Source organism: Phyllostomus hastatus, unplaced genomic scaffold (assembly GCF_019186645.2).
Source record: "Phyllostomus hastatus isolate PE091 unplaced genomic scaffold, TTU_PhHast_1.1 phas_scaffold_501, whole genome shotgun sequence".
In the NCBI taxonomy this organism is placed as follows: Eukaryota; Metazoa; Chordata; class Mammalia; order Chiroptera; family Phyllostomidae; genus Phyllostomus; species Phyllostomus hastatus.
Window position 1 is genome coordinate 50,865,769 of NW_025334033.1, and position 144,179 is coordinate 51,009,947.

General features: G+C 42.4%; 3 protein-coding genes across 9 annotated transcripts; 2 read left to right on the top strand and 1 right to left on the bottom strand.

Annotated features, from left to right (window-relative positions):
* Positions 1-10,257: 10,257 nt before the first annotated feature.
* AREL1 (apoptosis resistant E3 ubiquitin protein ligase 1) lies at positions 10,258-48,162 on the bottom strand. Of its 2 annotated transcripts, none has more exons than XM_045822877.1 (20): positions 48,009-48,162; positions 34,698-35,013; positions 29,607-29,667; positions 28,480-28,706; positions 27,322-27,559; positions 23,528-23,697; positions 23,101-23,281; positions 22,669-22,916; positions 21,084-21,158; positions 20,291-20,432; positions 20,048-20,169; positions 19,019-19,094; positions 18,395-18,504; positions 17,555-17,734; positions 17,256-17,381; positions 16,048-16,177; positions 15,898-15,956; positions 13,848-13,937; positions 13,239-13,414; positions 10,258-13,155 (listed from the first exon to the last, which is right to left on the bottom strand). In XM_045822877.1, exons 3-20 carry the CDS (start codon positions 29,620-29,622, stop codon positions 13,053-13,055), a joined length of 2,469 nt encoding a protein of 822 aa, XP_045678833.1. In that variant the 5' UTR covers positions 29,623-29,667; positions 34,698-35,013; positions 48,009-48,162; the 3' UTR covers positions 10,258-13,052. The 2 variants fall into 2 exon arrangements, with proteins under 2 accessions (XP_045678833.1, XP_045678832.1); XM_045822876.1 differs by having other exon boundaries at positions 21,084-21,161.
* Positions 48,163-48,213: 51 nt separating this feature from the next.
* Positions 48,214-65,346, top strand: FCF1 (FCF1 rRNA-processing protein). 2 transcript variants are annotated; one of them, XM_045822771.1, is made up of 8 exons: positions 48,214-48,275; positions 48,579-48,646; positions 49,849-49,920; positions 50,496-50,644; positions 55,392-55,464; positions 61,423-61,510; positions 63,119-63,213; positions 63,939-65,346. In XM_045822771.1, the coding sequence occupies exons 1-8, from the start codon at positions 48,273-48,275 to the stop codon at positions 63,985-63,987; spliced, it is 597 nt and encodes a 198-aa protein (XP_045678727.1). In that variant the 5' UTR covers positions 48,214-48,272; the 3' UTR covers positions 63,988-65,346. The 2 variants fall into 2 exon arrangements, with proteins under 2 accessions (XP_045678727.1, XP_045678728.1); XM_045822772.1 differs by lacking the exon at positions 48,214-48,275 and adding an exon at positions 48,290-48,471.
* Positions 65,347-70,954: 5,608 nt separating this feature from the next.
* On the top strand, positions 70,955-132,690 carry YLPM1 (YLP motif containing 1). 5 transcript variants are annotated; one of them, XM_045822256.1, is made up of 21 exons: positions 70,955-71,987; positions 81,789-82,022; positions 83,288-83,467; positions 84,409-85,403; positions 98,839-100,926; positions 103,764-103,896; positions 111,237-111,657; positions 111,770-111,862; positions 112,099-112,294; positions 112,776-112,894; positions 113,719-113,873; positions 116,221-116,283; positions 116,572-116,691; positions 116,901-117,077; positions 117,165-117,248; positions 117,534-117,617; positions 119,633-119,713; positions 122,829-122,880; positions 128,062-128,192; positions 131,787-131,969; positions 132,288-132,690. In XM_045822256.1, the coding sequence occupies exons 1-20, from the start codon at positions 71,124-71,126 to the stop codon at positions 131,931-131,933; spliced, it is 6,417 nt and encodes a 2,138-aa protein (XP_045678212.1). In that variant the 5' UTR covers positions 70,955-71,123; the 3' UTR covers positions 131,934-131,969; positions 132,288-132,690. The 5 variants fall into 5 exon arrangements, 4 of the variants coding, with proteins under 4 accessions (XP_045678212.1, XP_045678213.1, XP_045678214.1 ...); XM_045822257.1 differs by having other exon boundaries at positions 103,764-103,884; XM_045822258.1 differs by lacking the exon at positions 98,839-100,926.
* The last annotated feature ends 11,489 nt before the right edge of the window (positions 132,691-144,179 follow it).

Consider the following 144,179-nt stretch of genomic DNA (forward strand, 5'->3'; position numbering starts at 1 on the left):
CCTGCACAAAGTGCCAAAAGATGCCATAAAATATATACTTCGTTACTATTGCCATCTTTCTCTATTCTTGGGAACCCCAAATGCTTATCCTGAAATTAAGCCTTTACTGTCCCTCTTCCCACAACCCATCCGAGGAGAAATGGCAGCCCTCCACCATCCAGACCCACAGGGCAGCTGGCAGGGACTCCTCCTGATGCTGGTCTGGATTATTTCTCTGGACTTTGTGATATTTGTGGTATTTGCTAGCTTTTCAAGATTTTGTGACTTGTGGGCGGTTTTCTAATTTCAAATAAATATTCTCCTTCAGAGCTAATTTTGTGTTCCTTTTCTTAAAGCATAGTCCCCAAATTTCAAAAGCTTCAGACAGTAGAAACTCTGATGGCTATCTGACGAACGGAAGAATTTTTCGCAGACTGGCCTCTGGCTCTGCACGTCTCAGCCCTAGTTCCTCTTCTCCTACCCACGTGCCTCTGCTGCCAGACGTGATAAGCCTCTGGCCCTGCACCCATCACTGCATCAAGTGCATGAGCTCCCACACTGTGCGGGGGTGATATCCCAGAAAGCCATTTGTAACCAGACCAGCCAGCAATAAATATGTACTGGTCACAACATAAGTGTATTACACACAGGGGTGGGCAGGGTTGTGAGCATGTAAGACGCAGAGTTTATTCTCAGATTAGTATTTATTCTTGTGTCATATATTTTTCATATGAACAACTGTAAACTTATTTTTGCCCACCCCTGTGTAATCCAACCGCATGTTTTCCTAACATAGCCAAATGAATGCACGCCATAAACCCAAATGAATATATCCCCAGCTCAAATTCCCTTAGTCACCCCAAATGCCATAGCCCCCTCCCCCCACCTGACAGGAAGAAAGGTGTAACAGTGTAACAGAAGAAAAATTGGGGTGGAGATAGGGAACTAAACCTACTACATTAAAAAATCTTACTTTAGCCAACATTATAAAATACATGGCCTTGAAAACGTACATGACCTTGGAAGGGACTCAGGCAAGAAAAGGCCCTAAGCGTCAGCCTCCTTGCGGGCTCAGCACGTCTGCCTCTGGTGGCCGAACTCGTGGGAAAGCTCAGACCCAACATCCCGAGGTCTGCAGGATTCAGCCACACCTCACCCGTGTGTGAGGGTGGAGAGTGACTCACTGCTGTTGTGGGCTCTCCCTCTCTTTGGTGTCCCTCAACCCTGAATCCACCAGGCAAGGGACAGCAAACGAGGCCTGTGGCCGCAGCTCGGTGAATTTGGCCCCCGGACCTTGCACTTCCTAGCAGGGGACGTCAGCATTCATGAACGCAGTTGCTCCTCTTTTTGTGCATTTTCTTGACTCAATTGACCCTCTTAATTTTAATTTCTATTTTTTAAAGATTTTATTTATTTATTTTTAGAGAGGGAAGGGAGGGAGAAAGAGAGAGAGAAAGAAACATCAATGTGCGGTTGCTGGGGGCCGTGGCCTGCAACCCAGGCATGTGCCCTGACTGGGAATCGAACCTGCCATGCTTTGGTTCACAGCTCGCGCTCAATCCACTGAGCTATGCCAGCCAGGGCTACCCTCTTAATTTTTAAACCAATCTTTCTTCTGAAAAAAATTCCAGGCTTGTCTCTTCTGAACAGAAAAGGGCAAAGGGATTTAGCTACACCCCAGGCCAAGCCAACTGTAGGGATCGCATCACCCCAAGGGGTAGGCCTGGTGGGGGCCAGAGCGTCCCGGGGGCCAGAGCTCCACGAGAGCCAGTGGAAGGGGAAAGGCAACACCAGCATCTATAGGAGGTTCTGTGATCTATACAACACCTCCCACATCCATTATCTCCTTTGAGCTTCACACTCCCTCTGTGGGGTACAGGGCATAGTGTTCGACTCCATCTTTTCTGGGTAAGAGAGGCATCAAGCAATTTACCCAACAGTTTTCAGCTAAGAAGTGGCAAGGTCAGGGTCTGATCCCAGATCTTCCAAATTCAAATCCACAACAAAGCCAAAGACAGCTGCATATGGGTTTATCATTATTACCAATAATGGTAACACCTACATTTTTTTTAGCCTTAATATGTGTTTGACTATGCTCGCACTTTTCACAAATTCTCTTACGTAATCTTCGAGTCCGCTGGCACGAGCTGGGTTTGAAGGACGGGGAGGTTGGGCAGACCAGGGCGGGCAGCCGCCCTCGTGGAGTGCACAGCATGAGCCGGGGCTCAAAGGCAGGACGAGTGAGCTTGTTCAGCCACATTGGCCCCATCCGCTGCACAGCCGATGCCCTTGGGCACCATCAGGGAGGCCCCGCCCTCCACCGACCGCTCAGCAGCAGCAGCAGGCCACGCCCACCTAAAGCAGGCTCTGACACAGCACGGGCAGCGGCAGCTGGGAGAGACCCCCAGCCTGTCACGACACATATGGTTGCTTCTCTGTAAGACAGGGGCTGGCCAGGGTGAGCTGGTGTGTCACTGAGATGCCCAACTTTCCAGTCAAGTGATGGGCTTGGCTCCCATCGCTCAGCTTTGAAGTTTAATGGGGATCCTGGCAGCCCCGGCCTTGGCCAGCTCTGCCCTTTCGCTCCTCTTCCATTCCCCACCAGGGGCCTGGAGTCTGAGCAACTCCCTAAGTTGCCTCCCCGCACCCCTGCCCTGCTGATTTGGGTTAGGAGGTGGAGGGGCATTTCCTGCTCTGGAGCAGGCGCTGGAGCGCACAGGCTGTGCCCTAGGAAGCCACAGGAGGCCCGGAATGGTGGGACTGAGGGAGCAGTGCCTGCCAGACTGGTTTCCTCTGGCCCCAGAAGTCAGAGGCCCACACAGTCCTTCTGTTTGGAGGATGAACAGAACACTAACACCTCTCGTACCAATGTTCTCTGGGTTTGACTGTCCTGCCCCCGACCTCCCCCACCTTTCAGTTCGTGTGATATGAAGTTTCGGCCAACGCGACACCTAGACCCATCACGGGCCGTGTACCCTTGGACAAGTCACTCCTCCGAGCCTCCGTTTCCTCAGCTGTGAAATGGGAATAGCAGTTGTCTGTACCTTGTAGAGTTTACTAACGAGTGCACCAGGCAGTGAGTAGAACCGGGCGTGGCACAGTGGTGGATGCTGGCTACTATTATTACTGTAAAAGTTCTGAGGTGACTCTTTCTGTCACTTAAAATGGATTGAGATTTCAGGGCAAGTGCCAGAGAAACTTTAAAATTCCTCATGATGAGACTTTTTTTTTAAACTTTACGATTTAATGCGGGGGGTGGATATCAATTTGTCGTTCCACTTATTCATGCATTCATCGCCACCCGATTCTTGTGTGTGTCCTGACCGGGGGCTGAACCCATAACCTTGGTGTAGCAGGAGGGCACTCTAACCGACTGGGCTAGCCGAACAGGGTCTAGTGAGACGTTAGGGGCTGTGACTAGGCTGGAGCTGGCCTGTTTCTTCCCTCCTGCCACTGCCAGTCCCAGGCTGGTTTCCCCACTCTGGTTCACAGTCTGTTTCGGCTTAGACACGGCTGCTAGCTGGAGAGAAGGTGTTTAATACCTCATTAGCACTCCTGACTGCTTGTTGCGGGCACGAATCACTTCAGTTTTCTCTCTTTGGAGTGACTCTGAGCTGCCTTTGAAAAGCAGACCACGTGATGGCCGGGAGACTTCCCCAGCTGGTCCCAATTCTCTCCCTAGGTTGCTCCCTCTACCCAGAGAGTGAAACAACTTACTGGTCAGATCTGGGTGATGCAGACACAAATGCACATTAAAAAAAAAAAAATAGGGCAGACCTTTAATCCTCCTGCCCCACCTGAAATAGAATCTGTAAGCAGCTTTTCCCGGAGCCTTCCTACTCCCTTTCTCCTTCCCACACCTGCAGACCTGCCCCCTCGCCCTTGCCACCCACGCACGGTTCGGTACGGGAACCAGGGAGAAGGCAAGGACCCAAATCTGAAGCAGATGTTCGGGACGATGAGTGAGTTTGGGGTGGAGACAATAGGAAGGATGTGGACCCTGCGAGAACTGCTCGCTGCGCTGACCCACTGCCAAGGCCGAGAAAAATGGAGTGACTGTTCCTGGTTAAATACCCAGCTTTTACTCATGCCAAACTTTGCTGGGCCTCCGTCCCCAGAGTCTCTGGCTCTGTTTCCGAAGTTCTCCGTAGCCTCGTGCCAACCACTCTCTTGGCCCCCTTTTCCCACCACGCCAAGCCCCTAGGCCCAGCCTGACCCCCAAAAGTCAGGGCTGGAATTTTGCTGTGCTTATCTCCTCCTAGTTAATCCACAATGACACTTTTGGAGCCCAAACTCGAGATACGGGCTGACAAAAAGACTTTCATGCTACTTCCGAGTGTGAGAGGCTGTAAGACACAGCTCGGATGCCAAAACAACAGAGTTTTCAAGGTGTAGGGGAATCATAAGTCAGAACTATTAAAACCAGAACCGCCGGGGAACAGGCAGATGCGAGGCTGCGGCGCCCACGCCCACATCCAGACATTTGCAGAGCTTCCCACACGCGCCTGCCGGGATCCAACACGCCTGCCATCCTGCCTGGGAGAGCAAGTGTCGGCTCTGCAGGAAAACACCCAGCTTTAATTCTGTCGCCTTGGCTTTGTGAGGAGACTCACGGTGGCATCATCGTGGACAATGTGTCAGAGAAGATATCCCTCTGGGAAAGGAAGCCTGGAGGTTTCCTCAAGTGCATGGCCAGACGCAAGGCTCGTCCAGCTGCAGTCCAGCTCAGAAGCCTGGGGAATCGATGCTGAGATCTTCCCACACCCCGGAGAGGGACACGCACCGGCTGCAGCACACTGCAGAGAGATGGCCAAGGACTCCGATCACCTGGGCTTGATTATCACCCAGGGAAACTGGAGTGAAGCCCAGTACGCCCTCCCACCGTGGTCAAGACCAACCAACCTCACGGCCGCTCACGAAGCACAGTTGCCTCTTCCTGCCTCAGGTTCACGGGAAACGCCATTACTTTGTTTCCCCTCTGCCACCCCCTGGTCACACGACCAGAGTGCAAACCCTTCTGATCGTTCTTAGTGCTAGAGACACTTCCCTCTCTCCATCCACTCAAGACTTTAATTTCATTCACCGAGCTGCAGGCCGCTGGCCAGTCCCCACTGCCAAAGTCAACACCTCTGGGCTGCTTTGTCTGGGAGAGTAGGTAAAAGGGAGACTGGGTCCTAAGACCGTGGAGTTTGCTTTCCCAGGACCTGCTCAGGTGATGGCATATTTATGGCACAACGAGGGGCTTGCTCCTTGGGTCTCTTGGTTTGGAATTCATCTTTGCAAGGGTTCTTGCTTCTCTGAAAATCAATAGGGAGAGCAATTTCCTTCCCTTTGTGCATGCGTAAGGAGCTAGACAAATTTCACTCGCAGCTGTTACTCTATACTGTGGAAAGTCTCCAAATGCATAAACAGAAATGTCCCCCGCCCTGCTCCAATTAAACAGGAATGAGAGAAACTAGTGGGGTGGGTGGTGATGGGTTTGGGTGCTCAAGTCTTGGGGGAAGAAAACTCTTAAGGAAAGTAGATTGTTTATACGTCCGTCTCCCTCAACAAGACTGAGCTGCTCAGAGGCAGGGATCATATTCTATCTGGTGTGTCTCTAGCTCCTTGCACAGTGCCTGATACACAGAACCGTGAGCTGAAACGCAGAGATGCAAAGAACTCCAGGGAAAAGGGAGCCACAAACCCAGTGATGGAACAGAAACATCATATTTGCTATTCTATTCTTTCCTTTCCTTTTCTTTCTCTTTCTTCTACCCTTCCTCTTTCTTTTTCTTTTTTTCTTCCTTCCTTCCTTCCTTCCTCCTTCTTTCTTTCTTTCTTTCTTTCTTTCTTTCTTTCTTTCTTTCTTTCTTTCTTTCTTTCATCAGTGGTGGGGTGGGGGGAGGCACATTTAAGAAATGAAATGGCAACTTGTAGTAGGATTAGGCCTCCTAGCACAAAATGATGACACGCACATAATTCCCTCTTACACAATAACACAACATTCTGTTTTTGACAAACATGAAAGCCATCAAAGGCTCTCCCGCTGGCTTGCAAGCACTCGGATATCCCTGACTCTGCTAACGGGCAAGCAGAGGAATGTCTTGGCAACTCCTTTGAGTGGGAGTTCTGAGGAGAGAGAGAACATTGTTAGTCTGTAGAAAGAGGACAGGGAGATTGAGAAAGATTCCTTCATGTGCAAACCCATAATGCAGGTGAAGTGGGGGTTGCAGAAATGGTGACCTCATCCTAGAGGGGTAGAGGACCCCACACCCCGCAGATGCTGTGCTCATAGTTCCAGCAGAACCATGGGCTCATCCAAGGTATGTGTGTCCCTCTGACGATGGCAATCTGGAAAATGTTTGCTTCCTCAGTGAGACATCCACCAGGACTCTGGCCTTTGCCAAATGGTGCTATGTTTCATACCAGGAGAGTTTAGACACAAAACAATTATTTAAATGATTCCTTTTCTGCAGACTTAGTCACCAGAGATAAACATCAGGGTATTTGTGTAGTGTGTCTGACCTCACTCTATTTCATTTGCATGCAATCTATGGATTTTCCACCAAAGTGGGATATTGAAATTGCAAGGGTTCCCCCCCCCCCCCGCCTTGCACTCAATTATACCCTCAGGGTGTCTTGTAGTCTTTATGCAGGATCCATTTAAACTTGGAAGTCACTTCACTCAAGTCATTAGTTGGTAATTTGAGGGACTTTTTGCATGCAAAAGATTTTAAAGCCACTACTAATAGCTGTATCTCTTAAAGTAGGGCCCTCTCCTCATAAATTCCTAATCCTCAAGTGACTGACAGGTAAACAAAGGTATACAGTATCCACCTGTCACACAGTGTCACCAAGGGAACGTGAGGTAGAGTCAGGGAGCTGTGGTGGCCCAGTGCCCGGGCCGCTTCTAGTCTAAACTAATCTGGCTGAGACAAACCAGCAGTGCAAAGAGTTTGGGCTTTGACATGAAACAGACCCGTGTTCAAACACAGCTCTGCCACTTACTAGGTAAGGAAACTTGGCAGTTACTTATCCTCTCTGAGCCGCAGCCGTCTTGTATAGAATGTAAACAACAAAGCCAGTCTTGCAGGGCACTGTCCACAGGAGACGATATATATTAAACCCCCTAGCGTAAGGAAAGGTTCACACACCAGCAACTGTTACCATGACTCAGTATTCAGGTGAGTTAAGACAAGGATATTAGGCTGTGTATTACCGGGTTGCCTGCCACATGACATAGGTTTGACACGCGGTACCCTCAAATGCCTCCTCTGGCCTTGGAGGGCCGTGTGAAGGAGAGAGAGGGGGTCTTTTCTGACCTGGGGACTTCTTCACTGATGTTCAGGCTAGGTGTCTTGGATACCCATTCTCTCTGGCCTGCCTGGAGATAGCAAGGTGGGAAAAGGGCCACCACCCCACACCAGCCACCCACTCTAGCACCCTCCACTGCTCCCAGACCCGCACAGACTATGGGTAATTCCCACTATGGGAATTACCGGGGCTTTAAGCCATAGTCACTATGGTTATCTCACATACTATATATGGAAAACGTTTTGCCAAGAGCTCCAAGTTATTAGCTAATTTTCTTATTTTGTTAATAACATCATTTTGCAGGTCAGGAAACTGATACTGAAAGATTGTCTTGCCCAAGGTTGAACCATGGGAGTTAAAAATAAAATATGAATGTTCAAGTTCATCAATCATGGCTCTCTACCCTTTGAGGATCCCATTGCTCACACTTAATGCAAAGTGTCCAAAAATACCTTCTTCGAGAAAAGGCCAGATGATAGGAGACGCCTGTGCCGTGCGGGAGGCTAAGGGCCCTGCGGTCAGAAACCGAGAATACAGCAGGTTCCTGTCATCGGGATGGGCCGCCTGGTCCGACACAGTGAGGTCTGTAAAAGAAGTCTCCTTACCTAGCTCCTGGAAGAGTCCAACACTGACTGTGCTAGAGCCACCCCTGAGAGATGAAGTTCTAAGACCTTGCTCACTCCAAAGTTGCCTGCTTTGCCAGCAGCACCTGGCCGAAGGCATTCACAGCCATCAGACTACAAGGGCCGCGTCGGCCCGCTAACTGGGTATCCAAGGCAGCAGCAGCCACATCTGCAGGCTTCGTCCGGGGTGAGTCATCCACCACCTTCCTGAAGGTGGCCGGACACTATGGTTCTGTGCTGGCGTGTCTAACCTCTGCTCCTGGAGATGCCAACACTGTTACCACCTTGTGTTTAAGCTGCTGCTGCTGCTGCTGCTGCTGCTGGCGACTATGAAGCTAGTGCTCTATTGACAACCTGGGCAACTTTGTTAAAGCCACCTCTGATGTCGCATCAGAAACCTGCAGCTATCACTCCTCTGACTTCTGGGAATAAACTGCGTCCCCCACCTCTCCTTACCAGGAATTCACTGACCAGCTTGTGGAGACCACACCTGAGTTCACTGCAGAGAACCAGGTCCCTGCTGTGGCTACTCCCACCAAGTGTTCTTCTCTGAGTAAAACTGAAGTGAATTGAATGGGGGGGGTGGTATCCATAGGGGGTGGTATTCATAGGAAGGCATATTCCAACTCTAGGCAGCACCACTCCATCAAACACAGACCAAAGCCATTACAATACCCCTTTAAATCCGCTCTCTTCGCATCCTAAAAAGAAAGATTAAACTCTCCTATAACTTTGGGTTGGCTTCCTGTTGATGGTATAGATTCAGCGCTGAGTCAGAAATTCTAACCCATTCCACAGTTCCTGAGACAATTTAGTGCTGAGTCATATTTAATACTATACTTATGATACTTAAGAGCCTGCCGCTGACCACCAAAGAGAAGCGCGATCATGTTAGACCAGCCCACGAAACTGGCTCAGGGTACTGCAGAGAAGCATCCAATCTAAAATACCTGTGGGGAATCCTGGCAGAGAGACCCAGGAGACACTGAATATGATTCATCAGATTCAGCAACAGGAACCTGAATGAGCCTCATGAGGTAACAATAGTGGCAGAAGACTTCTAAAACTAATTGTGACTTTCAAGTCTTCTAAAACGAATTCTTCTACTATGGAGAACTTGACTTTGCTTAGCACCTCATCAAGAGGCCACCGGCTGTTTGCAAAGGGAATTGGTAAAACCATTATTGTAGAACAACTATTACTTGTGTTCTATGGTGATTGTTTCTGCTGGGATGGGATGAGATCCCCTCTGCAGGGCTGCAACGTTGTATTTGTTCACCTGGATGGTGATCGCATGCGTGCGTCTTTTATAATTACTAAATTTACACGTGCTTGTATACTTTTTTTTTGTATATACATTTCATCTCAAATAGGGTTTTCTTTTTTTTCAGGTTTACTTCTTATTCTCACTCGAGAGAGGGGAAGGGAGAGAGAAACATCAATCCGCTGTCTACTACACGCGTCCAGACTGGGGATTGAACCTGCAACCCAGGCATTGGCCCTGACTGGCAACAGAACCCGCGACATTTCAGTTTATGGGATGACGCTCCAACCAACTGAGCCATATGAGCCAGGTCGTTTTTCATTTATGAATAGAAGTATTCCAAGCTGCCTGGAGCTGGTTGATTATTCTTCAGGATCTAAGTGACGCCAAAGTAGAGGTAAGGAGCCCTCTGGTTCAACCTCTGGTGTGGTTCTAAGTGTGGCTGAGAGCTCTGTCTGCTGTGGCGCAGAGGTAACAGCGCATGAGAAGGTGAAGCCAGTATTTATTGTTTTGATTCAAGAATAATCGTACCAGCCTCTTGAGTCTTAAGAATAACTTCACCATGGGCTGAAATCACTCAGTGAGCGTTCATAGTGAGCCATTCAAAGACACGAGAGCAGGAAGTATGAGAGATGTAGGATGGTTAACCTAAAAATGTGAACAGGTACAGAATTTTGTTTCATTTTTTTGACATATTACTCAGGAGCTTGGTGAATGGGGTAGAATGAACGCACTTCAAAAGAAGTTTTCCAGCTAAGATTCCAATTCTTTGGGTCTGGAAGGTGGGGGCAAAAATCTGTATTTTTAAAAATAATTCCAAATGGGATTTTGTTTTGCTTTTCCGGATTGGAAGCCACTGGACAAGACACCGCCACTACTTCCCTTAGAAAGCCAGGGTCCCTAATACGCTCCCTTCTAGACCCCAGGCAGGCCTGGTTCCGTCTGCCAAGCTTATCCTCGGTGGGGAAAGAACTGCTACCACCTGCCAGCATCGAGGAGCGGTGTTTTTGTTTACCACGCCCAGAGCACTTGTGGGAGGGTGGGGGGCATGGTGGGAAATCAATGTGTAATTATATGCAAACCAGGATACATCAATATATTTATAGTGGTTACCTCTGGATAGCAGGTGATTTATTTCCCTTGTGTTTTTTTATTTCTAACTTTTCTACACTGAGTTTCTTATGTAATGAAACAACAATAAATAAGTGTCCAAAAGAATGATGAGAACAGACATCACATCCTTTGCTCTTGCCACAGTGCGCAAGCCCTTGTCCCGCCCAGCGCCCCTGCTGGGCAGCATGACAGCAGTCGGGGGAAGGGGAGAGGGCAGGAGGCCTCGGACAGGCCAGGGCTCCCGGCGTACATTCCACCCTGAGCTGACTGCTCCTGAAGGAAGTCCTGGGAAAATGCAAAAAACATCTCTACTCCTTAGTCCTTTTAAACATTTATTTACTGTACAAAATATTTACACTATCACTGCAACTGTCTGGCCCTTTCGCCTGGCCTGACAGAGTGGCAGCAGGGCTTGGTCTCTGCTGCAGTTCTAGGGACATGCGGACACTCTCCTCGGGGTCACTTGGGGTCACTTTTCCTTCAAAGACACTGAAATGCCAGAGGTTAGCTGACCCCGAAGTACCTGGGCCACGAGGGCATAAATAAAAGAACTGACCAGAATAAGAAACGTGAATACAAAATTGCCCAAAAGGTGACAGACACTATTCCTTCTCTCCAACATACTGTTCCTTTCCCCCCACACTGGCTAGTACCAAGGCAGGATTAGGGAGGGGGAAAAAAAAAAGGAAAAGGCCAAAGAGAGCAGATACACATCTGAACAGTTAGGAGAGTAAACTGGGAGAATAGAAAACCACAACAGTACCGAAGGGCTTCTTAAACAAAGACCCTGGGGCCAAGGACCACCACAGGGACGCAGCTGCCCCTGCTGGGTGGCGGCAGTGCCCAGGGTGCTTTGAAAAGTGCTAGGACCAGAGCTTAAAAGGACAGGTCTAGTCAAGGAAATCAAATCCAGCTCCAGCGTCAGTCTGCAGGGGGCTGCTGGAGGGGAGAACGCAGAGTCCAGAGGAGGAACAACAGCCAGAGACAGCAGGAGGAGCTCACCCGCCCCCAGCTGGAAACGCCCCTCTGGGCCGGAGGGGCAGCGTTGTGTTTCCCAGGGTGTGGCACAGCCCGCCTGAACACAGCCCCTGGGAAAACACTGGGGCAAGCAGGAGCACCTTGTCCTGGTCCCTGAGGAAAGCGGTGACCGTGTGTCATGAAGGACCCTGCATAGAGGCCCTGATGCTGGATCCTGGACCCCCAAATTGAGGTCAGCACCCACACCAAGAAGGACAAATGATAACTGCAAGGGAGTAAGGTCGGGCAGGAACAGCAGCAGCTCAGGAAGGCCTGTTCCCCGCGATCCCTGGGAACAGGAGGGCTCAGGCACGCTTCCAGGAGGCCAAGGCATCGCCGCAAGTCCCACCTCCTCTCTGGGCTCCGTACTTGCTGGTTTTGGCGATAGAGATGGCTTGTAATATTCTCAGAGTTGAATGCCCCATTGAGAAGGGTAGCTTGCAGCAAAGCCTTCTTAAAAAAAGAAATTTGGGGAAGTTGATGAGATTGGGAGTCTTGAAAATGCTTTCATTCAAATCATGATGAAGAAGGAGGTTGCCATCATCCAAGAGACAGCAGCAGGTTCTCTTTAATCCCCATGTACAGTGAAACCAATATCCCTTCCTCCCTCCTTAGTTCCCCGTGCTGGTAACTGACGGAGGAAGGGATGCAACCAGGATGGCCAGGGGTTTACTGCCCAACGTATCTCCTCTACCTGTGTTCCCAGTGTCCTGACCCCAAGGACCTGTGACAAGCACTTAAACTACTGGTCCCTTTTCCCTTGCCTCAGTGCTGCCAAGTGTTCACAGAGAACGCCAGCAAAGACAGAAGCAGGGATCATGGGATGCTATTCTTACAGTCCCAGTCCCTTGCTCCAAAATTTTCTTCAGTAGAAAGCTCTGCATGACTTGGAGGTAGGTGGCCAGGCCCAGCTGCACCTCAGTGTCAAGAACTCAGGGACAAGCATCAGCAGTCTTCAAGGCAGCCACACGCCTGGACAGACCCCGAACCTTGAAGGAGAATCACATTCAGCAGTGGAGGCTGCAGCCCAGCTATCTTTCACAGGCTTAGGGCTGTTTTTTTCACAGGCTCAAACTCAAGAAAAAGCTTAGACAGAGAGTTAATGACCATTGCTAGAAAAGCCTGCAGGGAAGCTCCTTTTCCAGTTCAGACACCACAGGAAACACCCTTTTGTGCTCCCAGTCCCCCCAGAGGTAGTCCAGCAGCACCACCCATGCCTGCTGCTGTGCAGAGGGACGAGGCCAAAGACGGTGCGCATGCGCCACTTCCTGTCTGCGCTGCTCCTGGCTCCTGACGAGGACAGGCACAACCCTGCCCGCAAGGGACTCGCAGACCTCAGGTCAAGTAGTGAGGGCCACAGGGGGGACCTCGAAGGAGCACAGCAGAGGAGGTTGACAAGGCGAGGACACCAGCTTCCCAACGAGAGCTGAGTCCTTTTTCGCAATCTCCTTCAGCTAATGAGGCAGCTCCCGCTACTGAGATCGGAGAACCAAGAGAAATTACAGCAGTGTAGTCCTCTTCTCGTGACTGAACAAGCAGCTCAGGTTGCGTACCGTGCCAGAGTGGCCTGTGGGGGGGTGGGCAGGGAGGGGGCAAGGGAAGGACAAGGCCTGTAGGTGATCAAATACTCCAGACGCTGGGCAGCATGCAGCAGCTCCGGCTGATGGTTACGTGTTGTGTCGGCATCCGTGGCTATGATGTCCGCTGCGTGCACCCAGGTGCTCCGGAAAGCACGAGAGCCGAGAGGAACGCAGGAGGTGTCAGAGCATGCCAAAGCCCTCACAGCCCTCGCTGATGGCCAGCTGCAGCATCCTGTGCACCTCTTCATACGAGTCATACGTAGGGAGGCACAGCTGGTTGAAACTAAAGGGCAAGGGGAGAGGTGGTTAACTCAGAAACACTGGCAAAGGCAAGGCACCCTTCCGTGCCGGCATTTAGGCACCTACCACGTGTGTGCAGTTGGCAGCGTGCTGTGGGTCGGCGCGGCGATAATCTGGAAGGAGGGACAGAGGGCGGCAAAGCCACCAGGCGGTAGCTGAGAGGAGCCCGTCGTGAACTGAAGCAGCCGAGCCAACTCCTCCTGGGTCAGACTGGAAACCACGGTCCAGAACCACCTCATGACCTGGCAGGAAGAACATAAGGCCGGCGTCACACCAGCATGTGGTCTGAGTTTGACCTGGGGCGTGGGGGTAAGGAAGCAACAGGACACCCCAAAGTGAGGCTGTGCCCCAGTTACCTCTCTGTGAGAACGCAGGTAGGAAAGGTGAGAACTGACAAACCTTCTAGGAGTTCGTTCTGCCCCAGAGTCAGGAGGGCAGCGGCCAACCGTTCGGTTCTCTTTCTGTGACTCTCCAAGGCCCTGCTCCTGTGGCGGCCGGCATGGTGGCCACCGGGGACCAGGGCTCCCTTTTGCCTAAACCACCACCTGTCTTTCCCACACACATCATTTCTTCCCAGCTGACGTGTCTGCTCTCTGACTCCTTAACTTTTTCCTTCTGAAACTTTTTCTTTACAACGTGACACAAATCCAACTAAAAACAATTCAGTCCACCCACCTTTTCTCTGAAATGCCACGAGCCACCAACCACCACTGCATGAGCTTTGAAGTCCGTCACACTGATATCCCCGGTCCCACACATCAGCAGCTGGAGGAGACAGTAAGGAGGTGTTAGTTACTAGGACAGTCAGAGGGACAAAGACTTAGCATGAGGTCAATTCCTGACGTTAATATGTGAAAATGTGGAATAAAGAAGGCACCAGGAAGAAGACAAAAGGCGAGGTCACAATGCCAGAACGCCGCTTCGGGAAGGCCAGTTACAGTAACAGGCCAGTGCTGCCTCGAGCAGCTGCAAAGCCGTGCAGGTGGATGCCTGCGGCCTCCTCCTAGGCCTCCTAAGTCAGAGTCTCTGGGAGTGGGGTAGAACTCGTGTACTCTGAAAAAGTTCCCCAATTGTTTCTGATGCATATATCTAAGAAGCACACATGTGGATTATTTTGAATGGAAACAAAAGACAGAAATGGCATTAAGTTGCCCCGGACAACTGAGTCTGCTCTGGACATGCGCTGGAAACGCCAGGGGGAAAGCAGGCCCTTTCCCTTTGATGAGGACCCTCAGTCCCATCGACATGTTCGTCGGATGGCCCTTCCTTTCCCCAGGACCCATGCTTCCGTGAACCGAACTTCTGCCACCTTCCTTCCCTTTGGCCCTGTCTCTGCCTAATCAGATAAATTTAAAAGCATGCCAAAAAAACAAGAACATTAATGAGATCTGAGCCCTAAACATTTTGTTCACGCCCTAATCTCGTTCAGGATCCTGCATGTTACTCAGCAGACTGTGAGCACTTACCCAATAGCTACAAAGAATGATACACCCTAATCGAGAGGTAAGAATAGCTCAAATTAAGCCTCAGGGGCCTGGGCTCCTTCAAAAAGAACTTGTTAAGCTAATGAGTGACTAAGAGCGGTATGTGGAACAAATGTAAGAGACCAACTGTGTCCTTCCTTCCTACTCCCTTTTACAAACTGTTATAAATGCTTTGCTTCATGATTAAAAATATGTGTGTGTGTATATATATATATATATATACACAAATATATGTACTGATTACAATGCAGTATAAATAAATAAATGATCAGTAGCTATTCCTCAGCCCCAAAAATAACAGCACTAGGTTTCTGTGAGAAACTTTAGGCTGAGAGATGGAGAGTTCATTTTGTTTAGATTTCATATCTAAAGATACAAAATGTGATCAAAATTGCACAAGACTTTGATTTTTGTTCTTGAAGACAGTTCATTTAGTAAAAATAAAAATTGTACAAGACCATCTGGAACTTTTTTGTTTTCTCATTTTTAAAGAACTTTCTCCCTACAGTTTGCAAAAGCATACTCTTCCTAAGGGCTATGGGGAGTTGAAACTAATAACTTGCATTATATGAATCATCTGTGAGCAGTAGGCAAAAAAAAAACTCCAAAATTTATTCTATTTTTTGCCCACACCTGATATGAACTTCAATTTTGCTACTTAGTGCCATTTACCGTCTTAGAGCCCTTTTTTGGTTGTTACAGAATCTGAAATAAGACTGTATCGACTGTAAGTGCTGTGGCCCCAAATTTGACACATGTCACATCTTTCGGTTTGTCTCCGTCCCTGGAACTCAGCGCCATGAGGGCAGGGACTTCATCTGATTCCCCGCTCTCTCCCCAGCGCTTCAGACGAGCGTGGCCCACAGCAGGCACTCAACAAATAGTCCCTGAACAAACAAACTCTACCGCTCCCTTAAGTCATCTTCAAATGTCAAAACTGTGCATGACACCAACATTCTTCAGTCCTCGCTCAACCAGTATCAATAATAGTTGATAAGTAACTCAATACTAATTATTATTCTTTCAAAATAACCAGTTATTTGCTGGTTTCTAATCTTCACACTCTAACTTTGTGCAAGCTGAAGAACAAGTCAGTACATGGGAAGAGTGGTAAAAATGAAACCGATTCCCACATAAAGGGTTTTCCCATCACATCTCCTAACAGAAAATACAAGAAGCTAGTTGCCTGGGCGTACGAAAATACGGCGTCAAGAATGGGGTTTGTGACTGGAAGCACTCACCTCGAGTTCATTTTCATCAAAAATAGCCAGAAGGTTCTCAGGGACCAACTCATTCAGGCCTGAAACAAAGCAGCCCGATTAAAACCATACCCACACCACGGACACAGGCGTTTTCATCTCCCAGCTGAGAGGAGACAGAATCTCTCTCACCTTTTAGGAAGTGCTCCACCTCCTCTTTCACCTGGCTGGCCAGCCGGTACTGGGCCAGCAAATTTAGATAGAAGATTTTATTCGCATTGGTGACTGGGGTTTGAGCTCCACCCGTCATAAGTTCCACAACCTAAAACAAGAGGCGACAGACAGACAGGGACAGGCTGAGGTGAGAGCTCAGGAGACGGCACCTGCCTGGGACGCCCCACAGACGCGGCCTCACTGAGGCCCACCACAGCCACCAGCTTCTGCGGAGCAGCCGGCTTCTCAACACGCTCGGTTTCACAGTTACTGAGCTTCATCCTTCCTACCACTGTCGCTGCATTCCACCAGCTACTATTTCTGAGGTGGCTGAGTGAGCCTTCTCTGACCTGGTCAAATAGCGGTGATACAATGGGGAGATATTATGGTTCCTTATTAGCAGTATTTTCATGCACGATCCAAAATTAAACCATTACTAACCTCTTTTCTTAAACCCCTGAGCCAACTGAGAATAAACAGAGCCAGAGAAGCAGTGAAGAACTCTTTTTAGGTCTTGATTCTAAGATGGCTTCCCTTACACTCTGCCCTTGCTGCCCCATGGGGGTCACGAAGGGTGCGTGATTATCAATACGATGGCATCAATCAGCGGTCCCCGTTTCCCAGTCACCGCTATTTTGCCCTCCATTTTACTGTGACTTTAGCTTCATAATTATCATTTGATCTTGTCTAACTCTACAATGTAAACAGAACTACGTTTGCATCAGAAAATCATACAGGTACAGTGTTTAAATAAAAGCCATTTATGTCACCCCCATCAAAGGTGAGGCGGGCACTGCCATCCCCTTCCAACGCGCCTTGTGCAGCGGTGCCTCGTGTCACTAAGTCCCTTTCCCACTGGAAAGTGCAGCAGAACAGGTGGGACCGAGGGGCTTACTGGTCTTTTGCTTCACTCAAACAGGCCAAGATCATAAGCGTGGGATGCAATGCCCAAAGCCATGCTACCCAATGTGGCTGCCGCTAGCCATAGGTGGTTATTTACATTTAAGTTAATGAAAATAAAATAAAATGAGAAATTCAGTTATTCGGTCACACTAGCCACATTTTGGGTGTTCAAAAGACGGCAGAAATAGAGAACCTTTCCGTCACTGCACAAAGTTCTATTAGACAGTGCTGCTCTCGGGGAGGGCAGGAATCATGGGACCCACAGGCTCCATCCTCTTTCTTACCTTTTCCAGTTGGCCTGATTTGTTATACTTCTCTTCTGCAAAGACCAGCTCCATCTCACTCATGTCATTGTTGAGGATGAAACAAACTTTAGATTTGTAGAATTCTGGGTCATCTGTTTCAAAGTACTGAGGAGAAAAAAGATGCAGAATGGAACATGACTACTCTTACACGGAAATGAAATTTAGAACTGCTTGGAACCACCCACCCCTTCAATCGTAAGAACAATTAGCTCAGAATGCTGAGACTGCAGAGTTGATGGCCAGGAGCCTCAGCAGAAAAGACACGCCTCAGACATTACCTTGTAATGCATACGCAGTCCTATGATCTGGGCCAGAAAAGAACGGGTGAAGCGAGCACGGACCAGCTGCTTGTAGGCTCCCCCTAGAGAGGACTCATAGAGACACTTGCCCACGAGCCGCCCCGCAAACTCGTATATCTTCAAGCGCAGATGAGCGGGGCGGTTAGGGTTGGGGTGTACCTGTCAAAGAAAGACATTAAAAGACTCTGGGCCATTTTTCTTCCAGCCTTGCTCCTGGAAGACCCTCTCTCCCAACTGCATTCCAAGAGAGCAAGAATGTCAACACCAGATCACAGAGCCCATCCAAACGGTGCTGGCCTCTCTGCAGCTACTGCTGAGTGACTGCAGGATAGAGGCAGGGATGGACTTACATGAGGCTGAAAAACCTTACATCAGGTTTGTGGAGTCATCCGACTGAGTATAAAAGTCCATCAGTGGATGATGTGATGCTTTGTCCCTAAACCAGCTCTTCTTTCGGCCAAAGTCTATTTGCTCCTGACATCTCTGCCTAGTCAAAGGTCTAATACCGAATCCAAGAGCTTTAGGTATATTTTGAGAAAGTGGCTTAATTATTGTTATTATTATACTTAGAATAGCCATTGCATTGTAATGCTTTTTGGTCAAACATTTATCTGTCTGCATTTTCTCTTATCTTAGAGATGAAATAATGAAGGCGAAGAGGAGGAAGGCGATCTCATCAGTTCATGTTGTAGGTATGGAAATTATGAAGAGGGCACAGGCTGTCGGATTCCCAGGTTCACAACCTCAAAGCCCTGTCAGTCTATCCCTTTACAACATAGTTTACACTGCCCACCCACCACGGGGAAGTCACAGACTCACTAATGCTTGGTTGTTGTCACTGAATCGGGTGAAGAGCTGACTGGTGGTATCAAACAGCGCTTTGCAGATTAACTCAAACCATTCGCGGCGAGGCCCTCCCCAGTCCAGAGCTGAAAAGTATAATAAAAATAAAACATCACCCTGGCCTACTACCTCTTACCATGTTTGCTCATTAATTCATTGTTTTATACTCTCCACACTCCCTCCATTCCATTATCTTTGTGTTTCCCCCTTCCAGCCCACCTAAAATGTGAACTTTTAAAAAAATCCCACCCCTTTCTATAGGATTAAAGGTCACTAAGCTAATATCCCCTAGAGTGGAAACACGGGACATCAGAGATGCAGGAAATGGACATTTCTCTCAGTTCTACAAAGGTTAAAAGCTTGCCCTTCTGGTTCCAACTCCCAGAATTCTCCATCCCTGTGTGTCTGTGCTGTACGAACCCCACCAAGTCATCCAGCCGGTAAGTACCGCCCTTTTATCTTGACCCATGATTTTTCCCTCGGAGAAACAAGCTGGGGAGTGTTTGAGGGGGTTTTGTCCTTTTGTGCAGAGAAGGTAAGACGGAAAACAGGAGTGAAGAGGAGAGTTTAAAAAGATGAATATGACACTTCAAAGCTGACCTTCTTCATCCTGGAAAACCACTTCAAAGTTCTTGCTCCAATCAGAGATGGAAAAATTCCGAGTGGCTTTCAGAGACTAAAAAGCAGTGAAAGGAAGGGAAGCATCAGAACACTGGCCGGCACCTCTTGGGTGTCAGCAACAAAAACACGAGAATAATGCTATCTGTTGTCTACTAGTTCTTGGAGGCAACTATTACTCATAAATCAGCTTTAATACCACCACCTTGTATTTTAAATGCATGTGGCTCCAAAAGAGATGTAAGGTTTTTAAAAATAATCCAATTCATCTTTACACCACTGCCTTGTTGAAAATTTGAAGCTGGCTTTTCTTTTTACAACCTTCATTTTATTAATGAGAAAACGCTTAAAGAACTAAAAATGGCTCAGATTAGTAAGCTGTCAGCAAGAGGACCAAGGAGTCCTGGTTTTCACAGTTAAGCACAGTCTGTTTGCTAGACGTCTATATCCGAAGACTAGGTGTAGACGGGGAGCTGCACCGCGTGGAGAACGAGGCTGGGAAAAGGGGTTTCCAGTCACACCGACCAGAGCCAGACACCACAAACACATGTGGGACCGGGACCAAGCCCTCTCACTCTCGGGGAATGTAAGAGCTATGCCAGTGTCTGTGCAGTGGAGACAGACACACGTCAGGTGCTCCTTTTCCATCAGACCAGGGTGACAACAAAAATCACTGCCCTCTAATCCGGCAAGAGCGCTCCAGTCCAGGGATTCAGTAACCAGAACTCTCTTCTGTGACAACTACTTGCACCTGCCCTACACAGGAGTCCATGAGTTTATGCAGGAACTAGCTCAGTACGGATTCTAAAGCCAATGTGTCAACCAGCCTCCAATAAATCTGACCCAAACTTAATATAATCAAACAGAAAAACAGCCATTAATAGATACGTTTAAAGAAGAGAGGAATTCAGGTTTCATGGAAAAGATTACCTGCAGAATATAAGCAGATACCAAAAGAGCTTTCTAGTTGGAAAACTTTAATAACTTTTAACAGAGATGAAACTTACTCACCGATTCCAACAAGGCATGTCTGCTGACCTTCAGGGTGACCTTTGAATGTGGTCTCTTCATATGTACCTGCCGAAGTTCCCGCTGGAAAAAGTTCACCTTGTCCTGAAAGGTCTCAGAGCCTCCTGAGGAGCAGCAAGACTCATCGTGACTACAAGACGTCTGTGCAGGCCACGCCCACACCCTCGGGCACCCACACCAGCCGGGGTCACTGCCTTCCCTACTCAAACCCCTGCCTCACTTTACCTATGTTCTTGTGGAGGGAGCGGATGAAAGTGGCTGCTAGGATGTTCCTCTCCTTACAGCTGAGCTCCACAGGAGGCTGAATGCCGTCATCCACCACCAGTGTGAGGAGCTTATGGACAGGGTCGGGGCCAAGGTATGAAAACTAGCAAAAGGAGGAAAAAAGAGTTCATCTATAAAACCCTCGAATCCAGCAAAAAACGCCCACATCCCCACCCTTCTGTACCAGCCACCCAAAAGCCTGTTTTCTCCAAATGAGTGCTGCCAGGGGCACATCTCCCCGTTTTTGTCCTCAGTGCTCTGTGAGGCAAACTGTTTCAATGACCTGAGTCACGGATTGCCTTCAGTAAGGACCACGGGCAACTCCAGAGGCCTCCCACCAAAGCACACGAAAAGGAGTAAAGCAGCAAGGATATATGAAACAGTAAAGGACTGCCTGAAGTGACTGGGCAAACTGGGTGGAGGAACGTAATTAGCCTTTAGATTCCAAAAGCTCAGAAGAGTCTAAAAAAATTTTTTTAACATAAGAGAATACCGATTCTAAAAGAGCTTCAGCACACTGGCACGCCCACCGCGGAGCAAAACGACCAACACCCTCTCCATTAACTCAGGCTTACGGGAAAAGGTAACCGTTGGAATATTCAGATTTGCTTCTAAATTCCTGACTCTGTAAGCACATGTCTTTCTACGATATCTGTATTCTTCATGCCATTTCATGAGGGCGTGACACAAAAAGGCTGACATATTCCAGAGCTGACGCCTGTTCAGCATGCAGCAGACGTAAGCTCCCACTTACTTTGGTCCCTGGGCACACGCGGAAGGTGTACAGGCGCCAGGGGATGATCTTCAGGTAGAACTCCTTCACCGAGAACTGCTGGAGGGCAGACATGCAGAAAACGAAGTGAGTGACAAACAGAAAGGCTCCGTGCGGTATCGGGGCTCAAACAGCCAAGTCCCTACCTACGCTTCTCATGATAACCTTTTCCTCTACGGAGAGAGAGACGATTTAAGTCAGTACTGAGACTGAATGAATAGCATCACCCTACCGAAATAGGCAAACTAAAAATGTGACTTTGGCAGTGCAGCTTCACACAGAGGCATTCCATAATCTTAACACTCAGCTCTCACTGCCATTTGTAGACATCTGAGCTCAGGTTTTCCCTCTGTGAGTAGAGAACACTGCACCTAGAACCAACCACAATCTGCTTCTGCTTCGGTGCTGTGCAGAGAGACTTCCGCCCAGTTGGCAGACAGGGAACACCTGGGGCCCACACCCACTGCTTCGCCCCTGCTTGAGTGGTACTGAGGACTTGTCGGGGAAGAGGGAGTCGGGGAAGAGGGAGTCGGGGATAGAAGGCTGATGGGGGTGGGGATGAAGTCTCATAAAAATTCATAAAAATCTCTTATATGAAAGGAAAGAAGGATCTCTTTATGCCATTTACAAAAAGGAAAAAACAATGCCATAAATTTTTAATCTAAAAAACCCTGTTATCTGAATGTGTGGTAGGTCAGATTTTTTTCTTGATTTTTAAAATCTCTTCATTAAAGAAAATTTCACACACATACTAAAGAAAAGGGCATAACGAACCCATCACCAGCTTCAACAATTACCGATTCATAACTGACCCTGTCTCATCTACACCCACCAATTCCCTCATTACCACTCCCCCGGCCAAATCAAGGCCTGATTTTAAATGATGAATGCTGCAGAGCAAAGTGTTCTGAAGGAGAACAGAATCGGAACTCAGTTTTGATTATGAGATTAAAGGGATGTAATGGGATGTTTCAAGGGTCTATTTTTCTGAGGTGTAAATGAATGAGCAAAACACAAATACCAAGAAGAAAATCCCTAACACAAAGCATCTCTTAGCTCAGGGGCCTTGGGAAGTTCACCTCCTTGCCTCTGCCAAAATCTCTCTTCCAACCCTGTAGCCCGATGGTGACATCCATTTATTGTGGTTTCACAAATCACAGAATGAAAGACCAGATTGTTTTGAAACAGCACAAGGGGACACCAGTAATTTTTATCCTATGAGAAATTTTTAACGGTTAAAGTTGCTTTCTTTAAAACGCTAGGAGCCATGTCTTGAACACTCTTCCCAGGAGCACCCAAAGGGCAGAAGGCCGTAGGTTCTCCGAAGCTCTGAGGCCCCTGATGCTCCGGACAGGGATTTAACCTAGTCCAGGCCAAACACCTGCGGTGGGAGAGGCGGCACAACCCGCCGCTTCCCTTTGAGTAGCCTCTCCCAGTGTCCCAGAAACTCCACCCGTCAATGAGCTTGCCCCCGGCTCTCAGACTGCTCTGTGGCTTTTGTCACCAAATCCCAGTTACATGCAGGCTCCGGCAGGGGGGATTCTGAGGCAAGAATGGGAGTTCCAACCTTCGGTGACACGTAGCAGTACACCTTCTTCGGTTTCTTCACCTTCTCGGGGGTGAGGCATTCAGAAGGCGAATCTTCGTCGTCCTCCTCCACGGCTGTAGAAGGCCGGCGCTGAGAAGAGCTCACGTGCATGGGCGGCAGGTGCCACGGCGTGCTGGCACAGTTGGCGGAATTGTAAAGATACGCCTCGAAGTAAATGCTCACTCCCGAGGTGGACACGTTGCGTTCAACAATATTCTTCTCATTCTCTGAAACAGAGCAAGGAACAAAGTTTAGAGGAGGAGCCGGAGGAGAAGGAAAAAGTTACCCAGCACTAGACCTTCAGTCCACCGGATTCTAAGCTAAGTTTGGCTCAAAGGGCAAATGCTTCTGAGGGCAGTCAGAAGAGTGCAGACGTGCAAAGAACAAATCACAGCTTTTCGTTCAACTTACCACTTAAGACAATAATGTCAAATTCACCATTATTGATTGGCTGATTTTGATAGGAAATGCAGGCACGGAAGCAGCCACGGGAATGCAGGGTGAGTCGTAAGAACACCTGGCAGGTTTGCTTGTTGGATGTCACTGATTTCTCAAATGAGACGCCAGTATGCTCTTCCTCCTGGGGACCGAGCTATAGGAGGAAAACAAAACATCACTAAACATACATGATTTTCTCTATTTGCACATTAATTTACTCTCCACAGAGAACTTTCCTGTCTGTGAGCTACCCTAAGCCTCCCAGTTACGAAGGAGATAGGTATTTATCAGACGGAGGAAGGCCAGCACGGAAGTCAGAGGGAGAGGGGAGGTGGAAGGGAGCGAGAGAGGGGGAGATGACAGGGAAGGGAGCCACAGAGAAAGGAGAGAGGCGGCTCACCTCATGGATGGACACGCTGTAATTGTGCTCATCTCTCAGGGACGTGGAGTTGTTGGTTGGGTTGTCATACTCATCTCGCGGCACTATTTGAAGAGTGTGTGGCTCCCCACAGGTCAGCACAAGCGTAGAGAAGTGGCACACGATTTTGGTCTTGGAGGGAACCACCGTTCCTGGAATAAAGACGACAATGGAGGCTGACATCTCGAGAGGCGCTGCTCAGGTGCGCAGACCGCCCAGCCGGGGCTCCTGCAGAGCGGGGCCTCCACCCCACTCCCAAGGACAAACACCACCATTAAGAGGCAGAGAAGAAGAAAGAAAAGAAAGAGATTAATTCCAATAAACTTTGGGGACTTGTTTTTATGAATTCCTAACCACTGCAAGCACTGAAAATGAGGAAAGAACTTGGAGAAAACTGAACTGGGTTACGGACACAAAGCCTCGAGTCCTACTTGAAATCTATGTGTCAGACAGGCCTTAAAACTAAGTGCTGATGATCTCGAAACCAACCAACCAACCAACCCCTAAACACCTAGGTTCAGATCTAACAAAACATACACAGGATTTGTATACTGAAAACAGTACGATGCTGGGGAGATAAACAAAAGAGGTCTAAATAAATGGAGAGATGGATCATGTTTATGAACTGGAAGATTCAACACAGTAAAGATGACAATTCTCCCCAAATGATGTAAAGGTTTAACACAATTCTTATCAAAATCTCAGCAAGATTTGTTGTAGGTTTGGACTATATTATTCTAAAATGTAAATGGAAAGGCGAAGGGTCAGGAACAGCTAAAATAATTCTGAAACAGAAGAGGAGAGTGGGAAGAGTCAGTTTACCCAACGTCAAGACTTATTATGTAGCCACAGTATCAAGACTGTGGCGCTGGTGGAGGGACAGACACGTGGATCAACGGAACACAGCCGAGAGCCCAGAAACGGCTCCCCATAAACACGCCCGACTCACCCCGACAAAAGTGCACAGGCGGCGTAACAGCGCAAAGGCCGCCGCTCAACACCACACATGGAGCTGGGCAACTGAACAGCTACATGCAAAAAAGTAAAAATTTAAAAAAACCTTGACCCAAGCCTCATACATAAAAATGAACTAAAAACAGATAACCTTAAATAGAGAATGTAAAACTATGTAACTTTTAGAACAAAATAAGAGAAATCCTCCAGGATCGAGGAACAGTGAATGAGCTCTCAAACACTGAAACCATGAGCTGCGAACGGAAACACTGATGAAACTGACTTTATCAAAATGAAAAACTTCTGCGCTGTAAAAGACCCTGTTATGGGGATGAAAAGAAAAGCTAAAGCTTAAGAGAAAATATTTGCAAACTGCATTCTCTAACAAAGGGCTAGTATGTAGAAGATATAAAGAACTCCCAAAACTCAAAAGTAAAAAACAAAAAAATCTAATGAGAAAATGGGCAAAGACACGGCACATGAAAAGACGTTCAACATCGTCACAACCATCAGGGACATGCAAATCAAACCACCACACTCACCAGAGTGGCTACAATGAAAACTAGCAGCAACACCACAGGTTGCCAAGGATGTGAAGAAACTGGGTTATTCACACATTGCTGGTGGGAATGTAAAATGCAGTGTCAAGAAATGAAAACTTATAAGCACACAAAAACTTGTACATGAATGTTCATAGGTTTATTTGTAAGCCAAAACCTGAAGAAGACCTAGATGTCCTTGAACTGGTGAATGGTTAAACAAACTATCATACATTCGCAACATGGAATTCCTGCTCAGCAATGAGAGGGAACCCACTTCTCAAAAACCTGGATGAATCTCCAGGGAATTCTGCCGAGTGAAAAAAAGTTACGTAACCAAAAGGTTATATACTGTATGATTCCATTTATATAACATTCCTGAGATGACAACATTTACACAAAGGGAGAACAAATTAGGGTTAAGAAAGAGGTGGGTGGGAGAGGAGACATGGGTGGGGCTTATGTAAAGGCAACATGAAGGACCCCCTGGTGACAGAAATGCTCTGTCTCTTGACTGTATCAGTGTCAACCACCCGGCCCGTGACATCGTACTACATTTGTAAGATGGTGCAATGGAGGGAAACTGGGCCGGGGTACCCCAGAGCTTCTGTATTATTTCTTACAGCTGCTTAAGAATCTACAATTATCTCAAAATAAAGAGTTCAACTTTAGTTTGAAAGATAAAAAGGAAAATTTTATCCTTTGCGAGAGCACGGACAGACCTGGAGAGCATTACGCTAAGTGAAATGAAGCAGTCAGAGAAAGACATGTGCCATACGATCTCACTCACATGTGGAGTCTAGTGAACAAACTGAACTAACAGGCAAACTAGAGACAGACTCATAGATGGAGAGCAGGGTGACAGCTAAGGAGCGGGGAGGTGAGGGGGTGGAAGGATGGAGCAAAAAGGAAAAAGGACTCCTGGACAGCAGTGTGGTGACTGCAGGGGGGAAGAGGGCTATAAAGGGGACAAATGGTGATGGAAAAAATAGGATAATAAAAATAATCACCTCTAAAAAAATAAATAAATGAAAAGGCTGGTACATGGCCTGAGGACACGAACTGTTCTCCACTGGTGGCAAGGAGCTGGGGCCACGATAACCCCTGTGGAAAGGAGGCTGGGAGCGAGGCCCTGGCACAAAGAGTGCGGTGCAGAGAGGGAGCTGGCTCGGGAGCCACCCTGTTCAGAGCCTTCCTCTGTCCTAACAGAAAGGACACTGAGGACTAGTCAAGCAAAGATACCCAAATCTTCTGAAGACATCTCTCATTATGGTTGGATCCCAAAGGGTTCCCAAGTTCCTACCACTTCTGTAGATGTCAAAATGACACCCTTGAAGGAAGCCGAGGCGGGAAACACAGGACAGAGAGGACCCTGACACGCTGAACGGACGTCCTTCAGAAGCAGGGGTCAGAGAATACGGTTTTAGGCTTCACGTCACTGAGCACTTATTACCTGGCACTAGGGACATGAAGGGAAGAACAGTAGAGACAGAGGCCTCCATTCTCAGACACCAGAAGCTTGAGCCGACACTCTGCAGTGAGAACACACTGGCAGCAAGGGTGGGATTAGGGTCAAGGTCGTTTCACTTGAAAAGGTTTCAAAACTCAGAAAAATTTACCTTTTGTCTATTCTGGCACCCTTACTCCTTAAGAACAGGCTGATGGCCCAACAATTCCACTCTTAAAGACACAAAAACGTGTGTCCACACAAAAATGTACAAACGTTCACAGCGAAATTATGCATAGTAGCCAAAAGCAAAGACCTCCAAATGTCCATCAACTGAAGGACAGATAAATAAACTGCAGCATATCCATACCATGAATATTATTTGGAAATAAAAAGAAATGAAGTACTGATTCATGCTACAGCATGGATGAACCTTAAAAGCATTTTGCTGAGGGAAACCAGCCAGTCGAGAAAGTCCACATACGTTAGGATCACACTGGCGTGAAACGCCAACAGTAGAGCAGCAGCCGCAGTGAGCAAACCCAGGGGCAACAGATTGGTGGTGGCCTGCGGCAGGGGGTTTGGGGAGAAGGGGGCGTGGCGGCCAACGGGTGCCGGATCACGGGTTGATGAAAATGCTCTCAAGTTGAATGTGATGATGGTTGTACAACTCCATGAATTTAAAAACCATTAATTGTATATTTTAAATGGATACATTTCCAGCCCGTGAATTAAATCTCAATAAAGGTGTTATTTTTTAAAAGGTGCTATTACTAAGGTAAAGGGAAAAAAGGAGGGAGGGACGGAAAGAAGAAAGGGAGAAAAAAAGAACGTACCGGGCTGAAAAATCTTGTAGTAGGGACTGTAGGCCACGTTTAACCCACCGAGCTTCACCGAGATCTCGTATCGCCCAGCCTTGCGCACTGTGAAGGCCACCTTGACCACGTTGGAACTGGGCTCCTGGAGGACCTCCTGGGTCACGGGAATCTCCACTGCTAGCTCAACATGAGAGATGTGAACCCTCAGTCCCACGGGCCGGTGTGCAGGGAAAGGCTGGCCATTCTTGTAGAATAACTGCCGTGGGAAGAAGGGGAGCGCGCCCATGAGCAGAGGGGAGAGCATCATCGGCCGTCTAACTCCGAGGAGTGAGGGGAGGGAGGAGGAAGCTGCTAACGCCCAGTACCCACCCCCTCCTGCAGTCCTGCAGACACAGGGAGAAACCAATTCTCTCAACAATTCAAAGAAAACCATTAAATTGTGAACAAGTTCTTAACCTATTTTCGAGGACAGGGGTAAGATATACCATTAAATGAATTTCAACTTGACTTTTCTGAACCACAAATGCTGCCTCCTCCTCTTGTCATGTTCTCACCGCTGATCCAAATGTAAAGTCAGTGGGTACCACTGGCGTGAGCGAACTAAAGCCCCAGGCACGGCGAGGGGCATTCAGGCTATCAGGCCAAGCGTAATGCTGTAGTAAAATCATCACAGGGGCAGCAAACTTTTTCTAGGACCAGAGAGTAAATATTTTTGGCTTTATGGGTACACACAGCTATTCAGCTGTGGTTAACGACTCCGGCACAAAAGCGGCCTCAGGCAACACAGCAGAACGAGCAGGTGTGGCTGTGTTCCAGCAGAACTACTTACAGAGACAGGAGGCCTGCCTGGCTTAACGCTTAGGCCAAACTTTGCCAACCTCTAGATCTGCAACACCAACCCTTTTGAATAATACCGTTCTTATTTTGAAGAGGTAACATTAAGCTTTATACTTCTTCAAAGCTAAGCACCCGTTAAAACCGAAATGATAGAGAAGTTCGTGACTCTTCAGATATTAACAATTCCCAAGCTCCTAATTCCCAAGTTCTGGGGAGGGACCGAAAAACAAAGAAAAATGTTCACATCCCAGGCCAGCACCACCAACAGACCAGACTGGGCTCCGGAAAACAAGGGACTCAGACACCCCAACGTGTACGGAGACAGAAACATTCCCTTACATGCACTCGGAAGGCCATGCTGTGGCCCACCTCATAGGGGTCCTTCCAATCCCAGGAGACTTTGCAAGACCGGGGATCCAGGTAATTTCCCCGCACGTAGTCATAAATGGTCCGGTCCCCTCGGCGCTCACGGTCCTCATTCTGGAGGAAGCTGACTACACGTGCGGCTAGCTCAAAGAGGAACTTAATTGTGAAGAAGAATGCAACCACAGATACTGTGATTCCACCTGTGGGAAAGAGAGAACACACCTGCGAGTTACACATTATAGCTTCTCGTTATGGGACAGGCTAGCCATCTCTCAAAAATTAAAGGAAGTCAGGAAGAGACAGTCAGACTTCGACAGAAACACTGAACTGGGTGGACCATTGTGGGTAAAGAGAGGAATGTATACGCCAGGACTGACTCAGACACAACTGTCCTTGGGCCAAATCCCACCCAGTGCCTATTTTTGAAAATAGTTTTATTGGCACGAGGCCCCAACCATTCATTTACATATCGTCTAGGGCTGCTTTTGCCCTAAACTAACAAGAGTTTGGTAGCTGCAACAGACATTGTATAGGCTGGGAAGCTGAAAATATTTACTGTTTAGCCCTCTATTAAAAAAAAAATCTGTCAACACTTGCTCTATACCATGGATCACATGTCATGCCCACGCCCACCCTCCTGCAGGTGCTGGGCTCTCACAGAAGTAGTGAAAAGAATGTATGTTTCATTCCTGCCATTTGGAAGCTTCCCACTCCCTTGTCCACGTGGCCAAAGCCCTCTCCAACCCCCGCTAGAGTTTGGGGTTCCCTCTTCTGGGCTCCCTCAAACTCCTGTACATTCATCTATTATAACTTTTCTTCCCCATGACCATCTGTCTCATTGCTCAGAGTGTGAACTTCTTGGCAGATTTCTGCCTTATCCAACTTCGACTGGGCAGGAAACAGTGTCTGGCACTGGCTGTAATTACTCAATAAATACTTCCCAAATGAATGAATTCCACTGCCAACTCTGTGAAGGTACTTTCCGGCACAACTGGGATTATGTCCAAGTCTATTTTCAAGGGGAAAAAGGATAGACAGGGAGGCAAAGAGGATGTAAGCATCCTCAGCAAAAAGATAACAGAGTTCTTTCCATAACGTACCAATAACGTAAAACATCAGGTCCCTTCAATGCCAACAGATAGCCGAGGATCACAGCTGCAACTGCAAAAGAAAACTTGTTTAGTTTATTCTCCAACTCTTTCTTGCAGCCATTTCAGCTTGACAGGTGCCCCATGACATATTTCAGACAAGCAGAGCCTGCATCACTCCTCCTAGAGAGTTCTAATCTACCGACCACCCGAGGAATACCACAAAGAGCCACTTGCTTTATTGCTAATTACAAAATGCAATAACATAGCTTTCATCTTCTTAGAGCCAAAGCCCCAAGATAGTTTCCCTCCCCAATGCAAATTGGTGCTAATTAACACAGGCAAAGAGGAGAATGGAGTCACTTTCCCCCTATGTTTGCCTTCTGGAAGTAATTCATCTAAGTAGAAACAGTTATATAAAAATGTGGATTTTTAAAAGCAAGTATTATCATCATCATGTTGGCATTACATAATTAAAATGAACTCTGGGTCATTCCAATAACAAGCAGTTGGGCATGTAAGAGAAGTCATTTTTGGCTATTACCAATCAGATAAACTAATGGGCCCCATGGAAGATGCGCTCAGCAGAAAGGTCAAGGACGGGAACAAAAGGAGAAGACCATACTTCTCAACCTAAGTGACGCCTGCCAAGGCCACAACAATTCCAACGGGGCTAGGGTTTGAGGGTAAACTTTCACTGTTGTTAAACTTGTTTCCAAAATAAGACTTCAATCGTCATTACTCACTTGAGCCAGCCAAGGTAATGCCAAGAAAAAAATGCAATACAAGCGTATCTTATCACTGACTTTTGACCTTAATTTATAAACTATGTATGCTCTCTATTCTACAATGCATTGAATTCACTCCTTCTTTTAGGATCAATATATATCAAGATTATCAATATTTTCTCAACCCAGAAATTTTTATAAGCACTGGAATGCTACTTTAAAGACAAGACAGCTGAACATTTATAGGCTCAGATTTGGGAGGGACCAAAGCATCTTTTTTTTCAAGAGGGTACACTTTTATGTCTGATTGTATGAAAACAAATTTATGAGCGAGACATAAAATGGCATTAGTTCCTTTGACAACAACATACTGAACGGAATCCACAGAGAACAGGCAGTTTGAGGAATGGCCCTGTCAAATTTCATAGAAATCTCTGTTTAGGCTAAAGTCCTTCCAGAAAAGAAATCCACGCAGGGCATATTAGCAATTATATGGATTAAGCTGCTCCCAAAAGGGTCTATTATAAAGAGAAAATATATAGACCCAAAATGTGGGATCACAATTATTGAGTCTCCTTCCCAAGTAAGTGTCTCATGTCCAGGGACCTATGCTGGAAAGTGGCTACCACGTCTCAGCAAGCATCTGTCTGCACCTTACAAGATGTGCTGGAGGGCTTGGCCAAAACTGGCAGTGTAACTGCTGTAGGTGCTCCCTCAGAGTTAGAAGCCATCCAACCTGGTCCTGGATGTGCAGCTTCTAGTCCTCAGAGAGGTTACTAACACTCAGCAGAAAATGCAGGACGCGGGGCTTATGTTATAGAATTTATGGTCTCGAGTCTCTTGCTTCTTGATGGAATAAGAGCAAGGCCAAATTTATGGTGCATGCCATAAGGGCTGGCACAATTTCTGTGTACCATCCCTGACAATGACAATGGTTTCCGAAAGAGGCAGCCTGGAGACCAGTTCCACGGCTGTACTACTGCGACCTGTCTAGGCTTCAGTGCTGTGTAGGGAGTTGAGATTTAATCATTTCGATGACACCATCTCCTTTAGTGTGACAGGACTTTAATATACTCCCCACCGCTCTCAAGACTGTGAAATCAAACAGTATAAAAAGAGTATAGTACAAAGGATGAGGGCAGGAACTCTTAGAGCTCGACTACCTGGGTTCAAGTCCATTCTCTGCCACCGATGGTGCGGTCCTGGACAAGTTCTTTAATCTCTCTATAGACTGCCAGTTTCCTTATCAATCGAATGAAGATAGTATCTGTGTGTATCTAATTAGGGGTGTTGTGAAGATTAAGTAAGTTAACACATGTAAACAGCCTATAATAGTGCCTGGCACATAGTGAGTTCTCAGTTTTAATTATGGTTATAATTATTAATAGCAGTAGTAGTACTATCACTACTCCTTTGCTTTAGAGCCAACAGGAGACTCCAGGCCTCTCTACTGGCTCACACTTGGGTGGGAATGCATCAGAATTACGCAAGGCATGGCGTCTCTTACCGTACTAAAACTCTCTGCCTACACAGGCATTCTTTGTACTCTTCTAATTTTATGTCTGAAAATTCTTAAAATAAAAAGGTTCATGCTAAAATAATCCATCTAATAAATACAGTGTAGAACAGCCACAGTCTCAGTCCGCATGAGGCTGGCAGTATACTGAATTTGACCTTGTTGAGTACTTGTCCACTTTCCCCCACTCTCAACCAAATCACCACCACTGATCTGGATTACCCAGACCTTTTCCGATAGGTCAATTCTACATTTCCTTTCCAGTTCCCTCTATCATTTAAAAAAACTCAACATACCAGTTACTACTTTTTTCCAAACAACTCATCTTAAAACCTGCTTGTGAGCAGGGAGTTAGCTCTGCCAATCATCACTCATTGATCTGACCTTTACAAAATATCCCACTTTTCTACCATCGCTCTCAAAATCCTCCCCAACGATATTTCCCCATCTGCCAATTTTACCCATGGTCCCACTCTGAACTCACACTTTCCCTTCTCTGGTTCTTCCTGAATGTGGTCACAAAGCCTCTCCACCGTTGTCTTTTGAGTACAGGGTATCCTTTCAGGGTGACCCCTCAAATCTCTTTTCCTCCCGATTTCACCTCTTCTGTAGGCATTTTCTGCCCTCTTACTGACCCTGTCATGCCGTCTCTGCCCTGTCTCTGCTCCTGCCCCACCCTACAGCACTCATTCTCCTTGGCCCTATCACCCACAATACCTTATTCATCCGACAATCCTTCCCAGCAGTTTTCAATGGGTGTGCTGCGGAAATTTTTAAAACACGCGATACCTGACTATTTAGTCAGGGGCACTGACCTCTTTTTCTTTAGACTGTCCAATAAAAACATGACAACAGCCAATACAACAAAGACCCTCCAGTGTGAATGAATCAAAATTATACCTTTTCTTTTTTTGGTCAGATCAGCAAAAATATAGGTGTGCCAAAGAAAATTAGTGATTAATTTATTTATATGTGCCATGAGATGAAAGAGGTTGAAACTCGCTGATCGATCCAAAACAGATCCTTTAGGCTTTTATATATATGCTCCGAAATGTCCCATCTCCATGCCTTTGCAGAAGTCACTTCCTATGCCTAAACTACCCTTTCCCATCTCAGTCTACCCATGAAATATCAGCTAACCCTCAAGTTTCGGGAAAATCCTATCTCCCCTCCCTGAAATCTTCCCTGAACCTCTATTTAAAAACTCTTGATCTCCTCTGAATTCCCTTACAACACTTATGTTCTCTTTTGGTCCCTTTTTATTTTCCATTTCAGAGCGCTAAACAACTTGAGGCAAAGACTCGTGTTGAAAACTATCCACAGCATCCAACGTGACCGCATTCAGTGACTGAAATAAATATAAACAAGACATCTGAGTGAACAGAATCAAATGTCTGTTCTTTTCTTTTTCCAGAGTGTCTGGGGATCGAGTTTTCCAGATAGGACCTTCATTTTAGATCATTTTTAAAAGACTTCTCTAATTAGCAGTACGGTCATTTGAGCCAGGGCCAGGTGACTATACTGCTTTATTCAGACCCAAAGTGGCCCATTCCCTTCAGTGCTACAAGCGCGTGTCAGCCGCGCCTGGAGGCGCGACTTCTCGTGCACGCATGGCGTGGTGCCTGGTTTGTGTGGTCCTAGATCCCTCTCCTATCTTCCTCATCTTGAACTTTTCCTTTTCTGCAGTAGTTTCCATGGCACCCTCCGCTGCCTGCTGCTCACACGTCTCCTTCATAAAATCATTTTGGAGCTCTTCCCAAGTCTAATTCAAGCACAAAGACGCAGTATGTTAAGCCTCTGTCATACTATTTCTTGCAACTCAGCTGCATGAATACTTTGTTTTCAAATTCCTCTCTTTAGTATTCTCATTCTTATACACTTCAGCAAACTGATACCCTCAGCTAGCAGAAATAAGAGTAGTATGTAATACATCACATACTACTATTAGTTATTACATGCTAGTAACACACACCGCCTTACTGATGTACTTACCACGGGCCGAACACTGCACCAAGTGTTCTACATGGTAGCTTAAGTAATTGTCACCACAACAACTTGGTAAAATAGGCATTATTATTCTCATTTTACAGTTTTTTTAAAAAAGATGGGCTTAAAAAAGTTAACTTGCTGAACATATCCCAGCTGGTTAAGGGACAGAGCTGAAACTCAAGTCCATGCCTCTCTGAGTCTCAATGTTCTTAACCTCACACAATACTAAATAATAAAAAAGAATGGAGTCACAGGGATAGTGAAGTATTTGTGAAGAGAGCAGATTTAAGAAAAAAGGTTTAAAAAGAGGTATGAAGAACATTATCCAATCTTGCGGTGAGAATCTTACCATGAGGCTAAAATTAGAAAGATAAATGCTTACAGCCCCCTTTTAAATCTTCTGGAATAAAAATAAAGCACGACAGAGGGAAGTGGAATGCAGCACCAATTATCTAGTGCAGAAACATCGCGTGCTTACTCCCCAGCAAGTTCTGCACCACCACAGCACTCTGGCTCGCAGTGCCTGCAAAAGCAGGCGACTGGGGAAATACTTGAAAATACCTGCCTCAAGGGGATGTTAGAAAGCTATTGATATACATACTCTAAAACTCTTTGCTTTTTTTGGAGTATAAAGATTCATAATTATATCAAATAAATTTTAGCCCTAACATTGAAGATCAGTTGGGAAAATTCATTTCCCAGAAATGGAGAATTGATTTCTTCATACTCCAAGATGCCTTGCTGGGAGCCAAATAATTGCAACTATGTACTTCAACAGTTTTTCCTTGCTGAAAAGGTCGAGGAACTGGTCACCGAGTTCACGTTCTGCATCTCAGAAACACATGCATCTTAATTAAACGATTGCCTTACCTTTAAACGAGGGCCCATGTTCTAAGAACCAAGCGGAGCACGCCTATTCGCCAAAGCAGGTAACTCGGCCCTTTCACCTTGTCTTCAGCTTCCACATGAGAGACAACAGCCACAAGGTCAACGGAAAGTGTCTGCCCATCAGACTTTCACTGAGGGTCTGTCAAAGCAGCAGATGATTGGAGTTTCTGGAACGAACTGGACGGCTTCCAGAGCGAAGAGATATAACCCCACAATATTTCATCCCCGGGCTTCTTTCCCTAGTGCAAGGCGCGAGCATCTGTCAAAGGATGCATCTGTTCCAGCTCAGGATCCAATCCTACAGAGAAAAAAGGACTGGTAGAACAGGCTTTTATTTCTGCAAAAGAATCCCCAGAAAACAAAAAAAGAGGAGGTAGGACAGGCAGTGGAAACCCCAGGACACTAAAAATAACCGAGGGCGGGTAAACTGTGACCAAGTTTTCCCAATTAAAACTCCACAGAAAGCCAGAGGCAATCTCATTGCCCTATGTTACCCCCAGGAGGAAGCTCCAGCACTGTGGTAGATCCCAGCCCTTTGGGAGAAGCAAACGGAGGCGCAGGTTTGGAGTGCGCCTCACACAACCACAGGCCCCCTCTGAGACTGACGGGGCTGGGCCTCGAGGTCTGGCAGAGAGGTGGAGAGAAATGGGACCGAGCGGGCAGGCAGGGGCAGGTCACAGAGGGCCTCCCCGTGCATTTCCAAGACCTGTTTGAACAATGCTGATCTTATCTTTCACACAGTAAAGCTTGCAACTGTGAGAGGAAAAAATTTGTGAACTTTCAAGTTAAGGTCACTAAGCAATAAAGTTCAGTAAATTAAAGCCTGTCACTGAGACAGTCATGAACTAACGTAGCAGAGAGGAGGTTATTGCAAGGCACACAAATGGCCACTGTAAAACAAATGAGACACACCTACTAGTCACTCCGCGAAAAGACATAGTCTTCCTATTGGGTTGGCCCCAAAGTCCGTTCATTGTTTTTCCATAAAATAAAAGACACATTTTTCATTTTCACCAATAACTTTATTGATTTGGATATTTTGAGTATGTCGGCTATCTCCCACGTGGTTTAATGTTGATTGTCCTCAATTAATGTCTTGATTTGATGGCTGTCAACTTCAACTTTCCACTGGTCTACCCAACAGCGGAGCACTGTCCAAGAGAAATCTCCAGCATGAAACTTTACAAACCACTTTTGACAGGTTTAATCAGTTACAGCACCCTCTCCATACACTGAACAAATCTCTTTTTTATGATTCAGTTGCATTTTTACCTTTACTGAAATAATAAAGCATAATATGCCAAAAATGTTTTCTTCTAGCTTCAATATTAAAATGGCTACACAAAAATTCATCTGTTTTGATTTTTTTTAATGCACACTGACACGACAGCTGTCACAATACAGTCTAACAAAACTATTTTGAATGAAGTTAAAGACAACTAATCGCTACTAGAGAAATCTTATGGAAAAAAACAGATGAACTTTTTGGCCAACCCAATGCATGGCAGGAACTGTTCTCAGTGCTTCAAATGTATGAACTCACAGTCCTGAGAGATATAATTATCCCCATTTTACAGATGAGGAAACTGAGGCCCTTTCTCAAGATTACACACCACGAAGCAGTCAAGTTGAGTCAAACCCAGACACCCTGCACCCAGAATCCATGCTTTGAATGAACACCCTACGGCCTCTTTACCAGGGGAAACCAAGAAAGAAAACACAAAATGCTAATAAAAGCACAAGAACAAAATGAGTAAAGGCCAGCAGATCAAACAAGTTGGCAAACTTTTATAATTAAAGATAAATAAGTATGCATATATGTATTTATTTTAAAATACGGTGACAGACTTGCCAAGTGCGTGAGCCAAAGCCTGGGTCGACTAGCTGCTGGAAGAGACTTAAAGGGTCTGCAAACCAGAGATGAGTTACATAAACTGTACGAGATCCATTAGAATGCAAAATAAGCATTTTTAAAAATGACACTTTTAAAGAATAACAACACAAGGAATCACTCACAAATAAAATGCTAAATGAAAAAGCAAGCAAAAAATTATTTACATTGCATGAGCCCATTTTTTAAAATATTACATTACATAAAGAGCCTGGAAGGAACAACACAAAAATGTTAACAGCGGTTGTCTCTTGATGCATGGAATTATAAATTATTTTTATTTTCTACCTCTACATTTAGTGTTCTAAATTCGTAGTGATGCAAGGACATATAAAAAGTTTCTAATTCTGGAGAACACTTCTTTTCCTAAAAAGGGGAAAGAACAGGCAAGATATCCTTTTTTCAAATAAGGAAACAGTTAAAAAAAAACTAGCTAAACCCTGGCTGGCATAGCTCAGTGGATTGAGCGCGGGCTGCGAACCAAAGCATTGCAGGTTCAATTCCCAGTCAGGGCACATGCCTGGGTTGCAGGCCACAGCCCCCAGCAACCGCACATTGATGTTTTTCTCTCTCTCTCTTTCTTCCTCCCTTCCCTCTCTAAAAAAAATAAATAAAATCTTAAAAAAAAAGAAATCTTTCCCTAAAAAAAAAAATTAGCTAAAGATAACAGAATGTACTAGACTTTTATTCCTGTTCACTGGGATCTTAGCAAGCCTCTACCCTGTGATGAGCTATCTGATTACTAAACCAAGTAACTCGTAGTTCTAGTGTCTTTACTGTGCCCCACCATGAACTCCCATGTGTACCAGTCCCCCATCCACTGCCCCCAATGTTTTTGTGTCTCTGATGAGCTTCAGGACTCTATTCAAGCACCACCTCCATTCCTGGTCCAGCTCCCAGGCCCTTCTGAGGGCTCCCGCAGTGCCAGGCAGAACTAAACACCTCCTTCCTTGTGATACTCCTCTGCTGAAGACGCCTCTATTACAGCATTTATTAGTCTCTATTATAATTATTTGTTTATACAGCAGTCTATCCTAATGGATTGTGTGCTTCCTGAGGAAACTGACTGGGTCGTAATCATCGCTCGCCCCTCCGCAGGGGCTAGTGTGATGGTTGGAGTCTGTCTCAGAGCGTGTACTTCTGCAAGACTCTGGGGTGATTTCTGTGCACGTTGAAATTTGAGAAGCGTCGTCTAGGCTCTACAGCCGTGAGCCAGAGAAGGGATACACCCGATAATCTGCATCTCTAACGGGCTCATAGGTAATGCTGATGCTGCAGAGCAAGGGGTCCAGTATAGGGTTGGCAAACTACAGCCACTGGGCCAAATCCAGATGGCTGCCTGTTTTTGTTTTTAAAAAAAAGTTTTGTAAATAGAGAATGAGCACAGCCAAGGTCATCCGTTTACATGTGGTCTATGACAGCTCTTGCACTACAACAGCGGAGTGAAGCGGCTGCAGCAGAGACGTGTGGCCTACGAAGTTTTCCTATCTGACCCTTGACAAAATAAGTTTACCAGGCTCTGGTGTAGAGGTCTTAGTTATGAACTTGTTTTTGTAAATCACAAAAGCATAAAATCATTTTCTTCCAGTTCTACTATCTTTACTTAAGAGCAGCATTTTGCAAATATTTCTCCTGGCTAATTTCAACTGTTACTTAAAAGTTTTATGCCTCTCACACCCCGAGTAGGAATTTTATACAATCATTTCCCAAAGTATGTGTTTCGTGCAAACACGCTTGCATTTCACCAAGGCTGTGATTTCCTAAAACCAGCACCCTCAGGAACCAGACACTATATCCAGGTCTCTAAAATTATTAAAATACCTATCACCAACTCACTCTCTACTTTCCAAGTGCTGTTCTAAAAAGCTGTGAAAAAAATGACAGGAAAGTCCACTTAGAATTCTGGTGAATGAAGAGGCAGTGGCAGCACAGAGGAGTTCCAAGCATTACCCAGTGAGTTCCGCAAAACAAGGCAGGACAAAAGCAGACACTGGCACGCTAATATGTGGCCTCCAGCATTCTCTACACGGAAGCACCACCCACGAGTCCAGGGAAATCAAATTAAAAAACTGGATCATTCAATTAGCAAAAGACACATACGTTAGTGGTCTAACTAAGGAGGTTCCAGGAAATAAAGTGTGCCATCGGATACTAGAATACTCTATTGTTTTTTTTTTTTAATCCTCACCTGAGGATATATTTATTGATTTTAGAGAGACAGAAAGAGAAACGTCAATGTGAGAGAGAAACATCGATCAATCGCCTCCTGTAAGTGCCCACACTGGGGATTGAACCCGGAGTGTGCATGGACACTCCAAGCAAACAAGCCACCCGGCGAGGGCACTTCAGATTATTAATTTACATTCTCCTTTGCTTAATTCCACCCTTGGTTTATTCTCCCCACCCCAAAATCCCACCATAAAAGATTGCCCTCCCCCATCAAGTTTATACTCTTGGGATATTTACATAGTTGTGTATTCCTGTTATCTTGGTTCAGCCAAGTTATACAGTTTTCATTTATATTCTTTCCTCATCAGTCAGCCCCTCCAGTCTCTTAATCATTCCTGTGGGTCTCCTGTGAACTCTCTCCAGCTAGTCCCCAGTGATCTGGTAATGAGGTGCCTCCAACTGACTGCAGCCTTCCAGGAACGGCCGCGTTAGTCAGAACAGGATGAGCTCACCCTCCTCGGTTCCATGACATAATACTCCTGAGGAGACAATCCCCAAATCGCAGAGAGGTAGACTGTGCCATATTAGACTATAACCCCACTCCACGCTTCCCAGATTTGGGCACCGGAGCATGCCAGAAGGTGCTAGAAGCCAGAGGAGAAATGACACATGTTCCTGCAGCATCTAGTTACTAGAAAATGAGGTAGGTGAGGAGAAAAAGTATTTTCATGTTAAAACAAATTCACAGATAATAAAATAGGATGCAAAATATGCATTTCTAAGGATAAAACACGGATATGTTAAAAAAAAAAAAACATTCACAGTTATTTTGTACTTGAGGCAAAAAGGCTGCTTTGGGCTCTGCTCCCAGCCCCCAAGGGGTTCCGTGCCCACCATCCTCTACCACTAGAGGTACCCGAGCTGAGCAGTCTGGAAAGCCCTGAACCCCTACGCAACTTCTGGTCTGTTACCACCCATCCCACACACTCACATTTTACACAGAACTATTTTTTCTGCTATCGCCCCCCAGTGACTACCAACAACTTTAGGTTCTTTTGTAGTGTTCATTCACTTCGCATTTCTTGAGCATCTGCTCTATGCCAGACTACGTGCCAAAAGCTGAAGTCACGAGGATAAATAAGAAAGGGTGGGAGATGGCCAATACAATGTGGCAAGTACCACAAAAGAGGAACGAACAATGTATAATGGGCAAAGGAAGGAGAGAGGTAGCTTTGCCTGAGACAGCAGGGAGGTCTTCACAGGAGAAATAATATGGCTGTTATTTAAGAATGCATAAGCACTGGCTGGTGTGACTCAGTGGACTGAGTGCAGCCTGCCAACCAAAGGGTCACCGGTTCAATTCCCAGTCAGGGCACATGCCTGGGTTGTGGGCCAGGTCCCCAGTAGGGGGTGTGTGAGAGGCAACCACACATTGATGCTTCTCTCCCTCTGTCCCTCCCTTCCCCTGTGTCTAAAAAATCTTTAACAAATAAATAAAAAAGAATGAGTAAGCATTTGCAAGGCAGATAAAAGGAAAAGACTAGTTTCCTAGGCAGAAAGAACAACATAAGCAAGGGGAGTGACGAAAAGCTCAGCGTTCCGAATGCACTGTGTTTCGAAAGACTACCTGGAGCTAACCTAGAGTGACTACCCTGAGTTCCTTCAGCACAGCGGTCAAGAGTATGCATCTCACTACCGACCAATAAGCTACTTAACTTCTCTTCAGTGACCTCGGATATCTCAGACAGAACACGGAGATCCACTGAGAAGACCTGGAGTGTAAGGGAAAGGAGGACTGGCTGGGACTGGAAACTAGACCCAGGCGTCCTGGCACCACAGGAGTGTCCTGAGAGATGTGGTTCTTTGTGTGAACCCGGCTTCTGGGTGGCCAGCAGTGGTGGGGGTTTGTGCCCAGGCCACAGGAGCCCAACCCTCAGTAAATGGGGAAGATGGCACTGGGTGTACCTGAGGGGCTAACTGGTTTAGTCTCCCGAGTGTGGCATTTTTTTCACTTGACATAATGGTTTTTAGATCTTACACGCTGTTACAAGTCATATCAGTAGTTCATTCCTCTTTATTGTTGTGTAGTAGTCCGTTACATGGACATGTCACAGTTTGTTTAGGCACGCATCAGCTGGAGAACATTTGGGTTCCACCCAGTTTGGGGCTATTGTGGATAAAGCCCCTATGAATATTCAAGTGCAAGTCTTTGTGCGAACACACTCTTTCTTTTCCCTTGGGTAAGTAACAAGGAGTGGGAGTGCCGGGTCACATGGTAAGTATATGCTGTTTAACTTACAAGAAATTGCCAGGCTGTTGCCCAGAGTGGCTGTGCCACCTTGTATTTCCACCAGCAATGTACAAGCTCATTGACCAACATCCACCCACAACCATCATCAATCTTATAAACCTCACCTATTCCCATAGGGGTGGACTGGTGTCTCGTTGTGGCTTTACCTCACATTTCCCTGAGGACTAACAGTACTAAGTATCTTTTCATGTGCTTCTGGCTATGTGTGAGCCTTCTCTGGTATCCAAATCTTTAGCCATTTTAAAAATTGAGCTGTTTGTCTTCTTGTAAGACTTCTTTATATATTCTGAATACAAGTCCTTCACTAGATACATGTTTGGCAAATATTTTCTGCAGCTCTTTTCTCATTTTGTTAACAATGTTTGTAAAAAGAGCCAGGTAGCTCGGTGGGCTGGAGTGTCACCTGTACACGGGAAGACCGTCGTTCGGTTCAAACATATCCTCAGGTGAGGATTAAAGACAAGCGTAAAAGTTTTTAATTTGTTGAAATCCAACTTACCAATTTTTTTCTTTTATAGTTTGTGGTTTTTTGTGTGTGTCACATTTCTTTTTAAAATCTTTGCTTAACTAAAGGTCACAAAGATTTTCTTCTGTTTTCTTCTAGAAGTTTTATCTAAGTTTCATAAAAGACAATCTCTTCTCAAAAAAATTTTTTAAATCCTCACCTGACATTTTGTTCATTGCTTTTAGAGAGAGAGAAAGGAGAGGAGAAAACATCGATTGGCTGCCTCCTGCACGCACCCAGATGAGAGTCGGACATGCCTGGACTGGGGATCAGACGTCCTGGGCAACCCAGGCATGTGCCCCGATGGGGAATCGAACCCACAACCTTTCAATTACAGGATGACGCTCCGACAGAGACACACCAGCCAAGGCTCTTCTCGGAAATTTTGAGTTTTAAAACTCCTGCATTCCATCTATCTCATAATTAGTTACTCAGTTTTACTATCCCTTTGTTTCTTTCGAATTCAACTTCTACATTACCAAGCTCTATTTAAGTCTATTTCAGAATTTGGAAAGATTTTTATCTTTTAAGAGATTTTCCCCCTCTTCAACCTAATAAATGGTACTGAATTTCTAAATTTAGCCAAGGTTTTAGTCCCTCAATTCTCTTCAAACTGACATAAAACCTTTGGATGCCTGATGCTGGTTCTTAAAACAACAACAAAATTCCAAAACCCAGAGCACGCACCTTTCAAGTTAAGCCAGGGACAATGAACTACTTACCCTTCTGGTTTTAAAGGGAAGCTTTTATAAGATCATTCTCACCACATTGAGTCACTCTAACCTGACAGGAGGCTGGAAAAGTTATCACTCCCCGGTTAAAAGAAAAGTTAGGCTTTAAAGGGTAGGTTCACCAAGATAATAGTAAATTTTTAGACTCAAAATGTACATTTGAGCCTCAAAATGAAATGAATAGTACACACGAAAGCACAGTTTAGATTCGACTGCACCCCTGGAACACAGTTTGCCCTTCTCAGCAGTTCCAGGAAAGTAGAAAAAGGGATTCTCAGTTAATGTGAGAAAAACAGGGAGAAGGGACAATTTAAATATCGCTCATTTTGTATCTTCGTGAGATACCTAGAGGAAAAAAATAGAAAACTGGCTTATCTATGCCCCGTCACAGTGTCACGGTCGTTGGTCTAATCGGGAGAACAGCAGCTCCTCCTCTGTCCCGATGTTTCATCTGTCCACCAGACTGGCTCCACCGCGCCCGACCCACAGAATCGGGACTGGCCCCTGAGTACCACGGCAGCTTTTATGCTTACGTGACCCTGGGCCACTGAATCTCGGCTACAATGGAAAAATGTTAAATGAATTCTCTGAATCTGACAAGCCGTCTCCCTCAATAAGAATACGGAGTTGTTACTTCATTAACTCTGCGTGAAATGGCAGGGAAATGGCCAGCTCTACACCCCAGGCGGGTGGAACTGAAACTGTCACACATACACTTAAAAGCTAACAAAATGTTTACCTCTACCACCATCCATTCCTTTTAATTCTACTCTAATTTTTAAGGAAAATAAATTATTTATGTAATCAGAAGGAAGGGCAGCCTTAAATGAGCATTCTGTAGTTCTTTGTTTAAGACTCCAGGAAGACAAAGTCAACTAGCCACAGAGATGGCAACCCAAATGGCTCCATTTAAAGAAGAAACAACACTTAAGGTACTCAAAACAAAACTTCTGTTGGCCTAATAACCAATGTTACCAACACAAGGACTTGTTAATTTCTTCAAACGTGCATTAAGAACCACAGGCCAAGTAGTATGTTGACCCTGGGGGTTCCAACATGAGAAAGCCAGTCCCTGACCCCCCAGAAACATAGAGGCTAGTAAGAAGACAGACAAGAAAATGATGTGATAGCTCCACGTAGTAAAATCTGTGAGACACAGTGTTAGCAGGGCCCAGGAAGGGCCCCTCAATCAGGATCAGCTCTTAGCTTCTCAGAAAACTTCACACCACGCTCCTGGGAGCCAAGACAGCTCTTCCACTGAGTTAACAGCGCTTTGGGAATCAAGGGGCACAAAATACTCCCCGTGCAGTCTTGTTTATTCTCATGGTTAATAACTTTCTCTATTCAGCAAGAGATTCCTGGGTCACATACATGGCACAGAAACAGCTCACTGGAAACTCCAACCTAGCTATCAAAATTACACATGGTCTAAATGCAATGTGGCACCCTGGATTGCATCCTGGGACGGAAAAGGGGTATCAGTGGAAAATCCAAAAAAAGTCAGTAGTTCAGTTAATAGTATTGTACTAATGCTAATTTCTTAGATGTGACAAATGCACCACGGTTACGTAACACAAAATCACGGGAAGCTGGGTGAAAGGTATACAGGAGCTCTGTGCCATCTCCACAACTTTTCTGTAACTCTAAAATTACTCCAAAATAAAATAGCTTCAAAAAAACTACACATGGTTCCCCACTTTCCATTCTCACTACCCTTTAGGATTCTGATGGTGCATGCCTTCCTAATCACTGCCCCAATTCCGGTTAATGTTTGACTGAAATGTTTTTTTAACTCCTTTTCAATTCTTTACTACAAACAATTTAGGCAGCCTGGCTGGATTTCCTTCTTTACCAAAACCATGAAAAACTCTATCTCTGTTGGGAGGTTTTAATTATTTTCTCTTCCTAATAGCTTCACCACATACACCAGGGGAAATCCTTGGAGTAGAACTTTCCTTAGTGGACAAGAGAGGGGTTTAAACAACCTGGGCTGGATCTCTGGATAAAAACAAGGGGACACTAATGAAAATGTATGTTACATGTTATTAGATTACTTTTACCTGATCTCTAGCCAAAAAGGATAATGAACAAAATATACAATGAACAGATGCTGACTATTAACATCTCAACACCAACAAGGAAACTACACCAAAATGAATGCATCAGCTACAAGCTCTGAAAAGCAAATTCCTCAACTATTCAAGGTAACAAAAATCCATACTAAAACCATATGGCACAGTTCCACTCAGGCTAAGTGACAAAACATATCTACCATGGCTATTTGGTTTCTTATAAGTAAATGAATACTCACCTCTTTCTATTAAACCATCATTTCAGAACAGGCTTCAAGAGTCCCACCAGGAAAACATCATGATGACATAACACCATATCAGGGCCTCAGGCACACACACCAACTACAGTAAGATAAACAACCTCGAAAGTTTGAAAACAACTCTACAAAAGAACATCAGTGAGGGATAAACATTCATGAACCCCTCAAAGAAGAGAAACCAAAGAAAGATAACTCAAATTTAAACCTAAGCTATTTGATGGCTAAAGTCACTTAAAAGGTAAAATGATATACTAGAATCCATTAAGGTCACATAATTTGATCTGTTATAGTATTAAATAAATATTGTACAACAGTACTCTGACCCAGACCACTTTCAGAAAAATTAACAGGTAGAGTAAATCTGTTAAAATATTTTAATTTGCACATCTCTGTCAATCACCTTCCACACTTCACCTATTCACAAACCCTTCCCCAACACAGACAGGCCTGAGCTCTTGAAGAGAAACCAGCACAGTGGTTAGGGCAAAATGAGCCCTCAATAAATGCCTTCTGACAGAACGAATACTCAGCAGTGATGTGCCTCTGAGGCATCCTTACAAACCAGCTCAATATGAAGACCCTGGACCCTACCTGGTGTGGCTCAGTGGGTTGGGCATGGTCCCATAAACTGAAAGGTCGCCAGTTGGATTCCCAGTCAGGGCACATGCCTGAGTTGCAGGCCAGGTGCCCCACTGGGGGCTTGTGAGAGGCAACCGATGGATGTTTCTCTCACACATCAGTGTTTTTCTCCTGCTGTTTCTCCCTCACTTCCCCTCTCACTAAAAATAAATAAATAAAATCTTTAAAAAAAAGTCAACACCTCAGGAGCAAAGCATGCTGTACACCATGCTACCACATTTAGGAGGTAATCAAGTTAACTGAAAAATAATCAACAGCAACTAATATTTTTTGAGAAAAAAAAACTTCAGGTCACAGAAGATAAAAATATGTGTAAAAACCATAACTTAAAAATAAAGAAAATATCTGTGAATTTTTTCCCCTTGATTGCCATAAAAAATGAATCTACCTCTAACTTTCTAAAACTGAATTACAAGATATTCTTTATGGAATCTTTCGCCATCCATGATTTTAGAAAAGAAATTTGTTATCAACTTAAATTGGTAAGTTAGACCAACTAGTAAATGGGATGAAGTCTGAGCCCAGTTATGGGTTTAAACTGTGGGGTGAATGCTTTGAGCATTTTTTTCCTTTCAAGACTGCACAGAAATACAAAACAACCCTCTTGACTGCTGAGAAGAGTTATACTCATTTATTTCTCACAAGTATGCAGTCCAAGTAATTCCTTTCTGCTCCCACCCAGCACAAAGCAACATGACCTCCTCCTCCCATCACCATTAAAACATGCTACAGAGTATCTGAGTACAGAGTATCAGAGCATCTTAGACCATAAGAATCTCAGATTGCAATAAAGTTACCACGCAACAAAAACACCTTTCTTTAAGCATGTTCTCATCCCCCATGGTGTTCCTATACTAATTTAGCTCCCTATCAAATATTAACAATCAAGAAAATCAGAAAATTCTCAGAATAGATATTACACACCACTTGGTTTGTTGTGTTTTTTTTAAAGTTATTACCATTCATGGATTCCAAAATTCAGAGTACATATTTACCAGGTGAATGTTTTTTAGTTTTCCAATGCCTGAATTTAAATGCCAGTAACTATTTAATTATATGTGATTTTCCCTCTACACGTAAATATACCAACCATTCTCCAAGTGTTTTTAAAAAACAACTGTTTATGGTCACTTAAAAACCTTATTGCCTAATAACCCAAAAGATCTAATGTATCAAAAAAGTGGTCACTGTTGGCTCTACCCATGCATGACAAGCTGTTCTGAAAAGATTAGGAACTTCCAGTGACTGCAAGAGGCACATACAGTATCTGTAGATACTTGAATAGTAAAACTACTTCAACATCAAAAATTCAGAGCCTACGAAATCATACATGTGAACTGCAAAGCTATCTAAATGCACGTATGTCTAAAAGAGAAAGAAGCAGAACAAAAACTGTCTGTACTCAAATCAGTATGAGTAACCATCCTTCAATTGAGCTTTTCAAGAACTGAAAACTTAATAAGGTTCTTCAGGTTATCAACACATTCAAGTTCCAAAATAGAGCAACTGTATTAAAATACAATCAACATAAAATTCCACCACCAGCACATACTCTATGTTGGAAGACACAATGACAATAATAGAAAATACTTTAACAGGGTTTAGCTGTGGTGGGCGCACTATTCTAGGGACTTCACATTTTAACTCATTTAGCCCTAATGATATCTCCATTTTACAGATGAAGAAACCGAGTCACAGATAGATTAACTCACTCAAAGGTCATATAGCTAGTAAGAAGCAGAGTGTGGATTTTAGCCCCATCAATCAGACCCGAAAGTTCATGTTAACCAATATACTCTGTTTAATAGTGAGGGTCGTGCAATGGTCAGCTTTTTAAATTTTAACCTGAAAATTTTTTTGGATCTCAAACAGTAAGATAGCTTTGTGCAGTAAAAAAAGTACAGGCTTTGCATTCAAACGAACCCCTGAATAAGTCTGAGCCTCGGTTTCATTCTACGTAAAACGAGGATACTTAAGTTATTGTGAAGGTCAAAGAATACAACTGTAAAGTGTCAAGTACAGTATACTAGATACGGATACGTTCACAGACACCTAGGATGTCCACGGATGGACTTCAGAGTCCACGAGTTTCATAAACTGTGTGACAAATACTGTCTGTGTACCCATTTTAAAAAGAATCGTCCCTGGCTTTCCATAAACTTTCAAGCAGGACGTGATCTCCAAAAGGTCAACAACCACCGGAGTACACCGCAGGTATTCAAAAAATGAAAGTTATGTTTCCCTTCTTGTTCTCCAAATCGCTCCCTTTTCCATTAAGGATGACACATCAAGGCTTCACAATAAATGTCAATTACTTCCCACCATTTTCCTGGCTTGGTAACTAGTAACATGTGCAAGATTATACCCCGATTTTCTAGAGATAGTCTAAAGAAGACCCTCAAACGCTGCTTCACCCCTTCTCTTCACCAATAGGCATACACAGTAAATACACAGTATTTACTCGAGAAGAATCTTGAGAACCGTCCACCCTGCTGCACCAAGTACCACGCCGGCTAGGAGAATCAAGTGGGAACCGGAGCCTCCGAGTTGAACGACAGAGACCTGACGCCCAGCGCTGTGGGATGACAAGAATGCGTTTCCCAAAACTACCGGAGAACCCAGAATTCCTCCCCTGTCCTCCCTCTCCCTGGAACTCTGGGGCAGGAAAGGTCCTCAGGACTCTGCCCCTTGCGGGAGTGGGGAGAGAAAGGTTACCAGAGCTGGAGGCTGCAGCGCGGTGACGTCCCAGTTCTGCTGCCCTGACAGGCGGCAGCAAACCACGGTAGAAGACCTGCCCCCGACCCTCCCGACTGGAGATCCAAGTACAGATCTCCGCCTGGGACGCGAACCGGCTCCGGGCTTTTACGTTTCCCAAGATGACTTCCGCTTCCGGGCTATCCTTTGCCGGAAGTAGTGTAGGGATGACGCAAAAGTGTCGCGCAATGGTAAATCCGGAAGAAACAAGAGTGCGGCGTGATTATGGTGAGAGAGGAGGGTTGGAGAAGGACCTTTATCAGACTATATTTTGGGCCAAAATTCGGAGAGTCAGCCCCTGGCCAGATTTCCTCCACACTTCCTTATTTTCATTCCAATCCTAACTGTTGAAGTGCTCCAGGCGGGCCCCGTTACGCTCTAGCGAGTAGGCACAGGGCTGGGTTAGGACTGAAAGGATCCGGAGGTGGGTTTTTGAGGGAAGAAGGGAAAGGAGTGGACAGAAGAAAAGGAGGAACTCAAGAACATGGGATGTATTTTCGACTTTTTTAACCCTAAAATTTCTCTTTCAAGGGGAAGCAAAAGAAAACAAGGAAATATGCGACCATGAAGCGAATGCTTAGTCTGAGAGATCAGAGGCTGTGAGTGTCCGGAATCAACTGGGCTCATAGGCTGCCTAGAGATACAAAAGTCACGAGGGGATAAGTAGCAAAACTATTGTTGTTGTTTTGTATTCACTTTTAATATTATTGTCTTCGGCTTACACAGCATGAGATAGTCCAGTGTGTACCATCCGCATAGCCGCCGAGTTGAGTACACTGGTGAATGGGATGGGAATCGAACATCTAAGTGTTCACCTTGTTCACCGTTTTTTTGTACTTTATCTGCCGTATCGTATTTAAGCTTCCTAATAGTTCTGTGAAGTGAGTAGGATATCTTTATGTTCCTGTCGTTAGACTCCCCCATTCCACAGAAAAAAATGTTATAAGTGTTGGAAGAAGGTGAGGTCAGATACCGTGTTTGCCTTGTGTCTCCAGCGCCTGATGTTCAAATATTTTTGGAAGAAAGAATGGGAAACGTCTAAATGTCTTTGTTTTGTAAATCTCACAGTGGGAGAAGAGGGTAGAACGGTATTTCCTATTATAAGACGGACTTCAAAGGCTCCCCTGCTTCGGTGAAGAATGGACAAAGTTATTTCATAAGGACTGGCCTTCATTGTGTTTAAGAGCTCAGTGCAATGGAACTGTCCTCAGTGTCTCCACAGTTACTGGATTGTATGAAAATACAGCCTTTAGTCTGTGTTTTATTTGTAGTGTTTGGGAAGTTTGCCCATTGAAAATATTTCATTTCTAGTTAAAGGTTAAATAGTGTGTATATATTGTTACATTTTAACCCTTTATAAAAGACATGTAGAGGTTCCTTCCCTCTCCCTAATGTTGAAACATCTGAGTCCTCAGGAGATAAATGTCAGCCTTTTTACCCAAGCAGTGGGTAGAAAGGCTGACGTTTTGATCCTTGATTAGAGCTTCTGACCAAGAAAGAAAGGATAGTATAACTAACATCTATATTTATCCATTGATAATTTTTGAGTTATTGCTAGAGATTTTTTAACTTGTGTCTAATGAATTAATTATGTTAATTTCAGGCTACTTCCCACAGTTATTTGTAGTAAAAAATACGTATGTTTATGTTAATGTAAAAAAGTATGCGCATATTAATGTAAAGCAGTTACAAGATAAGATTTCCTCTGAAGACAAGAAAAGAAACTTTTAATTTTGAATGAGATTATAACTGCTATTGTTTTTTCTTATTTTCTGCATTTAATTTGCTTTTTCTTTCCTAGTAAAGAAAAGGATAGGTTAAAACCTAAAAAGAAAGAAAAGAAAGATCCTAGTGCACTCAAGGAGAGAGAAGTGTGAGTAATCCACATTTTTCAAGTGTTCCTTAAAAATACTCTAAAACCATACACCTCTCAGAAATCCAGGCTTTCCTGAACTGATTTGCTCAGTCATTTGTAAGCCTACAACTATGCAAACAAAAATGATATTAATGTATGTATATCAACTAGAATGGTCCTAAGGCTTTTGAATTTCATAGACCAGTAAATTTTTCCCTAAAATGAGTTTATTTAAGCCAAACTAATTACAAATGCTGGAAAGCAGGGTCTGAAATGCTCTTAATTACCATTGTTTCACACACAGTTGTTTCAGAAAAGAGAAAATGCATCATCAAAAAAAATAGTAAGGCTGTATCTTCAGAATAAAGGTTATTCCTTTTAAGTAAACACATTTAACTTTATGAAACTTCTTCACATTTTTCTTACTTTTTCTCATTTTTCCTTAGAATGGTGATGGATAAATCACAGGGTTTATTTCCAAGAACAAGAAAGAAGGAGCTTAATCTATGGCAAACTGTTCCAAGTAGAATCTTGTTTTTGTTGATACCAAACTATCAATGTACATATTACTTTGTGTTTTCTTTTTCTTTCAGTCCCCAATACTCTTCCTGCTTATTCTTCCAATATAACACACAGCTGGGCCCACCTTACCACATCCTGGTTGATACCAACTTTATCAACTTTTCCATCAAGGCTAAATTGGACTTAGTGCAGTCAATGATGGACTGTCTCTATGCCAAGTGTGAGTATCATACTTTTACATTTCTGTGACATTCATACAGAAATAATCATATTTGTCCAAATACATGAAAAGAGGGGAATGGGGTTCTAGTTAATTTAAATGCTGGGCTTTTAATGTGCTTACCATAGCAATGAACATTTTCAATGAGTTTTGAAATACAATGCAAACTTGACTGGGAATGATTAAACTTTCACAATTCAGAAAACACTTAGTGTTCTTGGGTCATTGGCATCAATTTTGAACATAGGGAAATTTTTTTCAGGATAAATGAAAACTTATTCTATTTCTCAGTGTATATATTCTTTTACATTGTGGAGAAAGCTATAGTGTAGAAAAGCTAAATAAGACATTTCGTCATTTACAATCACAGAACCAAAAGTGATGATGGTCACTGATTCCTAGTTTATCTAGTTTGGTATTTATTTGTACCACAAAGGATCTGGGTAGTTTGTTTATACCTAGTCATGCAGTTTACCATCAATACCCCTTATGTATTTGGATGTCCCTTCCTTCAAATGATCTTCCCTCACTTTCATGAGTAGGAAAAAGAAAATTTAGGCCAAGTACAGGGAATAACTTCCTAATAGTGAGATCTGTTGCATTTTGTGGTGGGTTTATATTCATAATATTGGGTTGGCCAAATGTTCATAGGTTTTTTTCTGTACGATGGCTCTAGTAGAGCTTAGTTGTCTTTAAATTCATTCGAAACAGTTTTGTTAGATTGTATTGTGACTGCTATCATATCAGTGTGCATTTTAAAAAACTTCCCAAATTGGTGAATTTTTGTGTAGTCATTTTAATATTGAAGATGGAAGAAAATATGCAACATTTTCGGCATATTATGCTTTATTAGTTCAAGAAAGGTAAAAGCAACCAAAATGCAAAAAAGATTTGTGCAGTATATGGAGAAGGTGCTGTGACTGATCAAATGTGTCAAAAGCAGTTTGTGAAGTTTTATGCGGGAAATCTCTCACTGGACAATGCTCCACGATTGGGTAGACCAGTTGAAGCTGATAGTGATAAAATTAAGACATTGATTGAGAATAATCAATGGTCTACCATGTGGGAGATAGCCGACATTTTCAAAATATCTAAATCAATAATGTTACTGATAAAAATGAAAAATGCATCTTTTATTTTACAGAAAAAAATTAAACATACTTTTTGACCAACCCAGTGTTTTCCAGACATCTAGTTAAAGATACAAATGAAAATTAAACTTATACTTTGCTATAAAGAATAAATTACTATACTCAGAGGAAAATTTTTGCACCTCCTTCTTTAATATTTAAAAGATACTGTATTATGAACAACATAATAGTCTTATAGAGTGATGGTAACAAATGTTTATTGATTTATTAAAATCAGCAGGATGGTGTAAGAGTATAATAGGTAAGAGCTAAATTCTTTAAATGTCTAAAATTAATAAAAAGAGGGACTGCATAAGTTATTACATTAACATAGGACAGTAGCCACCAAGTGATAAAACAGCTAATAGAGTAAAATATTGTAGTTATCTCTTAAGGATCAGAATTGGTGGTATGGGAAAGTTTCAGAGGATTATTACTTGTTCGTATAGACCTTTCTGTATTTCTTTTTAAAGCCATGTACATGTAATACTTTAAATTTTTAAAAAACCTCTTAGGAATAATGAAGCTTAGTCTGAAGCTGGGGTACTGTCATGCCTGTAGAGGTGGACTGGGGAGGCTCTGTACGAGGAAAGACAGTGAACTCAGTAGACGTGTCGTATTCCCATGGTGTTTCTCATAGTTGTCCTAGCTGCTTCTCCAACTTCTCAGGAATGCTGTGACTTACTTAGAAATGAGATGGACCGAGGGTTCAAACATGTCCCCTTGGCAGTGAATTCTTTCCTTGACACCATAGCCCCACCCCTATTATCTAGGTGATGATTGTTTAGGATAGCTTTTAGCCCTGTAGTTAGGCTTTCTCCGGATATGGATACTTTTAGAGTACAGCTATAATGCCTTTTCTGAAAACAAGCTTACTAAGAAGAATACCACTTTCTGCAGTCTCTTGTGCAACGTACCGTACATAATACCTCAAAGTAAAGGCTAAGGAAACATTTTAAGTGCAAACTCAGTTACTTAGGAGATTAATGTAACTGTTTTAATCTCTGCTTACTTAATTTTTCTTCACTTGGCCTCTATTCCTAAAGGGAGGCCTTTATCTTCTTGCCTTTAAGATGCCTCATTGATGCTTTCAAAGCTCCCAGTATATTCCATTTCCATCAGATACTCCAACAAGGAGAAATAATGAGCTTCCCATCAGCTTTCTTTTCGGCTTCTGAGTGCTCTTCTCTGTTACTTTGTGTTGCTTTATAATGATCCTCCTGGGCCCACTCCCCTGCCCCAGATGCAAGCCTTGCTTGTTTCGCCGCTGCATGGCCCTGAAATTGATCTTCTCAGGGCCTGGATTGCTCTCTGGTTCCATGATGATCTGATCTTACTGACTTTATACCTTTATTTTACAACTGCTCTTTCTTCTGGGCGTTGTTTTTGATTTAAAGTTTCTTAACTCTTGTCTGCTTTCAAAAGTATTAATGTACTTGAAAGCACAGCATTAAAAAAATCAAAGTTCCCTATAATGTCTTACCTCAGAGAGGGGCAATTTTTAAAAAATTCATAAATAATCTCTCCAGGATGAAAGTTAGTTTTGTTTCTTTTATTAATAAAAATGAATCACATTCATTATTACTTATGTGCTTTTTTAAAACTACTTTGAAATATACTTCACATAGTATACAACATACCTATTTAAAGTATACAGTTCTATGGTTTGTAGTGTGTTCATAGTTGGTCTTTAAGACGTTTTCACTAATCCAAAAAAGTGTCCGAACCCCTTAGCCATCACCCTTCAACTCTTCCCTTTCCCGCCATCCCTAGCAGCCATGAATTTGTTTTCTGTCTGTGTAGATTTGCCTATTCTGGACACTTCATTAATGTGGGATCAAAATATTTGGTCCTCTCTCACTTAGCATAGCATTCTCAGAGTTATCTATGGTAAAGCATATATCAATTCTTTTTATTACCAAATAATATTCTATTGGATGGATAGACCACATGTTACTTATTCATTTCTGCTTGCTATTTATGTTGAAAAACTGTATTATGAATGTTTTTCTGTCAATATTTATAGATGTGCCTCATTCCTTTTTAAGTTACATAGTCTTTTGTTTTTTATAATTTTATTTATTTATTTATTTTTAGAGGGGAAGGAAGGAGAGAGAGGAGAGAAATATCAGTGTGTGGTTGCCTTTCATGTACCCACTACTGGGGACCTGACCCATAACTCAGGCGTGTGCCCTGGCTGGGAATTGAACTGGTGACCCTTTGGTTCACAGGCCGGCACTCAATCTACTGAGCTACACCAGCCAGGGCCTATTGTTTATAATTAAAAAAAAAACACACAATATTTTGCTAGACATTTGGAGGCCCTGTGATAAACAAGGCTGCAGTAAATTGGTGAATATGTCTGTGTTAAAGTGAAATATTCAAGATACATTTTCTCGAGCTATATTGCAATATCAAGGGGCATGTATATTTTTTAATTCTAATAGGTATTGCAAAATTGCCCTCAAATAGTTATATGATTTTATACACCTACTAACTTTGTTTGAAAATACCTGTTTCCCAGCCCTGGCTGGCGTAGCTCAGTGGATTGAGCGCAGGCTGCAAACCAAAGTATTGCAGGTTCAATTCTCAGAGTACATGCCTGGGTTGCAGGCCATGACCTCCAGCAACCGCACATTGATGGTTCTCTCTCTCTCTCTCTCTCTCTCTCTCTCTCTCTCTCTCTCTCTCTCTCTCCCTCCCTTCCCTCTCTAAAAATAAATAAATAAAATCTTTAAAAAAAAAGAAAAGAAAATACCTGTTTCCCTAATATTGGGTATTTTTGTCTGTTGAATCTGCCACTCTAACAGATAGAAAATGAAATCTTGTTTCAATTAATATCTCCTTATAGTAAGATTGAGCCTCTTTATGCTCACTGACCATTTGTATGTCTTCTCTGAACTGAAATGTGACATGGTGGTTAAGAACCCCGTCTGTATTCAGACAGTTTCGGTTCAAATCTCATCTTTACTCTTTGCTGTCTGGGTACTTCTTTGTGTCTCAGGTTCCGCATCTATAAAATGGGGGAAAGAATAATAATAACATTACCTGATAGGAATCCTTCTGAAGAGTAAATGAGATAATCCTTGTACAGTGCTTAGCATAATGTCTAGAAAATAGCACATAGTTCTAAGCTATTATAAGCTCCTAATATACTAAGGAAATTAGCCCTTTGAGAAATGTAGAAATATATTTCCCAATTTTATTTATACTTCACTTTAATATGTCTTTTAGTTTGATGGTTGCAAAGAGAAGTTTTATACTTTTATGTGATCAAATTTACATTTTTTGTGTAATTTTAGGTTTCTTTTGGTTCACATTTAAATGTTTTTCATCTAGAACTGATGTTAATATGTAAAATAATGATGGGGATCCAGAGTAAGTTTTTCTCTATGACAGATACTTCATGGAATCTGTGGTGCGGGGTTGGAGTTCACTAGTTTCTTTATAAATAGGGATTTTATTCTCCTCCAGTTCTTATTCATTTCAGTGTGCTTATTCTGCTTTATCCAGAAGTCTCATGGGTCTTTTTAAGGTTCTCAACAGGATATAATTCAGAGAGAGTAAAGTGAGTTTCTTCACAAGTTCTTTTACTAACATGTATTTTTTCCTGGCAGGTATACCCTGTATAACTGACTGTGTGATGGCTGAAATTGAGAAATTGGGGCAGAAGTATCGAGTGGCTCTAAGGTAGGAGGGAGCTGGTCAGTCTAGATTTGTTCTAGATCGGTATACCGAAGGTTCTTTTGACTTCATCTGTTTGCTGTCCAAAGATTTCTTGGCTGATGAGAGTAAATAAAAATATAAAACTAGTTAACTATGGTCAAGAACATAGGCAATTGAAGTTTAGAGATTTTTAAGCTGCGGCCTTTTAAAAAATTAAATGTATTGGTTAGTAACATTGTGTGTCTCCGGTGTTCAACTTTATAATACATCTGTGTCCTCCATTGTGTGCTCGCCACCTGGGGTCTGGTCTCTCCGGGCACATGTGTTTGACGCCCTTTGCTCTCTCCATCCTCCCCCAGCCCCTCTCCTCTGGTAACCACTGTACTGTTGTGTGTGTCTGTTTTGTTTATTCACTTGTTGCTTTCTGTTTCATATCCCACATATGAGTGAAATCATATGGTTCTTGTCCTTGTCTGCCTTGTTTCACTTAGTGCGATACTCTCAAGATCTATCATCGATGTTTTTGCAAAAGGCAGCATTTTCACCTTTTTTATGGCTGAGTATTCCATTATATGTGTGTATGTGCCATATCTTCTTATCTCACCAGCAGTTGAAGAACACTTAGGATGTTTCTTTTTTTCTTTCTTTCTTTTCTGTTTTCAAGTTTTCAGTTGAGTTTAATAGGTTGTTTCTATGTCTTGGCTGTTCTGAATGATAAGCTGAAGCTTCTTCAACTAACTTAATCATGTTGGTCTTCTGGGCCACCTCTTATGTTTCTCTAGATTTTCAGTTAGAAATTGTCTTTCAATTACTTTATCTAGACATTTCCATCAGAATCTCACAGTTAAAGAATGCACATTCTCAGTTTTGAGTTTACTCTAGAAAGTACCCTTGAGTTTAGAGTAGCAGTTCCCCGAGTATGGTCCTGGACCCCTAGAAATGTCAGAGACCTTTGCAGGGAGTTTGTGAAACTTTTCATAATAATACAAGACACTGCCTTTGTCAGAGCGCTGACATTTGTACTGACGGCAGAAGTGCTGGTTCGGTGCCTGAGTACAAATCAAGGCAATGAGCCCAAATAATGCTAGTAGTCTTCATACTCTTCACTGCCAACCACTGACAGTTTTAAAAAAAAAAAAGCCAGAGTTATTTAAGAATGTTCTTGATGAGCCCTGGCTGGTGTGGCTCAGTGGTTGAGTGCCAGCCTGCGAATCAAAGGGGCACTGGATCAATTTCCAGTTGGGCACATGCCTGGGTTGCAGGCCAGGTCCCCACTAGGGAACACGCAAGAGGCAACCACACATTGTTTCCCTCTGTTTCTCCCTCCCTTCCCCTCTAAAAATAAATAAATAGAATCTTTAGAAAAAAATGTTCTTGATGAAACGGTGAAATTTGTTCATTGTATTAAGTCTCAATCCTGGAGAACACGTCGGTGTCCTTTGTGATAATGTGAAGCACAGCTAGGGCGCCTCTGCTGACGACGGGGTGAAGGTCATCTCAGCTAAAAGCATCTGTGTGCTTGTTTGAGTTGTGGGCCGAGCCAGCTGCTTTTTCATGGGCTGTAATTTTTATCCAAAGAACAACAGACAAACACTGATTTTTCAGATTTTGGTATTTAGCAAATACTTCCTCAGAAATGCAGTGAACCTGTCATTCTAAGGAAAACAACTTATCGTATTAGTTACCAATGATAAAATTCAAGTTTTCAAGTTAAAACTTGAAGTTTTAACTTGAGTTTTAGAGTTTTGGAAAAACTCTAATTAGAGTAATTAGAGTTTTGGAAAATCATGAGCTTACCACCTTCCCAATACTAAAGACCTTTTTGTTGAGACCAGTGAAGATATTGAGTATGAGTATTTTGATACTGTATAATATAATGAAATGTGTCAGTATTTGGAAGATCTGTGTAACTCAGTGAATCACTATTTCCAAGTGATCCATACATGATGTTACAAAATTAGGCATGGATAAAAGACTCATTCAAAGTGCAAGGTACACTTGTGGACTTGTGTGTGTGTGTCAGCTTTATAGAGGTGTGGTTTACGTACTGTAAAATTGGCCAAGTTTAATTGTGTCATTTGATGGCTCTGGCAAATGTATACAGTCATGAAACCATCATCATAGGTGTGAATTAGAACATCCCATCACACCAGAAATATGATTCCATTTATATGAAATTCTAGAAAAGGCAAAACTGTAGTAATAGAATGCAGATCAGTGGTTACCTGCAGCTGAGGATGGGAAGGGGATCAGCTATAAAGGGGACACAGGGAACATTTTGTAGTGATGGAAATGTTTAGTATCTTGATTGTAGGGGTAGTGACATGGATATGTGTATTTATCAAAACTCATTGAATTTTATATTTATAATCAGTAAGTTTTATTATATTTTATTCATACCTAATACAGCTAATTTTTAAAGGCAAATAAAGGGGACCCAAATGTATGAGTGGTAGCATTGTTTAGATCAATAGTAGGAAAGTGATTAACTGTTACAATAAAATATTGATTATCCCTGTGGGGAAAAATTAAATTGGATCTTTATCTCACTTCTTTCATAAAAACCAATTCCAGGTAGATTAAGTGTCTAAACTCTTACAGAAAATACAGAGAATACCTTAGTGATTTTAGAGTGGGCAGGGATTTGTTAAGAAATACAAACCATAATGGAAACCAATCAATTTGACCCTATTGAAATTGAATACTTCTCTATAACAAAAGACACCATAAACATAGTGAAAAGATAAGCCACAGATATTAGTAACAATTATAATCAACAAGGGGTTTATTTTTTTTTTTAAGATTTTATTTTATTTTTAGAGAGGGAAGGGGGAGAGAGAGAGAAAGAGAGAGAGAGAGAGAGAGAGAGAGAGAGATCAATGTGCGGTTGCTGGGGGTTATGGCCTGCAACCCAGGAATGTACCCTGGCTGGGAATCGAACCTGGGACACTTTAGTTCCCAGCCCGCGCTCAATCCACTGAGCTACACCAGCCAGGGCAACAAGGGGTTTATTTTAAAATGCATTTAAAAACTACAGGCCTATAAGACAAAGAGAGAATCCTTAAAATCACAATGAAATTACCATTTCATACCGAAAAGATCAGCAAGAATTAAAGTATTCTTGACAATACCAAAATAGTTGAGACTGTGGAGCAATGGGAATTCTCACACCGGGTTGCTAACTGGATGTAAACTGGGCAGTCATTTTGGAGAGCAGTTTGGTAATGTCTGATAGAAACCAGGTTGTCCATACCCTTGCAGCACTGTGTCTTCCAACCTGGGATCACAACCTATAGGTTACAGAGTCTACATAATGGTTCACAGCAAGTGTTTTTTAATGAAGTACAGACTGAACTAAACATAAAATACCAGCATGCACTGCATGTAGCACAGGTTGGGTACTGTATCACAGAGCTTTTTTTACCTTTGTGTGTGTGTGTTTCTATGTGCTTGCTGTGTGCCTGGTAAAATGTGTTTCATACTGTAGATCTGGTAAAAAAAAAACAAAGCAGGGGAGGGTGGCTGCCATAGCGAAGCTCACATATATTTATTGGAAACAATTACTGGAATTTTCTTACATGTATAGTAGCAAACAATGTCAGGCAGCTAAAAGATCTATTAAGATAATGAATAAATTGTGGAATGTTTATGAATTAAATACTACACAGAAATAAAAATGAACGAAGTAGAGGTATATGTCAATGTGGATAAACCACAAAGACAATGTAAAAAAGAAAGCAAGCACATATGTAGAACATACAATTTATGTAAAGTTTAAAAACATGCAAACTTGGCCTGGCTGGGTAGCTCAGTTGTTCAGAGCATCATCCTGATATACCAAGGTTGCAGGTTCAATCCCCAATCAGGGCACATACAAGAATCAACCAATGAATGCGTAAATAAGTGGAACAACAACTCTCTTTCTCTTTCTCTCTCAAATCAATAAATTGTTTTCAAAATGTTTAATGCAAGCTACATTGTTTACAGGCACATACATACATAATCTCATATACACAGTAAAATTTGTGTGGGACTGATAAATACTTGCAGAGAGGTAAAAGGAGACTAAGAATGGAGAGGGGGCTTCTTTTTATTTGTAATGTTTAACTCAATGGTGGGTACAGTTCATCATTCCTTATACTTTTTTTACATAGTTGAAATACTTTGAATGAAAAGGGGTAAAGAGGCAATTATTTTAAAATAATTAAAAAATAAACAGTGGGAGGGGAGAAAATAGAAGCAGCAAGTGGAAGCACCAAGTTTGGCTGTGAAGAAAAGCAGAGACGTGGGGTGTTACCTGGAAGGGCTGGTATAAGTAAAAGATTTTTTTTTCTTTTTTAAAATGGATGAAGTACTAAGGCGTGTTGGTGTGTTTCCGGGAAAGAGCAGTGGGAAGGAGGAGATCGGTGGTTCCAGCAGTGAAGGGAGAACTAGAGCGAAGGCCTAGACTGTCGCCTGCGTTGCCTCTCGGCAGTCAGTCTGCCTGTCTTGCAGCGTGTCCTGTTCCGTCTTCCTCAGACAAAGCTTTGCTTGCGTCCCCTGTCCTGGAGACGTCTTGAATGACTCCCCGTCACCTGTGTCACAGAGCTCTCGCTCCTCAGCCTGGCATCAGAGACCCCTCTTCCCAGCCTGTCCTCTACCTGCCTCTCCAGCCCCATCTCACTTTCCTCCCTGTGAACACCTTCTCCCTCTTCCCTGAACACACCCGAACCGTTTCACAGATGGCTGGTGCCCCATTTGGAACGTGCCTGCCTTCACTTTGCCTGGAACATTCTTTTATCTTCATTTTATTTTTATCTCCATGTAACTTTTTTCAAATTTACCCAGCCCACATTGACCTAGCTCTGAACTGCTGCGGTGTGGGATATTCTTGCTGCACGTGGTACCTGTGTGCTGCCTTGTATTTTTATTCCTTCGGTGACTCATCACCATTGTGTAATCGAGTGCGGCTCTGGGGATCGCGGGCCTGGGTTTTTCTATTTCTGATTTGTGTGAAACTAATACGTGTTTGATTTGCTAATGGCAAACAGTATGAACATATACATCCAGGATGGGGCAAAATAGGTTTACAGTTGTGAGTATGCAAAAAAGAGTTTATTCTTGCATCATTATTTATTATTGTATTCTTTTCCATACAAATAACTGTAAACCTACTTTTGCCACACCCTGTAAAATAAAAAATAAAATTCCCCCTCCATATTCACACTTTGTTCATTCTCCTATCCTAAGATTGACCATTGAAAATGATTAGTATATACTTAATATGTATTTTTCCAGGCAAATGCAAATCTAGAGAAAGAATCAGAGAAAAGATTTATATTTTCTTAATTGAATGGTAGCTAGTACAGTGACCTGTTTTATTAAACAATTTATATATTTGAACAGTTAAATTTTTAAAAAGTAAATAAAATAAATAAAATAAAATAAAACAATTTATTATAGGTCCTTCTACATTGATACCTACAACCCTGCCTCATTTTTTTAATAGGATAGGAGCACCAAAATGTATTAACTTTTCCCTTATTGATGGATATTCAGATTATTTCCAGTTTTTCACTATTATGAACTATGCTGCAGTGGCCATCCTTGTGCCTATATTCTTGTACATATGTGTAAGAAAACTTTCTAAAAATGAATTGGTTGGCTTAAAATTGATTTGGCTTGAAATCCTGGATTTTCCAGCTGGATTACTTTAAGCAAATACCTTCACCCCTGAATCTGCTACCTCATCTGTAAAATGGAAATAATAATAATTCAGGGTTTCATGAACATTACATGACCTAAGACACACCAGCTGTCAGTCAGGAAGTTTTAATTCCCTTTCATATCAGTTGTCTTTCCAGTTAGAAGGTCAGCTTCATGAGGAGTGGGGTGCCTTAAAACCTACATGTAGATCGTGTTACTCTTACTTCACTGAGTGCATCTGAGAAAGTTATCCAGTTGCCAGAATGTTTCCCTTACTCTGTCTCTGTAACCCTCCAGGATCGCCAAGGATCCAAGATTTGAACGATTACCATGCACGCACAAAGGAACCTATGCAGACGACTGCTTAGTCCAGAGAGTAACTCAGGTATTGTTTACTTTGGGCTTTTAAAAAAGAAAAGATAAGCTATTTTCTCCTGAATGTTTATGGTCAGAGAAGGATCTAGGAATATAAATTGTAAAAAAAAAAAAAAAAAATTTTGCAGAGAATCCCTTTATAGGAAGTGGAGATGTCCTCATTTACTTGAGAATGCGGACTGGAAAAGTACACTCTAACTGTAATGGAAAGATCATGGGGTGGGGAGGAGACATGGGTTTCAAATACCAGCACCTGAATTTGCTAGGTGTGTGATTTGGGGCACTTACTGATTCCTGATTCTATAAATCTTCTCTATAAAATGATTAGAGTGAGTGAGTGTGGACAGTAATACAGTTGACCCTTGAACAATGCCAGGGTTAGGGGCTCTGACCCCTGCACGGTCAAAAATCTCTATTATAACTTTTGGCTACCCCAAAACTTAAGTTGTCCCTTGGTGTCCATGGGGGATTGGGTCTAGGACCCCACTGTGGATACCAAACTCTGTGGCTGCTCAGGCCCCCTGTATAAAACGGCGTGGATCGATGCATACGGTCTGCTGTCTGCATCTGCAAACTCCCAAGCACAGAACAAAAACAGTGCAGGTATTTACTGGAAAAAAAAATCCATATACAAGTGGACCTAAGCAATTAAAACCCTGGTTGTTCAAGGGTCAACTTGTGTGAGATTTCACCTCTCTGTGAACCTAAAATACAGTTCTATTTCCGTTTACTCCCCCATGAAGGAATTTTGTTCCTCCCTGCCATGCCTAACCCAGATGTAGTTCTCAGCTACATCTAAGTCTCCCAGGTGCTGTCTCTCAGGGACGCTGGAATCGGTGGATTTTTTATCCTTGTCAAGCACCACAAGAACATCTGCTACTAGTTGCCCTTACAAGAGCCTCTCTCTGCTGAGGATCATCCTCTTCACTGGGTGACCACACTGCCAGCCCTTTAGCTATTCCATCTCATGGGTGTGGCCAGCATTTCCCTTAATTTCCTACCGCACAGCAGACATCAGCCTACAGCGCTTTATAAAACTCAACAGAAGATTTGGTGTGATGGAAGCAAAGTACAACACACGCTCGCTCCCAGCTGGCAGCTGCGTGTTATTTCTGTCAGAGTTGCTAGGCTCAGACTTGTCCTGGGGATCCTGTTCTGGCTTCATGGCCAGGAAGGTAGCCTGCCTCCACCACGGGAGGCCTCAGTAGCCTTGCGATCCTGAGAAAGGCAAAGGCTGTGCCCTCCAACCTAAGGCACTTACTATGCCTTTGCCTCGAGTCCTTCTGGGCATTTTCCCAAAAGCAAGGAATTGTCTGCCTCAGATGTGAAAGTCCCTTCCACTTTGGAGACAAAAAATGGTGCGCAGCTTAGCTTTTCTATCTGCAACCCCCCCCCCACCCCCACTGCTAAGATTCTTAGAGCTACATTCAGTTCAGGCAGCTTATTAATATGTTTTATAAATGTGAGCTCCTAGATCATAGTATCTACTCAACAAGTTACTATAACCTTGCCTTTGCTATTTACTGTGAAAATGAATGAATTCTTCACACTGGCCAGTGGTTGTGCCATTATAGTATCACTAAGTAGACTCAGTCACCTCGGTGTGTGTTTCTTACAGCACAAGTGTTACATTGTGGCCACAGTTGACCGGGACCTTAAACGAAGAATCAGGAAGATCCCTGGAGTTCCCATCATGTACATTTCTAATCATAGGTGAGAACTTCCTCTTGGGGAAGTGCTTCACAGTACGTAGTTCATATCAATTAAAAAATGAGGTCAGGTTATAGAAGAGTTTCAAAGAGATTTGTTGCATCAAATGTTCATATAGTTGTATTTGAAGAGATGAGACAAAAGAACAAGGGCAAAAGATAAAGCTAGGATTTAGGAATGAGGCAGACATTCACGTTGTTACAATATGATTACCAGAAGAAAGAGAGCAATGTGTTGCTTTAAACATAAAGCAGTAATTTAAATCAAGCCAATCTTTTTTGGCCAGAAATTTTCCTTTTAAAGCCTAGCGCATGTGATTAGACCCCCTCTGGGAAACTGAAAGCTTATTAAAAAAAAAAAAAAGCTGTTCTTTATCCTTCTTGGATGTTCCCATGTCAGCGCAAGGCCTTCACACTGCTGTTGCCCAGCCCTTCAGCCTGAGGAGAACACAGTGCAGAGGGCAGGACACGGGCTAAGGAGTCGGGCTTCCCTGGGCTCAGTGCCCGGCTTGCCCAGTTGTGACCTTTCTGACTTTGAAGAATAAAGAAAATGTATTCTAGTCATCATTCTGCTGTATATCACTCATTGTGGTAGCCCTTTAAAATATTCCCACTGACAGAAAGGACTCAGAGCGAGGGTGAGAGCATTGCCGTCAGTCAAGGGTGGGTTTTTATAGGTGCGTACTGGACCCACCTTTCTTACCAGTGTTAACTTTCTGTCCCGATCAGGTACAACATTGAGCGGATGCCAGATGATTATGGAGCCCCTCGGTTCTAATGCTGAAAGGATGGAGTTCCTCTGCCTTCCTTCAACTAACTTTCTCTGTTGCCAGTTTGTTAAACATGCTACAGAGCGACTTGTTATTGCTCCACTCACCCACTTGCTCTGTTATGTGCTAAGTATGATTAAATACACTCACTTTTTCATGTTGCTTTAAAAATGATGTTTTCTATCATTTTAATATTTGTTACATCTTTTTATAAATCCGATGATTGCTCACAGCTTTGATGGTTGTTATTTTATATTGATTTACTCAACAAATATTTATTAAGGTTGTACTCGGTACATAATAAGATACGATCCTGCCCTCAAGATACTCATATTACAGTGGGAAAGAGAACCATGTGAATGAATAAATGCAATAAAATACCAGTGCTAGAGTACAAGTACGAGGGAATAGACACATGAGAGGAAGGAATGATTTCTTTCTACTCGATTGGGATAGGGAGGGAGGAAAGGCTCGAGGTGTGGTGTTTGAATTAATCTTTAAAAATAAATAGAAATAAACAGGTGCTTGCCCAGTAAATGATGTGAAGAAAATGAGGCACAGGAGACATGAACAAAAGCACGGACTCAGATGTTACATGGAATGAGTGTGTTTTGCTGTGCAGCAACTGCCAGAAGATTTTTATAACTAGAACACAGTGGGGAGTTGTCTGTGCCCGCATCTGAGACTCCAGAGGTGTGAGGAGGGGGTACAGGCGACGTACGTGACTTGCTAACGGGTTTGGACTTGATCTTGAGGTCAACGGGGAGTTACTAAAATTTTAATTAGGGCACATAACATGATCAGAATAGCTGTTTTCAGTGATCACAAGGTAGTGCAGGAATAGACACATCACTGAAACAATAGAAAGTCCGTAAATCCCTGTATATTTTTGTCAGTTTGGTGTATTTTAAAGGTTGTATTTCAAACCCACAGAAAAAGAAGATTGTATGAGAAGGCCAAATAGTGTGGAGTCATTCTACCAGGGTTAGAATCCTGATTTTACCAGTTAAAATCTATAGAAATTGGGCAAACTACATAACCATTTGGTGCCTTCCTTGCTATCTCTTAAAAATATTTTGAAAAACATGGTTTTGTTTAATCCTCAAAACAATCCAGATGAGATGGGATTAAATTGAACAAAATAAGAGTTGTTCAATAAATGTTAGTTATGTTATAAATACAAGTTGACTATTCATTTGAAAAAACTTTGGATTTCTACTCTGTATCCTTTATGTGAATACATTTCAACTGTTCAAATAACAACTTTTTTTTTAAGCTATGGAAGTATTAGGAAAACACATGAAAAATATGTGTAACCTTTGCATAGAATTCTCAAATAAAATGAATGTAAAAACCATTAAAGAAAATATTGAGCCCTGGTCTGCTGCTCAGTTGGTTGAAGCATTGTCCCGATACACCAAGGTTGCAGGTTCTATCCCCAGTCAGGACACACAAAAGAATCAACCAATAAATGCACTAATAAGTGTGTCAACAAATTGATCTCTCTCTCTTTCCAATAAATAAGTTGCATTTCAAAACACTAACAATGACCAAAAAAAATTAAGAAAACAATTCAGTTTACTAGAGCATCAAATAGGATAAAATACTTAGGAGTAAACCCTAAAGAGGTGAAAGACAATGAAAATTATAAAACATTGCTAGAGAAAATCAAAGAAGATGCAAAGAAATGGAAAGACATTCAGTGTGTGTATACTGAAAATCAGTATTGTTAAAATGTCCATGCTACCCAAAGCTATCTACTGGTTCTGTCCATTTTCTATCAAAATCTCCATATTTGAAGAAATAGAAAAAAGCATGCTGGAATGTATGTGGAATCTCAAGGGATCCCAAGTAGCCAAAACAATCTTAAAAAGAACAAAGTTGAAGGCCTCACATGTCCTGATTTGAAGACGTATTACAAAGCAGTAGTAATCAAGCCAGTGTTGTTCCGACGTTAAGACAGATAGACCAATAGAACGAAATAGCACAGAAATAAACCCTTGTGTGTATTGCCAGGAGATTGTCGAAAAGGGTGCTAAGACTCCGCAACAGGCAAAGGACAGCCTTTCAACAAATGGCACTGGGAAAACAGGATATCCACACGGAAAGAATGAAGTTAGACTCACCTTATACCATAGACAAAGGTTAACTCAAAAATGGATTTAAGACTTAAAACCGTAAGACTAGAAGAAAACACGGGAAAATTGCAGGACATTGGATCAGCAATGGTTTCTAGAATATCACTCCAAAAGCACGGTCAGCAGAGGCAAAGCAGTCAAACAGGACTGCCCCAAACCGAAAGAAGCTCTTGTGCGTCGAAGGAAACAATGGCAACCTGTGGGATGGCAGAAAATATTTGGAAGTCATTTACCCGGTAAGGGATTAAAATACAGAGTTTATATGGAACTTCTGCAACTCAACAACAACAAACCAAGTAACTCAATTTAAAAATGGGCAAAAGACTCGAATTGACAATTATCTGAAGAAGATACACAAATAGCCAACAAACACAGGAGAAGATGTTCATCATCACTAATGAATGCAATTCAAAACAACAATGAGATAACACCACACACCCTCTAGGATGGCCACTATCAAAAGAACAGAAAGTAACAAGTGTGGGCGAGAACGTGGCCAACATTCTATTAACTGGAACACTTGTGCGTTGTTGTTAGGAATGTAAAGTGGTGGAGCCACTATGAAAAACCATGGTGGTTCCTCAAAAAATCAAAAATAGAAATACCATGGTCTGGCAGTCCCACTTCTGTGTATATGTTCAATAGAATTCAAGGCAGGCTGTTAAAGAGATCTGCACACCTAAGTTCATTAAAGCTCTGTTCACGATACCCAACAGGTGGGCGCAACACAAATACCCACTGCCGGCTCAGTGGGTGAAGAAAATGCAGTGTATGCACACAGTGGAATATTATGCAGAGTTAAAAAAGAAGGAAATTCTGTCATATGCTACGACACAGGTAAACTTCAAGGACATTATACTAAATAAAATAAGCCAGTCACAAAAGGACAAATACTGTATAACTCCACTCATATGAAGTATATAAAATAGCTAAAATAGGGACAGAGAGCCCTGTCTGGGGAAATCAGTTGGTTAAGCATTGTCCCAATGTGCCAAGGTTGTGGGTTCAATCCCCAGTCAAGGCACATGCAGGACTCAACCAATGAATGCATGGATGAGTGGAACAAAAAATCAGTGTTTCTCCCCCACCTTTCTCTCTCTAAAATCAATTAAAAAAAAAAACAGAGACAGGACAGAGATAGGTGGGTAGTGCCAGATGCAGAGGAGAGGAGGGAGGGGAAATTAGTATTTAGTAGGTATAGTTTCATTTTTGCAAGATGAAATTCTAGATATTTGTTGCTTAACAATGTAAATATACTTAACACTACAAACTACACTTAAAATGATAAAGATAGTAAATTCAATGTGATGTGCTTTTTACCTCAATAAAAATGTATATTGAGATCAAAGCAATGTACAATGAGAAATGAAAGTTTAAGAAGTCACACACCCATTAAAAACGGCTTCTTTGCTGTGGTCCTGTGGGAGTCACGTGTACAAGACTTGTTGGCTTTGAGCTAGGTGTTTTTGGAATCCATCCCTGATATGGGAGCCTTAAAAGTTGGGGCGCTTGAAGTGTGGCCCAAATACTTCACTCCTCAGGGAGAGGCTGGGAGCCAGGGGTTCCCTCGCAGTTGGATAGCACTATGCTGAGGGTGAGACTCATGGTGAGAAAGGGTCTCCGCCTTTCCCACCCGTTTGGGGGTATTTTCTCATTTCGCCCGTTGTGTAGGAGTCACTCAGCTAGTTTCTGGATTTCTCTCAGGTGGAATCGCTGTGTGTGTAGCTGTGCATTCTGAGTGTGCATGGTAGGAGATTGGATTGGAGCAATGATTTTCAACTGCTGTGCCATGGCACACTTGTATGCACAAGAATTTTAAGCACATACCATACCTGATTATTTAGTCAGGGGCACTGACATTTTTTCCCTTAGTCTGTCAAATTAAAAAATGACAACAGCCAACACAACAATAGCAGTCTAGTGTGAATGAATCAAAACTGTACCTGTTTTCTTTTTTGTCAAATCAGCAAAAATGTATTTTTTGTTCTGCCACAGAATTGTAATAATTAGTTTATGTGTGCCACGAGATGAAAAAGGCTGAAAATTGCTGAATTATAAAATAGTTCAGGTTATGTGTTCCTTTGAGTGTGATTATGCTTATTTGTAAAATTTTTTGAGTTGTTGCATATAGTTATAGTTCACTCATTCTACTTGCTGTTTTTTCTGAATTTTTATTTATTGAATTTAGAAAGAGAGAGGAAAAGAGAAATTGATTTGTCGTTCCACTTATTTATGCATCCATTGGTTGATTCTTTTAAAAACTTTTTGTAGGTTTTTGTTTGTTTGTTTGTTTGTTTGTTTTAGAGCAAGAGGAAGAAAGGGGGTAAGAGAGGGAGAGAAACATTGATGTGTGAGAAAAACATCAATCATCTGTCTCTTGTGCATGCCCTGATTGGGGATCAAACCCACAGCCCAAGCATGTGCCCTGACCGGGAACCACACTGGCGACCCTTTGCTTTGTGGTATGATGCGTAACCAACTGAGCCACTTTGGTTAGGACATTGGTTGATTCTGGTATGTGCCCATGTGCCCTGACTGGGGATCAAACCCACAACCTTGGCATATCAGGGTGATGCTCTAACCAAAGGGCTACCTGGCCAGGGTTCTAATTGGTGTTTTGCATTCCATTATATAAATATACTGCAGTTTGATTATCCATTTTAATGTAGGTGAACATTTGGATTGTTTCCAGTTTTAGTCGTTACAAATACTGCTGCCGTGAACATTCTTGTACATGTATGTATTTCTGCTGGTTATATGTTTAGGAATTGAATTCCTGGGCTACATGTCTGTTCAGCTTTAGTGGATATTGCCAAGTAGCCATTCAGAGGGGTCATCCCAATTTACACTACCACCAGCAGCATATGAGAATTCCATTTGTTCCACTCCTGGGCTTACAACTGCTTCATTTCCAGTCTCTGCCTTCTCCATCACACGGGCTTCTCTCTGTGTGTCTGTTTCACACGGCCGTCTTCTCAAAAGGTTGCCAGTCACATTAGATTGGGGCCCACCCTACTCCACCATAACTTCATCTTAAAGAATTACATCTGCAACAACCCTGTTTCCAAATAAGGTCTCTCTCTGAGGTACTCGGGGTTAGGACGCAAAACATACCCTTTTTTTGGGAGGTACACAAGTCAACCCATACCAGATACAATTATAGTGGATATCTGTTCTTGATCTCAGTGGGGAAAATTTCAACTTTTCACCATTAAGTGTAATATTTGCTGTACTTTTTTTTTTAAGTAGATACTCCTTACAAGATTAAGGAAGTTCCTCTTTTATTTTTGGTTTGCTAAACTTCTTAAAAATCATGAATGATGCCCTAGCTGGCTAGCACAGTTGATTAGAGCATCATCCTGATAACCAAGTCTTCAGATTGATAGAGCACATACAAGCAACAACTAAAGAATGCATAAATAAGTGGAACAACAAAGGGATATTTCTGTCTCTCTCAAATTAATAAATTTTAAAGGTAAAAATCATGAAAAGATGATGAAATTTATCATATTCTTTTTCTGAATCTGATGAGATGATCACCTGATTATCCCTTTATTATAGTAAAAACATTTATTTTTTATTTTTCAGGAGAGAATTTTAGTTAAAAAATTGAAAATACAAGTAAGAAGGATTTCTGAGTTGGGTAATATTTTTTTTTCCATCTGGGTGCTGCTTACACAATTGTGAAAATTCACTAAGATGTATGCTTACGATGTGTAATTTTATGTGTATATATATATATATATATATATATATATATACTTTAATAAAAAGTTAAACAACTAAATTCCTCCTTGAGAATGAGAAGCTCTTTCTTCTGAGGATATTTAGATTTCCCACTTTGCACTCACACCCACCTCCTAAGAGAGGTGAAGATCTGGGTTGCTCGTTAAGAAAGCAAGGTCAAAGTTTTCCATGGTGCACAACCGATACAGTGGCACAATTAACATGCTCAGCGTTTTCCGAAGTCAGCATGCGCCCTGGCTGGTGTGGCTGGTGGCAGTGTGGATCAGCTTTGCTTTTCGGTGATTTATGCAAGCCACAGGAGTTCGTGTTTAGTATTACTCTGAGGGATTGGCTTCTATTCTAGGTCGTCCTCTCTCGACAATCTTGGTATCTGTTCTTTGCTACCTTTGCTTTAGCTGAGACTCACCAACCTGAGTTTTTATCTGTTCAATTATTCTAAAGAATTCTAAAGAGTCAGTTCTCCCCTTTTTATAACAACTGCAGATGTTACCTTTCAGATGCCTGCAGGAATTGGTGTAGTCTTATATTGTCTTCAAAATGTTAACACTCTTCACAAATTTGTTCCCAGTTGGGTTCTTCGTTATCATTGAATTAAGTCTATTCATTTAATTTGAGAAGAATTTTGACATCTTTACAATTTTTCCTCCTTTCGTTTAGACCACGATAAGCCTCTCCATTATTTCAAGTCTAATTTTATCTCACTCCGATGTGATTTTTGTATGGTTCTGTAGTTATCTCCATATAAATTCTACGTATTTCTTATGAGAGTTATTTCTACTTGTTTCATGTTTTTCGTTGTTGTTCCGATTTTTGCTATTGTAGCTGGAACCTTTTCTTTCTTTCTTTCTTTTTTTTTTTTTCCCCCATTCAAAAATGAACCCGTGGAGCGATAGGATCTCTACCACCCCGTTCAGCTATGAGACTCTATGGTTTTTCGGTTCTATGACAGCGTTCTACTCTCACCTACATTATCCGAACCTGAAGGAAGATGGCAACCGAGGGTTGCCAAGCAAAGGGTCGCTCTATCTCGCCTTTGTTCTCCTCTCGGTGGCTACTGCGCAGGCGTAGTCATCCCGGTGCGACCCCGCCTTCTCGGTCGCGGGCCCAGCTCGGTAGCGCCGGCGCACTGGCTCGCTCCGTTTACAAGCTCCGGGGCCTGTAGGCGCCGCGAGTTCCGGCTGTCGCCGTCGCCGCCGCGGCTCCTGGAGGTCGGTTGCGACGAGTAACGGTGCAGGGACGAGCCCTGCGCCCTCTCCGATATGTACCCCAACTGGGGCCGATATGGCGGGAGCAGCCACTATCCGCCTCCGCCGGTCCCGCCGCCACCGCCGGTGGCGCTTCCTGAGGCCTCGCCCGGGCCCGGGTACTCGAGCTCGACGACTCCCGCGGCCCCCTCCTCCTCGGGCTTCATGAGCTTCCGCGAACAGCACTTGGCGCAGCTCCAGCAGCTGCAGCAGATGCACCAGAAGCAAATGCAGTGCGTGCTCCAGCCCCATCACCTTCCTCCGCCCCCCCTGCCGCCCCCGCCGGTGATGCCCGGGAGCGGCTACGGAGACTGGCAGCCACCGCCGCCACCGATGCCCCCTCCACCTGGGCCGGCCCTCAGCTATCAGAAGCCGCAGCAGTACAAACACCAGATGCTCCACCACCAACGAGACGGGCCTCCTGGTTTGGTTCCCATGGAGCTGGATTCCCCTCCTCAATCTCCCCCTGTACCGCCAGGGTCCTATATGCCCCCCTCTCAGTCTTACATGCCCCCACCTCAACCGCCACCCTCGTACTACCCCCCGGCCTCGTCTCAGACCTACTTGCCTCCTGCTCAGCCGTCCCCTTCTCAGTCCCCACCTTCCCAATCCTACCTGGCTCCCACCTCCTCTTATTCTTCCTCTTCCTCCTCGCAGTCCTATATGAGCCATTCCCAGTCCTACTTGCCCTCTTCTCAGGCATCACCTTCCCGCCCTTCCCAGGGCCATTCCAAATCCCTACTAGCTCCACCACCGTCCACGGCTTCTGGGAGTAAGACAACTGTCCAGCAAGAGCCTTTGAAGAGTGGTGCCAAGAACCAGAATGCTGAACAGCATCAAGCTGCCCCTGAGCCAGATCCTTCGAAGATGACTCCACAGGTAAGAAAGCCTCTGCCCCAGCCGCATCTTTTCAGCTGGAGGACCCTAAGTGAGCAGGCCTCGGGGCTTTAACCAGTGCTTAGCCTAATTACAACACCTATGACTAGCCAATTTACACTCCAAAGGATTCCATAAGAGTCTGAGGTCTGACCTCGCAGCTTTTTAATTAGCTAAATATGGATTATCCAACGTGTTTGAAGATGTTTCTAGACACCAGAGTAGTGAGGTGGCTCAGAAGTTATTTCTTAGGTATATTTCTTGGTTTCCTTTGACCAACTTCCTAGATTTTGCTGCAGTTGCAAAGGGCTCTGCTTTAAAATTGTGTTGGAAACTAAAATTTCCATTTGAGAGGCAGCATAAAAAAGAAGCCTCTGAAAGAACTGGAACTTGAAATGCATGCAAACTTTTCGCTTCTGGAAAAGAATTATTTAGGGACCACTGATAGCCATCAGCTTCCTGAATTAAAAGATCTCACCAGTTGAAGGACTGAAATCTTGTTCTCATCAGGAGCGTCCTAATTGTGCTTATAGATACACATGCAGTACACAGGGGAGTCTACCCATTTGACCCTTTGGTGAGTCGGTTGGTCACTGAAGGAATTGACCCATACATGCTTTTCTCACATCATTTAAAGATTTAAGACATGACCAGTTCACTGCGTTGCATTGTTGTTACCATTCACTCCAGAGTAACAGCCTTGGAATTTGGCCAAGGTAAAAAAAAAAACAACAAAAAAATGACGAAGAAGAAAGTTTCTGATGCCTCTTCATTCACGAGAGAGCCGTTTCTCTCAACTTCTGTTTGAAGTCATGCCTCCCAGGGAATGGTCAAAGGGTGATAGGACAGCAGTGATCGATTCCTCCCCTTAGGAAGAGGAGTGAATGAAAGTGAATCAATGGCTTCACTTTTATTTTTTATGGCTTCCTAAAATAGACACTTTTAGCACTTACTATCTTAGATTCCCTGTGAAGAAGAGATTCTTTTTATCTACAAACTCAGATCTACATGTAAAAGATTTCCAAAAGATAGGGATGTGCCATTCTAAGGGCTTGGCATTAGAAACTGAGAACAAATACCGTTGTTTTAAGTAAGCAAGATGCTGTGGTTGGCGGTTGAGTGAGTGGTTCTGTTGGCTGACAGCAGAGTGCCATGCCACCAGGATACTCCCCCCAGATTTCTCTATTACAGGGACAGAATTTGTCTCTTTTCTCACCCCACTTTGAAATTTCTAGTGCTTTTGTTGTCACATTCTCTGCGTTAATTCAAGCCAAAATGTGACATATCTTCATCTCTACTAGACTGGTATTCTGGCCTTTTATAGAGAGGTAAATGAATTCTGTGGGATGGGGGGATCAGACAGGTCATTAATATAAATACCACGAGCACTGCTTTTCTGCCTTTGTACTTGGAGTGAACTCCTTTTAGTGCTTTGAATATTGAGTGTCTCCAATTCTTTGGTGAGAGCCAGGAAGAAAGTGATTGGAAAGAAAACTGGAAGATGAGGCTTGAGGAATGGGAGTGAGCTCTATCCAGAATGGCCTTGTAAGCCTGTTTAGCCAGCTTCCTCAACCCTCTTTTCCCTACAGTTGTATTGCTTTCAAGGCACGTCTCAAATATCAGGGTCTCTCTGAAGCCATGCCTAAGCTTAGCCATTTGGTTGGTTCTGTTCTTGGGATTGTAAGGCCCTTGCAGAGAGAGACTATCTGACTCATTTCCTTATCACCTGTAGCACCTAGGACAGTGCCTTGCAAATTGTAGGCTCTCCACAGAGGTCTGTTGAACAAGATACAAGAGTTGCAATGTTTTAGACTTAGGATACTTTAGCTTATTAGATGATAAACGTTTTCTTCATGCCAGTGCCAATCTCTGACAATCCTTCTGCACATTCTTCTTATATTATTTTTTGGGAAAATGTCATTTAAAATGTGGAAGATTTTAAACATACAGTGGCCCCCCCACCTTATTTGCAGTTTTGCTTTCTACAATTTCAGTTACTTGCAGTCAATTGCGCGCCAAAAATATTAAATGGAAAATTCCAGAAATGCGCAATTTAGTGTGCTGTTCCGAGCAGTGTGGTGCAGCCTTGCTCCAACCTGTTCTGTCCTCCCGGGATGTGAACTGCCCCTTTGTCCAGCACACCCACCCTGCCTCAGCTGCTCGCCCGCTTGTCCGTTGGTCGCCCTCTCGGTTACTGGAACACAGCCGCAGTGTCGTCGTGCCGGTGGCATTCCAGTGACCGTCTGCCTTAGTGATGGCTGCAGACACAACGGTAATAATGCCGGCAGTCTGGATGTGCCCCAGAGAAGCTGTGAAGTGCTTCTCTGAAGTGGAAAAGTGAAAGTTCTCAATAAGTAAAGGAAAAAACTGTAGGCCGAGTTGCTGAGATCTACAGTAAGAACAAATCTATCCGTGAAACTGTGAAGAAGGAAAAAGAAATTTGGGGTAGTTTGCTGAGAGAGACCACATTCATTTGACTTTATTGTAGCAGTAAATTATAATTGTTCTATTTTATTACTAGTTGTTAATCTCTTAGTGTGCCTCAACTATGAATTAAACTTTATCATAGGTGTGTGTGCATAAGAAAAAGCATTGTGTGTGTGTGCATGTATGTATATGCCTGAGAACTGTCTGCAGCTTCAGGCATCTACGGGGTCTTGGAACATATCTCCAGCAGATAAGGGGAGCTGCTGTACACCAAAGTACGGAAAGTGGTGTGAGCCTCACCCCCATGTACCCATCATTCAGATTCAGTAACTATCAAGAGTTTACCATGTTTACTCCAACTAAGCCTTTCTTGTTGTTCCTGCTAAAATATTTTGAAGCAAATCTTAGCTGTCATGTCATTTCATCCATATATTCTTAGACATCTTTTAAAAAAAAGAACCTTTTCTTAGGTTAACACAGTATATAACACGTAACAGGCTCAACAACAGTTTCATTGTATCATCTAACACCTGATCCATTCAGATTTCCCCTATTGTCTCATCAGACTAACGGAATTAAAAGTAATTCCTTGATGTCATCCATGCTAAACTTCCCCAGTGGATTAATTCATGTGTGCTTGGCTGGTTCAGAGTAGGATGCTGCGTAGACATTTTGGAGCAGGACAAGTCTTTGTTGTGGATTGACTGTCCTGTGCATCGTGGGATGTTTTTAGCAGCACCTCGGTCCTCTGCTGACTAGATACCAGTAGCAGTCCCTCGTCGTGACAACCAGAAATGTTTTCAGACATTGCCAAATACTCCCCAGGGGAGCAAAATCACCCTCGGTGGAGAACACCTAATTTAGATTACTTTCTCCTATTCTCTTTTTCTACCTCATGCCACTGAACTTGAAAAACCTGTGTCAGTTGTCTTGTAGAATGTCTCACATTCTGGATTCATCTGCTGTCTTGTGGTGTCATTTGACTTGTTCCTCTCTTTTCCACGTTTTTTGTAAACTAGGCATTAACTCCGAAGCCTTCTTAGATTTAAGCTCACCTGGCTTTTGGCAAGTGTGCTTCGTAACCTAGGTGATACTGTGTACTTCATTTGCATTCCATTAGGAGGCACACAGTGCCTGGTTGTCCCACAGTCAGGAGTGCCAAGATTGACAGGGGGTGACAGTCTGGTCCCCCCACTGTAAAGCTTCCCATCAGTCTTGCATCTAATGTTTCATCTAGTGATTTATTGGTTGATTTCTTTTTTTGCCTAAGTAAGTTATTTCTTCATTAGAGGTTGCAGTGGTGATTTTTTTTTTTTGTACCAATTCTTAAATGGAATTCTGTAAAGAAAAACTTCCACTCATGAACCAGGACTGTTTGATTGGAAATACAATTTGTATAGGAAAGAGAAGATAAGTGCTTGATATTCTTTCATTTAGTTTCTCGTTTTCAGAGTAAAGTGGTGGTGATTTAATGGAATGCACCTTTTTTCTCTGAGAATTAAATTTCTGTGTGTTTAATGGACTAACTAGATAAAGTGCATACTAGCCTTTTTTCATGAATTGTGATTTTATTTATCCTTTTAGTCTCAAAGCCTGTTTAGGAAAAGATGTTGAATTTGATTAGAATTTTTAGTCCTTTATTTAATGATCAAGTATTTATTGAGTAGCGACTCTGTGCCAAGTACTGTGCTTAGTTTGGGGATGAAATGGTAGATACTAGCCTTCACTGACTTGTTCTGATGGGGGCGGGGATATGTAAGTAACTAAGAGAAGAACAGGGTGCTATAGCATTATAAAATATAGAATTATAAAATATTACTAGATTGTTCCATAAGGAATGGAAGAAGGTGAGGTTTTTTTAAGCCCAGGGTCTAGCACATAGTAGGTGAAAAAACAAATGTTTTTTTAATGATTGGATGTAGCTGGGAGTTCTAACCTAATTGAAGAGGCCTCCCTTTGTAAGGGATGTATAAGTGAAACCCAAAGAACAGGTAGGCATTACCCCGACGGAGCTCAGAGACTTGAGTGCAGGAAGGCTTACTGGAATCCCAGGGCGGCAGGGGTGGACGCGATCTAGATCAAGAGGAGCCAGCGAGGACTCTACGGGCAGTAGGAAGGCACTGAAGGAATTCATACGGCCTGATGTGACAGACGGGCAGTTGTAGAAGCTTGCTCTACTTGCGATGTGGAGAGTAGAATCAAAAGGAACAAGAGTAATTTACAGGGAATAGTTAGTAAATAATTCGAGCAAAAGATAGTAAGTGGCTTGGACTTGGATGGCGATGGTGGAGGTGGAGAGAGGTGGAAAACCCGGAGAAATGTTTAGGCACCGGACTCCAGTTAGAGACTGAGTAGTAGTGGAGAGCGGGGCATCACTGATGGATGGTGGCTGGGTTTCTGCTGGGTAGGTGGGCTCCCATTTACTAATGAAATACGGGAACCTAGAGGAGGAGGAGGAGGAACCGGTCTGGGGTTGAGGTGAAAATGGTAAGTTTTAGACCTACTGACTTTCAAGTTCTTGATACCTAAGAGTCCAAATAGAGGTGTCAGATTGGAAGTTAGATATAGGTGTGGAATCTAGGTGCAAGATCTGGGAGACCTGATAGACTTGTGAGTCATCAGCATAAGAGCGGTATTGGACGGGACAGAAAAAGATGAGGTCTCCCGAGGAATGTGCAGGGTGAGAATAGAGGTTAAAGGAGATTGAGCCTAGCCTCACAGAATCTCTTGGTGTCTAAGGGAACCAACAGGAAAAAGGCCAAAGAGTGGGAAGGTCAGGACAGGGCACTGCCACAGAGGTGAAGGGAAGACTGTTTGCAGGAGGAGGGAGTGGTCAGCTGTGGCACCGCCGCTGAGAGGTCAAGCGAGATAAAGACTATGAGCTATCTTTTGCATGTACTGACATGTAGATTATTGTTGACCTTGGCAGGAGCAGTTTCATAGTGACTGAAGCCATATTGCATTGCTTTGAGCAGTGATGGAAGGTGAGGAATGGGGATGGTGAGTATAGACCATTCTTTCAAGAAGTTTGACTGAAGGGGAGAGGGAGAGGGAGAAGGAGGGCAGCAGCTGGAGGAAGAAGTGAAGTAAAGGAGGGGTTTTTTTAGGTGGAAGTAAGATTATCTGGTGACCTTAATTCCTGAAGTAGAATGTCAACCTCAAAAATACTGAAAACAAATAGATTATAAATAAATTTCAAGAATGAAAATCCAGTATATTATTTTATCCATTTGTCTCCCCAAGCCCCCCCTTCACTTTAGAATATAAGACATAGGACATTTAGTCTTATAGATACTTACAATAATCAACCTGGATAGGAAAGGCCTCCAAAATAAATCTTTAAATGCTCTCTCTTCTCTCTCGCCACCTTACTCGCTCTCCCTGTCTCCCTTTCTCTCTGTCTCTTCTCTCCCCCTCTCCCCTGTATATTTTCCACCTTGAAAAATTATTCAGTACCTAGTTAGTAGCAAGCAGTCAGTAAGTGCTTGATGAATAAATTAGCACCTTTTTTTGGTAATGATATTTGTGACAAATAGTTCTTTACATCCTTTTAAACTTTATCCTGTCTCTTTTTGAATATGACATATGCTGTGATTTTCCCTGACTTGTGAACTAATGTCCCATATGAGATGGAGGTGCCCGATACGACGGGACATTCAGAAGAACCAGGTACTAGATCAGCTTCAGGCAGATTTTCATTCTTTCTAAAATAAAAGTCAGTCATCCTTCTTGGAGTCACTGAGGGGGGTTTTGAAGGTCATCATTGTTCCTCTGTAGAGCTTTAAGAATGTGCCCAAACCTAGCCCAAAGATTGCATTAGTTCTGGTTCCTGTTCATTGGGTTCATACTAAACAGAGATTGACTTGCAGTGCCTACCGCCAATAAACTAGCAATCACTGGAACTCAAGCGATAGGACACGTGACAATAAGGAGGGTGCAACTCGATAAAGAGTCTAAGATCTACATGGTCTTTATATCTATAGCCACTGGCCTCTAGTTTGTGACAGATAGTTTGCATCTTTGTATCTGTTAGTGATGTTTTTAAAGCAACTAAAAAAGAAACTTATAACTTCTACTGGAAAGAAACTTAATTTATTAACTTCTCTATTTTCAGTATTTTCATAAAATAATAAAGTTGAAAATGTTTTCATACTACATTATTGTTGCCTATCGTGATCACTGTGCTGTTTGTTTTTTAAATGTTGAATGGTAAAAGCAATTATGTTCTGGAAGCTGATGATTGTATGTATGGTAATTAAAAACCAAAAACCCCAGTCATGACCTAAACTTCAAGATGGAGTTACTGAGTTGAAATGTGTTCTCCTCAGTGGACTGGAGCAAGTTTGAAGACACCAAAATGAGTGGCCTAGAGGGAAGACTTCAGGTGATTGACAGCCACTTGCTGACATCCCACAGGTGCTCTGGCACGGTGACTAACTGAGCACCAGAGACAGGAAAAGTGCTAGGCATTTCTCTCTCAAGAAGATTATCCCTACAGGAACAAATATAAAGGGCACATGGACAAAAACTAGGGGGAGGGTGGAAATGGGAGGGAGGTGGGGAGGGAGGGGTGGGGAGGCTGGTATGGGAGTAATGGACAGAAAACTTGTACTTGAACAATGATTAAAATAAAATTAGAAAAAGGAAAAAAAGAAAATTATCCCGTGAGTGAAAAAAAGGATAACAAAACAGTGAATTGACTGAGAAAAGAGTTTGTGTTATGTGCATTTTATGCATCTGTTTTCATGTGGAAAATTGGAGAAGTGTGCAATGAAGTGTTAGCTATGTAGGAAGTCCTCATTATCCAGAGATAGTGAATGAAGTGAATGCAAGTAAAAACGGGTCCATTTAATATAAAGACTAAAAGTTTATTGTAAAAAGTAAAAAATTTGATTTGAAACACAATCTTGAAAAAACAAAGCTCAAAATCATAAAGAATAGCTGAGTCTTAGAAAGAGCAGAGAATAATTAAAGTATAGATTGTGTTTCTGTACTATAATTTTTGTGACAAAGTTATATGGCAACTTTATATATCTATCATCTTTTATTTAGTTTTTGGAAAAATATTTTAGAGATTTAACAATTTTCCCACGGGCTGTTTTTCAATCTTTGATATTCAAACATTCTCTTTTGCAGTTCCTGTTATTAATTTTTTTTTTTTTTTTTGCTCTTTAACCAGTAGGACTTTTGCTAGATCCTCAGCTCTCCATAATGAATCCCAAAGTTCTCCAACATCACTTTTTATCAAATCTGCACCCTTGTAATTATAGTAGAAATACATGCTGTTGTTAACTACAGAGTATATAGGGAAGATTATTAGTGAATATTTTAGTGTTACGACACCTTTTTTCCTTATGCAACCTTGTAGCCATGGGGATTGTATTATGAATATCGGGATAATGAAGACTCTGTAGTTATTGCTGAGTGGTAAGACTTTTTTATTGATTTAAATAATTAGTTATTGCTTCTGTATGCAGTCAGTTCTCCTCACAAGGTATTTATGTTCTGTAAAGTCACCTGGAAGACCCAGTTGGTGAGCACTGGATCACTGCTCCTAGGGGAAGCACAGGGTTAGGTTCCTGCGAGCCTCTGGTCACATTTTCATCAGCCAGTCAGTACATAACCTTGTTTTGTGTGTGTTTCTATTTAAAGACACCTTACTTAATAGATATTGTTGATTCATGAACTTCGAATTCACAGCCAGCAGCCCTGTAACATCTGCCTGAATGAAGCTTAGGTACCACATATTTTCTCTGTAAGGCACATCACAGCCTTCTGGCACTTAGGAACACGAGTTAGCACTTCAGCCCAAGCTTGGGAGCCATTTTAAACAACAAAATCACTAACAAAAAAAGCACAGAAATGCAAAAAAAAAAAAATGTGGCCCTAAATAGACTGTGAAAAGGACAATTACTCACAGTATGAGAGCCACGTAAAAAGGCGAGCAGGGCCATGTGCTGCCTGAGCTGGGGACGTGCACATTGAGCAGCTCAGGTTTCTCCCTGCCGTGCACACGTCCAGACATTGACACCAGAGCTCCCGAGTGCCGAGTTCGAAACAGAATTTAGCAAGTAGGCACAGAATCCATGAATAACGAGGGCCGGCTATGTTTTCTACTTTTTTTCTACATTAAACTTGTGATTCTTTTAAAGTGGAAGCACAAAACAGGCTTCCAGAAAATTCAATCACAGTATAATTTGGAAGGCAGAGTGAGACTTTTTCTTTAAGACTTTTAAAGTAAATAGAAAGCACTTAAAAACACATTCTCTCCTCATTTATGCGTACAGTAGTCCCCCTTTACCTGTGGTTTGACTTTCTGTAGTATCAGTTACCGGTGACCAACCACTATCTGAAAATACTAAATGGAAAACCCCAGAAATAAATAATGCGTAAGTTTTAAATGGCGTGCTGTTCTGCGTTGCGTAATGAAATCTCATACTGCCCTGCACTGTCCTGATCAGTCGCGCTCAGGATGTGACTCGTTCCTTCGTCCAGTGTATCCGTAGTTTGCCCGTGACCCATGCCATTAGTTGCTTAGCCGTCTCGGGTACCAGGTCCCCGATGCTGCAGTGCTCGTGTTCCAGTAACCCTTATTTTCCTTAGTAATGTCTCATCCACCGCAGTTCATCTCATCACGTGGGCTTCTTAACCATCTCACACCATCAGAAGAAGGACGAGTATAGTGCCATGAGGTATTCTGAGAGAGAGAGAACCACATTCATGTAACTTTTGTTACAATATATTGTTCTATTAGGTATTGTTGTTAATCCCTTACTGTGCCTAATTTATCAATTAAACTATTAGAGGTATGTATGTATGTATGTATGCATAGGAAAAAACATAGTATATGTGGATTCAGGACTATCTATGGTTTCAGGCATCCAGCCACTGGGGGTCTTGGGATGTATCTCCCATGGATGGGGGGGACTCTGGTCCATGTCGGGGTATGGCTAGGCTGATGATACAACAGGTGTTTAAAAGAGAGGAGGCAGAGAGCAGAAGAGGACTGTTTGGTTATGTTCACCAGTTAAAAGACCTCCATGGATAAATCTGAACCAATTAAAGACAGGTTAAAAGCAAGTAGCTGTAAATACTGACAGGATTTACACCAATTGTTTAGCAAAAAGATTGCTCTCACTTCCAAAAGTATGTGTTTTAAGAGAGAAGAGATGTTGAATTACTATGTATGGCATGGTTTAACTTTAATGTATAGATTTGGGGAAGGAATTGAAAATCTTATTTGCCTTTTTCAGTCCAGCCTTGCCTTTTCTTGCATATAGATGCGTGAACGCAGACACAAATATGGCTCTCTGTAAACATCAAGTTGCAGCTTACAGCGTTGCCAAGTAAAATTCTTAAAAATGGTTTCTGTTGTAGGAACAGCAGCAGTATTGGTATCGACAGCACTTGCTTAGTTTGCAGCAGAGGACAAAAGTGCATTTGCCAGGACACAAAAAGGGTCCTGTCATAGCAAAGGATGCACCCAAGCCGGCAAAAGAAGTTCCAGTACCTGTCACCAGTCAAGTAGCAGAACCCCCTGCATCTGAGGAGCCCCCGTTACCTCCTCCTAATGAGGAGGTACCACCCCCTCTCCCACCTGAAGAATCTCAGGTAACCATAAAATTAATTATTTGGTATTTATTAAATTGTTCAGCTTTTTTCTGATCATTTATATACCTTTGTCATGAATGGATATGTATTTTTATGTGTGTGTGTTTTTAAGCCTTATCAGGTTTAGAAAAGGCATTTTTTGGCTCTCCCAGCGCATTACCTTCCCCTTTCCCTCTCCTAAGCTCCGAGGGCCCTTCTTCTGCCTCCGTAACTTGTCTCCTGAGCCTGTGCGGCCCAGCTGGCTCACTCCTACCACCTCTGTAACTTTCTAAATAAGCTTTCGCTGGTAATTTGAAAAAAAAAAAAGAAAGAAAGAAAAGGCTTTTTGTCCCATGGTTTAAATGAAAGTAAGAGTTAAACACTCTTGTAAATTATGTCTTTAAGCACTAAAGGGATGCTGGGTATTTTCATATTGGCAGCAGGCAGCAACAGTTAGAACTTCAGCTTTTGTCATCAGACTCCCAGGCTGTAGTCCAGGCACTGCCGGTGGTGACTCTGAGCAAGTTAGTGACCCATTCTGTGCCTCGTTTCCTCATCTGCAAAATAGAGGTTAGAGCGTTAAATGTCATCTCCTTGTCACTGAGCGTAATTCACTGGCACATGGAAAGTTCTCACATTGGTCCAAAGGTCATTGTTTTCCTGAGAGCCTTATGTGGAAACTTGATTTAATCATGGTAATTACAGTGTAGTCCATTGGTGAAAAGTAACTAAGGTGGAAAAGAAAGATTTCACAAGGGGAAATGATTGTCCTATTTAAGAACAGTGAGATTATTATTCTAGTGAAGACTGGAGTTTATAAACTCCTTTATAGTGGTATCCATGATCACACTATCTTAGATAGAGCTAGGTATTCTATCTAAAGATACAACAGTTTTTTGCCCCGGCCAAGTGGCTTTGTTGGTTGGAGCATCGTGACACGCACCAAACAGTTGTGCTTTACCTCCTGGTCAGGGCGCATCCCTAAGTTGTGAGTTCAGTCTCCAGTCGGGTGGCAGCCCATCAAAGTTCCTCTCACATCAGTGTTTCTCTCCCCGCCCCCTCACCACACCCTCCCTCGCTCTCTAAAGTGGATAAACATATCCTCAGGTGAGGATTTAAAAAAAAAAAAAAAAAAAAAGAACAGCTTTTCCCAATCAGGCAGAGTTGTAGGGATTCTGGACTTTATATTGCAATACATTATAATATTTTATAAAATATTCAAGTTTCTTGCTGATTCCATTGCTGTTTTATGACCTAAATAAGAATGTATCCTCTTTTACCTCTAGTCTGAGGACCCGGAAGAAGACGCCAGGTTGAAACAGCTGCAGGCTGCGGCCGCACACTGGCAGCAGCACCAGCAGCACCGAGTCGGCTTCCAGTATCAGGGAATAATGCAGAAGCACACGCAGTTACAGCAGATCCTGCAGCAGTACCAGCAGATCATACAGCAGCCACCACACCTTCAGGCAAGTGCTTCCTCAGCGGACGCTGGGGAGGTTACCCCTAGACATTTAAAGGATCTGTTATTCCTAAAGAGGTTTAAGTGTGAGGAAGGAAAGATACCACGTATTGACGATTAAGTGTTTCCCAAGAGGTGCCCACATAGTTAGTTAGTTGTCACGTTGACTTGGGGGCTTGGGAAGTGCGGCGTTGTGAAAGCGCTCTGGTGGAGGGGAAGCCGTAATGACATCTTCTGTTCGTGTCGCCCCAGACCTGTGTTAGTGTGCTGTTACTAGTTCCTAAGTGCTTGTACCGAGGATTTAAGAACTGGGGTTCTTATCATGTAACTTCAAGTTAACTTATGTTTTGCCTACACACCACTATGGTAACAGACAAGCAAAAATGCACCAAAAAGATTTAAGGCAACTATCATGAAAAACCCACCAAATACACCATGAAAGATGAAATGACTTAGATACTTCTTTGTCTTATATATTTGAGGTACAAACCTGTCTATATGTCTGTAATAATAGGTCACTTTTTTAAGTTCTTGAAGTGATCCACAGTAATATAAAAACTTGAAAAATACTGATTGCTGAGGTAGGTATTTGCTTTACTCTTTGATTTTTTACCAACTCAGTGATAACCTGTACAGGGTGGGGCAAGAGTAGGCTTACAGTTGTTCATGTGGAAAACACTACAGTAATTAATCACTAGTAACACAAGGGTAAACCGATTCCCGCACTCACAGCTGCAGCCCTCCTTTGGCCCCACCCTGTGGAACTGAGTCAAAGGAAGGGAGAGTGGTCATTACTAAATGGATTTAACAGGCTTATCCTTGTCCTCTGAAAATCTTCAATGTTTTAATCTCCTGAGACCTCAAATGCCCTCGATTCATTGATATTTATCTTGTTATTAATTCTCTTAGGTGGATGTCTTGAAATAATTTTAATCCCTTTATTTGTAGACCATGTCTGTAGATATGCAACTGCGGCATTATGAGATGCAGCAGCAGCAGTTTCAACATCTCTACCAAGAATGGGAGCGAGAGTTTCAGCTGTGGGAAGAGCAGCTTCATTCCTATCCTCATAAAGATCAGCTTCAGGAGTATGAGAAGCAGTGGAAAACATGGCAGGGACACATGAAAGCCACTCAGACCTATCTCCAGGAGAGAGTCAATTCATTTCAGAACATGAAGAACCAATATATGGGGAACATGTCAATGCCACCTCCTTTTGTTCCATATTCTCAGATGCCTCCACCTCTACCAACAATGCCCCCTCCAGTACTGCCTCCATCATTGCCACCACCAGTGATGCCCCCTGCCCTACCTGCCTCCGTGCCCCCACCTGGCATGCCCCCACCTGTGATGCCACCTTCTCTACCAACCTCTGTGCCCCCACCTGTGATGCCTCCATCTCTGTCTTCCACAGGGCCACCACCAGTCCTTCCCCCACCCTCCCTCTCCTCTGTAGGGCCCCCGCCAGTTCTGCCCCCACCGTCTCTGTCTTCAACGGCACCTCCACCCGTCATGCCCCTCCCACCGTTGTCTTCAGCCACACCTCCTCCAGGAATACCTCCCCCTGGCGTTCCACAAGGGATGCCTCCTCAATTAACAGCAGCCCCAGTTCCACCAGTCTCCAGTTCTCAGACTTCACAACATCCGGAGAAACCTAGACCAGCGTTACTTCCCACTCCCGTGTCTTTTGGTTCAGCCCCACCCTCAGCTTACCATCCTCCATTGCAATCAGCTATTGGCCCATCAGAACAAGGGAGTTCTAAAGGTCCTCTGAGCAAGTCTGCTCTGCCCTACGGTTCGTTCTCATCTGAGCCAGGACTTGGGGAGTCTTCAGTCGCTCCATCTCAGCCAATCACTGCAGTGAAGGACATGCCAGTGAGGTCAGGTGGACTGCTTCCAGATCCTCCCAGAAGCAGTTACATGGAAGGTCTAAAAGGGCCAAGGTAGGTCTGCCTTTTTTGTTCGTTTGTGTGGTTTGGCTGATTTGTTGGTTTAGGCTGAGTAGGCCTTGATGGTTTAAAAAGCTTCATTTATTATTTGGTATTCTGGTCCTTTTAATCTATACACATTCCTGGTTTACAATTAATGATGTTAGTGTTGTTCATTTATTAGACACAACAGTGAAATCTATAATGATAACATACCCCCATTTTTTTGAAGTCACTGCTTTTATCTTTTTTGTAGAGATTATAGTGCAGGATGAAGGTGATGTTTTAGAGTAATGCTTATCAATCTCTTACTGACTTTTCAACTTCAAAAGTGATATTAAATTTATCTTTTTTGCTTTTTGTTTATTTGACAAATAGCTGAATTGATAACTTCTCTTTGTTAGCTAATATGCTAACTATTAGAGGTAAAGATGAGTAAGTCAACACTGTAGTGAAATAAAGCAGTGAAATTTAGTGTGAGGGTAAAGAAGACTCTTTCCTCCCCAAGTTGACCTAAATGGTAACTTTCCTACAAAAAAAATTTCAGTAGGATTCTTTTCCAAGTGGAAATTGTATAGAAATACATACTCCTTATATAAAATTTAGACAGTACAGAAAAGTACCGAAGAAAGGAGAAGTCACCTAATTCCACTGGAGATTATTATCCAGAGATAATTTTTTAAATATATGTCTTAAAAAATGGGACCACGCTAAGTATATTGTCTTGTGACTTGCTTTCCCTTATCAGTACATTGGTTAGTTTTCCATCTCAGTGTCACTGGATCTGCATCATCATTTTTAATTTAAACCTGATTTCAATAATTGAGCACAAAATATATCTTTTATTCCCTAAGTTTATAATTCTGAAAACAATATGGCACAAACTTCACCCAAAATCAAAGCTAATTGGAGACAATTAACATGAGTTCCTCTGGGTACCAGAGGCCTTACCAGAGACTTTACATACATTCTCTTAGGGAGCCTTTTCAGCAACCGGTGAGTTTGTATACCCTGTATTTATCCTTTGCAAATGGGCTGAGGGGATTGGGTAACGGGCTCAGGATCGTGTCCCTGGGACAGTTGAGCCTGAGTTTATACCCAGTGGGAGCTGAGTCCAGAGGTTCCTCAGAGCAAAAGCACCAGTTAAGTATGTACTTGATGCCCTGGTTCAGTGATGTTCATACCTGCAAATGCATTTGTAGCCTTCATTCATTTAGTATGTATATCTTCTTGGTTTGAATTCCTACTTCTCTCCTGGATTGAGTACTGTCTTTAGATCTGGTGACTAATTTGCTCTCAGAAGTCCATTTTTAACATCTCATGAAATAAAGATTTTCTGCTCCCCCCTTTTTTTTTCCTGTCATATTAACATTTCTTTCTTTTGCCTACCACATCTGGAGTTTGTAAGTTTAGGACCTATTTTGAGTTTTTTCCTTGTCTCAAGATACAGTTAATAACTTCAGTGCTAGGAGGATCTTAGCAATTGACCTAATACAGTATCCCCTTTACAGCATCTCATGTTTGTGCTGCATTTGATTTGACAGCCGCACATCCTACCTTATTCCTCTCATGGATCGCATGAGAAGTGGATAAGGGAAGCTGAGCTTTGGAGAGGTTGTAAATGAATTGCCCCAGGTGACATGGCTAGTAAATAGTTGAGATGGAATTAGAGTCCAGGCCTTCTGCTTCCCTTGCAAGTTCATTGTATTTCCTGCGACAAGCAGTTGATGGACTCTGCTTGATCACTGACAATTTTCTAGAAAGTTTATTTCTTACATTGACCCTAAATATATTACTATAACTTCTACCTGTTGATTCTAGATCTACCCTTGCAGCACAACACATAACACATTGTCCTCTCTTCCGCGGTATGTTTCTATAGTTACTTACACATCACCCTCGCGTCTACTTCCCCAGCCTGCTTTACCCACTCCGCTCTGCCAGCACGTGAATCCAGATTCCCCTTCTCCTTTCACACTAACACCGACCCCAGCCTCCTCATGCTGTACTGCTCACTGTCCTTTGAAGGGCCTTCAGTTTGTCAAGTCTCCTTCAGATGCCCAGGACCGTAGCCCTCGTACTGGTTTCATTATAAAAAATGTACTTATATAGCTGAAAAAATTGCCTCTTTTTTTTTTTTTTTTCACCAGTCTCATAGGCTTTCCAGGTCTTTTTCACACTAGCTGTTACTAGGCAGAGTTTCTCTCATCCTGCTTGTGCAGTTGCTTTTTGCTTTCTTTTTTCTTTTTCTAAGACTTCAGCTTTACATTTCATCTAGTTAAGTTTGGTCCAACATTCTGGTCTACTGAAACCTTGGTGAATGTTGATTACATTGTTTTTAGGTGCAAGATATCCCTCCCCGGTTTTTTCATCTGCAGCTTTCATTTTTGTCACTGAACTGGCCCTGTTCACATCGTCTACCTTGTTCTAAGAGCCTTTCCACAGTCCATCCAGCCTGTGGCGTCGCCGCTTCTACCCTCTTCCACTTCTGCTCACTCAGCCTGTAGAAAGGACAGTTTGTGACTGTTGACCAGGCATAGTTCTTTTTTCTCCTGTGTAACTAGGTGGGGAAAAAAATCAGTGGGAATCTGGGTAGTTAGTGAAAGAGACTAAGGTAAGAATAATCTACCCTGTTAAGAAAATTTGTGAATTTCCTTTACCAGTTGAATTCTGAGTTTGCCATAAGCACATAACTGATATGGTAAGCCACTCTTGTTTTGTTTTAAACAGAGCTGGGTAGAAAAACAAGAATAAAACAGATAACTGATTTATCAATAACACACTATTAAAGTATTAAAAAGTACTTTGAGTTTTTGCAAAATCTAGATTTAGGCTGCTTTCTAAAAAATGTAAAGGTACCCTAAAAGTCAAGTGACGTAACTCATCCTGTGTAAGTAGCATGCCACGTAGTTCAGCATCCAAGGCAGCTTCTTCGAAACTGTGTGTGTGTGTGTGTGTGTGTGTGTGAGAGAGAGAGAGAGAGAGAGAGAGAGAGAGAGAGAGAGAGACTACATTCATCAGGTCTTCTAGAAGACTGCCACTGCTCAAAAACTGTCATGTCAGTGAACGTTGGATTCCCAGAACCTTTTGTTTTTCAGTGAGAAACTTTATTTATTAAAGGCTAACATACAGAGATGTGCACAATCATAAGTGTTCAGCTTAATGAATTTGTACAAAGTAGAAACACCCGTGTTATGACTGCTCAGATCGCAAAATAGAAATTTACATGTCTGAGAAGTCCCCCTCATGTCCCTTCCCATTTTCCCTTTTTACACCATAGGTTAGTTTTGCCTTTTTTTTTGAATTTTATATAAATGGGGTCATATCGTATGTACCCTTTTGAGTGGCGTCTTTAACTTGACATTACATTACTGTGGGAGTCACCCGTGTTGTGTGTGGCTGGTTGGTGCATTCTCATTCCTGTACATGTTTTGTTGTATGAATAAACCACAGACTGTTTACCCCTTTAATGTTGATGGTCACTTAAGTTTTTGGTTATTATGAAAAGTACTGCTGTGAGTCTTCTGGTGCCGGATGTCCCCCTTAGCTGCATACACATGTGTCTGTGTGTGTGGGTGTTGAATTTTGTTTAGACCTATACCAAGGACTGAAATTGCTTCATCATGGGTATGTATATGTTTTCCTTTGATAGATCTTGTCAGTTTTTCAAGTGGTTGTTACGATTTACATTCTCACCAGCAGTGATTCTGTGTTCCAGTTTTTTTGCATCCTCATCAACACTTAGTATTGTTAAACTTTAAAATTTTAGCCATCTGGGTGGATGTTTAATGGCATTGTAATAGGGCGTTAGTTCATATTCCCCTGATGATGAATGAGTCTGATTCCTTTCCATTTGATTATTGTTCACTTGGGTTTCCTTTTAGGAAATGCTGATTCAAGTCTTTTCTCTATTTTTCTATTAGGTTATGTTTTTTTTTCTTTGATTTGTAGGAGTTCTTTGTGTTCACTAGATATCAGTTGTTTATCCAGCATGTGCCTAGATTGTCCTGATTGGAGCTCCCTGTACAGCACTTCTTACTTTTTGCAGAGTATCAGAAAAGTAGTCTTCACCATTTACCATCTAGGTCCAATGGACACTTTTTATTTTTTAAATTTTAAGTAATTTTACAAAAAATTTACAGACGTAAGAATAAAAGGAGAGTGAAAAACAACTAAAAATTTTTAAAGAGTAAAACTCTTTACATCAAGTAAATTTTAGCAAACATCATAAAAGATGAAATAATTCTGTCACATATTCTTTTAGCAAGCAGAAGGGTCCAGGTTCTTGCCACAAAATATTATGTGAAGTCCTTCCTACTTAATAACTAAGAGGATGACAATACCACATTTCCGTTCTGTTCATAGGAATGTGTTGTTCAGGCATCGGATCTTGAGTTTGAGAATATTCATTTAGGATATTGTCCTCTGAGGACTCAGGGTTGGAGGTTTTACTTATGATAAATTTCACATCTTTATTAAAGCCTAGAGTGCAGCTACAGAGACATTTGTCTTTGGATTCATCTGATAATTTTGGTACAACTTTCTCTGTCACTCTACTTTGTCCCCCTGGTCAGGAAACGAAGACTTCTGCGTTCTCAGTTGGCCTGCACGGAGCCCAGAAACGGGCTGCCGTCTTTGGGGCAGTGCAAGGGGATGCGGCAGTGTATTTCGCCTTTGCCTCCTCCTGGCAGGCGGTCTGTCATTCTTTTATTGTCTTTGTATTTTAATCTTCTTTGGCATAGTTGGGGGTAGTAAGTAATAAGTAACAATGAGTATTAGTGGATTCTGGAAATCTAAGAAAATCACAAAATATTTCAAGATATAGACAAAAATCACTTAGGATCTTACAATGTATCTTAGATTTGTGAAAGGATTCAATGGATCCCATATGGTAATTGCAAGATAATTTAAATTTTGTTGATTTTTAAAAAGTAAATTTTCTCTTTGTTCTCTGGAAGGGCGGTAAGAAAAAAGTCATGAAATATCAATCTTTACAAGTAGAACTGTTAAAAAAAAACAACAACCTCAAAAACTGTAATTGGGTCCGGTGAACCCTGATGGACCCCAAGGACTGATGATACCTTTGATTAATAGAAATTCTTGATTTTAATTTAGTTTTCCAATTTTATCGATATTTTTTCTTTATGGTTAGTGCTTTTTTGTGTGTCCTGTTTAAGCAATCTTTGTTTACTGCAAAGCCATAAGTACATGATCATATTTTATCTTTTATTGTTTTACCTTATATTTTAAAATTAATAATCCATGTAGAATCGACTGCTTTTATGTATGGTATGAACTAGGGGTCCAAGTTCATTGTTTTCCACATGGCTATCCAGTTGACCCCAGCACCATTTAATTGAAAAAGTCACTCTCTCCGTACTAGTGTACTTTGCAGTGTCCCCCTTCATCATAAGTGAAGTGATTATATGTGTAGATTTGTTCCTGGACTTGATTCCTCTGGTTTACTGGTTTGTCCCTGCACTGATGTCGCACTGTTTTAATTACTGTAGCTTTGTAATAAACCTTGATGTTTCTTAGTGTGAGTTCTCCAGTTCTGTTTCTAGGTCAGAGGTTGGCAGACTTTTCTGTGAAGGACCACATGGTAAATATGCCTAAGCTTTGCAGGCCATGTTTGGTGTCTGTCAGATATTTGTCTTTCCTAGTTCTTTCTTACTTCTTTTTAAACTGTAAAAATGTAAAAAAGTTATCCTTAACTGGACTTGGCCCATGGACCGTAGTTGGCTGATTCCTGATCTGGAGATTGTCTTAACTGTTCTCAGTCCTTTTTACCTCCCATACAATGTTTAGAATCAGCATGTCCACTTTCAGAAACCTGCTGCAATTTCGACGGGAATCTATTGACCACTTTAGGAAGAACTGACATCTTTATAACATCAAGGCTTCTGATCGGTCCCATCTCCTTGGTGACTGGTTTAATACCGGAATTGTGGACCTCTTCCACTCTGTGGCTGTCTCACTAGGAGTAGCAAGGGACCGTGAACACTGTCATTCTTCTTTATGCTTCCATTTGTCACGGCTGTTCCTCCTTATAGGGTTTGCTTCTCTTTGGGAATTTTGATTTTTGGATCTTGGATATAGGCGTTATTTCACATGAAAACAAAAGGAAGGAATTTTTATTGAATTTCTTGGGGTGACATCGGTTAATAAAACTATTTAGGTCTCAGGTATACAGCTCTACAATACATCGTCTGTATATCGTAGTGTGTGTTCATTACCCCAAGGGAAGTCTCCTTCCATCGATTGTCGATTATCCTGCCTTTACCCTCTTCTACTTCCCCTGGCCCACACTCTGCCCCCACCGAAGGAATTTGATCTGAGATTGTCACACCTTGTACCTCCCGAAGTCTGCTGATTTGAGTATGTTTATATGTAAACATTGTGATAATCGGATAACTTATTTAAGGGTATTTGTAATCCTCCCTACTTCTTAAGTGTTTATATCCAATTTGGAGTATTTTGAATGTAATTTGAAGTGTCTATACCTAGTTCTAATGGTTTCATACCTAGTTTTACAGTTTTTATTTTTTAGAGGTTTGTAAAATACTTAATTGTGCAGATAAAACTTTTCTAAATATTTAAAATCAAATATTTGTTTTCTTTTCATCTAACCAATGTGCAATGCATGTGTTTTATGTGGTTGTATTTAGTGAATAGACACTATGTTCTTTATTTCAAATACATGCATTTATATGTTAAAAGGTCTTAGTATTTCATTGTATTGACTTAAAGATGGCTTATTTTTGTTCATATTTTTAACATGAGTATCTCAGTATATTTTAGGCTCAAAGGCCTAAAAACTCTTTACTTTTATAAATCTAAAAGGTTTTGATAGTTTTATGATTTTATACAACCTTGAACTTCAAAAATATGAAAGTGCAGTATTGATAAGTAGTTGCCATTTCTCTGTAGTGTTGAAGGTATATTTCAATTCGTTTAATGTTTTGTAATTCCCAAAGTAAAAATAAAATAATGACCCTTGGCCGTTGCTCAGCAATTCAACTGGAAAGCAAAGCACCCTGCCCCTTCACGGAGGCCGCGTGCCAGGCGCACAGGCTCGTGGCCGGCAGAACACGTCCTCCTCCTCCTCCACGCCCACGCCAGTGCCCCCACCTCAGCCCTGCCTCTGGCCTTTACACGTGTACCTGTCTGGTCTGGAGCCCCTTTCCTGTTCCTTGTTCGTTTCACTAATTCCTGCCTCTCCTGCCCCCGGGCTTGCACTTTGGTAATTGTATGCAGAGATCCTTCAGTGAGTCAGATAGGGGGGATGCCTTGTGAGCAAGACCAGCATGTCCCATATTTATTAAATTGTGTTCTAATCATTGCTTTGCTTGTCTCACTCTTCCTGTGGACTGTGAACTCCCTGAGGTCTATATCAGTTTTATTTCCAGCACTAACACAGTCCCTGACAGCGAGTTAGCTTTGCTTATGCCGTGATGTCTCAGTGATGGGTAAAATTCCAAGGCATTCATAGTTTCGTTAGGAAGGCATCTCGTTCACATTCAGAAGTGTACCACTAGATAACGTGTGGACAGCGGTTCTTTGTTGACTCTTGTACATGGGGGGGGGGTAGTCTTATCACTTATGTGAACTAATCATGCTGAATCAAATACAAGGCAGAGGGTTTTATATAATTTTAATCATTTAAGATGTTATTCCAGGCACTTCGAATTAATAAATGTAACTTCAAGGAACCAAACCATCAAAAGCTCTGAAGCAGTGCTGTTTTCGTTCTTTGCAAAGGTGTGGTCTCCATGCTTAGTGTTGTGTTGTAGCCTTTGACGAGTCTCCAGCCAGCCGCCTTCCCTCTGCCCAGCAGCAGCTGTGCTGGGCTTTCACGGTTTTGGATGTGGACATCTTCCCTAATGCCGCTCTCTGGGCCTCAGCAAACATCTTTGTTTTGCTTTGTAGCTTTAATTCAGATTCTTGCCTCACAGAGAAAATCGGGGCTTTCGGGCCCACTCAGTTCCTGCCTTTACCTTACCATCCTCATCATCTTTCTTTTAATCCTCACTCGAGGATATGTTTATTGATTTGAGAGAGAGAAGGTGGGGGTGTAGAAGTGGGGAGACAGAGACATCAGTTTGTTGTTCCGCTTATGTACATATTCATTGGTTGATTCTTGCATGTGCCCTGACCTGGGATCAAACCTACAACCTTGACTTATTGGGATGACCCTGTAACCAACTGAACTGCCTGACCAGGGCCCTGTCTTGTAATTTCAGAAGAAGCCTTTTTCCTGGTTGGGGATAATCCACTCTCTGCACTCTTAAAAGAAATACGTTTTTATATTTTATCAACGTGATACATACAAATAGTTAAAAAAAAAAGTAAAACAGCCATCCACTGTTCCAAGTCACCTTATATGTGATTCCTAATTGCATCTTTTATTCTTTAGCTGTTTCTTTTGGTAGTTACCGTCATATCCCTAAAGAATATGCTGCAACTTTCTTGACTTACACTTTTTAGATATTATATATTTACTTCCTGTACTGGTAAAAGTTTATTTAGTTCTTAGATTACTCTCTAACCCCATCTGCCCCATATCTTTATATCTATTTGGATACATCAGTAAACAATGTTGATTGATGTAGAGGTGGGCAGTGTACTATGATTTCACTTTCTTTTAATGTAATAACTTTTTCAGAATCTCTAGTTGTCTTTTTGAAAAACCTTTCAAATAATCCTTCAACCCCAGATCCCAAAACACTGTCTCTCTTGAGGAGACCTCTGTCCCAAATTCATGCATGTTCTTGCTTTTGCCTAGACTGGTTGGCTGATTGTCTGGTTGGTTGCTCTCAAGATGTTGCCCTCCTATTTCCCTTGACTATCCTCCTGGATTTGCATACACTGTTTATTGAAACTCTTGGCTTCCTGTTTGTGGGTTAGTGCCTCCTCTTCCCTGAGTAATTTACTAAGAAACTATGTATTGAGGGTAAACTCTCTTGAGTCCTTGGCATGTTTGCAGATGTCTTTATCCTAACCTCACACTTATCCTTTGGATGTGGAATTTGAAGTTGAACATAATTGTTCCTCAAAGTTTTAGGTCACTGTTCTATTTTCTTCTGTCACCTAATGCAGCTATTGTGCTATTCCAATTCTTTTTAGACAGCTTCTCTCTACTTCCAGCAACTTTTTAAAAAAATTTCTGGTATTCTCAAATTTCAGTGGTTTGTTTGTTTTGTTGATTGTGCTGGATACTGATTGAGCAGGGCCCTTTCTGTCTGGAGAAGAGAATCTCAACTCTGAGAAATTTCTTTGTGCTATTTCTTCTTGAATTTTTTTTTTGTCTTTTCTGTTTTTCTCTTTCTGGAACTGATTAGAAGAATTTTCAACCTGCTTGATTGATTATATTTGTCTTTTTCTCATTTTGTTGTACTTTGTGAGATACTTTTAGTCATTTTATTGCATTTTTATTTTGAGAATTTAAAGACTTTTCTACAGTTTTTCTGGTTCTGTTCCCTTTTACATATAGCAGTTCTTGATGTGTGTGTGTGTGTGTGTGTGTGTGTGTGTTTAAATTCTCTCCTGTTTTCTGCATTACCTCTGTTTTCTCCAGATTTGTGTACGGTTTACCTTTGGTCTTTCTTTCATTTTGGAGACGTTTCTCAACTATCGAGTGATCCTCAGTTGTCCATCTGTGTTTGAGAGTGGGAGACACTGACAGGCTGATCAGGAGCTTTGCTCTAGGCGGTAGGGCAAAGAACTGCTAATGTTAGGGGACCTCACATTCAGGAATTTAGAGACATTCAGCCCAGGGAAAGGCTGGTTGATGGTTCTGAATGTAGATTTTAATTTACACGTTTTTAGCCCCCAAGTCTTATTCTTGTCGTCCCCCGGCATCCCTGGTGACTGAATCCTGACCGCCCTGGGTTTCTGGAGGGGAGCTGGTCCCGCCTTCTGTTGCCAGCACTTGAAACTGCAGCCTCTTCCTTATCCCTGTGTCCCTCACCCTTCCTGTGTGTTCTTTGTCTTTCAGAATTTAGAAACAAAATACTCATCTGCTGGTGGCGCCCTTCTCTCTGTTTTTAGGGGTTTGTGTGTTTTTTGTTACGACTCTAAAGTGTCCCTTGGCTAGGCTGACGTCTGTTTCCCAGAGTTCTCTTTCTTGTGTGTTTCTGATTAGGGTGGGTCATGAGGAACACTTCTGTACCCATGAAATATCCCTGGACAACCAAAAACATTCTAACCCTTTCCCCAGAAGAGGATATAAAATCCATTTTGTTTCATCTTTGGGATATCTTCATCATCATTCTAGCTGGTTCATACTTCCTCTGATATTTTATAACAAATTCTGATATAGAAAGGTAACAATTATTAATGCATCTTACAACAGATGATAAGGAAGAAAAATTAACAAAAATATTTGACTAGCCCTGGCTGGTGTGGCTCAGGGGATTGTGTGTGGGCTGCAAACTGAAGGGTCACAGATTCCATTCGCAGTCAGGGTACATGCTTGGGTTGCAGGCCAGGCTCCCAGTAGGGGGTGCTCAAGAGGCAACCACATATTGATGTTTCCTTCCCTCTCTTTTTCCCTTTCTCCCCATCTCTCAAAATAATAATAAAATCTTTAAAATATATATTTGACTAGTATATGTACATATTTAAGCATATAATATCAAATTAAGGAAGAAATACTCATCTGTCACAGTCCTTATTCCTACAACTGGTCACGTAATCATAGTTGGTTAGTGTTTATAACTACCTTCTTTTACTACCCTTTCAATATTCCCTTTTCTCTCAGCAAGCACCTGAGGCTGGTCCCGGTTCCTTGCCTGGTGGGTCACCCAAACCTTCATTCTTGAAAGGTCTGGGCTATTCCCAGTCCTGCCTAATTGTGTTACTGTAGTTTTCCGTTGACTGTAACTGCAGGATACGGAAGTACTATGGTGTGTGAGAAGATCTGCCGCCCAGACAAGACTCTGCCTCGCCCTCGTTGTGTAGTAGTAACCCAGTTTGCCCTTGAAAGTCACGACCGGCGCTTGCCGGCCAGCTCAGTGACTCCCTTCTTTGCCTATTGACGCAGAACCCGAAGTGGCCAGGTGGCAGTCTCAGCTCAAGACCAATGGAGTCATTGTTGTGTCCCCTGATGGAAGCATTCCCCCCTTTGGAGCTAAGGCTTCCAGACCAGCAACACTAATGTCACGGGGATAGGAAGTAAAAATGTTGCTGAGACTGAATTTATTACCCTCCCATGATTTTTCCAAATAAGTGAAACAAAAGCCTACTTCTCATTAATTCCTGAAAGGCATCCTTGTCCACGCAGTCATCTAAGCCAGGAACCTTGGAATGGCACTAACTTCTCCCCTTTCCGTTGTCATTTAAATCCCACCTATGAGAAAAGTCCGTTTGCTTTAGGGAGCATTTGAGATCTTGCTTCCCTGCAATTGTCCTCAATTTGGCTCAAGTAAAATCTTACAGGAAAAAAATTTTTTTAAGATTTTATTTTTTAGAGAGAGGGGAAAGGAGGGAGATGGAGAGGGAGAGAAACATCTATTAGTTGCCACTTGCTTACACCCCAATCTGGGACTGGCCCATAACCCAGGCATGTGTCCTGACCAGGAATCAAACCAGCAGCTCCTTGCTTTGTGGTGTATGGCCCAACCAATTGAGCCACACCAGTCAGGGAAAAATCTTACGTGAGTCTTTTAAAAAATTCTATCCGTTGTAACTTCCCTCACATCTCTTGTTTTTCTCTCCTCCTCTACATTTTCATGTCGGTCACTGCCTTGGACCTGGGGGCTTCACCTTCACTTACCCAAATTGTGGAAACAATCTGTGATAAGTTTTTCTCACCTATCCACACGATACTTTTCTGCTAGAGCAACTTTAAAAAAATCAGGTCCTATTTAGTGGCTCTAAGTGCTTATAAGGTAATTTGCAGTTCTTACCCAGCATAATTAATTCATCCATTATAACAAATCCAAAGTCACGTAGTTTTAACAAGTTAGAGGTTTATGCTCTCTCAGGACTTACGTGATGGCTCTGCAGGGTCAGGAATCCAAGTTCCTTCTGGTTTGTTACTTTACCATCCCTTAGTATGTTACCCTCAACTATACGGGCCGAGAGAGCGTTCCTGCCATGTTAGAGCCAGCACGAAAAAGGAGGTGGTGAAGAGGAGGATGTGCCCAGAAGGAAGAGTAAGTCATTTTCGTTCTCAGCCCACTGGCCAGAACATGACTACAAGTTGTAGCTGCCAGAGAGTTGGAAAACGAGAGTCTTTAGTCCGGCTAGCCTTCTTCCAGCTGAAAGTGGGGAAGCTCAGTCAATGCAGAGAAGGGGGAATGGATACCAGAGGAGCACCCGTAGGGTCTGCCATACAAGGCATACAAGGTCTTCTGGACACTGACGCTTGCCTGCCTCTGTACCTTCTCTCAGTGCGCTGCCTTCCCACTCCTCCTCCTTCCCCAGCTCTCCCTGACTCTGTCTGCTCTTGGTTTCAGCCATGCCAAACTGTGTGCGTTTCCGTACACGCTCTGCTGGCATGTTTCTCTGCCTCTCCTCCTCATGCTTCCTTAGCCTCAGATGCCCTTGCCTCCCACCGCCTTCATCTCTAACAGCCTCTGTTGGCCTGATCCGAGAGGAGTTGCCCTTCAGACTAATTTAAGCATCTTCTGTCATATAAAGCCTTCATGAACAGCATTTCCCCACCACCACCCCGGTAGAATTGACCGTTCCTTCTTCCGCTGCCCTGGTCATATGCAGGGAGACTTTAGTTAGTCATTACACGTGTAAGCACGTTTAATCGTAGATTCTCTTTACTCTTGATTGTAAACCCTGTGCACAGATGACATTTATTCATACATCCCTTGCCTGTAGTGTAGTGTCTAACCGATGGGATGCACGCACTGAATACTCACCGCAACAGTGAGTGGGTCCACGGCAACAGCATCTCTGTCCAGACTTCTAAAATGTCAGGGTGCACAACTAAGATATGGCTGGCTGCTGGTTTTTAAGACTTTTGTCGATGAATCAAAATGATAATGCTAGCCCCAGCGATATTTATAATCATACTGTATTATCTTGTTAATTGTCTCATAGTTTTTAGTTATATTTTAAATTTGAACGTACGCTTGAAGATAGCTGTGGAATTTTTTTTTCCATTAAAATGAGTGGACTTTTCTGTCTACTAAGGCACAATACTTATAATTGTTTTTTAACAATTCAGTATATCAGTGACTTGCTGCAGGAGATGTGTCGAAGTGAAGGACATGAAACTGACAGGACTTCCAAAGCCTGTCCTGAGACCTTCAGAGCACTGCCACCGCGCCGTGCCGGTTCTGAGTCCCAGAAACCTCAGGGTTTGTTTGATGACTGGAAGAGTCAGTGTTGTGAACAGATTCTAAGGCAAGGTTGCCTCAGATATTCTTACGTGGAGAATTTTTTTTTTCTGCTTTACTGTCTTGAGTAATATCTTTTGTTTTACTTGTAGATTTGATGGTCCTCGAAGATTTGAGGATTTAGGGTCAAGGTGTGAAGGACCGAGACCCAAAGGGCCTCGTTTTGAAGGAAATCGCCCCGATGGGCCAAGACCCAGATATGAAGGTCACCCAGCAGAGGGCACTAAAAGCAAATGGGGGATGATTCCCCGGGGGCCAGCATCTCAGTTTTATATTACCCCCAATACATCCCTAAGTCCTCGACAGAGTGGACCACAGTGGAAAGGCCCCAAACCAGCTTTGGGACAGCAACATCAGCAGCAACCTAAGTCACAAGCAGAACCTCTTTCAGGAAACAAAGAACCATTAGCAGACACCAATAGTAACCAGCAGAAGAATTTAAAAATGCAATCCGCTGCATTATCCATTGGTGCAGATGTAAAGGATGCCAAGGCGGCTCAGTCAAATGAGAATCTAAGCGACTCTCAGCAAGAGCCACCTAAAAGCGAAGTCTCGGAAGGGCCCATAGAGCCTTCTAATTGGGACCAGAATTCTCAAAGTATGGAGACTCAAATGGACAAAACCCAAGCTGTTACTCAGCCTGTATCCCTTGCAAATAAACCTCTACCTACTCAATCTACTTTTTCCTCAAAAACAGGGGGGATGGAGGGAGGAGCAATAGTAGCGGCATCATCATCGACTGCAGACAGTGAGTTTAAGCCTTTAGGTATTGGTCTGCCCCACTCAGGAGACAACCAAGATAAAGGGCTGCCTCAGCCAGATAACAGAGATAAGTTAGACAGCAGCTCATCTTACAGAGGTCCTGGGCAAAGCAGAATGGAAGACATGCAGGATAAAGGGCTAGTAAATAGAGGTCGGGGCCAGGCAATCAGCCGGGGCCCAGGGTTGATCAAGCAAGAAGACTTCCATGATAAGATGATGGGTAGAAGAGAAGACAGTCGAGAGAGGATGAGCAGAGGAGAAGGCAATCGGGACAGAGGGTTAGTGAGGCCAGGGAGCAGTCGGGAGAAAGTGCCGTGTGGTATGCAAGGCAGCCAGGACAGGGGTAGAGCCGGCAGCCGAGAAAGGGGACCACCTCGGAGGGCTGGCAGTCAGGAGAGAGGACCCCTTCGAAGGGCTGGGAGTAGAGAGAGAATCCCACCTCGAAGAGCCGGGAGCAGGGAGAGGGCACCACCTCGAGGGCCTGGCAGTCGGGAAAGGGGACTGGGAAGACCAGATTTGGGCCGTGACAGAGGTCCATTTAGACCAGAGTCAGGAGATGGGGAAAAAATGTATCCTTACCACCGAGATGAGCCTCCTAGAGCTCCGTGGAACCATGGAGAGGAGAGAGGGCATGAGGAGTTCCCTTTAGATGGTAGGAATGCCCCAATGGAACGAGAAAGACTTGATGATTGGGATAGAGAGAGATACTGGAGAGAATGTGAACGGGACTATCGAGATGATACTCTAGATCCATATAACAGAGAGGACAGGTTCCCAGCACCACCATCTCGATCTCATGATGGAGATAGACGAGGCCCGTGGTGGGGGGACTGGGAGAGAGAGCAGGATATGGACGAGGACTACAGCAGGGACATGGACAGGGATATGGATCGGATCGGAAGACCGATGGATGTGTATGATAGAAATTTGGATAATGAGTGGGACAGAGATTATGGGAGACCGCTGGATGAACAAGAATCACAGTTCCGTGAACGGGATATTCCATCTCTTCCACCTTTACCGCCCCTCCCACCTCTTCCACCTTTGGATAGATATCGGGATGATAGATGGAGAGAAGAAAGAAATCGAGACCATGGGTATGATCGAGATTTCCGTGATAGGGGTGAGTTGAGGATCCGAGAGTATCCAGAAAGAGGAGATACGTGGCGGGAAAAGCGAGATTATATTCCTGACAGAATGGACTGGGAAAGAGAACGGTTGTCAGACAGATGGTACCCATCTGATGTGGATAGACATTCCCCCATTGCGGAACATATGCCCTCCTCACATCATTCTTCTGAAATGATGGGGTCGGATGCAAATTTAGACTCTGACCAAGGCCTTGGAGGGGTAATGGTTCTCAGTCAGAGGCAGCACGAAATCATTTTGAAAGCTGCACAAGAACTGAAAATGCTTCGGTAAGTTGACTACTTAAGATCATTTCTTTTAGCCGAAACCACATTCAGAATGCTCTTTTTAAACTATTGTGATGTATGTGAATGGAATTAATTTTACTTCAAGTTCTTACCGCACAACTTGAATTTATACCTCTGGTCATTCTGTGCTGTTTTGGGGTGAGGGCGGGTACTTCGGAACTGTGTTAATTATAAACTGATGTCCTGAAATATGAAAATTGGATAGCCATTCTTGGCTTTTATAGATGTGTTGCTAACATGCCATGCCTGTGCATGTTTCAAGTGTCAAACTTCAACTTTCTAGTGCTCTGGGGCTCAGAGCTCGTATGTAACATTCTGCTTTCCCCAAGAGGCGGTTCTTTGTTATTAAATCTGATAGACTTCATACTCACTAATCTTTGATACAACTTTAGAAAGTGCTGTAAGGACTCATGTTTTTCTCTGCTGAAAGCTAAGAATGGTTTATCTGGAAGCATCCTCAGATTTGTCTAATCATTGATACTTTCTTTGGGGATGTTTTATCTTTCATTATAACTAGAAGCAGATTATCTCTACTTGAGGATGTTACTTGTTTGCTCATAATCAAATATTTTCTTTGTGAGATGGAGAATAGAATTTGGATTTCTTGACTTGCAATCAACTTGCTGTGTATGTATCGGTATCTACATAATGCTTTCCATGTAGTAGCAATAATAACAAAAGCTAACATGTATTGTATGCTTATGATGTGCCAGGAACTGTACTAAGTGCTTTGTGTATATTAATTGTTTCATCCTTAAGCTAGCTGTATCCTAAGATAAGCATTTAGGAGTCATTGACATATTGCAAGCTTTTTGAGCAGTTTCTTAAGAATTAGCAATGTTTTGAGAAAATAAATCAATGGTTAGGTTTTGATGTATTCCAATGTATTGTGTTTCTTTCATTATTCAATTCTGGTCTATATTTGTGGATTACACCAACTGAAATTATAGTGGAACCTTTACAACAAGAACGGTATGATGAGAAAAAATACTTGTAGGTAAAGATGAAAGATCAGACAGCAAAACAGATTTCTGTGGTCTGTAGAAGATATGTTCTTTGAGGTTTAACTTCTCCAGATCGTTAACGAAGGTGTAGAAAGCATGCCCTGTAATACCTAGCTACTATACAATTCACTTTTCAATTAGAGACTCCTTTAATTTAATAGTCCAGTGTGCTGGCCACTGTGCTAATAATTCAGCACATACTATCTCAGTTCTCCTATCTCAAATCCTTAGATCTCAAAAGGCCCGGAAAGATAAGTTGTATTATCCCACTTCACAAATGACAGGAAGGCTCAGAGAGGTTAAGTCCACTTGGCTAATAAGTGGCAAGCCTAGAATTCGAACACAGTCCATCTAACTCTGAAATCTATTTTGTTTTTGGAAAACACCAAGCTGATTGGTGTTGCTAAGCTACCAAGGTTTCCTTCCTTTTCTTTTAAAAGTTTACTTTTCCATCCATTATTGCTTTGCATAGAAATGCTGAATAAAAGGTGCTTCTTCTTCATCCTTTTTTTAAAAAAAGCTCTTTCTAGGCAACATAAACATAATTAAACAGAGTAGGTGAAATGTGGGGTAAGAGTGGTCATAGTTGGATACAAGTGAGCTATGTCGTGTTGGTACAGTCATGATTTACACAAGGCATAAAATAATAATTTTATATATTTGACCCTTATTCTGTGTCCATTTGGGTCACTACACTTTACACATGTAGGGAGAAGATTGTAAAAGGTCTAAAGAAGTTGTAATAGATGTTACATGTGTTTAAGGTGGGCATCATAAGGAAAAGTAAAAGGAATTTGACCGGATGTTTAAAGGAAAACTTAAACATTACTCCTTAAGAAAATAAACTGTTGTTTTCGAATGTGTAGACTGACCATTGTTCTCAGCCTATACAGCAGGGACCATTAACTGAAGTGCCCACAAGAGGCAGACAGGTGACAAAAGCGAGAGAAGATGGGCCAGTGTAGCTCTAGTGAGTGTGTGGTGAGGAGCGTGGCAAGCTGCCTTCGTCCGCAGTGGGCAGCCACTACTCCACACAGCTCTTTGTTGGCATGTGGGAATGTAGGCTCAATGTTACCAAATCTCTTTAAAAATTTAATTTCTGGCCCTGGCTGGTGTGGCTCAGTGGATTGAGTGCCGCCGGCCTGCGAACCAAAGGGTTGCCGGTTCAATTCCCAGTCAGGGCACATGCCTGGGTTGTGGGCCAAGTCCCCAGTTAGGGGTGCTTGATAGGCAACCACACGTTGATGTTTCTCTCCCTCTCTTTCTCCTTCCCTTCCCCTCTCTCTAAAAATAAATAAAATTTTTTTAAAAAATGAATTTCTGTATGAAATATTTTTCTTTGTAAATAATGGCAACTAATGCAGATTTTGAAAACTGATGGGAACACCAAATTCCAAAAAAAACTTTTATATGCCATATTTGGCCCATGGGCCACCATTTTGCAGCCTCTGGTCTAAATAAAGAGTATTGACCCCAAAAAATGGCAAGAGAGCTTTTGGTTGGATGAAAAAAAAAACAAGACAAGTACATGAGATACTAGAATAGACTAATGAGGCAGGTTGTAGTGTTTGTCCTTGAAGATCTTTAATAATTTATAACTATTTATAGGTTGGAGATGACTGATCAGTTAGCTACATAAAGGCAAGAGAGCGTCGTTACCCTAGAGGTATTCTGTGAGCACTGCAGAGGGTTTTAGAATGAGATTTTTAGGTCTTGTTGTTGTTGTTGTTGTTGTTGTTATTCCGTATTAATTGTAGTCATTTAGGAATGGAGTAGACATGCCTTATGTACAATGGCAATTTTATTTGTTTATAGGGAACAGAAAGAACAGCTTCAAAAGATGAAAGACTTTGGGTCTGAGCCACAGATGCCTGACCACCTGCCACCCCAGGATTCGAGGTTGCAGAATACATCTTCAAGACCTGGAATGTATCCGGTATGGGAAAATGTATGCTCAGAACATGCAATAGTTCCTAATTTGTATGTTTGTCTGTTTGATCTCTTTATATTATAGCAAGTATAAATTTCCTCTTTTAAAAAAATGGAAATTTTGGAAAAGTAAAAAGCTAATGGTAATTGACTTTTGAAAATCTCAAAGTATGGTCTTTGCCCCCCAAGTTTTGATAAGCACACCAAGCACACATGAACTGCATGGCTTCATGCCCGCAAATTGATGAATTTTCTAGTAACCATCTTTGTTCAGGTGGTCCAATTTTCCATCGGGGCAGTGCAAGGCTTCCCGTGAGCCCTGCTCGTGTGAGCCTCAGTCTCCCCACCTCTTCGACCTACCTCTCTTTCAGCTAGGGGAGGGATCGAACATCGTGCCTCGGTCCAGGCCATAAAGGGGGTGATTTATGCTCAAGACTTGCGTGTTTAAGTTCTCCATTTGCTTTGTTTCCATTTTGTTGTTACTTGTTGTTTTACCTTGAAGCCATTGGTGGGCTTCAAAAATGTTACCATGGAAAGAACTTTGTAACAACACAATGGGAGAGAAAACACTTGAATTATTTCATCAGATTAACTCTACTTTTCTCAGCGCTCCCTTTCATCCTGGCCTGACATGTGACACCCATACATAGTTGTCGACATCAATGGGCACCATGACGTTGACCCCCCAGATCACATCCTCTGACCTGCAGTATGCGTCCATCTGCCTCCAGAGTTTCTCTCTGTGGACATGTCTCCTGTCAGACTCGGCACATTCAAACTGGGGTTCATTACCATCCTCCATGAATCTTGATTTTTCTCCTCACCATCACTTGGTTACCCACTCGGAACCTTTACGTCAGCCCATGTCCTACCTTTCCCCGTACTCAGTCATCCTGCGATTGATCCTACTGCCTTTTTACTGCTGTTCTGATGATAGTCCCTGCTTCACCTCCCCACAACCGCAGCTCTGACCTCCATCAGCTCTTGCCTAGATTGTCACGGAAACGTCGTAATTCGTCTCTCTCCATCTCACTCCCCTCTGATCAGTTTCCCATTCTGCTGTCCGAGTGATGCTTTTATTTCTTTTAATTAAACTTGATGGTGTAATTTACATACAATAACATACTCATTTTAAGGCCTCTTAGTTTAAGACCACAGTTTGAGTGTTAACAAATATATACCGAAAGATAAAAAAAATTTCCAACACGACTTCCAGCCAAGATGGAGGCATAGGTAGACACACTGTGCCTCCTCGCACAACCAAGATAGGGACAACAATTTAGAAACAGAATAACAATCTGAATTGACAGAAAATTAAATTGTATGGAAGTCGGACAGCGAAAGAGTTAAAATAGACACACTCATCCAGACCAGTAGGAGGGGCGGAGTCGGGAAACCAGGTGCTGGTCGCCTCAGGGAGAGCAGAGAGCGTAGGGACCTGGTGTGTAAGGCGTCCCAGGTGTGCAAGACCACAGCGGGCAGACCCTGAGAGCACAAGCGGCAGCTGGCAGACCCCAGGCTCAGGGTGGCAACTGGCAGACCCAGCAAGACGGCAATTATGAAGCAAGACACTACAAGCAACCCAGGATCACAGCGCTGGAAAATAGAGCCTTGGGGCACTGATTGAAAACACCTAGGGGGGTTGGGACGCAGGGAGAGACTCCCAGCCTCACAGGAGAGGTCCTTGGAAAGACCCATGGGGTGCACAAGCCCACCCACATGGGAATCGGCACCAGAGGGGCCTAGTTTGCTCGGGGGAAGCGGCGGAAGGGACTGAGGTCTGAGGGAGAGTGGAACAAGCGCCATTGTTCCCTCTCGGACCCCACCCCCACATACAACGTCACAACCCAGCGACTGGTGTGCCCTGCCCTGGCGAACACCTAAGGCTCCGCCCCTCATACGTAACAGGTGCGACCAGACCAAAGGGCGGGGGGCCGGGGAAGATAGCTCAAACAAATGAAAGCCCCAGAATTGGTGCTTCTAAACGACTGAGAGATAGCCAGCCTATCAGATGCACAGTTCAAAGCACTGGTGATCGGGATGCTCACAGAATTGGTTGATTTTGGTTGCAAATTAGATGAAAAAATGAAGGCTACAATAAGTGAAATGAAGAAAAATGCACAGGGAACCAATAGTGATGGAATGAAAGCTGGGTCTCACATCAATGGAGTGGACCAGAAGGAAGAAAAAAATAACCGAACAGAAAAGAAGGAAGAAACCAGAATTCAAAAAAATGAGGAGAGGCTTAGGAACCTCCAGGACATCTTTAAACATTCCAACATCTGAATTATAGGGGTACCAGAAGGAGAAGATGAAGAGCAAGAAGTGGAAAACTTATTTGAACAAATAATAAAGGAGAACTTCCCCATTCTGGCAAAGGAAATGGACTTCCAGGAAGTCCAGAAAGCTCAGAGAGTCCCAAAGAGACCCAAGAAGAAACACACCAAGGCACATCATAATTACTTTAGCCAAGGTGAAAAATGAAGGAGAGAATCCTAGAAGCAGCAAGAGATAAGGAGACAGTAACCTACAAAGTAGTTCCCATCAGACTGTCAGCTGATTTCTCAAAAGAGACCTTACAGGCAAGAAGGGGCTGGAAAGAAATATTCCAAGCCATGAAAGGCAAGGACCTTCATCCCAGATTGCTCTATCCAGGAAAGCTTTCATTTAGAATGAAAGGGCAGATAAAGTACTTCTCAGATAAGGTCAAGTTAAGGGAGTTCATCATCACCAAGCCCTTATTTTATGAAATGTTAAAGGGACTTATCTAAGAAAAAGAAGGTAAAAAACATGTATAGTAAAATGATGGCAAACTCACAATTATTAACAACCACACCTAAAACAAATACAAACTAAGCAAACAACTAGAACAGGAACAGAACCACAGAAATGGAGATCACATGGAGGGTTAGCAACAGGGAAGTGGGAGGAGGAGAGAGGGGGAAAGGTACTGAGAATAAGTAGCCTAGATGGTAGGTAGAAAATAGACAGGGGGAGGGCAAGAATAGTATGGGAAATGTAGAAGCTAAAGACTTCATGACACATGGACATGAACTAAATGGGGGGAATGTGGGTGGGAGAGGGTGTACAGGGTGGAGGGGAATGAAGGGGGGTAATGGGACAACTGTAATAGCATAATCAATAAAATATATTTTTAAAAAAGAGCAAACGTCAAAAAAACAATTTCCAACACTCTGAACAAGTTCTCTCATGTCCCTTCATCCTCAGAGCTGCCCCTACTTCCACTTAGGCAGCACTGATGTCTGTCTGGTCAGAGTGCCTATTTTAAAACAAATCTTACTCTGTCACACACTGGCTCTGAAACTCTTCAGTATTCCCTTACTGCTTTCAGAGCAAAATCTAAACTTGTTTGCACAGCCTTTTACGTTCATCCTGGGTTGGCCTGCCCTCTGCCACTTTCCCTTTGTATGGGTCTTCTTATGATTCTTTGAGTGTGCCAGTTTCTCACTCGTGCCTTTGCACATACATGCGGTTCTGTAAACCAAGAGTTCCCTTTCTTCTCCTGCTTCCTCACTGCTTAGTTCTTGTTCATCTTGGAGAACTTAGCTCAGCATCTTCTCTTCTACTTGCGTGGGGCAGTTGCCCTCACGAGCATCCCGTAACAGTGCATATGATCGTCTTTCATAGCCATTATCATACTGTATTTTGATTTTTTGGGTCTAATTTTTCTTCTAATCTGAGTTCATAAGGATAGGAACTATGACTTTTATCTTTACAAGGGGGGACCCTAAAAACTGGAATTTATTTATAAAAATTGTGTATTTATTCTTACATGTTTAAAATTCAGTCACCTTCAAAGTACTCTCCATTTGCTGCAGTATATCATCTATCAAGACATTTGTTCCACTGCTCAAAACAGTTTCTTAACTCATCGATTTTGATGTCTTTTAGTGCTTCTGCTATTTTTGGTTTCACCTCTTCCACATCTGCAAAATATTTTCCCTTTGAGGACTTTTTTCATCCAGGAAACAAACAAAAGTTGCTTGGTGTGAGATCTGATGAACAGGGAGGGTGGGGCACGGGGCTCATGCCAGTTTTGGTCAGAAACTGCTGAACACTCAGTGCGGCGTGGGCAGGTGCACCCGCAAATCACCCATCATGGAATGGGCAAAGGCCTTGGAAGAGTCTTCAAACAAAATTCACTGAAGCCAAATGCAGCCTCTCAGCAACGTCAGCTGGCACTGATGTAGATGGGTTCCTAGAACACTCACCTAGTGGGGGAACCTGTACTGTAAGGGGCCTGCCCTCCAAAGATGATTCCAGTTTTGGGGGGTCCTTCCCTTATATACCTCTTTGCAAGTAGTAGAAACTCTAGATTATAGATCCACATTTTTGATTTTTCACGGACCAAATCATTAAACATTTTTTTGTATTGCTACATGCTTTATTATTTTTGATGCATAATTTATTAAAACTTCCATTTCTATTGGACATTTGTTTCTAATTTTTCACTTTTATTATTAATGCAACTTTAATAAGTGTCTTTGTATCAAGTTCTTATTTTGGATAACTTCTTAAAAGTAATTTTAAACTCCTAAAGTGGGATACTTCAGTTAAGAAATAAGGGTATTTTTAAGGATTCCTGTAATAAAGCCAATGACTCTCTAACATAGTTGTATAACATCTGTACTATAGCCTTGCAAGCATCAGTTATTTAATGTATTTGGTAGATAGAATAGTTTCAATACAATATTTTAATATGCATTTTGATAATTAGTGAACATCAATATTTTTCCATATTGTTCATTTGTCTTGTAAAAATTCTACTTTTGTTCTTTACCAATTTATCTGTGTGACTCTTAAGGTTTTTCCTACCAATTTATATCATCCTTAATATAGATATTAATCCTTTCTCATATAAACACTGTATGGGTGTTTTGTTTTTTACAAATGTATCTGCTGCTTTCACTATGTAGTATTAAGAAAATGAACACTTTTTGTTGTATTGGCAGACGTAGTCCCAAGAGTTCTTAAGATATTTAAAACACATCTGGATAGCTGTACTGTCGACACAGTAGCTTTGTCCTACACAGGCGTTTTCTTAACAGTTGAAAGTGCCATAACCTAAAGTTTACCTTTAGGTAATTTCTACTTGTCTGTAGTGGCCTCTAGTTAAATAATGTTTTTACGTATTAGTCCAATCCATTTTGTTGCTCAAAAATTTGTTTTTAAAGCTCAACCTATGTATGAGTAAATACGTAAGTTGTGTATTGTTGGCTTTCCAAGGTCTAAAATAGCTGTCAGTGGACAACAAACCAGAAACTAGGAACTCACAGAAATTGGTAATGAGTGTTTGAATCAGGCTTGCAAAAATTAAGATAAAATTTGACAGTTGGGTTCAGTACTGAGCAGATAGGACCTACTTCCCAAGAGGTTTTCCTGTCCCCTTATTTGGTGATGGCTTTGGGAAAAGAGTGTCAACATACCACACAATAGTAGTCCTCCTCCTTGGAGCGATTACTGAGTTTCCCATTTGGTTTCTTTGTTTCATTGTTTCCCAGTGCTGGTTGTATGTTAGTACCAGCCTTGCCACAAACTGCTGTGGTCAGCCAGACAACTTGAATCGAAGTGAGGAGGCTAGCATTTGTTTATTTTACTGGAAATTCACTGTCTTTTTGGAGGAGAAAGGAAACAGAGTGGGAAGATAGTTTATAGCAGAAGTTCTTAACTAAGTGGTGAACATCAGAATTACTCATGGAAGGTCTTTTTGTTTTGGTTTTGGTTTTGGTTTTGGTTTGGTTTTTTAAACTAATTCCAGGACCTTGCCTGTGGAGCTTCAGTGGGTTTGGGGTTGTTGTGGGGTATTTGTATCTAAGTGGCCAGCACCCCAATTTTTCTGGGAGGAGAGCAAGGGGGTGATGCATGAGGAGAGGGATAATAGTTTTGAGGGCAGTTTTTTAACCACTATTAGGTGTAATTTAAATACCATATAATTTGCCCATTTTAAGCATGTAATTCGCTAATTTTTAGTAAATGTACTGAGTTGTGTGACCATCTCTGTAATCCAATTTTAGAACATTGCCAGCACCCCAGTAAGATCCCTTGTGCCAATTTGAATTGACCTCCATTTCTACCCCAAGTTGCAGGCAGCAACTAACGCACTTTCTGTCTCTACAGATTTGCCTTTCTGGGTATTTCATTTAAATGGAACCACACAATATGTGATCTCTTTTAACTGGCTTCTTTTATTTAGCTAGTATTTTTAAAATTCATCTACATCATAGCATAAATCAGAACTTCATTTCTTCTTATCACCACATAATTATTGCATGGATATATATCATATTGTATTTATTAATCCACCAGTCGATGGACATTTGGGTTATTGAACAATCCTATGAATATTTGTGTGCAAGTCTTTAGGTGGACATGTTTTTCCTGGATAGATACTTAGAAATGAAACGTCTGAGTTTACGGTATATTTATGTTTACTTTTTATAAGAAACTGTTATGCCATTGCTGCACCACCTTACATTCCCACTAGCAGTCTCAAAGGGTTCCTGTTCCTCTGCATCCTTGCCATTGCTTGTTACTATCTGGGCTATCAATTATAGCTCTTCTGCTGGGTGTGAAATAGTATCTGATTGTGTTTTAAAGTTGCATTTCCCTAATGACTAAGAATGTTGAGCATCTTTTCATATGCTTATAGGCCGCTCATATATCTCCTTTGGAGAAATATCTATTCAGATCTTTTCCAGATTTTTAAATTGTTTGTCTTTTTTTTTTTTACTAAGTTATAAGAGTTTTTATATTGTGAATGTAAGTCCTTTATCAGATAGGTGATTTGCATGGGCAGTTGACCCTTGAACTGCGTGGGGTTTAGAGACACCACCCTTCACAAACACCGCCTCTCACCGTGCAGCTGAAAATCCACATATAACTTTCAACTCCCCGAAACCTAAGTTGTCTCTTGGTATCTACAGGAGATTGGGGGCATTGGTTGCAAGACTTTCTGTGGATACCAAAGCCTGCGGATGCTCAGTTCCCTGTATCAAATGGCATAGGTCAGTGCCTGCAGTCACACACCCCTACCCAAACACACACACGCACGGACACACGCACCCATGGACTCCCAGCTCCACGAATCAAATGTAGTGCAGGTACTTACTGAAAATAATATTTGTGTAAGTGGACCCACACTGTTCACACCTGTGTTACTCAAGGGCCAACTATATTTTCTCTCTAATGGTATATTTTAAAGCACGAAAGGTCTTGAATTTTGAATGAGTATAATTTATTAAACTTTTCTTTTATGGAATGAGAACAGATTTTCATTCTTGCTGATGTGTAAAAACATGGTGCTATCCTCATCCATTAAGTGTTTACTCTATTCTCCAGCCTCCAGGGTCCTATAGACCACCCCCTCCTATGGGTAAACCACCAGGTTCAATTGTAAGACCCTCTCCTCCACCAGCAAGATCATCTGTTCCTGTGACCAGACCACCTATCCCAATACCACCACCCCCACCCCCACCCCCACCTCCTCCGCCGCCGCCTCCAATGATAAAGCCACAGACTTCAGCTGTGGAACAGGAGCGTTGGGATGAAGACTCTTTCTACGGCCTCTGGGATACAAATGATGAACAAGGACTGAATTCAGAGTTTAAACCAGAGACTGCAACAGTTCCATCTGCTCCAGTGTTACCACCCCCACCTGTTCACCCTTCCATCCCCCCTCCAGGCTCAATGCCTATGGGTATGCCACCAATGTCCAAACCACCGCCAGTGCAACAGACTGTTGATTATGGCCATGGCCGAGGTGAGTAGTGGTGGTAAGTTCATACTGGGATTCTAAAGGAATTGTTAGCATCAGGGTTGCCTTTTCTTAAGCTTTACTCAAGCAGCGTTTTATCCCTGCTTTTGTTTACCAGATATATCCACTAACAAAGTTGAGCAGATACCCTATGGAGAAAGAATAACTCTGCGCCCAGACCCACTACCTGAAAGATCAACTTTTGAGACAGGTGGGAGTCCCAGAGAGATCAATATTAAAACTCTTAGGAGTTTTATCTAATTATCACATGATTTTCTCTTTGGTAGGATTATTTGGGCCTCTTTTTACAATATAGATAAAAGTTTCATAAGTTGAAATTAGGGCAACGATTTATACTCATTCTAAAGTTAGATTTGTACTTTTTTGCTTTTATTTCAGAAAAAAAGAATATTGTTCTTATGTTATGCCATGTAATTGTTTTTGTAGAGCATGCAGGCCCACGTGATCGTTATGACAGAGACAGAGACCGTGAGCCTTATTTTGATCGTCAGAGTAATGTCATGGCAGATCATCGAGATTTCAAAAGGGACCGAGAAACACATAGAGACCGAGACCGGGACCGCGGTGTCATTGACTATGACCGGGAGCGATTTGACAGAGAACGCCGACCTCGCGATGATAGGTATGTTACGGAAAATGTCTTTACCAGGTGTGTAAATTACCATACACTTGAGTTCAGCAAAAATCAGTGTATCTAAAAGAAATTTAGTTAATGACATATTCTTTCACGTGTATGATTTGGAGAGGGAAGAGTAGCTCTGGACCAATTTTCAGGGAACTGGATGCTTGAATTTTACCAGCTTGAATTCCAGAAAATTAAATGAGTGAGAATGGCCAGAAAGGGAAGGAAATAGCATTGTCAATAAAGATGTAGTCATTACTTAATTAGTATGCAAATAATTTTTGCAATTTGTGAGCTCTTCAGGTGTGTATATACAAGGCAGATTTAAATGGAAAAGCAAAATAAAAATACAAATATTGGCTATGTGTAATAGCTACTTACAGAGAAAATTGGGCAGGTAGTGGTGCTGCATTATGAGACAGAGACCTCCAATCTATTTTTATTTTTTATTTACCAAACCACACCCTGTTACACCTTCTAGGACTCAGTCATATCGAGACAAAAAAGACCATTCTTCGTCCAGGAGAGGAGGGTTTGAGAGGCCATCTTATGACCGAAAGTCAGACCGACCAGCCTATGAAGGACCATCCATGTTTGGAGGTAGGGCAGCGCCTTATTAACTATACGGATGTTGAGAATGCACACACAGATGCTTTCCATTGTAGCTATGGATGTAAATTTTCAGAGTAAAGTGCACTCAGATTTCTGAGACATGGTCACGTTATCATTTAAAAAAGCAGTGTAATTAGTAAAACATAAGTTGCTTTTATATTTTTTAAATTTTGGAAAATATTCATGGAAACAACACCACTTATAATCTTACCACCCACAAAATGACAGCTGTTAGAATTTTGTATATTTTCCTCTCATTCTCTCTACACACACACATTTATGAGTTGTAATCAAAATATAAACACAATTTCTTTATTGTGCTTGTTCCCATTGATAGTTTTTTACAGTTTTCCATATGTAAACATGTTATATTAATGGCTCTGTAAATTTTATTGAGTGGATAAAATATGACTCTTACTGTTGGGCATTAGGTTGCTTTTAATTTTTCACTGCTATAAATTCCACTTAAATTAGAAATTTATGTCTACATATACAGACACACTTTAGGTCATGCTTGGGACTATCCAGTAAGTATATATTATTCTTCTTTATCCTGTTTGCTTAAGTTTTTCCCTAAATTTCATACAAATATATAAGGATGAATTGAATATTTTTAAAAACATTCTGTTTGCCTGAAATCATAACTAAATCTTTTTATTTTCTTGATTTCCATTACTTAAAGTTTCTCTGTTTAAGGTTAAAAGTGGCTCCCAAGTCATTATGAATTATATTATTTTAGGATGAGTGGAGAGAGTTAATATTTTTAATAATTACTTACGAATCGTAATTTTGTTCAACTGCTGGAATTCTAGGAGAACGAAGAACTTACCCAGAGGAGCGGATGGCCCTGCCAGCTCCTTCGCTGAGCCACCAGCCGCCTCCAGCTCCACGGGTTGAGAAGAAGCCTGAATCTAAGAATGTGGATGATATTTTGAAACCACCTGGCCGAGAGAGCAGACCTGAGAGAGTGAGTCCTGTGTAGTTGACTAGTTTTCTCGCAAATCAGAAGCTGATAAGAAATCTTTTTAATTTAATACCCTGAATAGAATTTCTCTACTTTTCTGTGACACACTAATAATACCAGACTCAAGACATTTTATCATTTCCAAATTATCATGTAATCTGATTTATTACCTACCCTATAGAATTTTAGAAGTTAGAGCTTAACTGTTTGGCAAAAAAAAAAAAAGATATCAAAAAGAGGGAGGATTAGGAGGCTTGACTAGTTAAGGACTGTTTTCTTAGTGACCTTCAAATGTATCCATTCTTAAATCATTTTATTTTGCAGAATGATTAGATTCCATTTCAGTAAATTGGCACAGGAGATTTTCATCAGATATTTTGACTCTGTATATATATATGTCATCTTAAAACTTATTTCATTTGTTATTAATATAGCTACCCCAGCTTTTCTGTGGTTGCTGTTTGTATGATATATCTTTTTCTATCCTTTTCTTTTGATGTCTTTGTGTCTTTGAATCTAAAGTATGTCTCCTATAGTTGGATCATGTTTTTTTATGAAGTCTGACCATTTCTGACTTTCAATTGGATTGTTTGATTTATTTACATTTAATGTTACTGATATAGTTGGCTTAATTACATTTTTGGGTTGTTGTATAGAAATTCAGTTGATTTTTGCATGTTGATCTTATATCCTGACACACTGCTAAACTCATTAGTTCTAATAGATTTTTAGTGAATTCCTTAGGATTTTCTATATACAAGATCATGGCATGTGCAGATGGAGGTGGTTTTACTTCTTCCTTTTCAGTATGGATACCTTTTATTTCTTTTTCTTGCCTAGTTGCTTGGGCTAGTATCCTTAGTACAGTGTTATGTAGATGTGTGAGAGTGGACATTCTTATTTTATTCCTGATGTTAGAAAACTTTCAGTCTTCCATCATTAAGTATAATATTAAGTCTGGGTTCTCAATAAATGCTTTTCATGTGGTTGAGGAGATTCCCTTCCATTTCTAGCTTGTTAAATGTTTGTATCGTGAAAGAATATTGGATTTTTTTGAATGATTTTTCTGTGTCATTTGAGGTTTTTGTTTTTATTACGATTTTATCCTGTTGTTTGTATTTTTTTTTATTTTGTTGATGTGACATATTAGTTGCTTTTCAGACATTTATTTAAATCCCTAGGGTAAATTCACTTGGTATATAATTCTTTTTATGTTTTTGGATTCAGTTTGCCAGTATTTTGTTGAGGATTTTTGCATCCGTATTCATAAGAGATATCTGTGGTTTTCTGGTGATATCTTCATCTGGTTTTGATATCTGCTGTCTGCTTGATTTGAAATGCTGGCCTCACAAAAGGAGCTGGGAATTAATTGTTCCTTCCTCTTCTGTTTTTGGCAAGAGTTTATGAAGAGTTGGTATTAATCCTTCTTAAATATCTGTTAGAATTCAATAAGGTAGTCATCTGGACCTCATCTTTTCCTTGTGGGTGGTTTTTGATGATTAATTCACTCTCATCTCTTGTCCTAGTTGTATTCTAATTGAGTCAGTTTCACTAGTCTTTGTCTTTCTAGGAATTTGTCCATTTCATCTAAGTTATCTAATTTGTTGATTGGCATACAATTGTTCATAGTTTTCCTTTATAACTCTTTTATTTCTCTAAGGTTGGTAGTCATATTCCCTTTTTCATGTCTGAATCTAATAATTTGAGTCTTTTTCCAGTGTCTTAAGGTGGAGGGCTAGGTTATTATTTGAGATCTTTCTTCTGTCTTAATAAACTTTCTTATAAGCATGGCTTTGGATGCATCCCATAGGCTTTGTTACGTTGTATCAACATTTTTACTTATCTCCAAGTATTTTCTCATTTTTCTTCTGGTTTCTTCTTTTACCCGTTGGTTAATTAGGAGTATGGTGTTTAATTTCCACATACTTGTGCATTTTCCAAATTCTTACTACTGTTAATTTTAATTTTTCCATTGTAGTCAGAGTACTTTCTTTTATTTCTATCCTTTCAAATTTATTAAAGTTCATTCCATGGTATATCATGTGGTCTGTCGTGGAGAATGATAGGTCATTGTGAACTGTAAGATTTTATTGTAGCCCTGACCTGTGAGGCTCAGTTGGTTGTGTGTCATTCTGCAAAGTGAAAGGTCATTGGTCTGATTCTCGGTCAGGGCACATGCCTGGGTTTCAGCTTCAGTCCTGGTTGGGGCACAATGTTTCCCTTTCACGTTGGTGTTTCTCTCCTTCCCTCCCCCTCTCTCTAAAAAATAAGTAAGTAAAAATTATTTTTTTAAAAAAGCTTATATTCTAAAAATATCTTCTCTGAGTGATTGTTTTTTCATGTGTTTCAGATTGTTGTTATAATGAGAGGATTGCCTGGCAGTGGAAAGACACATGTTGCAAAACTTATTCGAGTGAGTACATGAGAGCCAGAGCGCCAGGTGCTTTTATTAGCCGTTTGTCTTCTTACCAAGCAGAATCTGTCAATACAGATATTTCTCATTTAACCCATTCTAGCTGGCTCCCGTGGTAGATGCTGTCCCATGTAAATTTGGATCTGCTTACACAGGTGTTTTTTCCTCTGTTTAATTTGAAGCCACCAGAAGACTGTATACTATTTAGCCCCAAGAAGAAACTGTAGTGTAAACATGCATTAATTTATTTCATAAATTCTCTAACTTTCTTGACTGCATGATTCTTAGGATAAGGAGGTAGAATTTGGAGGACCTGCACCCAGAGTTCTAAGCCTGGATGATTACTTCATCACTGAAGTGGAAAAAGAAGAAAAAGATCCAGATTCTGGGAAGAAAGTGAAGAAGAAGGTATGGTCACATCGTGACTCATCACCAGCAGTGAGAGGAGGAGTGTGGCTCTTTGAAACAGAGGAGGGCCCTCCGGTTGCTGAGCCCAGACTTAGCGCTCGGTTCGGAAGAATGACCGCGGAGTCGTCTCGGGCTGAGTGCTGACCAGGGCAGAGGTTCGGGGCGGTCTTTGCTTCTGCTAACTCCGTGTCTCCTTGTGGGGATCCTAGGTCATGGAGTATGAATATGAAGCCGAGATGGAGGAGACCTATCGCACCAGCATGTTCAAAACTTTCAAAAAGACTCTGGACGATGGCTTTTTCCCCTTCATCATCCTGGATGCCATCAACGACAGAGTTAGGCATTTTGACCAGTTCTGGAGTGCAGCAAAAACCAAGGGATTTGAGGTGCAGACTTAAGCTAGTTTTAGAGTGCTTTGTGTTACCGCGTGAGCGCTGCATTGGTTTGTCTAATCCCTATTCATTCCTCCTCAGGTGTATTTGGCCGAAATGAGTGCTGATAACCAGACGTGTGGCAAGAGAAATATTCATGGAAGAAAGCTTAAAGAGATAAACAAGGTGATTTAGGGGAACATAGAAGTTGTCGTATTTTAAACTTCATTTAGGCTGTATCATCCCTGTAGTCTGGAAGTTCTTGTTTATCCCCTTTTCATTCAAAATACCTTTTCTACCTGCTTCAGTAACTGTTTCTTAGCCACTGCAGCTCAGTGAGAAAGGGGGCCTCGCTCTGCCTGCAGCTGGTCTGTTAGATGTCCCAGTACCAGTTAGTTTGTCTTGGATGCTCACCTGGTGGTTCTTTGAGTTGTTTCCGGAAGTAACTTGACCCCCTGAATCTCTCAATAGATGGCCGATCACTGGGAAACTGCACCTCGTCATATGATGCGCCTGGACATCCGTTCTTTGCTGCAAGATGCTGCTATTGAAGAGGTGAGTATCCTTTGCCTCACAGTGCAGAAATGACCCCTTTTCAGAACACCTGTATCATTGTCATTGAGATGAACCAGTTATTAGTATTTTTCCACATTTTCTCTATATTGATATATTCTCCCTCTTTTCCTTATTAGTGTTATTACTACTATTTTTATCACTGTTGACTGTGGAACCACTTGAGAGTTAAGTTGCAGGGGTCATAACCCTGCACCCTGATATATTTCAGTGGTTGTCCCAAGAACAAGGGCATTCTTTTACAAAACTGAAGTATCAAGTGATTCAAACTGTAGTCTGAATTATCTCATATACAGTTTGCATTCAGATTTCACCAGTTATTCCCATGATGTGCTTTTATTATCACAATTTTTTAAATTCAAGATGCAGTTCTTCACTATAAAAAAATAGCTTCTTAGCCATGCCATTCTTATGGAAGACAAAGAATTTTTGAAGAGTAAAGTCAGTTGTTTTGTAGAATTCCCCTCAGTTTGAGTTCATTCGATGATTTCCACATGGTTAGTTTTAGGTTAAACATCAGCAGGGATGCTGCAGAGGTGACCTGTCCTCAGTGCATCATAACGGGGGACACATGATGTCAGTGTATTTCACTGTGGGTGATTTCAGTGTTGACCGTTTGGTTCAGGTGGAATCCATCAAATTTTTCTCTTTGTAATAAGTAATCTACAGGGAGATACTTTGAAACTGTTAAATATTCTGTTCCCCAACAAATTTTTGTGCAGTGATACTTCTTGCCTAAATTAATGTTAATTTGGTGAAAGTAAATCTTTATCATGGAAAAGAAAAGAATTTTCTTTTTTAATCAATCATGTACTTTTCTTTTGCTCGTCCTCCTCCTGTGAAGGAGAGTCATTCAGCGTTGTCGCACTGTTACACGTTCTCGCCTCCTGTGCCGCTCCCTGGCCCATTTCCCTCCGGCGTCTGCCCCGGCTGTTCCCCAGAGGCTCCCTCACCAAAGGGTTCCATGGCAGTGGACAATTCTCACTTATCCTGTTGCTTAGTTTTGCAATTCCACATGACATAGTTGAGCTTCTTCAAAACATTTTTCTCCTGGCTTCTGCGAATCCACCTTTTCCTGCCTTTCCTCTGGCCATGGCTTTTCAAAGTTTCCTTTGCTGGCTTCTCTTGCCCCAACAAGAGAAGTGCTTTAGGGTTTATCTATCCTAGGCTCTGGTTTTATTTTGCACATTCTATATGGGTAATCTTTCTGGTTACATGCCCTCAATATTAAATTGTAAAGACTGGAATACATTTTATCAACATCTTAGCAATAATTATATCTGAGTACAGGTGAATTTTATAATCAATCATTGTTTTCCAAATTTTCTACAGAAAAACATATATTACCTTAGTACATCTCAAACCCAGCCTTTCCAGTATGTAACTTAGCCAAACCTGTTCCTCTTCTAGGATTCTCTGTATTAATAATTAGACCCCTCACTCACTCTGGTGCTGCAGCCTTGACTCTCTGCATTGTTCCTGCCTCTTTTCCACTATACCAAAGCTTGAACCTAACCCTCCACCGTGTAGTCGGTCTTACAGGTTTTGTCAGTTGTAACTTCCACGTATTCTCCCTAACCCACTTGCTGTTTGTGTTGCTACCACCCTAGACCGTGCTACTGCCGTTTTGTCGCCCTGTCTTTTCTTAACATTTTGAAACTTGAATCATACACGTTTTACTTGATTGGAAAAATACTTGTTAAAGGTTTTAAAAAGAAATCCTGGTCATTTTATAGGCCTTCAAAACAGGTAATTACCAACGTCATAGGAAATTGTAAAGATAGATATCCCAGGAAAACGAAAGGCAGGCTTATTATTGTCTTTTATCAGATTGGTTTTAAAGTTTAGGATGTTAAAAATGACTTAGTATGTAACAGTGAGACCATGTGGCCTTGCTGTAGGTGACTGTGCTCATTTCAGATCTCAGTGAGGAGGGACTCAGCATTTTCCTAAGTATTAACTTAATCTTTTTCATTATGATTATTGGGGTGGTGTAGGTAGAAATGGAAGATTTTGATGCAAATATTGAAGAACAGAAAGAAGAAAAGAAAGATGCAGAAGAAGAGGAAAACGAACTGGTAGGAGACAGACCAACCACTTTGAATAAAGTGTCTCTTCATTAAAATCCTTAGGTGTTTAAATTCAGATCTGTGGTCAGATTATTACTGTTGATATGTACCGTAATGGTAAAAGTTTCATGATCATCTTCAAGGAGACTTTTGGATACTTTTTACTTCTCTCCTGACCAAAAGAACCCTCTACTGTGTTGTTACAAGAAAATTTTAAGAATGCTAAGAAACTTACCCTTGTACTTAATCATCTATTTGTGGGGTGGCTTTAGGGGAGTATACTTTTTAAGAAAATCAATTACATATGAAAGGGCATTCTTATACTCCAGCAGATATGTGGTACAGCCTACCACATATGCATAATTTTCTCTTCTTCGCTGTAAGATATCAAAATTGAGTTTCTGTCAACTGAGGCAGAAGAACTTACTGAATGAGGAGGCAGAGGGTTGCCGTAGACTGCTGGATTTGTTCTGCATTTTATTCTATTAAGTAATGGGGGAAATTATTTGACTGTGTAGGCAATGCATTTTGCTTAGGCTGATTAGAGACTTACATAGTGTGAGTTCAAAGTTGCTGTGTACCTCCTGTAACTGCTTTTGATCATATGTCTTAGAAATGTTTGCCTTACCCTGTCATTCAAGAATATGCGACCTACAGAGTTACATTACTTTTCAGTGTTTGCTAAATGAGGTACAGAGATTAGCAGTGCCTTGGAATAGTGTTGCTTTTTCAATTCAGAGTGTTACTCGGTTTATTTAATATTTCAGCTCTTGCTAACGCTGCTTCTCATATTCTTCTGAAAATGTACAAAGCGAGAACCCTGATTCCTACCTCCCAGAGAATACGGGCTCTCTAAGGTGTGGTCCCATAAACCCATGCATGATGTGAAGGACTCTGGGTAGAAACTGCGTGTTTATATAAAGAGATGGTGCCAACCTTTACATTTCTAGATTTCTATGTGGATTAAAAAATAAGCTTTAAAGTTAATAGCATTTGAGTCTCAGTATGTTATTTTTTTCTTTAAACAAAGCATTTTTCTTAATTAGGTTGTATTTTGACATGTATGAGCCAAAACATAGGCAGGAAATTCACTTAAAGGTCCACGCTGTGCTGGAACATGGCTAATGACCTCATTAGCTGCTCACAGCATGCATACTAGAAAGTGATCGTGTGGGAAGTCTCTAATGTTAGCTTTCTGAAGCCCCGTCTGTCTTTTGTGGAGAGTTCAGGATTTGGTTCATAACGTCTGATTTGCTTAGGCATAGGTCAAAACTTAGAACTTACAATTTTTTTAAATAAAATGCTCTGTAATAATATATTTTCACATTAGAAACCTGGCAAGGAAGCCTTAGGCCTCTACCCTGCTGGACTGTCTCTTTTATTTCCAAGTGGCTTAATTAACATTTTAAGCAGTGAGAAGATGATGTCATTTCAAGTGAGAACATGGTGGTTCCAGCAGGGGGACATTAATACACTTGTTTTGCCTATCTTTGTTATGAAACTTCTCTTAACCCATTCAAAGATGCAGAATCCAGATCTTCTACTTTTGGGCTTTATTCCAAGAGTAAAAGATGCTTGGAGAATTTTAACCAAAGGGTTAAGAGCAAGTCTCATGTCATTCGGACCGTATTAATGACATTCTCAATAAACTTTGCATTTGTCTGCTCTGTACTGACGACTACAGCTGGGTGAAGGCCAGGCTTTTCTCCATTAAGAGAATGGGTGGGGCAGTCATTGGTTTGACAGTCTGCCTTCATTAGTGCTTCCGTGAATCTGGTTGATGTGACTCAGAATTTACAATTATTCTAGTGATGCTTAAGGTTGTCAGATGAATTTTGAGGCATAACTTGTACAAATTTCATCAATACTTCCAACACCATCACTTCAGCATAGCTTTGTCTTGGTTTGTTCTTAAAATGTATTTGAAAAAGATGGTATAATTTATAAACCTGGAATACTGCATAATGAGTTGAAATTGAATTATTCTGATTTAAAGACTAGAACTGTATAAGACCTGTAGGTTTCCTGGAAGAAGACAATGCTCTATTACAGCCTCACAGAGAAGCTACCGCCCTAAAAATGTTCAACATACTTTGTAACTTACGTGTGTCAGTCTATTCTATGAACTTGAACATTCCCAATAGTCAGGAGATACATTTATTCTTAAAAGATGCTGACACCTTTGATGAACTTGTTCTACATAATAAGTTCTAGTGTTAAAGTTCTGTATGTTAGGGTCTGATAGAGAACAGAGTCCAAATAAAGGAAAAGGGGAATCATAGTAAATTACAAAAAAAGTATATACTTAACTTGCCCAGTGAATAAACTGAAAGGATTATTACATAGTTAAATAGGTATGTTGGGAAATTTGAAAATATTATGGGACTTGGTTTGAAATAAATCACCCAGTCATTTTATTAAATAAGATGTAAATTGCTTGTGGAGATTTCTGTTTTTTCATGTAATAGGAAAATGTGATTTTAGAAGGCATCGGAAATAATAATCAGTTTCCAACTTACGAAAAAGAAATGCTCTGAAATTGATTCAGTAAAATTAGCCTTTGTAAGATCTGCTGGTAAATGTATGGAGTCATTTAAAAATGAAGTTGAATTTCATAGTTGTATTCAGTGATACTAAGTTTTCTCCTTTCTTTTGAGTATTCAAAATTATGCTGGACTGTAACTGTCTTGAAAAACACTCTGGACCTCACGGCTACTATCACTTGAGTAGAGCAATTGATTTGAGATAATAACCCAGCTAGTATTATAAGTCCTCTGCTACTCTGAGTAATACTTGCACAGTAACTACCATACATTCTTACCATGTTTGCTATACAGCTGTTGTTCAGACTACAGTCGTGTGTCTTGAACTGTAGCGGCTTCAAAGCGCCTTTATGATACCATTCTGAAGTGATTACTCTAAAATCTAGGCAGTGAAGATTTATGAATTTGGTAATTCAGTTTCTTCCAAGATAATGAAACTGTGTTTTCCCGAAGGATATTTTTATAACGAGTGAGTGGAAACTGTATCCATTCCCAGTTTTAATGCTTTTCCAAAATCAAAAGTGATATGCATGTATGTGTCTCTTTCTAACCCTTCGAGCTTCTCTCTGTGTACGATTTAGGGTTACATTCCGAAAAGCAAATGGGAGATGGACACATCTGAGGCAAAGCTAGGTGGGTATTTCCTTTTTCCTGTTTTTATATGTGATACCTGATGGTAATGGTCATAGATCTTTCTGCTGTAAGGAGAACAAATTTCCCGAAAGTTCTGCTTCAACCAAGATTTTTGGCCTACCTTACATCCTCAGTCTGTTTTGTTAGCTTTCCGTTTACCTAGTTATGTCTTGTGACAGAATGAAAGAAGAGTGTTTTAAAAGAACTACCTTCGATACCACTTCAGGTTTTTCTAGAGTTAAGTGGGAACACATGATAAATTTAGTAATAAAATGCTGTCACTTTTGAAATCCATTCTTTCATATTAATCAGACATGTTAGTACTGATGGGAATTCTGATTTTCTAAGAATATTTAACTGCAGTCCAAAGTTGAACCAGATTGTGAGTACTTTGGGTGGAAATAATAGGAATAATGAATATTGAAGCTTAAAAATTAATTAAAAGGCAATTATTTTCCTTGTATAATAAATTAGAGTTTCTGAGTAGGAAGTGATCGCTGTATCATTTAGGTTTTTGAAGAGACTGCTTTATAAGATTCTACTTATATTTCCCTTCAACTTGCCTTTAGTGCCAGATTATAAGGTATAAACTGGTTTAAATGGTTGTCTAAATCAAAAATTGGAACTGTTTAGTGGGAAGTTATCTGCCAAGCAGAAAATCATGCATATCCAGTGGATTCTCCTCCAATATTTCATAGCATTTTTTTCTTTTTGTTTCTGTTTTTACCTTACTTAAAGAGAACCATTGAACATTTGGATTAAGATATGTTAATGAATAATCTAAGAAAATGTGATAAGGACTTTTTGAGAAGATTGACCTCACCAATATATGAAGTAGGGCTGTCGGTCTGTGAGTTTCTCTTCCTGGGATCATGCTGTTATTCCAGAACTGAAGGAACCATCTAAATATCCTAAGTTTAGAATGTATTTGGTCATTCAGCTGCTTCACTGTTTGGGACACGTTGTCTGTGTTTCCGACATCAGAGGGTGCATTTCACAGTCTCACAGGCTGTGCCTTTTATTTTGCCTGGCTGATCACCTTTCCCATTGATGTTGACCAGGTCTGGTGTTAAAAGGTAGTTCCATGAACTGCAGTGTTACTGCATTATTGGGATAGTTGCTTTGTTGTAAAGTCTGGATTGTTTTTTCTACTGTATGTCCTGTGAAAATTGTTCGTGGTTACTGACATTCTTCCACTAGTCTTCCCTCCGTAGGAAATCTTCATAACCAACTATCTCCTTCCCTAAACTTTTAAAGAATTTATAAGTGTTTAAATGCAATTATAAATATGTAGGAAAATAATCATCACAACTTACTTTTAATAATAGTGCTTTAGATCTGCTTATCTCAACATTAGATTAAGACTGTTGGAACTTCTGTGCTTTTACGATGACCTGTGAGACCGTGAAGATCGTGTCCCTTTTCCCCGGTCCTCTGAATAGTGTTTATATTGGGGGGCATAGAGCAATCATAAACAAGACGGATTACAAAAGAGAGAAATATTTTAGCCAAGCATATAACCAGAGGCCTTATGTCATATATGGTCTAGGATAATGTGTTTTTAAACTCTAACCTATTTTCTATTTTTCTTTCTAATTTTTAAAGAGAAAGGAAAATAGAAATTAGTAATGATGATTCAAGAAAATATGCTATTAATCTTGGTATTGATTTCTGGAAAAAATTTTTGCCTGTCTACCATTTGCTTCTCAGAAAATACATTTTATACAAATTTAGTCTATTTTAAAGGCAGTGTTACACAGTGAATTCCAGAAATGGATTTGTTAAGTAAACCATTTCAATTAAAGGCACTAAAGATGTAGCAGTGAATCTGGAAAGTACATTCTAACGAGCTTGCAGTTGGGCATTGGTTTATTTTTAATCGGAGTGACACTGATGTATGTAAGTACTTGCTTCACACACCCTGTGTTACGTCGAGAGCTAATCTGCCCGTGGAGGAAGACAGGTCGAGTGTGAGCATTCTTGAAAGTGCTCGCCTCTGAGATTAGCCTGCGGAAGCAACTAAAAAGAAGATTCTTCGCTATAACACAAGGATCTTCATCTGAGAACTAGCAGCCTGTTTATGTTGCCTTCCTCATCGTAACAAATTCAGTAAATTTGATTATCAAGTACAGTTCATTTTTCTGAGTTTCCCAACATTCTTAACTCATTCTTGGTAACATGGTTATGCTGGATGGAAGCATATTAAGCTTTAGCACTGTCACATTGAGCCAGAAGAGCAGAATCTGAAACTGAGGAGTTTTGATTCACAAATGAATCTGCCATTGAGAAGATACTCACCTGTACTCTTTCAAGGAGAGAGTTAAATCTCATTGCAGATTCTCGATCTATGTTCATGAAGCACAGTATACAGTCCAGCCTGTGTTTGAGTGTGACAAATTAGAAGTGGTATGATTTTAGACACATTCAGAACTGGCCCTGGCTGGCGTGGCTCAGTGGGTTGAGCTCCAGCCTGTGAACTGATAGGTCGCCAGTTCTATTCCCGGTCAGGGCACATGTCTGGGTTACAGGCCAGGTGCCCAGTTGGGGGCGTGCGAGAGGCAACCAGTCGATGTATCTCTTGCACATCCAAGTTTCTCTCCCCCTCTCTTTCTCCCTCCTTTTCCATTTCTCTAAAAATAAATAAATCTTTTTTAAAAGAGAAAAGAAAGAAAACATTTAGAACTGGGCTGCACTTCTGGCTTGGGTGTCATAGAGCTGCCGAGACTGCCCGTGTTACCCCTTGAGTCGCACCCAGGACCCAGGCACCCTAATGCACATCAGAGGCTGGGGAGGCTTAGCCTTGAAGCTGCTTAAGTTCCAGTGACGTGATTTAGGTTTCTGCATACCGAGTTCTTTTGCGTTTCTCATCTCTGTCATTTGTCTCTGCTTGTGAGTTACTGTGTGTAGGTCCTTCTGTGTGTCAGGCGGTTCATCTCCGCAGTCGGAATGCAGTTACGATTTGTACAGGCACGTGACTTCTGTGTGTTCACTACAGACAAATGTCCAGAAACATTATTTACTTAGGAAATACACAGATATATCTAAGTTTTTTTTCTTTTGCGCTATAATATATATCCTGTTTTGAAGATGTGTTAAAAATCTGTGACTGGTCAAGTTGGATATTAAACCTTCATCTTCATCTTAAAACGTCATCTTTTGAAACTCAAACCTCTGAAAATCGTTAGCGTGAGTGTATTGGACACGGGTTGTCTTCTGTAACTAGCGCCCCAGACGCCTCCTCCCTCACCTTATGCCGTACATCTGTGTGTTTGGGTTCCCAGGGTGCCACGCGGAAGAGGCATGAACCTTTCTTCGGCCTCAAGAAGGAAACTTTAAACATGTTGCGCACAATTATATCTCAGATTAAACACTACAGACAGGGGTGTTCAGACTAAAACACATGCTCTGAACTTCCTTCCATGTGGCCAGTACGTGACTCCTGGCCCGTGGCTCCTGTCACACACAGTGTGCGAGGAAAAGTGCTTGCAATTCAGTCTCCGCACTGCCCTGCGTTGCTGCTTGGCCGCACCTTATTCTTGGAATTGATACGTGAAACTTCCCTTCGAAGTATGTTAATGTCAAAATTGATCTTACTAAGCTTGGAAATTCTTTGAGGTTAATTAATAATTGTACGGGAGCTTTTCCTACTCTTCTGGTGGTACTGTAAGTGTCGAACTGAGACAGGTTTACTGTTTGTGGGGCTTTGTTGGTTTTCTAATACTGTGACCCTGCACAATCAAGGGGTCACTTCTTTAAGATTCCGTGTAATATGGCCTGTCGTATACATGCAGCTAGAACCATTTGGTACAGCATGTGATTTACAGAGGTTAGGAGACTGTTTCTGTTGAACTCATCCATGTTAAAATTTTCCCAAATTGATATGATAAAAAATTTTTTGAGTTTTGTGAAGTGTCGTAGTTTGCCTGGCCAGATTTTTAAATAATACTGTTTTTGTCGGGGAGGGGTTTAGAAAATAAAGGCTTTGCCAAGTATGCAAACTGTTACTGGTTTTTGTAGCCTGTGTGGTATGGTGCAATTAGCTTTGTGTGAAACTTGCACATTCGATGCATATACTCGCCCTCTCCTGCCACTGCTTCCATTGTACGTTTCATGGCAGTTCTCTCCAACTTGGTGCCTAAAAGATTTCTGTCACATACACTCTGCATCTGAAAACTCCCTTTGTGGAGTTCAATGAAGTGTGGCTATTGAGTGTTTCGGAAGTTTTCAGATTTTCCTTTATTGACCTGCTTAATAATAGTGTGCTTATAACAACTACAGATGATTTAAAAGTTTAGTGCTTCAGTGTAACTAAACTATGTAACATAGTATTCCACATGTAGAAATCAAAATCAGTATTAACAACCAATAAAAAAGACCACACATTTCATCTTGTGTTCTTTGAAGACACCTAAACTTGTACCTTGTAATTTCTGAATTGTAAGTTCCTGTTCATGTAACTGAGTACAGTGTGGGGGCCTTGGAAAGCCCAGCCCTCGAAAATTGAGGATTCAGAAAGAAAATTCGGATCTGGTCACTCTGGCTGACTAGCCCTTTGCCTCAGAGTGGTCAGCAGTGCTACATAGTATAACCGAAGGAAGTGGTGGTTTGTGCGGTCAGCTTACTCATACACATTAACTCACGTGAATCTTCTCACAGAGGTCGAACTCCCAGGAAACCGTTCATCTAAAACCTTTTAAAACGTTAGCTTGGCTCATCAAGTTCTTGCTTTTCATGTGACACAGCATCACACATGATTGCAGGTCCAATGGGTGGTGTTCACACTGCGCTAGAGGATAAAAGAATGGGAAAAAGTGTTTTTTTAAAAACCCAACTTTGCATTTTCCTTCAGAGCATGAGAGCCGAAAGTGTGATTTGGGAGGGGTGGTGGGGGAGACAGGGAGGCCAGGAGACAAGCGCCTTTCTTGCTCTGCCCATGTTTGTTACCTGAACCAACATCGTAATGTAATGGCTGTCAGGACGAACAGCGGATGAATAGTGGAAGTGGCACAGAATTTGATAGTGTCTCGGCCAAGAAGATGGTCTGGATCTGCGAGAGATGCTGCTCGCAACCGCGTGGACGCGGCGCCCTCTGACAGTGCTCCAGCCCTCCTTCCCTTGTTTGTGCATCGTGTGCGAGCTCCCGCTCCCCCTTAACGCTGCGGCTCTGTGTTTGTCCCCCAGACAAGCTGGATGGCTTGAGGACTGGCACTAAGAGGAAGCGGGACTGGGAGGCAATTGCCAGCAGAATGGAAGATTATCTTCAGCTCCCTGACGATTACGACACTCGTGCTTCTGAGCCCGGGAAGAAGAGGGTAAGAGACTTCGTCAGTAGCTGCCGGCAGAGGGAGGGGGCCCGGTTGGGCGTCTGGTTTTAGAAAGTGACAGGCAAATAATCACGCATATGCTGCTTTTCGGAGCAATTTAGTTTACACTATATTATATTACACTTCAGAAAAACGAGTCAGACTTTATAAATTTTCAGGTCAAAGCGTACAAGTAAACTTAAAAGTAGAGAACAGAAATGGCTAGCATGTTGTCAACCTTAACGGACGTTGGAGTAGCCACTTGGGCCCTTTTGTCATGGAGCAAAGGAGCCAGGTGCAGAGAAGAGCGTTAAAGAGAATCTGTGGGACTTCTTAACAGAGCAGATGTAGAGAGTCCAGGACGGGTAGACTCAGGACTGGCTCTTCAGGGTTCTGGGCATAAGCACTCCGTGTATGGGGTGCCATTTACTGAACTAGAGTAAAACTGGAGGAGTCAAAAGTTTGAGAGTGAAAAAGCGGAAGTACAATGAGGGGCCATTTAAATTTGAAATGATAATAGGACTCGGGACTCCAACATTTAGAGTACAGTTAGAGATGAGTGTTTCGAGAAGTAGAGAGAAGTGCATCGCTAAACGGTACAGAGAAGACAAGTAAATTGGGAACAAAGAAATAGCCACTGAGTTTGACACATGGAGATCATTGATGATTGATCAATAATCAGTCAGGTTTTCTGTAAGAGTTGAAGCACAGAAGTTTCGCCCCGACAGGGCACAGAGAGATAAAGTTAGGTCTTCCACAGAGATGTCAAGTTCAGCAAAAGCAGTATCTCTGTATAGCCCTCAAAACGAAGTAACAAGGCAGAAGGGGTCATATGATACATGATCTGCATAAACCTTTTCCAGCTGATCAGTCTTGATCTTTCTCTGTCAGCACCTCCTTAAATGATTTCCTAGTTTGCCCTGTTTGGTTGTACAGTCAGTTATATATCCGGTCCCTTATTGATAGATAAATATGCTGTTTTCATTTTATTGCTAATACTGTGGTGAAAGTCATGATGTACGAGGTCTGTCCAGAAGGCACCCAGCCATGTACTATGAAAAATAGAGACATCTGTTGAAGAAGATACACAATACAAGAAACGCTGTGCACAGGATAATGATGCCTCAGTCCCCTTCAAAGTAGGCACCTTGGGACCTCACACAGTTCTTCCTGTCTCCATCAGCTGCCCCATTGTATTTTCCTGAATCTCATCAACAATCAGAAATCTCTTACCTTTTAAAGGTGATTTTAGTTTTGGGAGAAGCCACAAGTCAAAGGGCGCCAAATCTGGGCTGTAGGGGGGCTGAGTCACCTGGGTGATTTGATGTTTCCCAAAAAAACTCTGCACAAGACATGATGCATTAGTGAGCGCACTGTTGCAACGAAGCTGCCAATCACCAGTTGCCCATAGCTGCAGGCCTCTGAATCATAGGAATAGCTTCCATGGAGGAATGTTCAAGCTCAACTCAAAATTTGACACAGAACAGATTCATTGCTCTACTGGCTCAGTCATTTTGAATGCGACAGCCACACAGCACACATGGTCACTCAGTGGTGTCTACTGCCCCCACTGACTAGTGCAGTGAAGTCATCATTGTTCACGCATGTGCATTCCAGTCCTCTCTCCTTGGCTGCTGGGTTACATCCGTGTCACACAAGCTGTTCTCGTTACATTAACGATGGCTGGACTTTTTCCGGACAGACCTCATGAATGTCTTGACATCTCTTTGAAAGTATATCCCTAGGATGGACTTCTAGCACTCAAGCTGCAAGCTCATAGAATATGATTTATCATTTCTGACAGATATTGTGAGATTGCTTTCCAGAAAGGTACATCTATTCATACACCCACATGTAAGTAAACACCTGTTTTTCCACACTTGCTCCCGCAGTGCTGTTACCAGGCTTTCAGATTTTTCACAATCTGATAAGTGAAAGAAAAGGCATCTCATTTTACGCTTTTTAAATTAAGAATGAGGTTGTATATAATGCCTTTATCTTTATACATCATTGCCTTTTTCTGAATTTCTTCAGTACTTTACTAGAAAAAGGACATTTACTACAAGGGGGTGAAGGTTCGTTAGGGCAGACACCATCACAGAGAACGGCAGGTTCAGAGTGCTTTCATGTGCGTCGGAGTCCCTAGGCCCCGCTCCGTCTCCGTGGCCTGAGCCGGTGGGGAAGGCAGACCTGACCAGGGGCCTTCCTTGTGTGCCCAGCCGCACCCAGGGCCTACCCGTGTGGACACCTCCTATTCCAGTTTTAAGGTTGGGGCAACGGAACAAAGAACCCTTCTTGGGGATGATAATTCGGTGGAGTTCTGGTAACCATGAGTAATCTGGTAACCATGAGAAATGAGAAATATTGTCCTCTGGTTTATTTTTAGTCCGATAACTATCACCCTCCTCAGTGAGGAGTTTGTGATCCCACGCACTTTACGTTGTAAAGAGGTGGGCGCGGAGCTGAGCTGCGCACACCCTGGTTCTTTAAAGCGGCCCCACTGTGGCTCTCCTCCCCTGCCTCGCTCCCGCGTTTCGGACAGTCTTTAACTCTCAGACCACTTGCAGAATCGACGTCAGAGCACCCGGAGATCCTGCAGGTAGCAAGGAATACACAACTCATTATTCGTTCCTTTCCTGGGCTCTCTTGAGTTCGGATACTCAGCTTTTTACAAATCCCAGGCGAGTTCCCTGGAAGTAACTTCCGCTCTATGAAAAGGTCATTCGGGAGAATTGATCCTACTATAATTTTACCAAAATGGTTAGGTTTAAAATATAATTTATTTTTTAAAAGTTTCACTTTCTTCGTTGGGTGTAAAATGGTAGCTCAAGTGGACTTGCACTTTGCTCCCTCGGTGACTGTGGGAGGTGAACCTGCCCCTTGTGCTGTGTGCTGAGCTCGTTGTGGAGATACTTTCAGTGGCAGTGGATGACGTATGTGTGCCTCAAAACTTCCAGTGTTCGCTACGGTCTCTCTGCACTGGAACCTTTTTGAACAGTTAAGATCAGTGGCCAACAAGTGGAGATTGTAAATCTCAACGATAGTTCCTCTAGGGCAACCACTTCCGGCTGAAGCCACTGTTCTGCGGGCACTGCCCAGAGACTCCGCGCAGGAGAGCGGGCAGGGCTGGAGAGCGGGCAGGGCTGGAGAGCGGGCAGGGCAGGCAGGGCTGGGCTGGATGCGGAGGGATCCGTGTGCTGGGACTTCATTCTGGGCGTGGGGGAAGGGTGCGCCGCAGAGGAGAGTCACGAAGGCTGTGGGTTTTAAGGAGCTCATTCTAGCAAAATGGGTTGAGGGAGCGAGAGTGCACACAGGAGTGCACACAGGAACTGAAAAAGCGTGACAGGAGTTGGCAGGGACGGGCCTGAGCCGATGAGCGCGGACCTGTCCGGAGCTGGTCTGGTGAGGACGTGGCGATTGCCTGGGGGGGCCTTCTGTAGCTTAAGATACGTGCCTTTCTCTAGTTCTCCCACTTAATTTCTGACCTTTTACACTCTGGTTTCATGTTAGTCATCCCACCCCTTAGAGACTACCCAAAGAGGGGAAAAGCCTTTTGCATATTTATTTTTCCTAAAGCCCAGCCTAACGCTGTGTTCTTTCCAGGTGAGATGGGCAGACCTGGAGGAAAAGAAGGATGCAGATAGGAAAAGGGCCATAGGTTTTGTGGTCGGACAGACTGACTGGGAGAAGATCACAGATGAAAGTGGTCACCTGGCTGAAAAAGCCCTCAATCGAACCAAGTATATATGAGACTTAGTTTTCAAACGGAGTCATTGTTCCCCTAAGGTAAGACACAGAGTCACATAAGTAGCCTACTGTGTGGTTGTTTTGAAGGGTTTGAGATCAGGTAGACAGCATGCTTTGTTAAAAATGCATCGCTTTCTGTATTTTCTGGTTCTGAAAAAGTAAGTATGTGCTAGTGGCCAACATTTACAAAACGTTCTAAAAGGAAGCAATTTTCTGCAACCTGGCTCACCTGTAAACAAGTGAGACTTAAGAAAGCACGGGTTCTGTGGTGTGTGAAGGACTGGGGTGATGAGAGACTGAGGTCTGCTGAGCTTGCCTGCTCTGTCCGGGCATGACAGCCTCTCCGTTTCTTTCCAGGTGGTCCTCCTCACGGTGATCTGAAGCCAAGGCCCCGGAGCTTCGTTGTGCGTCGCCTTGCTTCCACGTTTCCGTTTTCGTTCTGTTTCTACTGCTTTCGTTTTTTAAAGTTCTCCAGTGTCCCCAGGAGGTATTAGGGTCTTGCTGTACCTAAGCAAGAAATTAAATTTTTAAAAAACTATTTTGGGGAGGGTGGGAGTGATAGGTTAACTGCCGAAACCAGGTGGGGAACTGCTGGAGGATTCCAACAGAAAATGTTTTCTCCACCTTACAATCTCACGGACTCTGTCATCATTGCTTTGTGGCTGTTTTGGTTTTTTACTGTATGTAACTGGTAGCTGATTGTACTAGGATTAAAAACAATAAACTTTCATGATAAAGCCGATGAGATTCATGGGCAATACAGCATGGGCCCCTTTCTCTTGTTTTCTCAGCTTTATTTTTATTGCTTTTTAGATACGGTGTGTTCTGCTGGCATGCTAGCCGCATATCCCAAAACCTCTCTCCCACTGAATATTACATGGCTTGATGATTCCGTGGCACATAACACAAGGCTCAGTGATGTTCAAAACACTCGTCTGTGTTTTATTGGTGGTTTCCTTCGCTACCTTTGTATCTTAAAGACTATACAGACGATTTTAGATGTTTGTTTTTGTTCCCTAGAGCACATCTGTTCTGCAACATGATTTACTTTATTTTTCGGGCCCTTTCTCTGTTCCTCCCTCTCTGTGTCCTTCCTCTTTTCACGTTCTCCCTTGATGCTGTTATGCTTTTATTTTTCTTGCTCTGACTTGGACACCTGCTGGACAGAATTGATGCACTCCGTGGAACCCAGGAGCTTATTGCCTTAGTGCTGATCCTGAATCGTTGACTTTTTAACCCAGATCTCAGGGAAGGAGTGTGGGGATGCAGAGCCCTCTGGCAGGAAGCCTCTAAGCCTGCCGGGTCTTCAGGTTCTTGCCAGACTGCTCGTGGTTGGGAGGCACGGCTACTGCTCGGATTTCCCTCTCTCGGGGACAGTGCCAGGGGACACAGGAACATGCAGGGCTATAACCCATGTCATTCCTGTGTAAAAACAGAAAAGGAGCTATTTTCCCTTTTTCATTCTGCAAAGAAAAAGATGTCGTTTTCTGGCACGAGAGAAGACAGAGAAGAGCCTTCTCCCTCGAACACCGTTTCTACTTTGTAATCCAACTCAGTGCGTTGTAAATTTATTCATAGAAGGGCTTGAATATTTTGAAATGTTCACTTTTGGGATACAGACCTTTTGGTTTTGTGACTTACATTAAATACTGTGTATGGAGATAATATTTATTAGTATCTGAATAGTCCCACTTTGGGTTCAAGAACTTGAAATTATGGTACTGAAGACTAAGTTAATGGGAACTCCTAACAACTTCTGTATGTTATCCTCCCTGAAATCCTGAACGTTACATGTGTAAGAAGCTTTAAGTTCATGAACAAGTCAGTATTGAATGTGTGATTTGCTACATTAAACAACTCCCATTGTTTGTAGTATTTAACAAGCTACTTTGGTTACATTGTGGCCAATAAGACATCTGTATGTACTGAACTTTTTCAGCTGCCTTTATGGTGTTGAGCAAAGGTGTATCACAAGATAGCCGGTAGAATTATTGTTTGTAGAAAGACCCACGAGATGTGTTCTCTAGTTCAGAAGGAAATGGATGCATACATTTCTTACAGAGAATATTTTACTCTCAGTCTTCGTAACCTTTTTATAGTCTGACTGGCAGTGTTCAGATGCCAATTAAATGAGAAGTGGTAATCCTATCAGTGTAGACTTCCACTCAAGATGGCAGCACAGATAAACACGGCTCACCTCCTCGCAGAACCACATCAAAATCACAACTAAATTATAGGGCAGCCATCACTCAGAACCGTCAGAAACTGAACTGAATGGAAGTCGACAACTACAGAATAAAGAAATTGCATCCATCCAGACTGGTGGCAGGGGTGAAGATGCTCAACAAGCTGGCCCCACACCTACATATGGTGGATAAAAATTAGGGAGGGATATCTCAGGAGTGACAAGTCCCAGCCCCACACCAGGTCCCCCAGCCCAGGGTTCCAGTGCCAGGAAAACAAGGCCCCATAACTAATGGTGGCAAAAACCAGTGGGGATTGAGTCAGTGGAAAAAACTCCCGAAGTCCCAAGCAATCCCCCTTAAAGATCGACACACAGACTTATGCAGAGTCCCTGCTGCTGAGCTCAGCACTGTGGCAGCAGCTTGAAAGGCATCAGTGGCTTACAGGGAGGAACTGAAGTGTCTCACATCCAGTGAGAGCTGTGGGACAGCTTTATTCCAGACAGAAAGGTGAGCAGAAGCCATTGTCCCTTTTCTGAGCCCTCTCCCCACAAAGCTGTAGAGCTGGCAGACAGCAGACAAATACCGTATATGAGACTCCATCAGCCTCGCTTATACTGTTCATCCCACCTGGAGATCCACCGAAGCTCTGTCTCTCCGAACTTACAGCTATTAACTGGTTTTTCTATATGAATGGGCTCATGCTTCACAACTTTCTAAATCCCCTCAAATAAGCAATAGCTGGCTACAGTGAGCCCCCTACATCTTGCTGAGTAGCCCCAGGCCCGGCACTAATAGCAGCCAGCCTAGGTTCACAACACAAGTAGCAGCCGTCTGCAGATTGCTTTATAGCTCATGCTGGGTGGCCCTGGGAAAAACAGGTGGGGGCTGACTTTGGCCTTCATCGCCTGGAAAAGCCCAGAACCTTCACACCCAGAGGACAGCTACAGACCATGTCAGAGCACCACCATCCTGCCTCTGTACTGCTCATCCTCCACAAAGGGCAGAGGATTGTGGTCAATGGTCACCACCAGCTCTTGCAGCTGACTGGCCTGAGTAAATCCCTCCCATTGATCTGCCAACAGCAACCAAGACTCAATTACAAGAGGAACGTTACTTAGCCCATGTGAAGGGTGCACCTCAAGTACCCAGCTTGGGTGGTAGGGGAGGCTGTGCCACTGGACCCTACAGGACACCTGCTACACTAGGCCACACTACCAAGACAGGGAGTCATAGCCTCTACCTAATACATGGAAACAAACACAGGGAGGCTGCCAAAGTGAAGAGACAGAGAAACATGGCCCAAACGCAAAAACAGATCAAAAATGCAGAAAAAGAACTAAACAAAATGGAAATACACAATCTATCAGATGCTGAGTTCAAAACACTGGTTATAAAGATGCTCAAAGAACTTAATGAGGACCTCAACAGCATAAAAACTATCCAGCCAGAAATGAAGGATACATGAAATGAAATAAAGAACAATTTACAGGGAAACAGCAGTAGAGTGGATAAAGCCAAGAATCAAGTCAATGATTTAGAACACAAGGCAGCAAAAACAACCAATCAGGACAAGAAGAATGAAAAGAATCCAAAAAAACCAAGGATAATGTCAAGAACCTCTGGAACAACTTCAAAGGGTGCCAACATTTGCATCATAGGGGTGCCAGAAGGGGAAGAGAAAGAGCAAGAAATTGGAAATCTATTTGAAAAAATGATGACAGAAAATTTCCCTGATTTGATGAAGGAAATAGACATGCAAGTCCAGGAAACATCGAGAGTCCCAAACAAGATGGATGGAAAAAGGCCCACTCCAAGACACATCATAATTAAAATGCCAAAGGGTAAAGATAAAGAGAGAATCTAAAAGCAGCAAGAGAAAAGCAGTTAGGTACCTACAGGGGAGTTCCCATAACATTGTCAGCTGATTTCTTAAAAGAAACTTTTCAGGCTAGCAGGAATTGGCAAGGATATATTCAAAGTCATGAAAAAGCAAGGACCTACAGCCGAGATTGTTCTACCCAGCAAAGCTATCATTTTGAATCAAATGGCAGATAAAGAGCTCCCAAACAAGAAAAAATCGGCCTGGGTAGATCTCTCCCATTGGCCTGCCAACAGCAACCAAGACTCAACTATAAGAGGATGGTTGCTTCATCATCACCAAACCATTATTACATGAAATGTTAAAGCAACTTATTTAGGAAAAAGAAGATGATCAAAGCTATGAACAATAAAATGGCAATAAATACATACCTATCAACAATTGAATTAAATAACTAAGCAAACAAGAAAAACAGACAATCATTGATACAAAGAACATTTTGATGGTTGCCAGGTGGAGAGGGGGCTAGGGGAATGGTTGAAGAGGTCAGAGGATTAAGAAATACAAATAGGTAAGTATAAAATAGCCATGGGGGTGTAAAGTACAGTGTCGGAAATGGAGTAGCCAAAGAACTTATATGCATGACCCATGGACATGAACAATGGTGTGAGGATTGCCTGGGGGGATGGGAGGTGCTGGGTGGAGGGGCAAAGGGTGAAAAATTGGGACAACTGTAATAGCATAATCAATAAAGTGTAATTTAAAGAAATCTGTCAAGGTAGCCCTGGCTGGTGTGGCTCAGTTGGTTGGGGTGTCGTCCTGTAAACTGGAAGGTCGCAGATTTGATTCCTGTTCAGGGCACGGGTCTAGGTTGCCAGTTGCATCCCAATAGGGGCACAAACTAGAGAACTAGAGGCAACTGACTGATGTTTCTCCCTCTCCCTCCCTTCCCCTTTCTCTCAAAAAAAAGTCAGTAGTGTGTCCTCTAGTGAGGACAAAAAAATTGATCGCTCTGCCTCTTGTGGCTCAGTGGACTGAGTGCCGGCCTGTGGACCAAAAGCTCACCAGTTCCATTTCTCATCAGGGCACAAGCCTGGGTTGTGGGCTGGGTCCCCTGCTGAGGGTGTGTAAGAGGCAGCTGATCAATGTTTCTCTCACACATGGATGTTTCTCTCCTCTTTCTCCCTCCCTTCCCCTTTCTCTAAAAATAAAAACCTTTTTAAAAAAATCTATCAACGTAATCTATAGTAACAGTCTTAAAAAGAAAATGACATGATCATATCAGTGCAGAAAAAGCATTTGACAAAATTCAATATCCATTCATGATTTAAAAATTAAACTCAGAAAAATAGGAACGGGAAGATTTCCTCAACTCAATGGCAAAAGACTGAATGTTTTCACCATAAAATCAGGAAGACAAGACTGTCGTGACTCTTAATTCAGCAAGTTCTAACCAGTGCAGCAAGACAAAAACAAAACAGAAGAGGTGATAATTACCCATTAATTTCTTTAAATGCATCATGGTTTTGCCTTGCAGCCGTGGCGTTCTGCCTATGATCTTCTGTCAAGAGGGGCTGGGGAGGAGTGAGGTGAGTCAGAAATGGTCTCTGCCAATTTTTGTAAGATATGGGTTCAAATGGCCTCAGGGGATGAACGTAGACTGTTGCCTACTTGAAGAAATTGGTGTAGCAGATAACCTGAATGAAAGGAGATTCGTGGAATAGAGACCGTCATTTGGTATTTGACTTTGCTAGTCCAGTGTGAGACTTAAGAAATTCTTGAATTTGCATTATCACTAGAAGCAAAATAGAAGAGAAAGTCCACGAGGATCTTGGAGAAATTTGGTGTAGTTAGAAAATGTCCTTGGAATGCTAAGGACCAAACTTGAGTTTTATTTATTTGCTAGCATTTTACTGATGTTATTAACATTGTTCTCCTTACCATCTCAGCTGCTTGAGATGTGTTTTAAAATTTGTGTTTTAATCATCATATTTAAACTCTTGTGGTGGCTTGTCTTCATACAAAATGGTCTGAGTTGGGGGCAAGTTCCTGATATCTTTAACATTTCACATCTTTGAAATTAAACATAAAACTTCTCACTTCAGTGATTCAACTCTCCCTGTAACCTCCCTGTGTGAGTGACTTGGCAGATGAGATGCAGAAACTTGGCTACTTGGGAATCATGTATTCAGGGTTAGACTGGCGTAGTCAAAATAATGTCATGGCTGGTTACAGAGATCAAAAGCCGTCGATAACCCACTGTAGTGTGTTGACCCTTATTTGATTCACATAATTTTCTAAAAGTTTGAATTTTATTCAGGTATCAGTGATTAATTCAGAAGTTCATTGACACAGACAAAACCTTAAATTTTCTAGATGGGTTTATTTCCCTAGCGAACAAATTCTGATTGTTGATTGGGCAAACCAGAGTGAGCGCCATCTCAGGCGGAGGCCGGGCGTGAATTCTGAATTGACCGGACTGCCTTAACGTTCCAACGGAGATTTTCTTACTTTGGAGGCCCCTCAGCCTTTTAAGCATGATGTCCTCCTGAGGGCACGCGTTTCAGGTATTTCAGTGGTCATGGGTGTCTGCAACCTGGCATTCTGTAGGACTATAAAAACAATGGGTTGTCGCCTGTTTTTCTTTGTAGTAGTATGTCTTAGAGGTCACTCAGACCATTCATAGAACATGACCATCGCACTTCTCCCTCCCCCTTTCCCTTTTACTCCCCCTCCCCCTTTTCTCTTTCCTCCCTCTTTCTAATTTTTCCAGAGGTACCTTCTCATTGTAAGGAGTTTTACTGAAAAATTTTATCAGTTGCTTCATCTGTATTTCTGTAATTTTTATAGCATGGACCATATGTCGTGTGGGTGTATTTCTATGCAGTTCCATTACATGTAGGTTCATTAGTCACCTCCATCTCTAACCCTTGGCACCTAGTAATCTGTTCTCCATTTTTATAATTTAAAAGAGTGTTACAAGGACTGAAATCATATGGCATGTAATCTTTTGGAATTGGCTTTTTGGCTTGCTTTCACTGGCATAATTCCTTTGACATTCAAGTTGTTATGTGTATCAATTATTTGTTCCTTTTTATTACTCAGTAGCATCCATTCTAATCTCTCATAGCTGCGGAATGTTATTTTATGTCTTTACCATAATTTACCAGATCTCTATGGTGGGTTTTCGTGCTGTCTTTTGCTCTTATAAATCATGAATTTCCTATGTTGTCATCACTCTGCCACTTCCTATACTTGCCTGATTTCTAGCAACAAAGGAACATGACTGATGGCATTGTTTACCTAGACAGCCTCAGGGACGGGCGATCAGCACAGCGGTGCCCCATTGAGAGAGGACAGTGATGAGATGGCAGAAGGCAGATCTTTCCTGGTAAATGCTCCACGATAGGATTCTGAGAGGGCAAAGACCCATGGTGTGCCTCAGAGGGCCCGAGTGACCAGAGATGGATGATGGTTTCCTGGTCGCTCATGACTGCAAGTTAAGAAGTTGGATCACCGGCATCTGTACCAGCATATGTATGCACCTGCACCTCAGCTTTTGATCTGACCTCGTTTCTCAGGCTCCGTTGCTCGCACATCAGACCACAGTCAGGGACCATCCTTGTGACGGGGGCCAAGCTGCTGCAGTCTCGGGCAGTTCTCGTGCATTTGTGATCCTACAGAGATCCTTTAGGTTTAACGGTTTACTGTGTAGGGAAAGACTTGACTTGGAGTCTTCTACTTAAGAAGCTTGAACTTTACACTAAATTTTCACATTGTCTTCTGACAATGTTGATCTAAATTACAGATCCCTCTCCTGTGACACTGAAGAGCCGAAGTAATCTCTTCCACCGTAACTTGAAATCCCACTCTCAGATACGTGATTTCTGACCTTGAGCTCCTGCTGTTTGACTAGGCGTGTCTGATGTGTATGCTTTTACAGCCCGGCTCAGTGTATTCCTCGTATCTCTGTAGGGTGAATCGAGGGATGTCCTCTATGTATGGCAGTGACCACACACATTCAGAGCTGGAAAGGTTAACACATGGGGCAAGGGGCGGAGACTGCAGGCCGGAGAACAAGAGGAGGCGGTGCCTGCTCCGCCCCAGCTAACTGTGACTGTGTTGGGATGTGAGTTTTGTGTGGCCAGAATTTCTGGGTTTTCAACAAATGGGAGAGGTGTGTGTGTGTGTGTGTGTGTGTGTGTGTAAGAGAGAGAGAGATCATCAGTGTTTCAGCATTCAGCACCTGGAACTTGTTCGTCTGGGTGGGGGTGTTTTGTGAGTGCTTTGGCCCACACAGCCAATCTGCCTGCCATTCAGGCCTGACAGCGGCCAGTTTGAAACTCTGGGTATTTAGAGAAGAGGTAGGGGACAACCTAGAGTGGAAAAAACCATTCGTGTCTTGCTGTTCACATAGCTGTTGGAAGTGATTTTGTTTTCTGGGATTTGTAATTTCGTGTGTAATGTAACTAGCGTATTTCGTGTCCAATGGCAATCACCCACTTCACTTGGAAATTCCCGCCACCTGCCTTATTCAGGACAGACGTCAGCCTTGCACTGCAGTTTGTCAGCTACTTCCCCATCTTCCTCTTTCGCTCTTACAGTAGGTGCTACGCTCGGGTGCACTGCAGGATGTGTGAGGTACCATGTTCTCAACATGCCCTACGGCTTCCTGCCTCACCGCCTCCTCCTTGTCGCATCCTTTGGAGACTGTACCTGTGTTCAGGCCTAGCTCTCGTGATACCATCCGCCTAAAGCTGTCCTGGGTTTTCCTCTCTCATTCCCTCTTTCCAGTTCTTACCAGGCTTTGCTTGTATTTGTGGTCTTAATTTGTCTTTCTAGCAGAGTGACTTATATACCTGTCTGTTCTTTCTTCCCATCCCTTCCTGCTCTTAAATGCAAACTGTTAGAGGGTAAGAACTATGTTTTACTCACCTTCAGTCCTTCTAACACCTAATACACCATACCTGTTATGTACAGCGCAACACGCTTATTTAGAATTGATAATGTAACCAAAGCATTGCAGGTTCGATTTCCAGTCAGGGCACATGCCTGGGTTGCAGGCCACGGCCCCCAGCAACCGCACATTGATGTTTCTCTCTCTCTCTCTTTCTCCTTCCCTTCCCTCTCTAAAAGTAAATAATAAAATCTTAAAAAAAAGAATTGATAATGTAAATTTAAATATAAAATCCATGTAGGTTAATATGTGTGCAATTCACAAAGCTCCAATTCTTGTGTTTGCTTTTTGCCTGTCTCTGTATCTTCTGGTTGGTGGCATAACCATAAGTATTATTGTAAACCAAGCCTCACAAATTCAAATGCCTGCTGTGGACAGGAAGGCATAGTTAAGAGAATTAGCCAACAGTTTCATAACGACATGTATTTTTTCATCAGAAACATACTTTGCAAATTAGACACGTAGGATTATTGTTCATTCTCATGGAGAAGTTTCCTCTTTCCCATTTTCCTCGAAACACTTGACGATCTGTGCATCTTTAGTTGCTTTGGTAGAGCTGTAAGTACAAGTATCAGTTTTCTAATTGACACTACCGTGAGAAAAACCACAGCGGAAGCAGAACGATAATGGCAACTGACCGCCTCAGAGCTGGGGAGCAGTGGGGCACGGTGGGGACTGGGGTGATGCAGAGTCCTTGCCGGGCCTCGGTGAGACAACTCTGCTGCAGCCATTGGTGGCCACGAAGCAAGGTAGACCCAGTGTTATCTGATGAGGATAAAGGCAAATCTGGATATTCACGTGAAATAGTCTTTTCAATATATTATGGGGGCAAGCAACATAGTGGAGGCAAAACAGATCACATCTGGAGGCCACATTGTACGTAGGGGCCCTCAGTGGGACTCTGGCACGTACCACAGAGGATGGTAAAAATTGTGAAAGGCAGTTACTGCACAGAAGATATCTTCAGGAGGGGAAACACCAGGTTCTATAGATTGTATATAAATATTTTGACTAACACCTTTTAACTGATATTTTGGAATGAACCGTTCTGTTTTCATTGTGCCAGATGGCAAAACATGCCTGATATACTGCTGTTGAATTTGCAGTGGGTTTATTTTTGTCCATTGTTGGCTTTTGCATGGAAGCATATATATCACCCCTGTGTGGGTGGCATTTTCCCAGTGCCTCCAGTTACCAAGATGCAGGTAAGCACCTCGTGTGTGCTCAATTAAGTAGCGGTCGCTTACCTGTCCCAGAGAGGGAAGACGGCACGAATTCCCTCTGGTAAAGGAGAGCAGCTGGGCGGCCACACCTGCAGGTGAGTTTGAATAGAATATTCTGCTCTTGACTCTCCAGTGCTTTCTACTAACTTCCCCTGGGGGAAGGGACTGTGTGCCTTTTAAGCTTCTTCGTTGGTGCTGTTGTCCAGGTGTGTATGCCTTTGCTGGTTTGATTCCTTAAAGTACATTTTTGGGCATTAACTTTTCCAAATTCATTTAAGCAATCAAGTATGAACTCATTCTCATCATTTAAAAAAAGTAAAGCTCCGGCTGGTGTGGCTCAGTGGATTGAGTGCTGGCCTGCAAACCAAAGGGTCACAGGTTCGATTCCCAATCAGGACACATGCCTGGGTGGTGGGCCGGGTCCCCAGTAGGGGGCATGCAGGAGGCAACCACACATTGATGTTTTTTTCCATCTCTTTCTCCCTCCCTTCTCGTCTGTCTGAAACTAAATAAATAAAATCTTTTTTAAAAATTAAAATATTACATATAATACTAAACCCCCACCATTGAGCAATAAATACCTTAAAAATCTTAGAGGTAATTGCTGTTACCATTTTGGAATGTGGCTTTCCAAACCTTTTTCTGCACATTTATAAAACATGTATAGTCCTGGCTGGTGTGGCTCGGTTGGGTGTCATCTGCAAAATGAAGGGTCACCCGTTCCGTTCCCAGCGAGGGCACATGCCTGGGTTGCTGGTGGCCACCGGATGGGGACGTGCAAGAGGCGACCGATTGATGTTTCTCTGAAGTTTCTCCGTCACATTGATATTTCTTCCCTCTCTTTCTCCCTCCCTTCCCTTCTCTCTAAAAATTAATAAAATCTCTTTAAAAAATCAATAAAACGTACTTATAAGGATATAGTTTGTTTTTTACATGAGTGATATTCTATACATGTTCTTCAGATCCACTGTGTGTGTGTGTGTATATATACATATGTATATATAAATACACATACACATATATGTGTACATAAGGTCTATCTGGAAAAAGTCCAACCATTGTTAATATAATGAAAACTGTTTATGTGACATGGATGTAACCTAGCAGCCAAGGAGAGTGGACTGGAACGCACATACGTGAACAATGATGACTTCACTGTACTAGTCAGTGGGAGTAGTAGACGCCATTGAGTGAGCATGTGTGCTGTGTGGCTGTTGCATTCAAAATGACTGAGCCAGTAGAGCAACGAATCTGCACCAAATTTTGAGTTAAGCTTGAACATTCCTCCACAGCAACTATTTAGATGATTCAGGAGGCCGCAGCTATGGGCAACTGGTGATTGGCAGCTTCATCACAACAATACACCTGCTCATGCATCACGTCTCATGGAGAGTTTTTTTGAGAAACATCAAATCACCCAGGTAACTCCGCCCCTCAACAGCACAGATTTGGCACCCTGCAACTTCTGGCTTTTCCCAAAACTAAAATCACCTGTAAAAGAGAAAAGATTTCAGACCATCGATGAGATTCAGGAAAATACGGCAGGGCAACTGATGGCAATTGGGAGAACTGGGTGAGGTCTCAAGGTGCCTACTTCGAAGGGGACTGAGGCATCATTGTCCTGTGTACAGTGTTTCTTGTATCTTGTATCTTCTTCAATGAATATCTCTGTTTTTCATATTACATGGCTGGATGCCTTGTGGAGAGACCTCATATATTCCATGTTGTGTGTATAACCTAGGTTTTTTTTCTTGTGAGTTTTTCATTGTCATAACAATGTCTCATTGAACTTCCTTGTAAATGTCCTTTCTAGGCACATTTTCAAGTTTTCTGGGGAAAATGGAGAAAAAATTGAACTACTGAGCCATAAAACAACTCCGTTTGTATCCTCCTAATAATTATCTGTATGTGTGCTTTAGAGAGTCCTAATGTCCAAGGTATCAAGAATTCTTGTATTTAAAAATTCCAGTTTTATATGCTGCTCTAATTTGAATCTTGTCCTTTAAATCAATTTGGAATTGATGTGAATAAGCAAACGGTATTCTAAGTAATAGTCATAGCTCA

Bases quoted from the DNA above. Each gene is read 5' to 3' on its own strand.
- AREL1 (XM_045822876.1), bottom strand. The intron at 22,917-23,100 runs GTAAGTTGAACG...GCTCTGTTTCAG, and splicing joins TGACATTATTGTCTTAAGTG to AGAATGAGAAGAATATTGTT. The intron at 21,162-22,668 runs GTTGGAACTCCC...TCTGCCCTCCAG, and splicing joins ACTGCTACGTGTCACCGAAG to CAGTTCTCGGTGAAGGAGTT.
- FCF1 (XM_045822771.1), top strand. The intron at 55,465-61,422 runs GTAGGAGGGAGC...GTAACCCTCCAG, and splicing joins AAGTATCGAGTGGCTCTAAG to GATCGCCAAGGATCCAAGAT. The intron at 63,214-63,938 runs GTGAGAACTTCC...TGTCCCGATCAG, and splicing joins ATGTACATTTCTAATCATAG to GTACAACATTGAGCGGATGC.
- YLPM1 (XM_045822256.1), top strand. From the start codon at position 71,124: ATGTACCCCAACTGGGGCCGATATGGCGGGAGCAGCCACTATCCGCCT. The intron at 111,658-111,769 runs GTGAGTAGTGGT...TTTGTTTACCAG, and splicing joins TGATTATGGCCATGGCCGAG to ATATATCCACTAACAAAGTT. The intron at 112,295-112,775 runs GTATGTTACGGA...TACACCTTCTAG, and splicing joins CGCCGACCTCGCGATGATAG to GACTCAGTCATATCGAGACA.